The 144,179-nt window shown below is 39.0% G+C and overlaps 2 protein-coding genes and 2 pseudogenes across 4 annotated transcripts; 2 read left to right on the forward strand and 2 right to left on the reverse strand.

Moving 5' to 3' along the window:
• Positions 1-4,551: 4,551 nt before the first annotated feature.
• On the reverse strand, positions 4,552-107,311 carry UACA (uveal autoantigen with coiled-coil domains and ankyrin repeats). 3 transcript variants are annotated; one of them, XM_025390420.1, is made up of 19 exons: positions 107,050-107,311; positions 46,880-47,013; positions 42,390-42,478; positions 38,669-38,733; positions 37,825-37,882; positions 35,094-35,164; positions 34,881-34,987; positions 32,029-32,210; positions 30,524-30,561; positions 27,386-27,454; positions 26,012-26,119; positions 25,015-25,047; positions 24,383-24,481; positions 19,867-19,903; positions 18,921-18,973; positions 14,632-17,370; positions 12,502-12,654; positions 10,091-10,156; positions 4,552-7,130 (listed from the first exon to the last, which is right to left on the reverse strand). In XM_025390420.1, exons 1-19 carry the CDS (start codon positions 107,131-107,133, stop codon positions 7,059-7,061), a joined length of 4,257 nt encoding a protein of 1,418 aa, XP_025246205.1. In that variant the 5' UTR covers positions 107,134-107,311; the 3' UTR covers positions 4,552-7,058. The 3 variants fall into 3 exon arrangements, with proteins under 3 accessions (XP_025246205.1, XP_025246206.1, XP_025246208.1); XM_025390421.1 differs by lacking the exon at positions 107,050-107,311 and adding an exon at positions 49,537-49,967; XM_025390423.1 differs by lacking the exons at positions 30,524-30,561; positions 32,029-32,210; positions 34,881-34,987 and having other exon boundaries at positions 4,556-7,130.
• LOC112627779 lies at positions 94,382-94,875 on the forward strand (annotated as a pseudogene).
• A 27,473-nt stretch (positions 107,312-134,784) lies between the features above and the next one.
• Positions 134,785-135,253, forward strand: LOC112627958 (annotated as a pseudogene).
• A 5,919-nt stretch (positions 135,254-141,172) lies between these two features.
• LOC112627951 (60S ribosomal protein L29-like) lies at positions 141,173-141,671 on the reverse strand. Its single transcript, XM_025390702.1, has one exon. The coding sequence runs from the start codon at positions 141,643-141,645 to the stop codon at positions 141,202-141,204; it is 444 nt and encodes a 147-aa protein (XP_025246487.1). The 5' UTR covers positions 141,646-141,671; the 3' UTR covers positions 141,173-141,201.
• Between the last annotated feature and the right edge of the window lie 2,508 nt (positions 141,672-144,179).

Here is a 144,179-nt window from a genome sequence, read left to right on the forward strand (position 1 = left end):
AACATCAGGAGTAAGGCTAAACTACCCCACAGGATTCTTGCTGAAGACAGATCTGGGTGATGAGACATCACCTGTGGAAGGTGGAGTATGAGGCACCGGATCAGATGTCAAGAGTGACCAGCTATCAAGGGTGAGGGCTCTTGCTAAACCGACCTGGTGGGGTTCTTTGCTAAAACTGGGTTGTACAAGGAAGTGCACAGATGGGCCTAGAAGAAGGTTGAATAGCCTGACTAAAGTTTGGCCAGGCAAAGAATGTTTGTCATGTGCATAGGAGGCCAGAAGGGAGTGACACAGATAATGAAAAATAAGTAAAAGGCAGGCAAAAAACCAACGAACCAACCAAAAAGAACCAGACACAGGTATCTACTTAAGAAATTTGTTTGAAACATCTGTGGCCCAAGAATAAGGCAAGAAAAAAAACAACAAAAACAGATTTTTCCTTACGGACCCAAAATATGGACTGCTATTACCCTGGTTCAGTCATCTCATGGACTACAAATTACTCCGAAATAAAAATGTTACTAAAAATAGCTTTCTTACCATTAAGTCCGATGGAAGCACTTTAGGAAGATGTGCCATTTTTATCCCAGGGCATGTGCCCTGAGGCACTGCGCGCTCCAGCTTGAGATGTATACCAACTGATGTGCTGGACCCACGGGGAACACCAGGCCAGTTTCGGAACCAGGAATACCTGTGCTCTGTCTGACACCATGTCTCACATATGTGATGTTTTCATCACTACATTGGCCACTAGGAAGTTCAGAGTCAAACTGAGGTCAGCCCCAGAAAAGCAGGATATTATATTGTTAACTGGCATGTTTCTTGCACAACAAGTTGTTGCTTGTTTTTCCTATCCTTTTAGTATTTATCATCCCCATTCTCCTCTCCCATATTAACAAAAAAAAATGTGAGCCATCTTAAAATCCTTTTTATAATGAGGAAGGGCAAAAATAATAAATATGCATATTGACATTTGCTTGGAAACCTAGAATATAAATTCAAGGCACTAGCTCTTTATTCTGGTTAGACATCAAATCACAATTAAATCTTCCTCAAATTCTCTGTTGTCCTGGTAACTGCTCTCTACTTAGAGAACATGGAGGGCTTGCCCAAAAGGGTCTGGAAGGAGAGCAAGAGCTTATTAAGGAATTCTTTCTGATGTTCGTAACCACACAACAAGCTGTGCCAGAATGGCAGCGCGGAGCTGGAGAAAAGCCCTCCTTCAGGTTATCCCAATTGCTGTGATATATTTTAGGCTCTGCTGCCGTTAAATGGCTATGTACATTATAATAATAAGATTGGCCATGGCACACCAAAAACATTGACAATAAATAGTATTTTGGATAATCAGATTGCAAATCCTCTTAAACACATTTGACTCTAACAGCTATATTTAGACTTAGATGAACAGTGGCTGGGGGATTTTAAGTGTCAATTGGTGTGAATGAATAAAGATGGTTTTACAGGAGTTATATTGCTAAGGGATTAAGGCCAACTGGAACAATTCACTTAAAAAAAAAAAAAAAACCCTCCACACTCAGGAGTGCAGCTCGCATGTATTTGATTGAGGCAGATGCACTTTAATCCTTAGGACTTGTATTGGTAGTCCTGGGATGGTTCATCTCTCTCCATTTGTACAAAGCAGAGTGAGTTTTAACTGCATAAATGAGATCCTGCAACTCCTGTAAGTGAGACAATGTTTGCAGCAACAACAAAGAGGGAAAAAAAATTTAAGTAGCAGTCATTTTTATTTTGGCTTAACAGATTTTCAGCAGGAAGACTCTGAATATGAATCGGCTTCATTTTTAAATCCTGAAGAAAATTTCTGAAGCAGCCCATAAGGTGCCACTTTAGTCAGAGGCAATTTAAAAAAGCCTAGAATAGCAAGAAAGAAAATCACCAAATTTGTTTGGACATTGTAGGGGGGAAAAAGTTACAAATTATATTAACTCCATTCTCACATCCTCCCTGAGTCTATTTGCTTTTAAACTCCTAAAACTCTTCCATTTTTGGAAGTAGGAATGGGGCAGGAGGCATGGTGTAAATAGTAAGAAAAACTTACCTTAAGGTATTAATTCCAACAATGGGATTGTGATAAGCACTTAATAAAGAGAATGGTGCAGACTTTCTTCCAATAGGCAAGTGATTCTTCTCAAGGGTCAAATTCCACTCTCTCATTGATAATTTGAGCATTGCTAGAAAAAGTAAACAACTTACTAGAACTCCTCTCTGGGTCTTTGTTTTCATGGTCCTTAAGGACCACTGAAGAAGGCATTTCCAAACTTAAATTCCTGACAATACATAGCAACCTTAAGAATCCTGGAAACTACTAGAAACGCAGTTTCTCTAAGTGAAATATCAACAAAGGACATGTAGCTACTTGGATTTCCTGCAGGTACCACTTTTAAAATGGGCTTCACCATATTCTTCTAGCCGGTAAGCAAGCTACTTTATGATGCATAAAACTAATTATTATAAGACTGAATCTGTTTGGTAGCTGTTCACAATGTAGAAAATCACACTTTTTCATGGCCTATTTTCTTTTAAAATGTGTGCCCCTTTCCCATCCTTAATGGGTTCTGTATATGTAAAATAAATACTCTTCGCAGCAGGACCCTGGCTTGGGGGCCTTAAAACCCAATAAAAGAGTCCTGTAGTTTAATGGTCCTTAAATGCTCAACATCTTTTTCACTTAATGTAAAATCCATCTGATCTAATAGCTGTGACTGAATTATAGATATATAATTTTTTTCTATTAAATGTTAATCTTCTGACTTGGCAGAGCAATAGACGCTCTAAATTATTAAGAAGGCAATAACCTCTCTAAACTCTTTCCAGAATTCAGAATATTCCCATGACTGCTATCTTGAAAAAAACTGAAAACTTGCTTAAAATATAAAAGTCAGGCCAGGCATGGTGACTCATGCCTGTAATCCCAGCACTTTGGGAGGCTGAGGTGGGTGGATCAACTGAGGTCAGGAGTTCGAGACCAGCCTGACCAACATAGTGAAATCCCCATCTCTACTAAAAATACAAAATTAGCCAGGCATGGTGGTGCATGCCTGTAATCCCAGCTACTTGGGAGGCTGAGGCAGGGGAATCACTTGAACCCTGGAGGCGGAAATTGCAGTGAGATGAGCCTGAACCACTTTAGCCTATGCAACAAGAGTGGAAAAAAAAAATCAGGCGTATTAAGTATGATTTGATGCCAAATATCAATTATAACGGGCATTGTTTTTATTGATGTCTCTTCCATTATTTTAACTGAATGGAATATATATATACATATAAATTAGACTGAATTATATATATATATGAACTGGAGAAGCAACCCTCACAAGTCTTGCTCTTTTTCATTTACATATGACATTTTTGTAACCTTCTCTTTTTGGTTGAATTCATTCATCACCGATGTTTGTTCATGCAGGCATAAATAATGAAAATGCCTCTAATATATAAGTGATGTCACATGCCCAATTATGCTGAACACAAGCACCCTCACTGCCCAGGGAGTCTGTTGGAATGCCACTGCTGATACAGCTTGATCTTTAAAAAAAAAAAAAAAAAATCTGTACATTCATTACTCACTTGAGCCCAAAGGTCAATATATTAATAATCAGAAACTATGTAAGAAGCAGGTTAATATTTACCTGGAGAGGCTGGTCTAAATAGTCCTGTTTCAAATAGCTAAGACCAAAACATGGGGAAGAACTGAATTTCCAGCAACAGTCTCAGGTTCAGTTTCCAGTTTAGCTGGGAACAACACTGAATGAAATGACAGTTGAAATGTCTATACTAACTTTCATTTTGTATTTTGTGCACAATCTATTTTATGGTGCAAATTCTGCCTTTACTCATCTAGTGCTTTTTATCCTCCCTCTGAACTTATTCATAAAACTTATGGGCCAGGGGTAAGATCTAGGTCAGCCACATCTTCCACGTTCATCACAGGCATTCTCTTTCAACCCGTATTTTGGTGCCAGAGGTGCTACCATTACTTTGGTGCACAGAACCAACAAGAAGAGAAAAGATCACAAGGTTGCAGAATCCAGTGATGAGGAAAACAGAGGCAATAAGAAGTAACTGTCTTCTATCATGGTGAAGCAGATGTCAAAAGAAGCTTGTAACCACTGCTAAGGTCCCGCACTCCTGCAAGCAGGCACTGACGTATCTAGTCACCATGAACACCAAAAATTAACTTGAAACTCTTCCCTTTTTTACTTTGAAACAAGTCGGTCAAAGACATGAACATTCAGGTAGGGTAACAAGCACATGTGCGAGAACAGTTTTTAGGTGCTAGTCAGAGGAAAGCTGGTAACACTGGAGAAAAAAAATGCTCATGTTCTGAAGCTGCAAGATTTTTAAAGCAGCAATGAGCCAATGCATTTATAGAAGAGTAGAAAATTGTAAACTATAAAATTTGGTTGGGGTCAAGAGAAAAGGTTCAACTAAAAAACCATAAAAAAGACAGAGCTAAATTCATCTGGAATTCTGGAACAATGCTGATATAGTTAAGTGATTATAGTCACCATAATATTAAAATTTAAGATGTTCAATGCACGAATATTTGATTTTATTTCAATAGACAATTATTTATAACACTGACCCTCTATCAAAAAGAATATGCTTTTCTGATGGGGAAGTGACCAAAAAAAAAAAATCTACACAGAACAAGAGTAATAAAGCTTTCAAGTAAGGATTGCACTCCAATAGGAATTGAGTGATTCTCTGAGAGAGCACTCATGACATCTTACACAACATCACTCTTCTTTCCTCTTGGCCAAATGTTCAGGTCTCATAGTCTTTCTGAACACGGAATGGCAGTGGCCAGCATTGTCCATTACCTATGTTCCACTTGTTTACTAATTAAAAAGCTTTAGTTTTCAGTGTTGTAAATGCAATTTCTACTTTCAATATCAAAAGGTGAGTGAATGAGACAAGATTAGTTGAAGGAGGTACTTGATATTTTACTTCAGAGCGCTGAAGGAAAATGGGTATTCTCATTTGTACTCTGGAGCCCATCGTTTCCCACTCCCAATGCCCTCACAGACAGTAAATAAACTAGTTTAACTTGCAAATCTTTTCACAAGGATGTTCAAAACAATATTCTAGAGAAAACTTTATTAATGGTTGAAAACAAAATAAAATACACATAATGTTCCCTTCCCATCTCTAATGTGGAAAATAAAACACTTAACATAAATATTCAGTTTAAACTTTGCTCTATTGTAGAGCTTTTATTTTATTTATTTTATTTTATTTTGAGATGGAATCTCGCTATTGCTCAAGCTGGAGTGCAGTGGCGTGATCTTGGCTCACCGCAACCTCCGCCAACCGCGTTCAAGCGATTCTCCCGTCTCAGCCTCCCAAGTACCTGGGAATACAGGCGTCCGCCACCATGCCGAGTTAATTTTTGTAGTTTTAATAGAGACAGGGTTTCACCATATTGGTCAGGTGGTCTGAACTCCTGACCTCAGGTGATCTACTTGCCTTGGCCTCCCAAAGGATTCTACAGGCATAAGCCACTACCCCTGGCAACTTTTTAAATTTTTTTTTTTATTGAAATAGGTGGCCCAAAACTTGTGAAACAGAACTCATGCTGAAGGACAACATTAAACATAATAATTAAAGAAACAGATATTGCTTATGTAAACCATATAAAGAATTAAAAATAAATCCCATTCTGACTTTCAATGTTGTTTCAACACTGAAAAAATATGATGACTTATTCTTTGGTATGAGAAGTCATTTTGATGGTACTTTTACCCTATTAAAAAAAATAGGATTACAAAATCTGGTTCAGGATGTTCAAAGATTATTGCTAAGGCAAATTTTGCAATTTGAGAAAACCTAACTGCAATGATCCATTTATTCAGTTATTTGTTAATACTCAAATTAGTAATTTTCACTCCGAATGGTAAATAAAATGTTAATAAAAAATAACAAGGCATATAAACTTTCCCTAATGAGATGCAGTAAATAAAAATGGTTGGTTACTTCAGAGTATTTACTATAAACATGTCCACTTATGTTATTTTATTGCTATCTATATACTCTTTCCGTTTACTGTATTACTGCACTTGTCTCTAAAACTTCGAAAATCTGTTATCTAAAATCAATTCTCTAATGCTAATTTTGCAGGAAAACTGTATTTCACATTATTAATCTCATTAATATAACTTTCCTATAAATAAGCATGAAACATTTGGAGGATGCATATATAATGAGTGCTTGGTTACTATAGTAGCAAATGTCAAACTAATTGCTAAAAAAAAGTCTAAAGGTTTTGACACTTTGAAAAATCTAGTGTATCATTTATCACTATTCACTAATACTATGGCAAGAATAGTCACCACAAGTAAAAATTAAGATACTGTTGTAGAGATTGAGGCAATTTTATTATAAATTCCTAATATATTCCACCCCTGCCTGTTCTTAATCTAACTGTAATTTAGCACCACAAACCATTTATGAAAATTAATTTATTTTAAAAGGCATAAAAGTTATTAGTGTAAAAAGAAAAAATACCTATGACTACAAAAAAGGCCAAAGACACTAATGAAGTTACCTCAATAAAGATACTGTAATATGTAACTTGGCCAGCCAAGTTATAACACATTCCTCGCAACTGTATGTCTCAAGGTTCTGAGGATCTGAAAGGTTTTTTGATCCACCTAAAAGTGGCCACCAACCAAATTAATTTCTCTGAAAGACATCTTTAAGAAATTATTTCAGCCTAACCTCGCTTCGTATGGACTCACTCAGATGGCTCATGTTTTATTAGGGACTCGAAGGTTTAAAAATATGTAGTCAATCCAGGGCGAAGTGTTATGTTGTTTGCCTATTTGTAAAATTAACACATACAGAAAATAAGATTCAAACTGATATTGAAAAAGACTAATATATTCATCTAATTTTTTAAAAAAACCTACCAATGGAACAAAATATATTTTATTTTAATTATACCAGCACAGTAAGGCCCAGAAAGACCATGGAGTTGCACAAAGAATGTTCAGCACCAGCAAGATAAAACAGATACTGGCCGTCAGCGCTAACTGCTAGCACACAAGCCCCTGCCGCATTTGTATGATCTGGAGCAGAGCCTCCTGAACATCTTCATCCATGTGACCCTTCGGAGAAAGAAGAAAGAGGAACATTATTTTATGTAATCTTTGTTTACATAAGAATTCTAAAGACAAAGCTTTTACAAAGCATAACTAGTCATTGACTCATCAAATGCTAAATCCTCACCATTGTGATATCTAAAGGAAAAGGGGGTACAGCCCTATCATGAAAATAAAGTCAATTAATAAGGAGTGCACGGCTGGGTGTGGTGGCTCATGCCTGCAATCCCAACACTTTGGGAGGCCGAGATGGGTGGATCATTTGAGGTCAGGAGTTTGAGACCAGCCTGGCCAACATGGCGAAATTCTGTCTCTAGTAAAAATACAAAAATAAGCCAGTTGTGGTGGCACACATCTGTAATCCCAGCTATTCGGGAGGCTGAGACAGGAGAATCACTTGAACCTGGGAGGCGGAGGTTGCAGTGAACCGAGATCGTGGCACTGCACTCCAGCCTGAGTGACAGGGTGAGATCCCATCTAAAAAAAAAAAGACTAGTGCACACCAGTTGCTCTAACATCCATTATCATAAAACATATGGATAAACCTCCCTCTTTCTCTTTTTTAATAACAGCCTTGAATGATAGAGCAATGTAAACTACAAGGAAATCTGTTGTTGCTGCTGAGGATTTTTTTTTTTTTTTTAAATTAGAAAACTAACTGATGGCCGAACACGGTGGCTCACACCTGCAATCTCAGCACTTTGGGAGGCCAAGGTGCGAGGATCACTTGAGGCCAGGAGTTTAAGACCAGCCTAGACAATACAGTGAGACTCCATCTCAAAAACTTAAAAAAAAAAAAAATTTAGCTGGGTGTGGTGGCATGCGCCTGTAGTCCCAGCTACTTGGGAGGTTGAGGGAGGATGATCACTTGAGCCCAGGAGTTGAGGCTGTATGAGTTATGACTGTGCCACTGCACTCCAGCCTGGATGACAGAGCAAGACTCTATCTCCTAAAAAAATTTAAAATTTAAGTAGTTGATTTTAAAAACCCATATTTACGTTTTTACATAAATAGGTTCATATATATTATTTTATAACTTGCTTTTTTATGTAGTGTCATAAAAATCTTTCCCTTGAGCTACCCAATTATTTTAAGTTATTGTATAATATCCACTGCATGGATATATTACATTTCTTTACCCATTCCCCTAATGATGGACATTTAAGGTATTTCCAATCTTAATGGAAAGATTACTAGAGAAGAAATTGCTGGGTCAAAAAGCAGTCTCAATTTTTAATTCTGTTAAGTACTACAAAATTTCCCTCTATAGAGATTATAACAATCTGTACTACCATCAATGGAGTAAAAATGCCCATTTCCAATACACTCTGGCTAACACGATAGACTATAATCTTGTGTAATATTTCCAGTTCCAATATGTTCTTATTCATTTGCATCTCCCCCATTACTGATGAAACAAAGTTATCTTTTTTACATGCATGTTCACCATTTATATTTTTAAAACATACTTTAAACTTCAAATGATGGCATGAGTTGATTAAATGCAGCTCAATATGGTGGGCCTATTACAATACTGCATCCCCTCCCAACACACATGTACGTTTTTTTTCCTGGAGTACCTGAATAGGTTTCAGCACAACACTTCCTATTAATATGAAAAGTTTTGCTTTCAAAATCTGTTTCTATAACAGCAGGATGTTTACATTTCAAACATTAGCCATAGTTGACTGAACTGAATTTCTTAGTTAACTTTATGATGCCAGAAGGCAAGACTATTTCTGATGCCAATTGCTTTTGTTATGTTTCATTAGGACACAGCAGAAAATAATTTCAAATTCTGGAAGTGCATATTATACAAAGTGGAAAGGCTTGTTAGTTTGCTATATTTTTCATTAAGAGCAAGCTCTTCCTCTCACGGCCAATACTAGTGAGTTTCTCAGCCTCTCTAACACAGATTTTCTACTATTTCCCCACTTGAACTTCCTATTCCCTGTCCCTCAATAATCTTCTCTAATAATTGCAATAAACTTTAAAATTCTAGTTTATCTCTGATTTGCTCAAAAGAGTAGCTAAGATACCTTGTTCTATCATATCATTCATTCTTTTTCATTGGTTTCCCCTCCATCTCCTATAGAAATGGCAGGTCTATTGATTTTAAGAACTTGATATCATAAAGTATCTTTCATTATTTTATCTAGTTCTCTGTTTAAAATTGATTTTTTTTTAAATCTTTCCCTTCTTTTTTTTTTTGCCTTGTTTTTACAGTGTGGCCTAACATACTTCAAATTCAAATAATTCCCATGATCTCTGTCATTCTAAAATTTGTTTCTTTTAGTACATTTTCTTCCTGAAAAAAATCTATGCTGAGAATTTTGGGGATGCTGCTCATGGTGTTTCTACAGGAAATTAAGTATAGTATCCTTTATATGTTAATCATTTCTTAGTATTTTAACAATAACTTTCTCAGTACACCCCTAAAAAAAGGGAATTGATAATATTATTCCTTAATTATTCCTTGGCTTTACCAAGCCAAGTTAAGGCTTGGTAAATAATTATCACCAATTCTCTCTTAACAAATCATTTTGTCTTTAATTACTACAGTCCTATACACATAACACCCTGCTTGTTACTTTTGTACTTTTCTAGTATTCAAAGCCATTCCCACTCTCCTCTTAGATGACAGCCACGTGTGGATGTCAAGGCACTGTCTCCAGCTAGCAACACCATTAACGTGTGCTACCATCACATGTTACCAAACTGTCTATAAACTGAGTGACAAGCAGATGGAGACAACACTAAATTTAAGATGTTGTGTTGCCATATAGCTTTGTAAATTTTTCTGGGAGATCCACAAACCGTGATTAAAAGAAACATAATTATTTTTAAATAAGCATATGGGGTGCAGCTACTTTAAACATCAATTACTTTCACATAAATTTATTTGAAAATAAAAAAATTATTATCTCTAAAGCAATATTCTTTCCAAAGGAGAAGTAGTTCTTTACCTGTGCAGCACTAAGAAGGTGTGTTCGATAAATTGCAATTACTTCTTGATGCTGTCTGTCAGCATCCTAGAAATGTGGAAAGATGGGCAGATGTGAATATCAGCATTGACATTTCCAAACTTTGGACAATGCTCAGGCTTCATGCTACAAAACTATTATTATTATTAAAGTGCTCCTGCTATTTCTAACAACAAACTACCTTGGACCTACCAGATGCAGAATTCCAAAACATAACAATAGAAACTTCTCTAATGAATGTGTGGCTAATGACAGTAATGCTACTTTCCCTAAGTAACATGAAATTATTGCTTTAGTTCACATCTAGTGCCATGACCTTCTGCAGACACTTATCACATGTTTGGATTATTGCAAATGCTTCCTATCCTGTCTTACTATCTCCACACCGTATTCCCTATCATGCCTCTGAGACTAAGGTACCTCTTTCCTCACATCACTTTTGGCTCAAAAACCTTGAGTGACACTTCTTTACATACATGAGAGAATCCAAATTCATCAGTTTGGTTCTCAATGACTTCCACAGTTTGGCTTCAAACATTGGCTCTCAAATACAGCAGTCCCCTCTTATTGGCAGTTTTGCGATCAGCGGTTTCACTTTCTCTATTTCAGTTGCCCATGGTATAGTACAATAAGATATTGTGAGATATAGAGACCACATTCACATAACTTTTATTACAACATGTTGTTATAATTGTTCTACTTTATTATGCTATTGTTATTAATCTCTTACTGTGCCCAATTTATAAATTAAACTTTATCACAGGTATTTATATATGGGGGGAAAACATAGCTTAGATAAGGGTTCAGCAGGTCCTATCCATGGTTTCAGGCATCCACTGGGGGTCTTGGAACACAGCCTCAGTTGGTAAGAGGGGGACTACTCTACAGGCAGGCCTTTCAGTGCCCTCTGGCCATGCCACTTGTATTCTGTCTCCACGCTTTATAGCATATACAGGGTTCAGCAGGTCCTATCCATGATTTCAGGTATCCACTGGGAGTCTTGGAACATACCCTCAGTGGAGAAGAGGGGGACTACTCTACAGGCAGGCCTTTTACTGCCCACTGGCCATGTCACTTGTATTCCATCTCCATGCTTTTTTTACACTATTTTCTTTGGATGCAAGAGCCTCTACTTTCCTTTCACACACCAAAATAGCATCTACTTTACAAGTTGAAGCCAGGTACTCCCTTCTTTAAAACTAGCTTCCACCACACCACTAAGCTTTCCTTCCTGGAAACTCCCATCACTTAGAATCTGCATTCTCAATTCTATATTTGACATCTCTCCTCTTGTCATTTTACAAATCTGTATTTTGCCTCCCTAACTACCCAGAATTCCTTGGGGACAGGAATGGCACACTTTCTTTATCCCTGCTTAGCACAGTGTCATGAAGATAATAAACAATAAACAAATATTTCTAATTACTAAAGGGACACTATACTCTTTGGATAAGATCCAAATTCACAATTTACCATCCTTAATCTATAGGCCTACAGTGTTAAAAAGTAAACACTACAAAAAACCTTTCTTCTCTTAAAAAATAAACAATTCTACGAAATAGGGAAACATCAACAACAATTTACATGTGATTGGGCCATTTTACTTAGCATTTCGTGTGTATTAGTGCATAATTAAAAGCATAGTCCCAGATACTCAGGAAACTGAGGCAGCAGGATCACTTGAGCCCAGGAGATCAGCCTATAGCAAGACCCCATTGGAGATGAGCCTAAGCAACATAGCAAGACTCCATCTTTAAAAAAAAATGTAAACAAACAAGTAATCAGTTATTATTGTTTTGTGGATGAGAAAACCAAGAGTTAAAAGGAATGTTCCTTGCTACTTCCTTGTAAGTGGCAGGACTGAGACCAGACCTTCCAACTTTAGCTTCTAAATCCAGGCATTTATTCTTCTATGTAAGGTATAAAACCATAGGAATGCCTCTTTATTCACAAAGATAAAAGATTATTTTAAAACCTCCTTTAGTTTAGTGGACCAATATTTTAGAGAGTACACTGCAATGAGAAAGATGCTGGATTTGGAGTCAGCCAGTTCCACATTTATACCCCAGCTGAATGACCCCAGGCATCAAATATTTTATTCTTTGTTTCCTTAAGAATTAAATGGAGGGAATAAACCTGCTTTGTGAGATTGTGATGAAGATAAAGTTTATAGATAAAGTATGTAAAATGTTTAATATGGTGCCTGCTGTACAGTAGGCATCAAATAAGTATTATTACACCACCAGTATAGGTAACTTCTCGTATATAAAAACAATTACATTCTTGGATCCAAACACAGCTACAGATCACTTTAATTTCTAAATTAGCCTTACAAACCAACTACAGGGAACCAGCACATATTCACGCAAAGCCCCATGTGCCTGGTTACTCACAGCCAGCTGTTGCTCCAGAGATTTCACTTGGTGCTGCAGAGTGTCAATCAGCTGGCTCTGCCTCTTGGTAGGGTTCCCACTTGTGTAGGTGAGTTGGGAAAGGCCATTGAGTGCTTGTTTTAGTCTTTCCACATCATTAAGCAGTTCAGTTATCTTAAAAAAAAAGTTGTGGGAGAAACATATTATTTACTTATTCATGTACAATGAACATCTTTGTACATAAATCATTCCTTTTTGGAGACACAAGCTTTATCTTTATACACCAGAAAATTGAGGTATGAATATTGCCAAGATTGTTATCAACGGTGCATATAATATGTAATTTATAATTAAATCCCTCTCCAGAAATTCTTTACAAAAGCAATACCAGATTACAATAAATATTACATATATCCTAAGATGTGAGTATAAACATAGTCTTCTTACTTTTAGATTATAAGTATCTATGAAGGCACATGAACTATCTTCCAGGTAACATATAGAACACAGGAAGGGAAGGGGGATTCCCAGCAACAAAGTGTGAAAAGTAAAAGGGTGTGGCCCATGTAAGTCTAACATATGTTCCTTTTTCCTTTCAAGAGTTGTATTATTTAAGACTACTTTGTTGTCGAGAAGAAAAAAAAAAGGAGGCTGTTTATAGGAATAGGAAGTGCCTAGAAATATAGCATTTTCTCCCCTGCTTTAAAGTCAGACAGAGTCGACTTGTATGAGCTTGACTAATTTCCTTTACTTTGCTGAGCCTTAGATGCCACATTGATGAAAGGTGGACAATCTTTCAGAGTTAAAAAAATCAGGTTGGGCACAGTGGCTCACACCTATAATCCTAACACTTTGGGACGCTAAGGCAGGAAGATTGTTTAAACTCAGGAATTCAAGACCAGCCTGGGCAATATAGCAAGACTCCATCTCCTCCCCTGCAACATTTTTTATTGAAAAATAATAATAGACAAAAAAACAAAGAAAATCAAATGCAATTATATGCACATGCTCAATAAATGGCAACAAGTAGATATTAATAATTAGCTCTTATAATTTATAAGTATATTTACTTATACTTAAGTATAATAATATATTTAAATTTATAAGTATATTTATATAGTAATATATATTACTATATATATTCATAGCTACCTTCTGAACAAGCTTAGAGCATTTAAATTCTCAATCACAGAGATGGTGTGCCAGAGGATAGTGTGTACAAATACTTTCCAATGGGGAGGGCAGTCTGTGTCTGTGTTTACTCCACTGTATCCCCAGCACATGATATGTAGAAGGCATTTAATCATTACATGTTGAATGGATAAAACTGCAGTCAGTCTTTGTATGTCATCTCCATAGTAAAAACTTTATAAATACCAGTGTCAAAAATATTGTTGAGTACCTGTCTGTAAATTGTACCATGAGAATTAAAAATAAGATGGAAAGTTAAGTTATAAACCCTGCTCATAAAAACTGAGCAGATCAACTACATAATTCTAACAAGGTAATATACATGTTTTAAAGGGATGGCAAAGCCACAAAAAAACATGTATCTTAGAGGAGGAACTGTTTACCATAGACTAGATTGGACAGTGAGGGCTTTAGGAAGGAGGATAACATGTTAATGAATGTATAGGATTCAACTCAGGAGAAAGGAGGGAAAGGACATTCTGGGTGAGGGAACTAGTCTGTAGAAAGACATGAGCAACAGAACATAAAATGAATTGGAGGGCTCAGTTTACTACTATGGGTGAGTGCCAAGATCAACTCTGGATGCTCCCCAGTGTTCTTGGTTTCTTGCAGCCCAGAATGAGAGCTTCCCCACCACCCTCTTCCCCACCTTTCACATGCCACAAACCCACTGGCTTTTGACTCTTCATCTGTGAGACAAGTGAGCCTTAAGTCTCCCCATCATTCCTCATTCTTGGCTAGAACAGCTAAACAAACAGAAGGAAAAATGCTTCTGATTTTTGTTTGCATTACTTCACTTTTTTTCAATTCGGAATTTTTGCACACAAGTTGCCAAACTGGAAAGGGTGTATCTAATGGTCACTTTGTTACTACCTGTGTCTACTTTCCTGTGAGATTTTGTGGTAAAGAGTGCTGCTCTGGGTTTCCAACACATAGTCATGCAGACTACTTTGTACCTACCTTATTATCTTTTGCTTCTATTTGTTTAGCAGATTCTTGTATTCTTCTTTGCAACTCTGTGATTGTTGTTAAGGACTTATCACATCGTTCCTTCTGATCCTTGATTTCTTGCTCAATGCTGAAATGCAGTAATTCCTTCTCATCTTTTGCAGATATTTCCTTCTTCTTGGCATGTAAAACTTCCTCACATACTTCCTCATACTTTCTATTCAGATTGGCCAATTTTTCATTTAAGCTGGAAATCTGTGTCTCCAAATCACTTTTTGTTGCTTTATATTTAGACAAATCAACTACTTCTCTAGTCTCTAATTTTTTTAATGCTTGTTTAGTATTCTGAACCTCAGACTGAAGTTTGGAGACTTCTTCCATTTTGTTTTGGCTTTCTTCTTCCTTTTCTCTCAAGCTAGCTTTTATGATTCCAACTTCTTTCTCAAATGCTTCTTTAATCTGCAAATGCTCTGCCAGGGGTACAGAAGAGTTCTTTTGATTCTCCAACAACTGATGCAGTTTGGTCACTGTCTGCTGCTCTTTCTCGTAACACCTTTGCATATTCTTCAATTCTTCCTTTAGATTTTCAATTGTGCCATTAAGAGATTTTTTCAGAGCTTCAACCTGTTCCAATGGAACATGTTGTTTTTGCAAAAGATTTTGCACTGCAAGTATCTCAGAGGTCTGTTTGGCATTTTCTTCTACTAGCTTCTCCTTCACATTCTTTATTTCTGCATATTTCTGTGACAAGTCTTTTAACTGTTTGTTTAGCTCGTCTGTTTTTCTGCTTAATGCTCTTTCCATTTCATGAGACTTCTCAATGAGAACTGTCTTATCCCTCAAATCTTTCTGAAGGGTAAAAATCTCCTTCTTTAACCTATCATTCTCTTGCTTGTTTTTCTTGACTTCTTCTTCACTGACACTATACTTCTGTGTCTGCTCTGATAACTGGTCTTTTAGTTCTTTCTCTGTTGCTTTAAATTTTCTCTCGCACTCCTCAAAGCTGACAATTGGGGCATATTTTACCTTAATGCATTCTTGTATTGTGTCGAGCTCCTTCTTCTGGGCTTTAATTTCGGCATGCAGTGTCACAATCTCTTCTTGGCCTTTTCTGTAGTTGGCCAGTATTTCAGCATTACTATCTTGCACCTTTCTCATGCTCTGACTTAGCGAGCTCATCTTTGCCTCGTGCTCTGCCAGGCTGATGTACTCAGCTTTTATTTGGTTCTGAGTGTTTTCCAGGTTTCTTTTTAGTATTTCATTCTTATCTTTTATTTTTACAAATTCCTGATTTATATCTTCAAACTTTTTCTTCACATCTAATAATTCCTTGTTAGTTTTAGCTAACGTGTTATTCAGTGTCATTTTAATCTCTTCATGGGTTTTAACTGGCACATACTCATTACTCATTATCTTCTTCAAGTTACTGTTTTCAGATGTGAGAGCGTGTATTTTCTCCTGGTCTTCACCACATTTTTTCTTAAGTTCAGACAATTGTTTCTTAAGTTCAACAATATTGGATTTCAGAGCTGTTACCTCTTTTTCATGTTTCTCAGGAGGTACAAACACCGTTTCTAGGCGGTTCACATCCTTACTTAAGCTGTCATTTTCCAGTAGTAATTTCTCCATTTCCAGCTTCTTTTCTGTGTATTTTTTTGTTACATCTAAAACCTTTCTATTAAGATCATCAATAATTGCATCATGTGACTTTTTCATGTCTTCACTTACTTTTAAAGGAACATAATGATTTTTCATTTCAATTGTTAAGTTATGTGCTTGCTCCTTGAGGAGCTTATTATCCAGATAAACTTTTTCAATTTCCTTTTGTAGTGTCTGATTTTTCAATGTTAACTCAGTGATCTTCTTCCCAAGTTCTCCTGATTTCTGTTCTAATCTGCTCTTAACCTGTTCATGTTCCTCTAGTTTGATGTGCTGAGCAAGCTTGGCCTTAACATTCTCAAGTTCTCTCTTTAACTGTCTAATTTCACTAAGGGATTTTTCATGTTCTCTTTCCATTTCTACTAATTTTTTTGCTTTCTCATTCACTTCATTTGATAATGAGCTCTTCATGTTTTCAAATTTTTCGGCTGGAATGGAAAGGGCCAACTTTGCTAACAATTCTTTTGCCTGGCCTTCCATCTCTTTGACCTTTCTTCCTTTCTTCTCTCGCTCCATTTCACACATACTAAGTTCCTTCTGTAATCGCTTATTTTCTTCTATCAGCTTGCCTTCATCCCTCTTAAACTCTTCCACTATCATCTCATTTTGTTTGATTTGGTTTCTTAATTTCCCCACTTCTGCTGAAGCACCTTCATATTTTGCTTTCATGTCTTTCAACTGATCCTTCAGTTCCTCGGTTAGTCTGTGATTCCCTGAGGCTGCTTCACTTGTTAAGTGTTCTTTAAGGGCAAGAAAATGGGTCTGCATTTGTTTAACTTTACCTTCTGACTCATACATCCTCTTCTGCACATCTTTTAATGCATCTTCTAATTGCTTTATCTGTTCATCTGAATCCTCCTTGACCCTTTCACATTCTAATGCTAAAGCTTTGCATTCTGCCACTTTGTGTGCCAGTTCATTTTGGAGCTTCAGTCGGTCTTGTTTTGCTGACTCACAGAAAGTTCGCATTGCTTCTAACTCTTTCTTTAAAATTTCATTTTCGGAGTATGATGTTTGACTGGGTAAAGATAGCTCCAGAGGTCTTAACATAGATCTGCTTTGCATATGGGCTGGTATACCTGGGGAAGTACACTGAAAAGAAAAAAACAAAAAGATATCAATCACAAAAGTCTAAATGAGACATTTACTATACTTATTTGCCAAACTTAGAGAAAGTTTGCACATCATCAGGAGTCAAAGTGTTATCAGACTAGGTAGTAAGATGAAAAAAAAACATAATGCTGATTTTTGTAGTAAGAAAACAGTTCTGGATATGATTTCCTTAATACATTCACAACATTTTCAGACCTCTGTTCACGTAAGTCTATTTCTGGCAGAACAAGGGAAAACGGTCATGGCTACTGGGTGCTATTTTGTCTTTCCCCTTTCATAACACCTACCCCTACCCACACATGCATATCACCAACTTTATCAAAACGTATTTATTATTTATATGTTTTATGGCACATAATGTGCTTAGAACTTCAAATTCTGAAGCAAACCATCATAACCTTGAATGAAAACAAGTATTGTCATTTTAAATGTGCAGATAATTTCATAGAATTATAGATTTAACTTCTAATAAGATTTTTGACTTCTGTGTACTTTCACTGTTAAAACAACAGAATATTCTCTAAATTATAAAAATACCACCAAAATAAACCCAGCTAGTTATCAGAGTTGTCAAGAGAATGATTGGTCACGGCCAGCACCAGGGAAAGAGTCTCCCAATAGATAGAAAACACCTGGAGCTGGTGACAGCCGCTTCCGGATAAGATCTCTGGAGCTGGGTGAGCAGGCTCAAGCAAGCACACTAAGAGGCAAAATGGTGGATGTATGACCTTCTTCCAAGGGCATTTGACTGGTAAAGGAAAACAGCCCCTAGAGAGCATGTGCACAACCTTAGTAAAGGCACTACATATGTGGACCCTCCTAAGTGCTGACAGGCCACTACGCATGCAGACAGCCTGCCCCCAAAAGAAGAATCAAGGGAGGAGAAATGCAAACCCAAAACCAAGCCAGTGTATAAAAATCCCAAGCCAAGGGCTGAACAAGAGCACTGGGATCTCTCAAGCCACCCACTTGGCCTTCTTCCAAGTGTACTTTGCTTCCTTTTGTTCCTGCTCTAACACTTTTTAATAAATTCGCTCCTGCCCTAAAACTTCCCTTGGTCTCTCCCTCTGCCTTAAACCTACTTCTGCCCCTCAGCCAAATCCTTTCCACTGAGGAGGCAAGGATAGAGCTTGCTGCAGATCCCTACAGATTTACTGTTAGTTAAATCTGAACTGCCTTTCCCCTGGATCAAGAGGGAAAAAAAAATTAACTTTGAATTATTCATATCTGTCCTCCCCTTTATATGGGCAAATATGAAGAGTTAACTGACCACTGTTAATGAACAGAAACTTAGCATCAAATGCAATGAAACTGCAATTCAAATCTCTTATTATAACCACTATCATCAAAAACACTCTAGAGGGCACCAGAAACAGCAATATCTGTTTTTATTAAACTCAAGAAAGCAGGACCAACCTGTCTTTGATAATGAAAACCTCACTCTATTACAATGCTACTTTCTCCTCTTTATAAAGGCACAGAAATTTTCTTTAAATGTTTTTTAAAATTTAAAAAAAAACAGTTATTACCTGTGAGTCTGCCATATACATCTGACCTTGTTTAAGAAGCATATCTTCTTTTCCTAAATAAATCCATATAAATGACATTTTAACTTAAATATCCATATTAAAGTAGGCTAAACATTAATTTGATGTTATTTCCTTTATTATTCAAATAAAAGAGAAGCAAGAGGTACAACACAAAAGTATCCTCATTCTAAAATACCCCCTTTTTCCCCTTATTATTTCTATAAACAGAAGTACCTACAATCTACTGAACAATAGATACTAGGTTAGTTTTTATTTTTTTCTTATTTTTTTTCTATGCTCTCTTTCAGCAGAATCACTAAGATTTCAGAAACATCGAAGACTGTCAAACTAGGCTACATGATAATAAAACATATCTTATAATCAAAACAAAAATGATATTCTTTCAAATTTATAGCATAAATATTACTGTTGTACGAGAGGATAGTTTAATAGTCACTAGGAAACAAACAAAAACAGATTTTCTACAGAAATTGTTTATTGCAGAATAAAAAAGATTAATTATGTAGAGTCTAAAAATAATTCATAAATGTTTATTGAACATGTAATTTTAAAATGCCTACTTGCATTGAGACTGATTTCTCCAAATTAGAAAACTGTGTTTATGTTCTTCCCATAAAAAAATGAAGCCTAAATATCACAAGACGAATGTCTATGTCTACTAATCAACAAGGCAAATTTGGTAATTCATACAATATACAATTTTAAAATACAGGTAGCTAAGGAGAATCAGAGCCTCAGCAATTATCAGAATATGTTAGAAGTTACAATAGTCATCTTAATGTCTTCCTAGTTACATGTGTTGATGAAGTTTAGCAGCAGGAATATCTTGTACAGTTATTTCTGTATAGTTAAACAAGTAAGAATAAACATTCTTCTTTGCTTGAACTAGGTGAACTGTAATGATAATCCATACTTTTATACTTACGGTTACTGAAATGACTTCCTGATCCTAAATGATCACTCTGAAATCAGAAGCATAAAACATTTTAGGGTGAATGCTGCCTCATTTTGTTAAATTCTGTATCTGTTTTAGCTCTAAATGATGCAGTCATTAAAACTACATTTTTGACATTCCTGTTTCTCCAGAGCATTATTCTACTCAAACCCACAAAAAGAAACACTAGCAACACTTAGAGAGATCAGGTGGGAATAAAGTACTTCACTAAGCATTTTAATAAAAGCAGTCAAGTGTTTTAAGGAAAAACTTCATTGCTCAAAAGAAAAAAAAAAAAGTAAGCCCTAAATGAACTGAAAACAACTTTCAAAAACTACTGTTTGCTACTGCTTTACCTCAAAAGGAAGGAAGTGGCCACATTCATGTCAATAACTCATTTTACTTTACCATTGTAGGAAGCAGAAACCCTACCTCATTGACTAAGAAATATCGACATAACCTCTTCTTCCAGAGTTTATAAAATACCAAGTACTTGGAAAGTAAAACGAGACAGAGAGCAGGAAATGAAACTGAGGCAGAGACCTACACATAGTAATAAATCCATCAATCCATTAGTTAGGAAATAATAGAGAAACTCCAGATACAGTGAATCAAAATATACTGGGTTGCTCCTTTTCCCAAGTAAGCCCAATACAAAGAATCTAATATATAAATTAAAATGTTACACTTCAAGAGTAAGAATAGGCCAGGTGCAGTGGCTTACACCTGTAATCCCAGCACTTTGGAAGACTGAGACAGGTAGATCACTTGAGCCCAGGAGTTTGAGACCAGCCTAGGCAATGTGGCAAGACCCCATCTCTACAAAAAAATACAAAAACGAGCCAGGCGCGGTGGTTCATTCCTGTAATCCCAGCACTTCGGGAGGCTGAGGCGAGTGGATTGCCTGAGGTCAGGAGCTCAAGACCAGCCTGGCCAACATAGTGAAACCCTGTCTCTAATAAAAATACAAAAAATTAGCTGGACATGGTGGTGGGCACCTGTAATCCCAGCTACTAGGGAGGCTGAGCCAGGAGAACTGCTTGAATCTGGGAGGCGGAGGCTGCAGTGAGCCGAGATAGTGCCATTGCACTCCAGCCTGGGCAACAAGAGTGAAACTTCAATCAATCAATCAATCAATAACACACACAGAAACATTAGCTGGGCAGGGTAACCCAAGTTACTCAGGAGGCTGAGGTGGAAGCACCACCTGAGCCCGGGGAGGTCAAGGCTACAGTGAGTGGTGATCACACCACTGCACTCCAGCCTGGGTAAGAGAGTGAGACCCTGTCTCAAACACAAAACAAAACTAAACTAAACAAAAACCCCAGAGTGAAATGAAGAGTAAGGACAGGCAGATGCAGTTCATATTTGTGTATTTAGGTGTATCAGTCCTAATAGCTACATACCAAACTCTGAAGTAGTCGACCATGATAAAACAGTCCACAATTCCATGACTAAATTAATGCCACCTCCTTTAATCATTAGTGCCCCCACGGTATGAAAAAATACCTATAGGCTTAGTTAAGCTCTTTGTTCTATGGAATATTTAATACTAAAGTTTACAATAACTCCTAAATGGCCTCATACATGCATAAGGGGGTGCTATGCACATAAGGAGTTCAAAAAACTTAATTTGGTCTTATTACCTTTATTACTCAAATGAAAACAAACATAAAAGTTGTAACATAAAATCAGCCTCATTCTAAACTATCCATTTTCTCCATATTTTTATACATACAAGGGAAATAGCTACATGTTAAGTTATTACACATAACTCATACCAGTAATTCTTTTAACAGTTAAGGTTTTTTAAGCATGTGAGATAATACAGCAGTAGATATTCAATGTTTGTAGTAAGTGATGAATTCTCAGTAGTTTGTTGTTGTTTTGTTTGTTTGTTTTGAGACAGGGTCTCACTTTGTCGCCCAAGCTGGAGTGCAGAGGCACAATCTCAGCTCACTGCAGCCTCCACCTCCTGGATTCAAGTCATTCTCCTTCCTCAGCCACCCAAGTAGCTGGGATTACAGGCATGCACCACCTCGCCCACCTCATTTTTGTGTTTTTAGTAGAGACAGGATTTCACCATGTTGCCCAGGCTGGTCTCGAACACCTGAGCTCAAGTGATCCACTTGCCTTAGCCTCCCAAAGTGTTGAGATTACAGGCTGAGATACCATGTCCAGGCAAATTCTTAGTAGTTTTTAAGGGTTGCTGTTATAAATACTAGGTCATGTATAAAGTGGGACCTGTAATTTTCTGTTTGAAAGTAAAAAATCATTGCTAGCATAAATATTCATCACAATGAGTATGTAGTGACTGAGGAAAATGTCCCCATCATACTGAATGGGAACAGTTACAAAACAAGATGTACAATATGATCCCACCTGTTGAATGAGTATATAACACACAAATTATGTACAAGTGTCTGAAAGGATTTCAGTCAGGTGCTAGCAGAGTTAAGATTATAAGTGTCTTTTGCATGTGCTTTCAGTTTAAATATATTTTCTTATTTTTCTGAAGTAAATATGTATTTTTATAAGAAAAATGTTACTTTTATGACTACGGTAAGTTATAGACTTCACAATTAAGACAGATAGTTTGTGTAAAGCTACAGAAAAACACCTTTGTTTTCTTCCCCTTGAGACAGAGTCTCACTCTGTCACCCAGGCTGGAGTGCAGTGGCGTGATCTCACTCATTGCAACCTCTGCCTCCCGGATTCAAGCGATTCTCCTGCTTCAGCCTTCTGGGTAGCTGGTATTACAGGAATGTGCCACCACGCCCTGCTAATTTTTGTATTTTTAGTAAAGATGGAGTTTCGCCATGTTGGCCAGGCTGGTTTCGAACTCCTGACCTTAAGTGACCCACCCACCGTGGCCTCCCAAAAGTGCTGGGATTACAGGTGTGAGATGCTGCGCCTGGCCTACATCTTACACTTAAGACCTGCAGAAAAGCTAGCTCCTAGAAGAAATACATACATAAATAATACCCAAGTTATAGGTGTCAAACTTTGATTAATACTTAAAAGGCCCTGTATATACTCCTAAATTTTCTCATTCAAGTAATTCTAAGTGTAAAACTAGTATTGTAGTTAAAAGCACAAAGGAGTCAGATGCTTGAATTCAAATCCTGACTCTGTCACTTACTATTTGTGAAACCCCTCATGGGTAAACCCTGTGCCTCAACCTCCTTATCTGTGAAGTCAGGTAATAGTAAAACTTATCACATAGAGTTCTTTTTTCATGCACGTCAAGAATGCAAAGTACATTGGTCAGTGCTATTAAAATATTAGCAATCATCAGTTTCACAATTAACCTAAAAAAGAGTCTTCAAATGTGAAGACAGAAGCCACTATAGCTAGATCATTTTTTGGTTTATAAAATGGTGTTTCTAAATAATCTTGAAAATTCAGTCACATAAATATGTACACATATTAAATGTGTATAATACAATGAATTTTTGCATATGCATACCTTTTGTAATTATACACAACCCAGATTAAGATATAAAATATTTCCAGGACCCCAGAAGTTTCTTCACACACCTTACTCGTAACCCCAACCAAAGGGTGGCCTCTATTCTAATCTCTAACATCATAGATTAGTTGTATCTGCTTTTGAACCTCATAAAAATAGAATCATTCAGTATGTACTCTTCATGTCTGATTTCTCTCTTGCAACATTGTCTGTGAGATTCATATATGTTTTAAAATTATTTTTCATAATGCACACATAGTTCTTTATTTACAAAGAAAAATATTATTTTTGCTATGCTCTGAATGTCTGCCAAGATGTGTTGAAACTTAATTCCCACTGTGGTATTATGAGGTAGGGCCTTTTGGAAACTGATCAAGTCATGAGGGCTTCACTTAGGCCCCTTTTTGCCCTTTCGCCTTCTGCCAGGAGAAGATGTAGCAAAAGGCCCTCACCAGACACGAACGCCAGATCCTTGATCTTGGACTTTCCAGCCTCCAGAACTGTGAGAAATTAATTTGTTCTTTACAAATTTTCTGTATTTTGTTAGAGCAGCACAAATGGACTAAGACACTTTTTTAGTGTACTTTGGGGCTGCATTCACCAACAAAGATAAAAGATTCATGCTGAATCAGCTACCTTCAGTGATGCCCAGTGATGACTCCTTTCTGAGATAATCCTGGACATATCACTGTTCATTTTTATGAATGCTTTTTATTATCATTATACTCACTGCAAATTTACAGGTAGAAATATGATGTTTTAAAAAGGTAAGGATGGACAATGAAGAGAAACTAGAATGATACTAAATGTCGATTACATGCTAGTCAATTTAAATGATCTTAACCTTTATAACTATGTGGAGAAAGAGACAATCACCCCAGTTTTGCCAAACAGGCAACAGGTTCGAAGACTTTAAATAAGCAGCCCAAGGTCACACTATAAATAAAGAGATTTATAATTCAAATTCAAGTCTGCTGCCAAGCCCCTTACCATTACCCATTATGAGTTATAGGAAATAATTTAACCTTTCTATACCTCAAAATATTTAAACCTATTTTTCAGAGCCTCAATAGTCCTTAAGCTTTCTTCATGTTGCTTTTCTTTGGCTGCCAAAAGGGACTTCAGCTTTTCTCTCTGAAATGAAACAGAATAAATAGAGTAAAATAACTCTGTGCTTGGAATTGGGTTAAAAATGTGTTTTAGAAAACATGAACTGGAATTACATTAAGGACTGGAGTTAATGAATTCTCCAACCTGGTGAACTCTACTAGTAGAGTTGATAATTTCTACAAATATACTAATGAAACATACAATATCTATAAACAAAATCATAAAAAATTCAAATCTCTGTTTTCAATCTTAATGTTTTCAGACATTTCTTTATGTTTAGAATTTTACATTATTTTCAGGACAAGTTTCACAGAAAGTAAGACTTTCAGAAGCAATAACAACAAAATGCCTACAATAACCTATGCCACTATATTCAAAACAACCTTTTATAGTCATGTGTAGATTTTGAATTTCCCTTTAATAACCAGAAATAGAATCCTGGTCTGTATCTCAATTCAGGACTTAAAGCTACTATAGCATCTATAATTGAAGATGCTACTATAGCATCTTCAATTCCTAAAACAATTTTAATGGCTTAAAATAAAATGTCATCCTACCTCGCTTTCCAGATCATCAGCAACCATAACTTCCTAAATTTAAAAAGAAGACAAAATATTTTCATTCTTAAAAGCTTATTTTAAAAGGCATGAACTTGGCAAAGATCTTTTAAAAAGACTGGCACATGTCTTTAAGACTGGGGCCAAGGATATGAGAAGAAGATAATGTACTACCAATTCTGTTGTATGAGTTGTCTTTTATTCTTCTCACTATCCAGGTTCAGAAGCACTTTTGATTCTCTTGAGAATCTATCAACCAACAAGTCCTACTTGTTCTTTGCCTTCATATCTCCTGTCTACTCTTTTCTCTCCAATCCCATGGCCCTAACTATAGTTCAGCCTTTTGCTTTTGCATATGTTCAATTTTAGGAAAATCTAACATAGATAGCAAGATATTAAAGTGATACAGAAAATTAGAATCAGAAGGACACAGCTGTACCAATCACGCAGTTACTTCTTACTTTTGAAATGCAAATATCACATAAGATTTCACCTGTGATAAGTCCTGTACATAATAAAATGTATATTTAAAGAGTGAACTGATTGTACTAGATTTCATATATATTCTGCTTTCCCTCTAAAAAAATGATTCATGGATATTTCTTGTATTTCCAATTTTTTTATACAACAAGGAATATATTACAGGTCACTGTTTCTGTGATTTTGTTCACCACAGTGTTCTCTGGAACACCCTCTGATTCCCCCTTACTTCCTTCAAAATTCAACAGAAGTACCGTCTCCCACAGGAAGTGCCCCCCTCAGAAGCTGCAGCCCACAATGATCTCTCCTCACTTTCCTGAACATTCTTTACACTGTCCTTACTTGTTTGCTTATGCTACTTTAAATGTAAAATTTCATGTAAAAAGCCTGGTCCCCAGTAAGATTTAACTCCTCTGAAATGCAATGAGCTAATTTTACCTTAAACAATCATTAACAATTTGCTATTGATGATGTAGTAAGACAGTTTTTTGATTTTTTATTATGCAGATTTATTTACCTCATTCAGCTGTAACTGTAAACCGTTGACTTTATCCAAAAGTATTCGTTGTTCTTGCTGAATTTTTCTCAACCTCTCTTTCAAATCTTCATTTTCAATCTCCAAATCCTTAAATAATAAAGACAACAAGGTGCCAGGCCAATCTTAAAAGAGCAAATTCTTAAAGAAGAAATTTTTTAAAAAGCAGTTCACTGTCATACAGGTACATACGCATGTAAAACACTAAGTACAAAGATACAATAATTTCAATGATATGCCAAGGATTTAAAATCTACAGATCAAAAATAAAATAGAAAATTACTATCCTATAATAGCTAATAAATACAAGTATATACTACAAGAGGGCAAATCATCATAATTCCAATAAAGAAAAAATAAAAAGCATCCAGACACAGAAAAGAGCAAAAGAATATGCCATTTTAACTTTTGCTTAAGACCTCCCAAATTTATGAGACTCTTCTAATGTTTTTGTTGAACTTATCATCGTTTTCAGTGCTCTGGTAAAAGATAAAGGCTCGGATTTAAGGACATAGTTCATTTTCTTACACTACATATGAAACTAAGAAAACCCAAATAAAATGTTTTTATTATTTTGAAAACAGCTATTCAATTTATCATTTAACAGTGTTTCAGTCATAAAATTAATTATGGGTCCTTCCTCTAAAATAATCCTCATAATATTATTTGGAAACTTTGACCAATATAAAAGCTAAAAAGTACTGTGTGGTTAGTTTAACAAAATTATTTTTCTCAATCAAAATAGAAAATACTTCAAGAAAAAAATCAGATTTAACTTACATTAATGATCATCATTTTTAACAGTATAATTTTCCAAAACAAACACAAATGTATGGTTTATATCACAAAACAGATATATTTAAATCAAATAGTTACATAAAGTTGCTTTTTCTAATGTATATTAAAACAATACTTTCTACACCATACTTCTAGTGTTATATAATTAAATTTTATAATACTGGACTCAAACATTGATAACAAAAGTCAATTCTTTAAGACAAGATTAGGCAGCTGGGCACGGTGACTCACACCTGTAATCCCAACACTTTGGGACGCTGAGGCGGGTGGATCACCTGAGGTCAGGTGTTCGAGACCAGCCTGGCCAACATGGTGAAACCTATCTCTACTAAAAATACAAAAATCAGCCAGGCATGGTGGCACATGCCTGTAATCCCAGCTACTAGAAGGGCTGAGGCAGGAGGATCACTTGAACCTGGGACTCACAAACAACGTTAACGAGTTCCCTTTCTGCCCCGCTCATTTCACCCACTCTCTTGTTTCCTCTCTTCTCTCTCAATCCCACTACAAATACTGGAATTGTTTTTAAAGGAAGATACCACAGTTTTTTCTTTTTACCTGAATATTTTGATGCTCCCTCTGATGTGACTTCACATTTACTTCATCTTGCATGTGTGTCAAATTTCGCTTTGGTAAAACATAAGAAAACACGGGTCAGCAAGTGTGAGAATACAGAAAAGTATATTTTCCTCAATTGGCAATACACCAGGTTAGTGATTTTCAGTTTATCCAACATTAGCTGCACATAACACAAGGTGGCAGTGTTTCTATTTTAAAACCCCAAAATGTAAAGGACCTTTAAGATTATATTTTAAATAAATCAAGTATAATTTATTTAAAAATACTAAATAACAAATTTTAAAATATGATTAAGGATTTATTTTAACTAAAGTCACAAAATTTTAAAAAGAAGAATTTGCAATAAACTCATAACAAAAGTTGGGCTATAAAGCACTGCATTGCCAACTACTCCTAAAAGAACTCAATTTAAAAAAAAAAAAAGGAGGAGGAAGGGGAAGTCACATAAATTTTGAAAGACAATATGGAAATTATTTACTTCTCTGAGCACCACCAAAATAAAATATCAAGAGGTATGGTAAGGAAGAGACAGACAGTCCCTCTGACCTGAGCAATATAAAAAGGTCTCGAAATAACTTGGTTGGGTATATGTTGTTTTTGTAACTTACTGCTTTGAAACTTTATTCCAGCTTAGAGATTTGCTTTAACAAAAACACAACATAATCATTAAACAAGAGAACAAATAACTCCCCTATTAAAAAAACCAAAATGATCTTTAAATCTCCACAATAACTAATGTAGAAAGCTATTTCCTTCTTCCTAATTAGTTTTAAAAAAAAAACTACTGCTTTAATTCTTCGAGATAATTTTCTCATGTTTTGTATTATTTGTTTACCTTTGTTTGAACAAGTTTTTAAACTATCATTCAAATGAGTTTGGATCTAGAACCAGAGGAACAAGTCCCATTTGAAAAATATTCTATGTCCACAATTTGGTCCTAACTATGTTTCCAGCCTCATTCCTTCTACCAAAGGACTGTTCTTCAAGTGGAATCTGACATCTTCTCACAGCTCACCACTTTCATTCCCAGTCTTCACTTCAGAATCCTCACCCACTGCCTCCACTATACCTTAACTCAGACATATTAAGTCAACCCCATCCTTTAATTAAAATCCATCTTTCTGACAAACCTTGTTATTAGCACACTAAAAGAACCTCTCTTGCACCTCTGGCTCCACTTAGCAGCGATCTGATCACATGCACCACTGATTAGGGGGCACACGTCCTGCCTTCTGCCATCTGGTAGTTACTGGTGGGTACATATCCAAAGTCCTTATCATACAAGGTCCTTCTTAATCTAGCACTTTGTTACTTTAGCAGCCTCTTCTGCTCCCTCCACGATGGGCACATCACTCCTGTCACACTTGTCTGCTGCTGCTCCATGAACATGTCTAACCTGCTCCCTCATCAGGGGCTGGGCACCTGCCCTTCCCTCAGCCTGTAAGGCTTCTCCCACAGACCTCCACCCACTCCCTCTTCATCCTTTAATTCTGTTTTGTTTTGCTTCATAGCATCTGCTATGATACTAAATATTCCTTTGCTTATTGTTCATCTCTCACTAAGCTAGGAACTCCATAAGGGCAGAGACTTCGGACACTACAATATTTCCAGCACTTAGAACAGTAGTTGGCACGTTGTAGATGTTCAACAGATATCTGTGAAAAATTGAGTGAGTCTTACATTTGCAACTGTACTGTAGGCTTCTTGATAACAGAGATTACATGTGCCTTAGTATTTAAAAAAAATCCTATTTACAGCATATATTTAGTAAGTATATTCAATAAATGATAGAAACACAGTAATTAGGAGCAGTGTGTCTTTCTGTTCCTAGTAGAATACTAACTCCTTGTATTCACCTCAATAATTCCTAGAGCACTAAGCCGAGCACCATTCCCATATTAATATTCAATCATTCTTTTTATTTTAAATATCTATACATTTCAGAAATCATTTTTCTCTGATTCTGTGTGAGATGGCTAGTACAGTCATAGCAGTGTACATTTTTTTCACTCTACTCACACTTAGGTTATATGAGGCACAGGGAAGAAGGCTGGAACAGTTGCTCCAGATGGAAAAGTGCCAACAGACATGAACCATGCATGAACATATTAACTCAGATGGATTGAAAAGGAAAACAAGCTTTAATGCAACTTTCATGATAAGTGCAGCAAACCACCATGGCACGTGTATAGCTATGTAACAAACCGGCACAGTCAGCACATGTATCCCAGAACTTAAAGTAAAATTTTTTTAAAATGTAGCTTTCAGATTCAGGTGAGAGGTAGAAAAATGACACAAGATGATGATCAGAATTGCTCAAGATACCTGATTACTTTCTCTTCAGGGTTTGCAAATGCTTAGGTTCCTCTCTCTAGAGAAAAGTTGAAAGCCTGGAAGGAACAGTCAGCAGGAGAGGAAAGCTGCCTACACTAGCTGTTGAGCCACAGTACTGTAAACTAACCCTACTTATTTGAACACAAATAGATTAGCAGAAAACATAAGACATTTCACAAACTGGTACATCAAAACAGGGTTAAACAGTACTTTAATAATAAATTTAATGCAAAGCATGAATTGTTTCATGTGTTGTTATTCTGCAAAGTCCTCAATTAAATACACACAGAAAAAAAGACTGAAGAAGAAATAAAAACGCTAACAGTGGCATTGAAATCACAATATATAATCAGTTTAGAATTCTGTTTTCTTCATTTCTTATTACATTTAAAGAATTTTCCCGTAACAGTAAATATTTTGTCCTATTATTAAGGGAGACTGGGGGAAACTGTCTATGATCTGCCAAGCTAAAGTTCATCATTTAACAAGTTACAATGTCTCCTACTTGAAAAAGTTGAATGCTCACGGCCCCAATCAGGAGGCTATTTCTTTCCCACTGGATACCTTCACTGAAACTGAGATCTACTGTCTCAAGTTAAGTGACAGTATCTTGATAGGACCTCATGATCTAAGTACCCAGAATCTACATGGGCTTGATTAACTGAGAAGAGAGATAGAATGCGTTAAAACTCAGAATAGTTATGCATAACTATTAACTAGTTTTACTAAGCACTTTAAACTGTACAATACATATAATTCTTTAACATTAAAATTAATATCTACCTGTTGCAAAGACGGTCCTTTCTTCCAAAGTTCTCTCCCTAAGATTTAGAGAAAAAGAGAAACAACAAAATGGCAGGTTAACTTGGTGTAGATATACATTCCCTAACTATACAATTGAGTCAATATTGAATAAACTTTAGAGTTTCCTCCAAAGCTTACAACTTTTTAGTTTTATTTCTAAAACATATGCTTAAAGCAATAATGAAATCTCACTTTTGCCTATCAAATTAGCAAGTTTTTTATACCAACATTCAAGTAGGTAGGATTAAAGACTAAGGACGGGAGTCAGATAAAAAATGGGAAATTTATTTAGGATGGGTATGGTGGCTCACACCTGTAATCCCAGCACTTTGGGAGGCTGGGGCAGGAGGATCACTTGAGGCTAGGAGTTCAAGACCAGCCTGGGCAACACAGCAAGACCCCATCTCTACAAAAAAATATAAAAAATTAGCTGGCCATTGCGGTACCCGCCTGTAGTCCCAGCTACTCATGAGGCTAAGGCGGGAAGACAGCTTGAGCCCAGGAGTTTGAGGTTGCAGTGAGCTATGATGGCACCACTGTACTCTAGCCTGGGCAACAAAGGAAGACCCCATATCTAAAAAAAGGAGGGGGAGAAAATTTTAAAACCTCCTAAATTGGGAGGCAATTTGTCAACATAGACCAAAGGCTTAAAGAAATGTACATGCCCTGAAACTCAGTGATTCAATTTCTAGGAACTGACACTAAAGGGTAATAAAAATATACTAAAATATTTATGCACAAGGACAGTCACAACCTTTGTGTACTAATGAATAATTATAAATAGCTTAAACACTACATGTAGAAAATTGCTTTATTAAATGAAACTTAAACAGAATCTCATACACCAATAAAAATCATACTGTAGAAAAAGTATTTTTGAGGGAAAGGCCTTCAAAATATGTTACATAAAAAAGTAAGCTACACTTCAGATTTACAGGTGAATTCCATTTTATGGGAAAAGACTAGAAAGATATTTCTCAAAATGTTAACAGAGGCTCCTCAGTGGTAATGAGTGACTAACTTTATTCATTGTGCTTTTCTGTATTTTCCTGTTTAAAAAAAAAAACATAAAAAATCGTGGCATAGACATTTGATAAATATCAGCTTAATATTTTATATACATGTTTAAACAACGATTCTTTCTTTAAAACTTTCTAAGTATAAAAAGCTGGGAGATTCACCCCTTCTCATAAAAAAAAAAAAAAAATTAGTAAAACACTTGACTCTTCCTTCTCAGTTCTGAAGTTATTCCAGTGTCTTAGTGTTCACTGGATAAACTAGATGATATATGCAACACACACTGCCTCAAAGCAAGTGACTATAAGGTAAGTAAGCAAATCCATGTTGTAGAGGGAGATGAACCAATACTATTTATCAGTAAGGAATGTTTTGTTTCTTATAAACTATAGTTCTACTACCTAAGTCTTTTAAAAAGTGGCTCTTTGTTAACGTGGACTTTTCTAGTTACAGAAAACTGCTGATACCTTTGTTGGTATTTTCCGATGCAGTCTTCAACAAGGTTAGAATGTCCAGATTGTCACCAATTCTTGCATAGTAAGAACTATCATGGCCAAGCGCATCCAGCAAGCTTATATCAGCACCATTTTTAATTAAGACTTCTACTGCATCTCTGCAACCATATTCGCAACCTAGCATGAGGGCAGTTCTAAATGGAAAAATGGAAGAGCAAAAGACTGAGAAAACTCCAAGGAAATATTGCAGAAATATTCTGCCAGAGGCTCCCTTCGTAAAGAATAGACACTACTTTTAAGAAGTCAAGCCTGTTACAAATATAGATTTTACTTTATATTTTAAACTCATTGCATTTATAAAAACATTTGCTTTGTATCTTACTTTGCAAAGCTAAAATTTTCTATGTCCTTTAATTACTTCTCCTACCAAACCAACCTTTTTTTTTTTTGAGGCGGAGTCTCACTCTGTCGCCCAGGCTGGAGTACAGTGGCACAATCTCGGTTCACTGCAAGCTCCACCTCCCAGGCTTACACCATTTCCCTGCCTCAGCCTCCAGAGTAACTGGGACTACAGGCACCTGCTACCACGCCTGGCTAATTTTTTGTATTTTCAGTATAGACGGGGTTTCGCCGTGTTAGCCAGGATGGTCTCGATCTCCTGAACTCATGATCCGCTGGCCTCAGCCTCCCAAAGTGCTGTAATTACAGGCGTGAGCCACCGCGCCCGGCCCAAACCAACCTCATTTATTCCACTTCTTCAATGTCCTACGGGTAAATAATCACCACAAAAATTTTCCACAACTGATACTGTCACTCCATGTGTTCAAAACCCAGCTTTTCTAGTCCCTTCATGAACTGAACCACATCATGCAAACCTCCCTTAAGAATCCCTTCTCCTCCAAGAGAAGTATCAGATTCCATTCCTGATGTTCCTGCTTAGAAGAACCTTGATTCTTCTACCTGGAGACCTTCACATCTTCAGATTACAACTAACCCCATGCAACATGGATCACTGCTTTATTCTGCTGCAATAGAAACACTGGCACTCAAACATCTCACAGTACATCAGCAAATACTAATCATGCAACAAAATAATTGTCATGAAAATCTAGAAGGACACTAGAAATTATTTTGTCTAATCCTCTATATTTTAGGGTTGAGCTAACCAACACGTAATGAAATGAAATGACATATCCTATATGTAACTCTGTCTTCAATTGTGAATATTGGATCTCTTAAGGAAACTGACTCTTGCCTTTTCTCTGTTATGTATGCTGTGTTTCTCATATTCCAGCCTTGTCCCCCAACTCCCCTGTAGTTGCTGATAAGAAATTCTGTACAAAACCGGCCTTAACAAAGTTTTGTTATTTAAAAAATGCTACATATAAAACAGGAAAAAAAGAAACCTTGAATATACAGTATTAGAAACTAAGGTTATAAATTATGCTGAAAATCATCTGCTATTTAGTCTATACAATATACACTGCCCTGCCTCACTGGTCTTTTGTGAATGCCCAATGAAAAAACATAGATAAAGTGCTTTGAAAAATATAAGAGCTATAAAAAATACAAAGCATTGTATGTAGATCAACCAGATTCTCTCTCTTTGATCCTAAATTTTAATTTAATTAATTTTTTTTTTTTTTGAGACACAGTCTTGCTCTGTTGCCAGTGCAGTGGCATGATCTCAGCTCACTGCAACCTACGCCTCCTGAGTTCAAGTAATTCTCCTGCCTCAGCCTCCCGAGTAGCTGGGATTACAGGCACACACCACCACACCTGGCTAATTTTTGTATTTTTGGTAGAGATGTGGTTTTGCCATGTTAAAATCCAATTTTCTTCATCATGCTTGGAATCAGATGATAGTATCCACAAGAAGAAAGTAATAGAAAGTAATATTAAAAAGCCACTTTCTTAATCACATCATTTAATTGCTTAAGAATTTCCTCCTTTGAGATGTGTGAAGAAAACAATTACAGCTATAAAATCTGACAACTAAAGACTATTTTTTATACTTTTATACTTCTAATAAACTACAAACAAAAGAATACATATTTGTAAGAATAAAATTAAAACAACAGAAACCAAAAAGTTTACTAGTAACTAACTACAAAAATCCCAGAAATTTTAGTTTAATTTATTGTAATATTTGAATTAAATGGAAGGGGTGTATTTCAGATACTTTGTGACCATAAACATCAGAATTGTAATACAGCAAGCACCATGATACATTAGACCTACAGACAGAGATAGGGAGAATTCTGGATAGAAATTATTAGAGCACACCAACTAAAATAGTATCAAATACAGAAGCAAAAATAAAGCAAGGGACCTCTGCAGTACAGAAATGGACAGGTTCAGAGGAGATGGCACTGTACCCTGGCAGAGTAAGGAGAGAAAACACCTTGAGAAAATCTATACTGAAACATGTCAAGTTCCAGAACACTCAAGAACCACTTTACTCAAAAGATTCACTAATGAAGAAGTAACTATAGACGTACTTTTTAAATTCTTCTCCTATGTATCTTACTTGCACCCATTTCATTAAAGAGTTTTTTAAGCTTAAAACACCTAGGATAAAATTCCTCTTTCCTTCAGTTCTTTGAGCCAAACATAAGGCCTAATCACTGCTTTTATTCACATTTACCCTGTCATCTTCCTCTATTTCCCTCTCCTCCTTCTTTCTTCGGCAGACTCTGAAGAAAACTGACAAGTAGATGTTAATTCCAAGGAAAAGCAAGCCAGGGAAGGGGAGAACCCAGGGGAAAGAAAGGCCAAGTTGGAGAACAGAGCTGCTGCTTTGACTCGGCCTTTCCATCCCTGTGTATCCAGCTGGTATCTGGGAGCCATGATAAAAGAATTACCTGTTTTGTTTGTCTCTGGAATTAACATCCGCTCCTCTATCTATCAGCAGTTGACATATTGTTGGCCTACTCATCTGAGTAGCCAGAACAAGTGGTGTCCGCCCGTCCTAAGCAAGAGGAAAAATAAAACAGCATTAAGACAACAGATCTCCCAAAATGTAGAAGTTAGAATACATTAGTTGAAATGAGAATAAACATCATAGACTAACTTACTACATCTTTGGCATTCACAGAGGCCCCATGGTCACAAAGCAGCTGTATGCTAGAAGGACAATCTGCCATTGCTTTAAGGAACAAAAGAAAAAGACAAATGGTGAACATCTGTTGGTAAGACACATGGTGTTTTTCTAGGTCCATATAAGGAATAAGTTCTTCAGTTTTTAAACTACCAAGCTTCACATCCTTCACTCTTAGTTTAGCATTATAAGCATCAATTTTTCATCTGAAAATGGATTAGACAAGATAATATTATAAATTGTCTACAATTTATTAGGACCAAGGAATAATGTTAACCTTGGAGAAGATAAGAACACACTACTATTCTAAGGATAAGCACAGATAATAAAAATCAAAGTTAAATTTTGTACTTACAGTATATTTTTAAACATGGCTATAACTGACTTGATCCTTGAAGTGTTGGCTCAGTTTTTTTAAAGAATCATATCCGTTTTTTATAGAACAGTCACAGTAAGTAAAGTATGAATCATACAATCCATATTTCTCATAAAAGCAGAGATTGCAATGTCCACCTTTATGCAAAGTAAGATCATTTTGCTAATAATTATAAAATCACATTATGTTTCTTTGACTAACACTATAGTTCATATTTATATTAGGAAAACTTATTGTTAAATTCATAAAATAGGATTATGTTTACAATCCCCACAAATTTTTTAAGGCTTATGAGTTGACATAAATTATAAGCACAAAAAGTACTGACAAAGTGAGCCTTTTTTTTTTTTTTTTTTTTTTTTTTGGTGAAATAACAGAATTAAACCAAATACAAGAAAATCAAGTAAATTTTCACTTTTCGTCTCTAATCCAGCAAATCTTTATATAAAATGTATAATCAGCTTTAAGAAAAAGATAAACTGAACTTGAATACATTAATTCAGAAACTGTAAAATTAGCGACCCTTTAGGTCCAATTATAAATGAGAATTTAAAAATGTAAAGCATAATAAATTCCAGAGTTTACAGATTACTACACCATGAAGAACCACTTAAAACCAAAAAGAGAAAATGGTATATACCACCCAGAAATCCTAGACTTTGAGCTAGACGAAGTAAATGAGTTGGTTTATACATCCTCTTCTTTGGGAGTATGTGGGAAGTAGGGGCTTTGGAGATATTTGGAAGGCCACAGGGTTGAACTGTAGCAGAAAATGCAGTATTTTACCAAAATTTGTTCTCCTCTTCTACTATAGAGTAGGTGGAATATGACTAGTCACCTAGAGAGTTTATTTCTGAGCCTCCTTTGCAGATAAATATAGCCAATTGATTTTGCTCCTATCAGTAAAATATGACTGGAGAATAATCTACTACTTTCAAATCTGAGCTCTAGACTTTGGGCATGTATTCCACTAGGCTCTCTCCTCCTTCCTGCTAGCTAGAATATGGCTATGACCACAACTCTGCTTCAACGTTGTAGTTAAGGAAGATACCCAGAGGTAAGTAGAGAAACAAGATAGAAAGAATTCAGTTTTAAAATGACCATGAGTGACCTGTCAATATATATCACTCAACAATTTTTTTAATAAGCATCTGACATTAGAGTTCTTTTGTTATAGCAACTTAGTTTCCATCCTAGCTAAAGCATCTAACTAATAAATATTAAGATTTCAATTGGTCAAGTTGTACCAGTTTTTAAAGCAGGGATAATAAAATACATAGTTAACTCACAGGGGTCACTGTGAGGCTCAAATGATAATGGAAAAATGCTTTGCAAATACAGTAATACCCTTCTATATTAAAAAAAGAAAAGAAATGTATTGTGTGAGAAATTATCATACAAACACATAAAATACAAAAAGTAAAATTTTTTTAAAATAAGGAATAAAATTTTGAAGGAAATTTGAAGTATAATATGCCTTCAGTGCAGACCACCTTAATCTACTGCATATATTCCATATATATGAAAAGAGAAAGTAGACTGTTTTTTTCCCTGGCCTTATAGTTAAATGTAGGAATATCAGACTTAGCAAGAGGTCAGGCTATCTTACATTCCAAAAATACCTAAATATATAACTTTTTTCAAAGTACTTTCTTTAAGACACCTAAAGAATAATGCAAATAAATTTAGACACACAAGTATAATTAATAAAATCTCTAAAAATTATCAGTATAGATCTTTTTTAAAATATAGCGCATTACAGTGATATGAAATTCAGCATTGACATCTCTAAAGGAAAACAACTATCACCATTACTTAAGAAATTATTATGTGCCAGGCACTACTTATGATTTGATTATACTTATTAATACTACTTATTGCAGTAGTATTATTAACTTCATTTTGCAAATGAGAAAAAAGAGGTTCAGACATGTTAATTAGGTAAACATAGTTTAAGGAAAGTCTTCTTCCCATTTCTCCAGTTCCCAAAGATATGAAACACACACACACACATTCTCTGTTTCTCTCTTTCTCTCTCTGTCTCTCACAAACACACACACACACACAGCTTGGAGCTCCTTGTAAGCAGGATTACCGTTTATCTACCTTTGTACCTTTAGTATCTAGCAAACTGACTGGCCTGTAAATATTGACTGAATGAATCTTTTTAAGCTGTATAATCTAATAAATTTCTAATTTGTGCATACGGATTTTTAACACTCTCTGTTTCTCCATGAATTATACAAATATCTATGTGTTAAAACTCTGAAATTAATTCAAATGACTAGAACATTTTAACAAATATTTGTATCCAAGGGAAACCTCCGCTCACCTGCATCGTGAAGTGCAGTTCTTCCCTGCAGGTCTGCATGCTCAGTGGGACAATTGTACTGTTAAAATAAAGAAAATTTAGTAAAGTAGGAGAGTTTTATTTTAAAATTAGATATCCAGACTCAGATGAACAGCTGCTATTTAATCTTAAAATATTCCACTTATCAAAGAAGCTAAAGACTATCAGACAATCCATTAAATATTTTGACATGGAACAAATACAGTAACATTATATAACTAAATTAACAATATTTCACCAAACAGGAAACATATGGTACATTATAACGAATGGTATGAAATACAGGAAAATATGTATTGTTTGGGGTTTTTTCCACTAAGAACTAAAACTTGAGATACTGAATCAGAAAAGCAAGTGAGTTCTGCTATGAAACGTAGTGAATATGTTTTTAAAAATATATGACTGAAATCTTTGATGGGAACTTTAGCCAACTAGTTAGAATTTTGTGGTTACCTGATTAAAAATGTAATAATATTATGTAGTATAAGTTATCTATGTTTGTATAGAAATATACAGATCCTATGTTGTATTACTTTATCTTACATGATAGTCTAGACAACAGAAAATTCCAGCCTTCAGTTATGTCAACAGGAAGGTCAAGCCTTTGTTATTTATTTTAATACACCGAGTTATGCAATTCACTTCCCTCAGAGTTTTTGTTCTTTATTGTTCACATTCCTTCACAAATGATGGAAAAAAATATGTAAGCTCATAGTCAAAGTTAGTTTACTATTCTCTTTGATCTAAAATTCCAGAAACACATTAAAAATACATCTATGATTTGTAGTCAAAATAATAAAGCTAAAGTATTAACCACTTCCACTACCTGTAGAAGTTTTTGTAGGCACAATGCATGTCCATACTTAGCAGCCAGGTGAAGAGCATTTCTCCCTATAAATAATTTAAGATACATGTGAAGGATTATTTTCTTCATATGTGAATTGAGGAGTTTTATAGAAATATGATTTGTTTTTTCCAAAACTAGTTGACAACATACTTAATCTGTAAGTATACTTTCAGTTTCCAAAGATGTTTCGTCTAGTTTGATATTTTAGTAAGAGATGATATACGTACCAAAACAATGAATGTAGAAAGAAAAACTAATTATACAAATCTATAACAAGCAGGAACTTTGTTGTATTCACTACTATATCCCCAGCATGTAGAACAGTACCTAAAACACAGCAGGTAATTAAATACTGGCACAGAGAAAAGGGAAAGGAGAGAAAGACAATGAGTAAAGAAGATGGATAAAGAAATACCGAGATTTCACATTACATTTCCAAATAGGCAGTGTGGACACTGAAAATTGAGAAAGTTTAGAAGCGTAAGGCATAGAAAGGGTATTCCTCAACTGATTTTCATGCTTTGGCTAAAATTCAAAGTTTATTATGTAATTGTATCTCTGAAAATCAGACAGCTCGTTCAAATATAATTTGTATAAAATGTGCATTTTAAAGGAAATGCCAAAGGGGGTAGGGGAGGAGAGTTACCAGGTAATCTGAAAGGTTAATTCTGAATACCAGAAAAGAAACTTGTAGGAAAGTTCTACCTCCAAACACTATTTTTGCTAATTATATTTCTTTATCCAAACACCTCTTGGATAGTGAAAGATATAAGGATTTAACCAGACTATTCCAACTTCTAACATTTAATGCTCTTAATTTCCCTCTAATCTCACAAACTTCTTTTCTTTTCAATCCTTTTAGAGACAAGGTTTCACTCTGTCATGCAGGCTAGTGTGCAGCCTCATAGCTCAGTGCAGCCTCGAATGCCTGGGCTCAAGCAATCCTCACAGCTCAGCCTCCAGAGTAACTGGGACTACAGGCTCATGCCACCATGTGCAGCTAATTTATTTTATTTTGTGTAGAGATAGGGTCTCACAGTATTGCCCAGATTGGTCTTGAACTCCTGGCCTCAAGCAATCCTGCTGCTTCAAGTGCTAGGATTACAAGCATGAGACATCACACCTGGCCACAAACTTCTTAAAATATAATTTGGGGGCCGGACACGGTGGCTCATACCTGTAATCCCAGTACTTTTGAGAGGCCTAGGCAGGTGGATTGCTTGAGCCTGGGAGTTTGAGACCAGCCTGGGCAACATAGTGAAACTCCATCTCTACAAAACACATAAAAATTAGTCAAGTGTGGTGATGTATTCCTGTAGTCCTAGCTACTTAGGAGGTTGAGGGCAGAGGATCACTTAAGTACAGGAGGTCAAGGTTGTAGTAGACATGATCATGCCACCACACTCTAGCCTAAGTGACAAAGCGAAACCCTGTCAGAAAAAAACAAAAACGCCACAATTTGATTTCACAAGTAGACCTTTTTGCTAGAAAAGTAATTTATGTTTTATTCATCTTGGAGGGATAAATAAACTGGCTTTCAACTTTTTGGTCACTTCTGTGTAGCTGACTAACCAGGCTGCAGAACAAAATATAGTGAGTCCAGGTCTTTCAGGTTTTTTCAGTAAGTACAGATATAATATATTCAACCACACCCAAACATCCTCTAATTACAAGTCAATCAGATGTGATCATTTCAAATTTCAGTTCGCTCCCGTTCATGAACAAGTGTCCTAGAAACATTTCACATTGTGAAAAGTGACTAAAATAACTGTCATTTACATGTGAAGTAAGAGATAGCATACAGTGGAGATGGTAAGGTTAGGCACAGTGGCAAGAGTACCTGGTGTTCTACAAAATGGTACAGAAACTTGATCACATAAAAATGTCAGGTCAGGACTAAGGAAACACCAAATCTAGCCAGTTGAGATATGGCAGCAAAAAATCAAGGAAACATCAGATCTAAAGCATACCAACATAAATTACAATACAGGTGCATACCTGGTAAGACCTAAGTAACAAATATCTCAAAACTGCACTAATTTGAAATCTGGTCATTTTAAATACACTTATATATTAAACAGCACTTAAGATAATACACATAAAGATGTGTGTTCAAATTTAATTGCTGTAATGTCTGGATTATAACGGACATTACAGCAATTGAGAAAAGACTCTTATATTCAATAAAGGACAACTCTAGAGACAAACGTAGTAAAACATATCCAATGAAAATATAAATAGCAGCAAAAACAAAAGACAGGAAGAGTTAAACATGGTATGTTGGGGTGCAATATATGAAATAATATCTGCTGAGCTTGGGAAAGCATTTGAGCTTGATCTGCAATGAAAGAAGGCAGGCAGAAGTCACTAGATTAGCCACTAGGCAAAATGTCCAGAGCAGAAAGAATACAGGCAAAAACAACAAAGACACTTGTTTGAATTGGAATCAGCATAATAAATAGTCTTAAGAGCTCTGAAAAGGCATGGTTAGTCCAAAATTTCTAAAAATAAATGTTCTTCTACATCAATGGAACGCATATATAAGCAATAAACACATTTCTTTGTTCACTCAAAGGTAGCAGATAAATTGAATTTGGTCTTCTTAGAATCTGATGTATTCTTAATTAAAGATTTACCTCACTATTTCAATTATGATCTGTCTCCCTCTCCTTCCCTTCCATTTCTAAACACAATGCTGGGTAACAGTGATGTATTTATTTGCCCATACATGGAATCACAGGATAAAAAACTGTAGAAACTAACAAACAAAACCTTTTAGTTCTGAGTCAACTCCTGTATTTAACAGAAACACAAAGTAGAACTGCAAAGAACTAAGCTGTCAACAGTGCCAGAGAAGTGAGAATGTTTATCCTGATAGATAGGAAACTAGCACTCTCATGGAACAAAAGAGATAGTTATATTCAAATACTTAAAGGTCTACCTTTGATGTACAAACTTCTGTTGTAAGATTTTAAAGAACAGACAAAGGTACAAATAAGTGTAAGCAGAAAACTGAGTAAGAAATACATTTTGATTCTCTATAAAAAATGATTTTTTTATAAACATAGCTAGGTACAGAATGGGTTCCTTATGAGGCATAATGGTTAAGAATACAGATTCTGACTGCGACCTAGCTACTGAAGGGCCTTGGGCCAAGTTACTTAACAGCTCAGGGCCTCAGAACCTCTCTGGGTTGATGTGAGGATAAAATGAGTGGGTAAAGTGCTTAGAAGAATAGCTATTAAATGTTATATACACATCAGCTATTCTCGTTATTATTGTTGTCCTTGATGATAATGCTGTTATGTGGCAGTTAGTTCTCCATCACAAGAAACATCCAACCAAATGCCAAATGACCTCACAATAGAAAGAATTCATTAATCAATAGTATATGAATATAAACTAAATGGTCCCTAATGGTTCTTCAAAATCTGAGATTTTAGGATCCTGTAAAACTACTTGGACCTGCACTAGAATTCAGGTCTCCAGCTGCTCATCAATAAAGAAATCCTTTCTCCTAAATTCCCTATACTTGACCTATCCCACAATACCTCAGAAGTAAACTTTTTCTCAACTATTTAAAAACAGAAAATTGAGATGTCTCTCTTTAAATCACATTTAAGTCTGAATAAAAATGTTAGCAGTGGACAATGTTTGTTTTCGCTTTATGTTTTACAATTAACTACGGAGGTAAACATACCTGCAGTGTCGCTGGTTGTAATATCAACTCCATGTATAAGGATGGCATTTAAACACTCAAGATTCCCCTTTGAGGCCACAACATGGAAGCTAAACAACAACAACAAAAATTTGTTATGCTAAGGAAATGACCAAAGGTCACCTTAAATGTTACATTAATGTCACCCTTTATTCAACACACACACACACAAAAACACACAAACACACACGTTTTAAAGGCTACATTAGAACACCAATATATTTAATTAAAATTTTAAAAAGACATCTATCCTATTTACATAAGCAGCCAATACTTTCTAAAAATATCTGCTTAGAACCAATGAAATATACGAATGTGCAAAAGCCTTAATAAGAGAAAGTTTACACTATAATATCATTAACTCTAAAGTTTATAGCAAAAGCACTGCTGGTTGGATCTTAATAAATGCACTGAAAATGTTCTATCAGATTATTTTATTTAGTTTCAAATAGTTTCATTATTTTATTTAGTTTAGCAGAATGCTGAGGCCAAAGACAGATCCAAACACTTATCTCTTCTTTTTAGAATTATCAAACTAAACCTAAGAAAAGTCTTCAAAACAACAAGCTAAACTACCCTTAAAATCACAAAAGAATCAGCGCCTTCCTCCCAAACATTACCAACTAATTACCAACTACCAGTTAATTCTTCCTTCTGTTCAAACTCCTGGGCTTGTATGATTGGCTTAAGTTTCACATGAACGGGAATAATTGAATAAGTTTCCTAATAAGGCAAGTTAAAGTTAAAAAACTAACTTTAAGCTATCAAGTATTCAAAATGCTAGGTAACAATATTTCATTATTTATTTGATCATCTAATATTTTATTAATCAACAAACACAGAAATATTTTGTGTGCAGTGAGAACTGACATTCTGTGAATCTATGAATTATGCTGAGTTTAACAAAAAGAACTGCCACTGACATTGAATATTACTCTGCAAATCCAAACTGGTAAACACAATAGTTGTTGGCAAAGGATGTTGAACACAAGTAGAAATAGAACTGAGGCCTTAAGTAAGTGCAATAACCATTCTAAAGATGCCAGGAAACAAAAAATGTGAAAGTGCTCAGCAGGTGCCAGGATACAGATACACTGTTGAAGCCCACTCTCAGCAGAGGTCTTCCCTGACCACACACCATTAAAATTGTTTACATTTCCCCATTCACCAAAACGTTAGTACTCCTAGTTCCCCCAATGCCTGCCTTTATTATTCTATATAGGATTTAATATTTTGTAATAGAATAAATTCATTACTTTCTTTATAGTCTATCAATCTCTTCCCGCTCAACTCAATGAAAGCAGGGATTTTTGTCTAGTTTTGCTTCCTATTACATCCCCCAAACCAGTAACAGTGCCAGTCAAATGGCAAACCCTCAAATATTTGAATAACTGCATGCTTGGAGACAAAATCTGATGATAGCTTACAAATTCATTTCCAGATATTACAAGACTCAGTCTTGCGAAGCTATTAGTATTACGATGGATATAAATGCAAACTATAGACCAAGCACTACCAAGTAAAGCAGGTTTGTGTACGATCTGAATTAGAAAGATGTTTCTGGTAAAAGGAATATAGTGGTCTTAAGAATCAGGTAAGTTCTCCTTCTACTAAATTAAATCGCTGTAAGGCTGAGTATCTTCGCCTTATAATCCCTCTGCCACAATGAAACTGGGAATTATACTATGCAATGCACCGTAAGAACCTTTTGAAGAATGCTAATTTCCTTTAGCAAAGGTAGTCTCCCAACAATCTTAGAGATATCATTGTTTTGTTGTTTGCTTGTTTTCATTTCTTAGATCACAAAATGTGGAAGACCTCTTCCTTCAAAAGAGATCCACATTATAATGATGATGTACAAAAGGTCAGAAATCACAACAAATCTACAATGCATTAGTAATGCTGATGTGCTATAAACAGATGTGCTTTGGAAAGAAAATATATCAATCATTAAGACATATGCAAAGAATTGTATAGGAAATTTGAAAAATTGCTTTATAAAAATACTGTTTTGCAATTTAAAAAGCAACTCTGTTTTTTTCTTTTAAAAACAAGACATGGACTTCTTCTATAACAAGAGATATATGTAACTTGGACAAACGTTACTACTGAGGACAACTAGAAAAGCTGCAAAAAATATGAGACATATGCTTAAAGGTGTCAGTGAGCTAACAAAATAGTAAAAAGTTACTAGGCCAGGATGCAAGGTAGGACGAAGGCCCAGAGAAGTGAGCTTAGTATTTGAGGTCACTTTTTCCCTGGGAACATTTGCTGATTCCAAAGTACTGAATAGCACTTTGACAGCCTTAACGAAATGGGGAGATACAAACTGGAGTCCACTGCTCTCCAAGTAGCAGTGGAATCCTTGGTGAACCTTCCCCATCTTGGATTGGGCCGTCGAAGGGCTGTACCTTAGGAGAGAGTCAAACAGGAAGAAAACAGATCCTTGCAGTAACTATGGCTAGGCTTCAAGTATTTCATTTTTGAAACCAAATTAAGCTCAAGAAGTACATGTTCTTTTGTCTTAAATTTAGAAATTTCAGAATTAAAAACAATCATTTGAAACAAATTGTTTTTGTAAATACAGAAAATATATTTGTAACATGTCCCACACTTGACTAAATACAACATGCTTTAATTAAGAATACAGTTTGCGTGTGAGTTTAAAAAAAGGGAAATACTTAATTCTACGAATGCTAGAAAGAATTCTACTCTCGGCCTGGTGCAGTGGCTCACGCCTGTAATCCCAGCACTTTGGGAGGCCAAGGTGGGCAGATCACCTGAGGTCAGGAGTTCAAGACCAGCCTGACCAATACGAAGAAACCCTGTCTCTGCTAAAAATACAAAATTAGCCAGGGGTGGTGGTGCATTCCTGTAATCCCAGCTACTCGGGAGGCTGAGGCAGGAGAATCAATTGAACCCGGGAGGCAGAGGTTGTGGTGAGCCGAGATCGCGCCATAGCACTCCAGCCTGGGCAACAAGAGCAAAACTCCATCTCAGAAAAATAAAAAATAAATAAAAAATTAAAAAAATTCTACTCTCTACAATGAAAACTTCAAGACTAACACTCCTCAAATATTTCAAAAACTAAAGTTCACAGTTCATAAAATTACACCATTATAACTGACTATTTAATGCCACTCAAAATTGAACCTTATATCAAAAACTCCAAACAAAAACTCAAGCCACCATTCACTCAAAACATTCAAAGTATGAATGGGCAGAATTGATTTCAGTGATGTAGGTTTCACTGAAAAGTTTCATCCCAAAAAAGATTCCCTTTATCTTTTATCATCTTAGCATTTGAGAAAAAAGAAACATGAAAAGCAATGTCACTTTTGGATATTAAATTTTCACAATTTATACTGTGAGCCCTATAAATAGCTTAAAATTCAGTAATGGGGCAAGATTCAAAATAACCAATGTTTCCATAACTATCAAACTGCTACTTGATAAAAGTGAAACATTATGAACTTGAAACTTTTCCAACTTTATTGCTCTTAAAAACTACTTAATTTATAGTCCTGTTTTGTTATCTTTACTATATTTAATATCTAAGCATTCCAAGGCAGTGACCCACATCACACATTAACTATTCACTTCCTAATATTCATTTCTATATTTAGTATCTGGTTTCCAGTTATAATATTCTGAATAAATTCATGCAAGTACAAGACTGAGAAGAATTTTTAGGAAATGAGACTTTTCACCTCTAACTTTGGAAGGGTTCCCAGATAAGGTTTTAAATGCTGTAAGTATAGAGGGTCATAACAGACACCAGATCTACCCTTTAACCCAACTGCTCCCCACCCACAACAAGAAAGGAAACAATGAAGATTTGAGACGAGGGGGAGAAGACAGACACATGGTTCATAAGCATATATACAAGCCAGCAGTTCCCCTCAGTAACAAAAAAACAAAAGGGTGGGATTATTACCTGTATCTCCCTAACCCACACTAGTTATTCTGCCTCCTTTCTGCTCTAAGCATTCTCATTTAAGTGAATTATCCAAGTATAAAAATGGATTGGGGGTTGGGAGAAAAGAGTGTAATTTACAGAACTCTTCAAAGACACAAAGCTTGGGTTCACATTCCAGCTCTGTGACTTTACCTGAAATGAGACCAAATTATTTAACCTCCGTAAACTTTTTCCCACTTCTTTTATCAGGCTGCTTCAAAGAGCAAATATGATAAGGAATACAAAAAGGCTTATAATGAAAATGCACCAAATAACCATAGGCTGTGGTTTGCCACCGGGTCTAAACAATTCTAGACCACTGGATAGTATTCTGGTGTTCTCTCTCTAGACTGGAAATCTTTTAAATTGAGAACAATTATTAGTTTGTTTGAAAGATTTTATAGTGCAGGTTTTGGCAGAATTTCTTAATAAGTTGATAACTACAATTCACAAGTTTCATTTGTATCCCAAGACAATTCCCTTCAGACACGCTTTTATCATCAATAATACTTACGCAGATCTGCCTTCCACATCTAGTTTGCCTGGATTGACCCCCTTTTTAGCAAGGATTGAGGACACTTTTTCTACATCCCCCCTTTCTGCTGCTTTCATCAATCGGTCATCATATTTATTCCAATCTGCTGCATGCTACAAAAATGAAAAAAAAAAAAAGTAAATATGGCATACTACATTAGTTAAGATTTCCTAAAGAAAGGAAAAAAAAGAGAAAAGAAAGCAGTACTGCATAATACATAACTTATTTTCCAATTGCATTCCAAATTTCCTTCTCCCTTCTGTGCTAACTTCATTAGGAGAGCAGAGTTATAAAATCTGTGTATCTTAAACAAGATATACAAGACACAAGATATACAAGAAACATTTAAAATTATACTTTTAGCCGGGCGCGGTGGCTCAAGCCTGTAATCCTAGCACTTTGGGAGGCCGAGACGGGCGGATCACAAGGTCAGGAGATCGAGACCATCCTGGCTAACACGGTGAAACCCCGTCTCTACTAAAAAGTACAAAAAACTAGCCGGGCGAGGTGGCGAGCGCCTGTAGTCCCAGCTACTCGGGAGGCTGAGCCAGGAGAATGGCGTAAACCCGGGAGGCGGAGCTTGCAGTGAGCAGAGATCCGGCCACTGCACTCCAGCCTGGGTGACAGAGCGAGACTCCGTCTCCAAAAAAAAAATAAATAAATAAAATAAAATTATACTTTTGAGGGAAAGCATGTTTCTTTTGTTCTCTGCCCAGTTCTCTTTGCCTTTGAGGCAAAAAAGAAAATCAGTAACTACTGAACACCTACCCTGTACCAGGCACTAAGGTCCCAATCAACCCTAGTAAACTAAAATTATCATCTCCATTTAGCAGATAAGAAAAGCCAAGGCCCCAGAGACAGTAAATGTCTTAAGTGTTCAAACCCGACCATGACTTTTATAGTTCCAAAATCAGTGTAGTTTTCCCACACCCTTTCAGATTTCAAATCACACTTTCAGATTTGGCTCTGGTTACATATCTCCTAGGACTCTTAGATGCAGTGGAATTCTACATACATTTTAAGAAACTACCCCCCCCCCAACACAGACATTTATTTAAAAAGTACTGTTGGAAATATATTTATGGAGGCAAATTAAATATACACACACATATTCTATACAGAAAGCAATTCATTATGTTTATATATTAGAATAAAATAAAACTTTTACATAGAAAAAGCTAAAAATGACAGACTCTAAAGTATTAACTGCTTAACATCTGAAAATACTAAGATCACAGCTTACTTTCATTTTCTCCCTTTTTACATTCCATATGTATTGTTTTTATAAAAAATAGATCTTTAATTTTAATAAAAATTCTGTGTATGTGTATTTAGAAGATTAAAGGTGAGGGTTTTAAGGAGGATGTCTCATATAACATACATTTTAATCATATCAAGGTTATCTCTAACTTTGATAAGCAAAAATACATTCAAGGTATTCTGAAGCCAATAACCTAGATCTTTTCTCAATACGCATAAATGTCAGAACATAGAACTAAAATACATGTTAAACAGTTGATATTTTAGCCTTTTAAAATATTATACCAATTTACTAGTAAATTCTGTGCTAAATCTAGTATTATTTCTAGAACAAAAAAAAATCTGGGTATTTTTCACTTAACTTACAAAACAAATCCTATGGCCACAAATACCCTAACAAATCTCTGAGAAAAAAACTGAATCACCTGTATATCCTCTAAATGTTTGATCAATATGATAATTTTATATCTACTATTCCCTATAAACCAAAAAAGAAAAGTAAAAAAAATCACCATCACTAATTTTCTTGTTAAACAAGTAATGTAAAATTAAATACTTGATGTAGAGAATGATTATGAAAAAAGACAAATACATTAAAATTTTAACTTACTCCTGTAATTTAATATTTTAATGGAACCTGGTTCAAGTACCTACACAGATTTTAGAATTGTCTCTAAATTAGTTAAATTTGGTGATGAACCCCCTTCCTCCTAACTTCAAAAGTTTAAACTGCCAACTTATAGAATAACCCTACCTATGGGCTCCATATCTAAGCTACATTTTACGTATCACCTTTCTTAAGCTTTAAAACAAAAACAAAACAGTTTACTGACTCCAATTTGGGGAGTGGTAGTGAACATAAGCTTACAAGACATTGTATTTTCAAATGTCTAAAGGATTAAATCACACTTAACACACAAATGCTTGTTCTAGATTTGATTAGTCTACCCTTACAATTAAAATAATCTCAAGTTTATTTCCAAGTAAACTTGCTAGTGGAAAAAAGAGCCATTTAAATCACCAAAAAGTTGTAAAAATTCAAAAATAAGGCTTTCTTTAAAGATAATTAAATGTGATTAAAGTCTCACATTATCATATGACTTTCAGTTCTATACCAAGTACCATTTTCAGCTGCGATTCACTGTCAGTTAACAGTAACACTGTACAATTATTAAGATTTTATCATGTGCTTTTTAAACCCAGAGAAAGAAAGAACTTTTGTTTTCTATTACTAACCCCAGTCTGCTAATCAACTAAATCAAGAAGAAAAAAATAAAGCAAACCAAATTAATAAAACAGTAGTGCATTTTAAAAGAACACAGTTCTTTTAACCTAACCAAGAATCTTTTGTTACACTGGACTACTGGGATACCTACTCTGTTCTTAGGAGCACAAGAAAACCAACAGTTCATCATAGACAGGATTTAGTTTCTTGTTGCTAATGGCAAACTACTTTGCATTAAGTTACAAATCTCTGTAAGCTCACAAAGCAAACCCTCAGACAAACTCCTGACAAGTGACTCAGTCCCTCACATACTGTGCTACACTTAGCTTGGATCTCTAACGATATTTTCTTCGTCTTCAGGATCCTTCTCCGCCTTCATAACGCTTGAATATTATCTTCCTTGCAATGCAGCACTTGATTAAGAGCAGCCCCAAGTCAGGTACAGTAACTGTCTATTTCTTATTTTTTAGAAGCTAGCTATCTTTCAAAGTTGTCCCTTTGAGGGACCCCACTGGAAAACTTGAACAGCGCTCCTGCATCCTGCTGCCTCAACACTGCAACACAGACGCTGCAGTGCATGATAAAACTGTCCACATCCGAATTGTCCAGTAAACAGTGTGGAGCCTGTCTCCCATTGGTTGAGTTCTATTTTAGATTCCATAGGACTTGACAGCTGAATGATAGAAAGGAGCAGCTAAGAATATATTGTAAATGCATGCTTTTCCTCTGAGTAATAAATTTCAGGTCTACTGGGGAAAATGACTCAAACATATTGTAAAACATGCTTATTATATAAAAACAAATTGTGTGACATAATGACAACATTTTAAGAGACAAATTTGGTTATTCCTCAGAACAATATTTAAAACCAGTTTCAGTCTTAGGATCATCTAACATGAAGTTATAATAGCCCTGACAAACTCTATTTTAAGCAAATGTGTCACATTTTAATTTAAGGAAACACACAGTAACACTTTCAAATTTTCTCCATTTTATTTTGTACCCCTATCAGTCTCATTCTGCATACAACCAGGTTTCAACTTACAACTGCTGCCAGTCTGTCTCCCAGCATGTTAAATGAGAAGAGCCAGAGGCACTGCCAAAACATTAAATAGAATACATCATGATGAATACTTTTCAACAAATTTTAAATTTAACTCAGTACTTTTAATTTCCAAGTTTAGCACCCTGCCTAATATGACAAGTAAATATTTTATCAGTGGAAAGTCAAATTACCTGGATTCACTGGATTTAAAAAAAAAAAAAAACTGGTTAAACACTAAAGGAGGCAAATACACATTAGACAACGAGCTAGACTATTAAAAAAAATCTCCATTTGGGGACAAACCAGGTAACTTCTCTGCATTCTCTATGATAGCATACTTGTATCAACATTTCTTACATTACCAAGGCCAGTGCAAGTTCAGGGTGGTTTTTTTGTGGTTGTTAGTGGTGGTGTTTTTTGTTTTTTGGTTTTTTTTAAACCATGTTCTCATTACCACAATAGCATGAGAATAATTTACACTTCCTCTAAAAAGACACATTTGGGAAAATTGTTTCATGGGAATGCAAAACATTCCAACACAAGTGTTTACAGGAAGGAGGGAGCTGCTATATTATAGATCATGCTGCCAGTTAAAAATTCTGCTATGTACTTCCACAAGAAATTCGTTTCCTACTAAATTTAAAACATTAGGCCCATATTCTAATTATAAAATATATAAGGGTCATATACCATATCTTATTTTTGAAACAATGATTGTTTTTTCCCCCCAAACCACGAGATATCACAATGGATTCATTTGGCTAAACCCAGAGACTCCGCCCAGTCTGTGTCACGTTCTTCTGAGGAAATCTGTGATAGAACTCAGACCCTGTCCTTTGGGTAACAAAGCAAGCACATTCTTTCTAGAAATAGGACAGCAAAGGCAAAGGAAGATGGAAAACAGGAACAAATAACTAAAGCCATATAAGGAGCTGCCCACACTCAGGAGATAGAATTGTGTGTCCTAGTATTATGGACGTCCTGAGCTGTCTGCCACCTCCCTAGCCTTTGTGGCGTAATCTTCTGTGCCTGCTCTCACACCTTCCTTCATAGCTATTTCCCAAGAGCCCTAGGCAAATTCCCACCTTTGCTGTCCCCTGTACCTATAAGGTTCTTCCCTCCCCTACTTTCAGGTTCTTCTCCAATGTTACTTCCTTAGAGAGGGCTTCTCAGACCTCTGCATCTAAACAGCCCCCGGTCCCACTCTACCCCACCACTCTTTATCCTCGTGCCCTGTTTTACTTTTCTGCAGGGAGCTCATCAGTATCTGCCATTATATCAGATGTTTATCTGTTTATTAGCGTACTGTCTGTCTCCTCAGCTCCCCTCTAATTTGACTATATCTAAGGTTTTCTTCTGTGTCTGGTTTGAAACTGTAAAACTAATTTTTCAATAAGTAATTTGGTAGCCAGTCACTAGATTCTCACCCATCTTAAGGACCAGAATCCACATCTGCTTCATGAATCCTCTTTCCTCTTGGACTAAATTGTTAAATAGGCTAGATCTGTAACACACATTTACCAGCAACATTGTTTCCCAGTAAACTATCCACATTCAGATAACAAATATCTATTGACCTGAGGTGAGGGCAGTTAGCCCATGAGTGGTTCAGTTGATTGCAACTGAGCAAACAGATCCTACTGCTCATGGTCAATAAAAGATCCTTCTTCACACTTACTCCTGCACATCCCACACTGCAAGTCTTTCTTTACCAGTCTACAAATCCCACTGAACTCCTCAAAAAGCATTTTAGTTAAAACACACATTCTTCAGAATTTTGCCTGACTCAAAAGTCAGGCAAACCTGGGTTCAGAGTCCAGCTCTGCTACCTACCTGCTGTATACCAGTGGGATAATTTATTTACACTTTCTAGGCATCAGTGCCCTTAACTACAAAGCAAGGATAACAATAGAGAACCTATATGTGTAAAATCAAATAGCTAATAGATATGAATGATCTCAGCACCATGCATGGTAGATGTTTATGCCCAAAAATGGTAGGCACTGGCGATAGTCACAAGTGCTCCAGCTCCTGGTCAGTGTTACTGTTAAAAGAAAAACTTCAGCTGAATTAAATTTAAAGGAGTTTAATTGAGCAATGAACAATTCAGAAATCAGGCAGCCCATAGAATCACAGCAGATTCAGAGAGACCCCAGGGATGCCCTGTGGTCAGAACAAATTTATAGATTAAAAAGGGAAGTGATGTATAGAAATCAGAAGGGAGGTACAGAAATAGCTGGACTGGTTACAGGTTGGTGTTTGTCGTATTTGAATACAGTCTGAACACTCAGCAGTGTATGAGTGGTTGAAGTATGTGGCTGCTGGGATTGGCCAAGACTCAGCTATTGTTACAGGCACATACTCCTAAATTAGGTTTTCAATCTTGCCTACCGATTAAGTTAGATTATAGTTCATCTGCAAGGACTCAAATATAGAAGTACAGAGTCCTTCTCAGGCCATATTTAGTTTGCTTTAACATTACTAATCAGAAAAACACTCTTTAAAAAATTAATAAAGAAGTGGCCGGGTGCAGTGGCTCACGTCTGTAATCCCAGAACTTTGAGAGGCCAAGGCAGGCGGATCACCTGAGGTCAGGAGTTCGAGCCCAGCCTGACCAACATGGAGGAACCCCGTCTATACTAAAAATATAAAAGTAGCCAGGCATGGTGGTGCATGCCTGTAATCCTAGCTACTCCAGAGGCTGAGGCAGGAGAATCGCTTGAACACAGGACACGGAGATTGCAGTGAGCTGAGATCACGCCATTGCACCCAAACTTGGGCAACAAGAGCGAAACTCCGTCTCAAAAAAATAAAATAAAATACAATAATAAAAATCCAACCAAACCCCTAGAAGTAACAATTTACAAGAAATACAGGGGACAGAGAAATATAATAAACTATAATAAACTTGCATCACAGGATGCAATCAGAAAGATCTACCATCGAGTAAACCATGGCTTCTTAAAGAAAATACAGCAAGATTAAAAAGACAGAATTTAACCTATAAATTGAAAATGACTTCAGAAACCTACAAAGCAATCGTAAGTCACAGAACTTAAGTACCCTGATTAAACAAACTGTATCTATAAAAATAAAACAATTGAGAAAATACGACTACTGACTGGACATTGGATGGCATTAAAGAAATCTCAGTAAACTGAGATTTCTGATGTGATAATCTTCTAATTATTTCTGAAAATCCCCATGTTTTAAAAATACATACTGAAATATTTTTAGATCAAATGAATCAAGTAATAAGATGCCTGGTATTTGCTTCAAAAATAATCAAAACAATCAGAGGGCAAACCTAATCTAATAGCACATTTAAAAGATTATACACCATGATCAAGTGTATAATCTTTATTCCTGGAATGCAAGGACGTTTCAATATATGAAATTCATTGTAATATACCACCTTAACAGAATAAAGGACAAAAATCACAATGATCATATAAGTTGATAAAGAAAAAGCATTTGACAAGACTCAACATCCTTTCATGGTAAAAATACCCAAAAAACTGGGACTAGAAGGAAACTGCCTCAACACAATAAAGACCATATATGAAAAGCCCACTGCTAACATTATACTCAACTATGGAAAACTGAAAGCTTTTCCTCTAAGATCAGGCAGAAGACAAAGATGCTGCTCTGGCCATTTCTATTTAGCATAGAATTGGAAGTCTTACTCAGAGAAATTAGGCAGGAAAAAGAAATAAAAGACATCCAAACCAGAAAGGAAGAAGTTGAAATCATCTCTGTTCTCAAATGACAGGATCTTACTTGTAAAAAAAACTCTAAAGATTATAGATACACACTCATACCCACAAACAAAACAAAAACCTGTTAGAATAAATTCAGCAAAGGTGTGGGAAAGAGCACACAAAAACCAGTTGCATTTCTATACAATAACAATGAACAATCCAAAACAAAATTAAACAATTCCATTTACAATAGCATCAAAAATAAAAAAATACTTAGGAATAAGCCTAGTCAATTAGGTGAAAAATTTGTACACTGAAAATGACAAAACATTTTTGAAATTAAAAAGTGACAAATAAATTTAAAGACATCCCAGGTTCACAGGTTTGGAAAACTTAATACCATTAAGATGTCAATACCACCCAAGGCAATCCAGAGATCAGTGCAATCCCTACCAAAATCCCAATGGCATTTTTTGCAGAAATAGAAAAATAAATCCTAACATTCATATGGAATCTCAAGGGACCTCAAATAGGCAGTCTTGAAAAGGAAGAAGAATGCTGGAAACCTCATACTTCCTGATTCCAAAGCTTATTATGAAACTATAGTAATCAAAACAGTGTCAAAGTGGCATAAAGTCAGACATATAGACCAGTGGAATAAAGTAAACAGCCCACAGATAAACCCTCATATAACAGTCAAATGATCTTCAACAAGGTGCCAAGAGCACTCAATGGAGAAAGAAAAACCTCCTCAACAGTGTTGGGAAAACTGGATATCCACATGCAAAAGAATAAAGTTGCACCTTTAGCTTACACCAGATGCAAAAAATGACTCAAAATTGATTGAAGACCTAAACATAAGACCCAAAACTGTAAAACTCCTAGAAGAAAACACAGGAGAAAACTTCATAAATTGGATTTGGCAATGATTTCCTGCATGTGACACCAAAAGCTCAGCTACAAAAGCAAAACTAGACCAATGAAACTGTATCAAACTTCTGTGCAGCAAAAGAAACAATCAACACAATAAAAAGGCAACCTACAGAACACACAGAAATATCTGCAAATCATATATCTAATAAGGGGCTAATCATAAATTACATTTTTAAATTACTATGACTCAACAACAACAAAGATTTAAAAATGGGCAAAGGACTTGAATAAAGATTTCTACAAAGATAATATATGAATAGCCAATAAGCATAAGAAGATGTTCAATGTCACTAATCATTAGAGAAAAACAAATCAAAACCACAGTGAGATATAACCTCACACTCAGGAATGCTAACATCCCAAAAAAAGGAATAAGAAAAGAACAAGTGTTAGCAAGAATGTGTAGAAATTAGAACCCTTGTGCACTGTGGGGATTGTAAAATAGTGCAACTACGATGGAACGCATATGGTGATTCCTCAAAAAATTATAAATAGAGCTACCATATGATCCAGCCATCCTACTTCTGGGTATATATCCAAATGAGTTGAAAGCAGGGTCTCCTAGAGATATTTGCATATCCATATTTATAGTAGCATTATTCACAATAGCCAAGAAGTGGAAATAATCCAAATGTCCATTGATGGTTGAATGGATAAACAAAATGTGGCTTATGCATACAATAGACTACTACTGAGCCTTAAAAAGAAGGAAACCCTGTCACATGCTACAACATAGATGAACCTTGAAAACATTATGCTAAATGAAATTAGCGAGTCAAAAAAAGACAAATACTGTAAGATTTACTTACATGAGGTACCTAAAGTTGTCGAATTTACAGAAACAAAAAACAATGGTGGATATCAGGGCTGTGACAGGGGCAGAAATGGGGAGCTGTTGTTTAATGGGTATAGAGTTTCAATATTCCAAGATAACGTTCTAAAGATCAGTTGCATAACAATGTGAACATACTCAACACATGAATTTAAAATGGTTGACAGTAAATGTTTATGTTATGTGTTTTCAGTACAATTAAAAATAATAATAAAAACATAAATGTAATTTCTCAAGACTGTTTTTCTTTTCTTTTCTTTTTTTTTTGAGACAGAGTTTGTTCTGTCACCCAGGCTGGAGTGCAATGGCACAATACCAGCTCACTGCAACCTGCAACCTCCACCACCCAGGTTCAAGCTATTCTCCTGGTTCAGCCTACCGAGTAACTGGGATTACAGGTGCACACCACCCACACCCGGCTAATATTTTTGTATTTTTAGTAGAGACAGGATTTTGCCACGTTGGCCAGGCTAGTCTTGAACTGCTGACCTCAACTGATCTGCCCACCTCAGCCTCCCAAAGTGCTGGGATTACAGGTGTGAGCCACTATGCCCGGCCAGCCTATTTCATGATTAATACTAACAAATACTAATTTTTTAAAAATCAATCAGGGCTTTGGGAGTATAGATAAAACAAGATTGGCCACAGGTTAACAATTGTTAAAGCTGAGTTATAGGTTCATGGGAGTTCATTATAATAAACTATTCTCTCAACTTCTGTATATTTCATTCACTATTAAAAAATTAGCTGATGTATACATATTTAAACTGCAATACATCGTTATCACCAATGCCTTTCACTGAGTCATTAATGTGGCTCCTAAAGCAGCACACCCTTTCCACTCTAATCCTTTAACAAAAGATACCTCTCTGCTTCAAAAGAAAGTATTAACATTTCAACATATCTTAGTGAGTCCACAGTCATATACTTACAAGGTAAGCGCCATAATATCAAATGAAAGCCTTCTAAAAGGAAGTAGTAATTTTTTTGAGGGGTACTAATGTTTACCATATATTATAACAAGTAAATTTCTACAGTCAGTTATTATGTTGGTTTGAAAAAGAGACGTTCATCCTATTCAGAATGCAGCAAGCCAAAGTATCTATGGTAAAAGACAAATATAGTTGTTTCTGGAGAACAAACATTTTAACATAAATCAGTTATTTCACTAGGTAGATCTAACCGGATAACTTTAAACTCTACATCAACATAAAAAAATCACTTAAAAGTTTTGACATTGACTCTCATATTAATATCAATTAGAAATTCATAACTTTTCCAGATATATAAAATTTTTAATTTGAAAAGTAATGTATGTTTTGTGTAGAAAGCCTAGAATACATTTAAGTTTATAAATGAAAACCGATATACCCCATAATTCCACCATGCAGAAATAACCATTATTAAAAACTTTACATCTAGACTCTTTTCTGTTAAAAAGTCTAAACAACATTTCTTTAAGCCTATGAGTCCAATACTGAATATTTATTCAATATTTAAGAAAGTCTCCTAAGAAATGTATATGCAAATAGACTTTAACATATATGCAAATCCATATGAAATATACTGTTTAATGGCTAGTCAACAAATCATAGCTAAAATGATTAGGTGATTAGTTTTAGCCTAAAGGTAATTTATATAGGATGATAGCAAAACTTTGATAGAAAACTGCTTAAAGCCAAGAGGAGTCATCCTAAACAAAAGTATCTAATTCACAGATCTTAATAATTTTGGTGTCATGGATCCCTTTAAAAATCTAATGAGGCAGGGCGTGGTGGCTCTCACCTAAAATCCCAGCACTTTGGGATCACTTGAGCCCAGGAGTTGAGACCAGCCTGGGCAACATGACAAAACCCTATCTCTCCAAAAAATACAAAAAAATTAGACATGGTGGCGCACACCTGTAGTCCCAACTATTTGGGAGGCTGAGGTGGGAGAATCACCTGGTCCTGGGAAGTCGGAGCTGCAGTGAGCCAAGTTCGTGCCACTATATTCCAGTCTGTCTGTTAGAGCAAGACCCTGTCTCCAAAAAATAAATAAAAATAAATCTGACGAAAGCAATGGACCCTCTTTTTATTTATAATTGCATATACGCACTCGATGAGATAGGAAAAACCAAACTTTTCCCAACTCTCACACTCACCACAGAATACTTCTGTGACCAAATGCAGAGAGGTTTTCTCCACTTACGGAGCAATTCTCCAGCACACACCATCTGAGTCTCCTACAATTTAACTCATTTCTGACACTAGCTACCTGGAGATAGTGTCAGATCGCACAGAGCTACAGTCCCATAAGACTGTCACTCCCACCCTTCAGATGCCAATTGCAAGCCCCAGCTTGTGACCCGTGCTTCTGACCAACTGCCTGTAAATCAGGGTTCCCATGACCCATGATTAATTTGCTAGAGCAGCTCACAGGACTCAGGGAAACACTTTACCTATGCTTACTCATTTATTGTAAAGGATGTTACCAAGCTTGCAGATGGAAGAGATGCAAAAGGCAAAGAATGGTGAAGGGCCATTTTGTTAAAGAATGGGGTGAAGGGCTTTCTTGCCCTCTCCTGGCTTACCATCCTCCAGGTGCCTCCACATGTTCAGCAACCAGGAAGTGAAAAGTAAAACTTTTAGGCCCTCCCCGTAAATGGTTCTGTTTGTTCGTGGCGCAGGCAGAGTTTGTTGCAAGGCTAGATGTAAGACTTGTTACTAAATGATTAACTGCCTTTGTTCTGCTTCTGTAAAACTGCTTTCCCGCCCTCCGAATTGTAAAACAAGCCCTGCCTCAGCCGGAAATTCCAAACCAGTATGCTAAAGGTGGCGGGGCCCGATCGCTGCAACCCAGACCCAAGGTTGCATCAGCAAAGGAAAACTGCATTCCCCAGACCTCCCCGGGGCTAGTACCTATCCCACCCCTTTGCGTCGCCAAATAGAAAAAGACACCTGGCCTCGAGGTTACAAAAGAGGCCAATCAATAGCCTGTATGCAAATAAAGCCTAAACGCTATAAAAGAGATGTATCGCCACAAATCGGGGCTCTCTCTCTCTCTCTCTCTCTCCCTCATTCCTCCCAAGTGAGAGGGCCCTGGTGCACCAGTAAATGACTTTCTGCCGAAATCTGTGTGTTAGGTGGTTCCTCGCGCCGACTCTCAACCCCTAAGGAACGTGATTCTAACAGAAGCTCTCTGAACCCTGTCCTTTTGGGGCTTTCATGGAGGCTACATTACATAGGCATGACTGATTACATCACTGGTCATTGGTGATCAACTCAAACATCAGCCCCTTTCCCCACCCCTGAGGTTGGGGTGGGCTGAAAGTCCCAACCCTCTAATCATGGCTTGGTCTTTCAGGAAGACCAGTCCCCATTCTGAAACTATCTAGGGGCTCCCAGTCATCTCATTAGCATACAAAGGCACTCTTATCTCTCTGGAGATTCCAAGGGTTTTAACAGTTGTGTGCCAGAAACCAGAAACCCCGACTCTACTTAAAAAAAAAAAAATTGCAACAAAATAATCACTAAACACCTATGTGTAAAGGGATATAAATATTTCACTCAACATTCAAATATGTATGATCAATTGATAGTGCCAAGCCCCACATTTAGGGTGCTAGATATACCCGGAGGAAGAAAATAGACATGACACCCGGCCTCAACCAGGTGACTGGAATTAAACTCAGTCACTTTCTTCAACTGATCTCACAGTATAATAAGACAGACAGACATGTATATAAACATGCACAAAACAATTACAGTATAGTATAACACCACCACAATAATTATGTGTGCAATACAGAAATAGTTCAAAAGAGGGAAAGTTAGAAAAGTTCTACAGAGAAGATGACTAACCTATCTATTAAAAGGTAAGCAGAAAATCAGGTTGGAAATACCACCACAAATTTAGGAAACGACAAACGCAACCTGTGGCCTTTTATGTTCTACAAAGCACTTTATATTCATGATATACATATCAATTAAAATCTACATGCAAATGACTCAGAAACACATCCGCAACCCAGGCTTCTCTAAGTTCCAGGAATATGTATATATCTCCATGTACCTTCTTCATGATTCTTCTTGAGTGTTTTAAAAGCACCTACATGTCCCAAACCAAAAACATGCTCTTCCTCCTGAATTCTGATCCTATTCCAGGTTTCATTAACACAGCAAAGACATCAGAATCCATCTGGTTGTGCATAGACAGAAATCTAGGTATTAATCTGGACACCTTCCTTTCCTTGGTCCCCATCACCAAATCCTGCTGATTTTACCTCCCCACGTTACTGAAATCCACCTGCTCATCTCCATGTCCATTGAAATTACCCTATTCCAAGTTAGTACCATCCCTCACCAGGATGGCTGCATTTATCTCCTAAACGGTTTGTTCTCATTCATTCTAGCCCCTTTCCTTGTGTTCTCCACACTGCAGTCAGTAATTTTTCTAAAATGGAAACCTAATCATACCACCACCACCACTTCCCTATATCCTGTCCCACCTCAGTTAAAATCCTTTCAGTAGCTTTCTATTGCTTGTAGGATAAATATAAAGTTCTTTGACGGAGTCCAAAAAATCCCTGCACAGTGCTGCCCTCACTTGCCTCCTTATATCATATGGAAAGTTAACCCTGTTTCTCATTTTATACATGCAGAAACGGAGTCACTAGGAGATTAGGGGATTTGGTCTGCTATAAGGCAACTGTAATTCGTTGCAGAATGATTAAAGAAACCTGTTGTGGCCGGGTGCGGTGGCTCAAGCCTGTAATCCCAGCACTTTGGGAGGCCGAGACGGCGGATCACGAGGTCAGGAGATCGAGACCATCCTGGCGAACACTGTGAAACCCCATCTCTACTAAAAAATACAAAAAACTAGCCGGGCGAGGTGGCGGGTGCCTGTAGTCCCAGCTACTCGGGAGGCTGAGGCAGGAGAATGGCGTAAACCTGGGAGGCGGAGCTTGCAGTGAGCTGAGATCCAGCCACTGCACTCCAGCCGGGGCTACAGAGCGAGACTCCGTCTCAAAAAAAAAAAAAAAAGAAACCTGTTGTATTGACTTCTTGTCCATTGCTCTTTGTACTAGTTATGCTACTTCCATTTCTCTAATCATCTGGAAAAAATCTTCAATGTAAAAATGCAAATATCTTTTTAAAATTTCCACCTAATAAACTTAGATATCCTTTATAGCAAAAAGGATGAAAACTTCCATATTTGCATATGCAAACTTTCATGAAGCGCCTACTACTGTCAGGCGTGGAAGACAGCCCAAGTCTCTCTTCCCATGGAACTTGATGTTCTAATGAAGAAAGATAAGTAAGCAACCAAGGAAAACAAACTATCACGTAAGAATAGGGAAAGAGGGCCGGGCGCAGTGGCTCACGCCTGTAATCCCAGCACTCTGGAAGGCCGCGGCGGGTGGATCACGAGATCAGGAGATGGAGACCACGGTGAAACCCCGTCTCTACTAAAAATACAAAACATCAGCCGGGCGCGGTGGCAGGTGCCTGTAGTCCCAGCCACTTGGGAGGGTGAGGCAGGAGAATGGCGTGAACCTGGGAGGCGGAGCTTGCAGTGAGCTGAGATCTGGCCACCGCACTCTAGCCTGGGCGACAGAGCGAGACTCCGTCTCAAAAAAATAAATAAATAGGGAAGGAGATGTGATGAAAATGCTGAGAGTTGACTGTTAGGTTGGGTAACTGGAAAAGGCTGTTGTAAGAACCTGATCTTGAGGGTGATATCCGAATGACAAAGAATTTATAACCCAGACAGTGGGAACAACTAGTGAAAGGGGCTTGGATATCTGAAAGAAGGCCAACATAGCTGATGCATAATGAGTAAGACAATCCCAGGATGAGATAAGAAGGCACACACCACCAGATCTATAATATGGGATTCCTCAGTTTTATCATAAACATTTTTCAAAAGGGACTTCTTGAAGGATTAAGGCAACTGTATTTTCATGAAGTTCTTTTGGTCACTTTGGAATCAAGTCTACAAAAATAACTCATCCTGACACACTATTTTTTTTCACTTCCAAGAATTTATATTGAGCAATATTACCTGCTGAATCTTAACTTGCTTTGAAATGTTTACAAGATGAATTTATCTTAATATAATAGATATCTTATATACCTCACCCACTTCAGACCTAGAAATCTAAATAAACTTTACAATGAACTATGCTAAAAAATCTACCATAAAAATAGCACTCCCCAAAACAGTTTCATAAACAGTCACCATCCTCCAGATAAGGCTCCAAGAAAAGAAAGTCTTCTCCAAAGGGAAAAATATATATCCTAAATAAAACTAAACATCATTGGTGTTTAGGCAAATTCCCCCAAAACATCTAATTAACAAAGTACAGCAGGCTTCTATAGTACCCTATAATTACCAGCATTCTCTGTTACACAAGCTGTATCACAATTCAAAACAGCAGAGAGCAAAGCTTACAAAGCATAAACATTCCTTGAAGATTAGGCTGCACAATTAAGAACTGTTCTACAGTTCATTGGATTGATGATGGCTAGAAGTATTCCCCCATTCCATTTAGTCCAAAGGTTATTTATTCCTCCCACTTATATAACAGCAAATTAGAGCTTATGTAACAGAAAAAGAAAAGAATGCTAAAATATACCAGGGAAACAAAAGCTGTACAGCCAGCTTCTTTCTCCCTGACCCCTGACTCTCTTCTCTTTATTATTTCCCTTATCCTTAGTTAATTATGCCTCATTCACTTCTGTTATCCTTCCACTGTATGATTTGAAAGTATGTAGTTTGGACTCAGTGGAACAACAAGAGGAAAGGGAAAATTATATCCTAAAATCATTTTCCTGACCAAGGCAAGAACAGGCTTAATCTCACTTTACTGGATTCTTCTACATAAAAATATAAACAACAAAAAAGATGATGATGATTTAAATAATAAATCTAACCTCTTCAACATCTAAGGTGGCTATCAAATCTGAAAAAAAAATTTAAAGAACTGGAGTCAGAAAGACTCAGAAAGCACTGCTTTGCCAAGATTTCCTAACCACCCAGTTTGATTCTATTCTAGTCTGTTGTATAAATACCAGACTGTCTACTCCTCCCTAATGCAGGTATTTGTTACTTTATTAGAACTGTCTGGGCACTTAAAACAGTTTATTTAAAATATAGACAAGATGTGGCTTCTCCACGTTTAACAGTTATCATTTATACTGTAATATTACTTATTTTACCCTTCCTCAAGAGGATATGCATTAAATTACTAAGTAAATATATACATAGACCTTAAACAGAACAAATTATAATGTATATCATACAAGAATGAAGCTTTCAGGCTGGTTAAGATTTTGTTTAATATTCCCTTAAAAATGCTAAGATTGGTTATCTGGAAAAAAATAAATTTTGTTCCTTGATATTTTTTGAAAAGTATATTCAAATTAGAGTTCTTAAAAAGCCTAAATGTCATAAGTAAAAATTTTTAAATATAAAGCTAAAAACCAAAGAGGATCATTTTGCCTTCTATCCCTATATACACCAATGAACATAGTAATACTTATGGTGAATTTTAACAAATATTTTTGCCAATGTTTGATATGTATCTCAAAACAGGAGAGTTTTAGAAAGCATTCTATGTTTATTCTCAACAAAGTAAAAGGCAAAATAGATACACTTATTAAAGAGCCTCTGATGGGGTTTGATCACAATAAAAACCAACAAAAGATATTTTTGTACCTTTGGTTTTTTCTTGGCTTTGCAAAGAAATATTAATTAAACAAAAATACGTTCGCTACAACTCAAAAGACTCTTCAAATACTAAACTGAAAACAAACATTACACTATTAGCCAATATTTTTAGAATGTAAAATGTGAATTATAAGGTTATATATATAAAAGCAGAGGGTTATAGGAAAGCATATGTTTTTGTAAACCTATTAAAAGTTAGCTGCTCTTCCTTTTATTAAATGAATAATACTTCTGCACAAATGCATAACTTTCCCCCAAACACAGCTATTTCACACAGGATTTCCTTCCAGTGAGTCTTAATACATGTCTCCCATATTAAAAATACATGGCCAAATTAATAATGAGAAAGAATGTTTGCTCTCATATTCAGATCTATAATAAAAACACAGCATTATAAATAAGGATTCTATTTCAAAATCGCTGAGGAAAACCTCTAAGTGTCGTATGTACACAATTATTAAACTTGAAGAACCCTTCAAGTCAAGTCAAACTGTTATTTCTACTTTCCAAATAGGGTATAAAGGAACTAACTAATTTAAGGCGGTGGATGATGCAGCCACTGTCCATTTCTTTCACTGCTATAAGCCCAGCCCTTTGCAATGTGATTGTGCCACTCCTCTCATCAAGAAACGACATTTACTTCCTCATCCGTTGAATCCGGCCTGGACTTGTAACTTAATGTGACAAATACAATGTGGCAGAAGTGACCTTTCTTGCTGCTTCCACTCTACTCTGGGAATGCTGCTAGCATGCTGTGAACAAGCTAGCCCCCTTGAGGGTAGGAGAGCATGACAGAAAAAGAGCCCAGCCACCCAGTCATGCCAGCAAGCATCATGTGCCAGACATTATCAGTGCTGCCATTTTAGACCATGCAGTCCTCGTGCAGCCACCAGACGACTGCAGCCACAGGAGTGACCCCAGACAGACCAGATCAGCAGAACCACCGTGTAGCAGAGTCCAGCCCAAATTGCTGACCTACAGAGTCATCAGCAAATAAAATAGTTGTTATAAGTCACTAAATTTAAACCTAGGACTGTCTGAATCCAGAGCCTAGACTCTCTCCACTAACTAAAGCTGCAATTATTCTTTGGTTGAGAAATACAAAATCTTACATCTTGTAGTCTAATTCAATTTTATAGACATAAGAAGAGCAGACAAATTGAGAAATAATAGTTTATAACTTTTTTTATCCATTACGTAAAAATAGGGGATTAGTTGGGAACAGAAATATGTCTTTTTACCCTCCTAAAAGGAAAATAGATATAATATCAATAATATTACGCTGATAAAATGTTATTAGAAAAAGTACTTTTTCCTCTTTCCCAAAGATATGCCAAGTATTCATTTAAAACCTAACAGCATTCATATATGTTTTATTGATAAAAGCTGAACTCAGCATCTGATCTAAAAGACAATCTGGCCATGCAATAAAAATTAAGAAGTTATTAATTTTTATTAATAAATTTGTGGCTTCAAACATTGAAACATGGCTGGGCACAGTGGCTCATGCTTGTAATCCTAACACTCTGGGAGGCCAAGGCGGGCAGATCACCTGAGGTTGGGAGTTCGAGATCAGTCTAACTAATATGGAGAACATCTCGTATCTACTAAAAATACAAAATTAGCCGGTTGTGATGGCGCATGCCTGTAATCCCAGCTAATCAGGAGGCTGAGGCAGGAGAACTGCTTGAACCCAGGAGGCGGAGGTTGCAGCGAGCCGAGATCACACTACTGCACTCCAGCCTGGGCAAGGAGAGCGAAACTCTGTCTAAAAAACAAACAAACAATGAAACACTGCTACTACTGTAATGTCTGATCAGTATACATTCATACTTGAATGGAAACCCTAAACTAGGCATGGACCATAACAGAGCAAGAACCATAAGAGCCTTCTCTATGTGTATCCTTTAGGGTTTGGCAAACTTTTTCAGCAAAAGATTACATAGTAAGTATTTTAGACTTTGCAGACCATGTGGTTTCTGTTGTAACTATTCAACTCTGCCACTGTAAACTAAAACAGCCATAGGCAATACGTAATGAATAAGCATGGCTGTTTTCCACTAAAGCTTTATTTATAAAAATCGGCAGTAGGCCACAGTCTGCCAATCCTTGTTTTAGATAGTCACTGATCTTTGGCCAAAAGACACCTAGTTTATTGGCTCTGATCAAGCTAATCTGCATGCTGCCTTCTCATAAGACCTACCAGAAAGTACTCTCCATACTCATATTTTACTGTCTGCAAAATTGCACGATGTATATGTGATGTTTAAATTTTGTGTCAATTTGATTCTGTTATGCTGCCCAGCTGTTTGGTCAGATACAAGCCTAGATGTAACTCTGAAGGTATTTTGTAAATGTGATTAACATCTACAATCAGTTGACCTGAAGTAAAGAAGATTACCCTCTATAATGTAAGTAGGCCTCAAACCCTTAAAGGGCTTAAGGGCAAAAACAGGATTCCCAGAGAAGAAGCAATTCTACCTCAAGATTGTAACATGAAAATCCTGCCTGACTTCCCTGCCTGCTCTACAAATTTCAGATTTGCCAGTACCATAATCACATCAGCCAATTCTTTAAAATAAATTTCCATACACACACACACACACACACACACACACATATATATATATCCTATTAGTTTTATTTTTCTGAATATCCCTGATTGACATACTAAGGTAGTATATCTTTACATTTAAAACGGAATATACTCTGATTTTTTGGTACATCAACTGAAAGTTACGGTAGATCGTATTACTATTTGAAACTATTTATTCTCCTGCTTCCTTACAAGGTGAGAGAGAGAGAGACAGAGGAACAGAAAGAGAGAAGGAGAGGGGGAGAGAGGGAGGGGGAGAGAGAGAGAGAGAAAGAGAGAATGTGTGTGTGCGTGTGTGTTTGTGTTAGGAGTAGGTTATTGCTCTGGGGATCAGCCATGTGATATGTTTGACCAATAGAATGTGAACAGAAGTGAGGTACACTGCATGTTACCAAAAGCTTTAAGCAGCAATCCAAGTTACAGTCAGCCTTCTTGCTGTAGTACTTTGTGAAGAGACTGGCACGTATCTTACGAGGGCTGTTCCTTCAGCCTTGTTTCCCAAATGAGAAAAAGTCTGGAGCAGAGCCACAGGTCAGGGCAGAACTGAAGTTGAATCACAGTTTATTATATAAAGTTAGTGGGAAATATAAGTTTGTTATCTTGAGAAGCCACTTAAATTTGGAGATAATTACTATAACATGGCTGAACACTGCAAAATTTGGTACCAAAAGTGGGGTGCTACCTTACCAACAGCTATCACCAAAAACAATTTTAAAATATGTGACCTAGGCTTTGAAACCAGGTGGCAGAAAGCAAGAAAATTGTTATTGGAGAATGGAAAAATAGTAACCCACATAAGGCGGTGGTAAATAAAACTGTCACATTAAAAAATTGAAGAACTTGGCAAAAAGATTATAAAAGCTGAACTTTAGATATCATTAAGTAGATTTAATAAAGGACCATTAGATTAGCTCATTAAAGGAAAAAGAAATCCCCCAGTCATAGGAAGGAGGAAGGAAGGGAAGAAGGAAGAGAGGAAGGAAGGGTAGAAAGTAGGAAGGAAGGGTGGAAAGTAGGAAGGGAGGGAGGGAGGGAGGGAGGAAGAGAAAGAGGAGAGGAGAAGAAAAGAGAAGAGAAGAGAAGAGAAGCACAGCGAAGCGGCGAGGCTCAGAAAAGGGGCCTATTGCAAGTAAGGATAAAAAAAGAGAGAACCTGAAATTCCTGGACTTGCAAGTTAGATACTCCCAACTATTTCCCATTTCCAACAAGTAAAAAAGTGTTTTCAAAGGTCAATTATGACACAAACCCAGGGCAAAGACCGAATCAGAAGTGTAGCCATCATACTGTCTAAGACCTTAGAATTAACGCTGCCCCCAGTAAATCCACTCAGTGGAACAAAATGGCTTGGTGGGGGATTCCCCTGACAAGCAGCAACTAAGAACGTGGACCCACGGAAGCCCAGTAAGCTCAAGATACCTGTACTGAAGTCCAAAGTAAAATGCACATCTCAACGAATTGAGGATGTAGCTACTGGCACATGGCTCTGACTAAAATCAAACAGATAAAAAGAAAAAATACAACCACCAAAACATCATTCTGTTTGAATTAAGGAACCATTATTCTTCTGGATTATCTTTGGGTCCTCAATTTTCTATAGGCAAGAAGTGGGTTGAGAAAGGTGTTCAACCCTTGTAACATTCCCTGACCAAGAAGAGCATATCCTCCAATATTCCGTTCAAATGTAGACAAGAATGATATATTAAAGGAAACACCTTACAGAGTACCCACCCAAGAGTCATGGAAAACAACAAACTGGGTGAATAATCAAGGAAAATCCCCTAGGGCCAATAAAAGTTACCCTTGCTACATTTATACAGTAAGATTTTCATTGCTAAGGACCAACAATTGTTATATGCTTCCTTTCTTCCCCTTTATTTATTTATAAATTGTTTGAGATACAAGGTGATATGGTTTGGATCAGTGTCCCCACCCAAATCTCATATTGAATTGTAATCCCCAATGTTGGAGGCGGGCCTGGTGAGAGGTGACTGGATCATGGGGGCGGATTTCTCCCTTTGGTGCTGTTCTCATGAGATCTGGTTGTTTAAAGTGTACAGCACCTCCCCTCTTTCTCTTCCTCCTGCTCCAGCCATGTAAGACATGCCCGCTTCCCCTTTGCCTTCTGCCCTGATTGTAAGTTTTCTGAGGCTTCTCCAGAAGCAGATGCCACTAGGCTTCCTGTCCAGCCTGCAGAACGGTGAGCCAATTAAACCTCTTTTCTTTACAAATTACCCAGTCTCTGATATTTCTTTATAGCAATGTGTGAGTGGACTAATACACAGTGTCTTGCTTTGTTGCCCGAGCTGGAGTGCAGTGGTATGATCATGACTCACTGCAGCCTCAAACTCCTGAGCTCAAGTGATCTTCCCACCTCAACCTCCCAAAGTGCTAGGACTACAGACATGAGCCACCATGCCCCACCCATTCTTCCCCTTTCTTAACAGGAATGTTTATGGTGGACATCCTGTCTCTGTTCCACTACTGGGAGAGATGGATGGCAGAACTGGTATTTTAGTTCATTGATCTCTGGATCGAGAAAATCTGCATAGGTAAAAGATGTAGAAATCCTAAAGAGGTTTAGACTTCAAGACTAATGTTATTGAAGGAAATTCTTGGAGTATTTTCCTTGAGGAAGAGATAAATATATTTTGTATGCCGAAGCAAAGAAAGTTAATATTTGTGATCAAGAGGACAAACTGTGGTAGATTATATTACTGTTTGGTATTTACCAGCCCTGTCTTTGAAGAATATGCACCCCTGCACCTCACTGACTCTGCACCTGACCACGTGACATGCATTGGCAGTCATGAAGTACTCCACTCCCGAGCAGAAGATTTAACAGGTATCACAAGTTACAGCCAGCCCTGAATTCTGCTCACTACCATGAAAATGGCAGGTAGAGACAGAGGCTGCTCCATCATTCTGGATCTTAGGATGAAAATATGGAGTGCAGCCACTTGCACAGTCAGCCCAAAGCCTACATGTGCCATAATGCTGACAAATCACCAAGATTTGGAGATTATTTGTGTCTGCAGTGAAGTTGATTAATACAGAAATCAAACGAAACAAAAGGTTAAAGGGGGAGGAATTGTGTTACATACAAGTATTATTCTGGTAGTTGAATATAGTGTGAGATGCCTTAGGTGGTAAAATGAGTACAGTTAGTGAAGTAAAGAACACCCATTCTGTTTCTAGAATGGCTATGAGTGTGGGTAAATATAGATTCTTTAAAGGATAAACCAGTTCAGTTTGGTTGTTGGATGTGATGGGTAGCAAAATATAAAACTACAGTTGCAAACCTAATAAATTAACTTTTATTAACCCAGAACTTTACACAGTCCTCAACTATAATCAACACAGACTTTTATTACCATCTTCATAAAAAGAAACAGAGAAGTTCAGTCACCTGCCAACATTACAGTTACCAAGAACAGTTAAAACTCAAACCTGAGATTATCTAATTCTAAACTTTAAATTTTTTCTATAGCATGCTGTCAATAAACAAGGGTACAGATTATTTGGTAAACATTCAATTAAAGTGGTTACTGACTTTATACCATTTGCCCATTAGATGCAAAAGAAAGGTGATTCCATGAACTCAGTTCTAGGTCTGAATCCTATTTAAAAACATTCTGTATCTCTATTCAGTAAATTCTCTTAAATTTAGACTATACTAATTCAGAATTCTGAAAACCCAGATAAGGAATGGCCTATATTTTACCTTTTTGATACGAAAAATATTTCCCAGGCAAATTAATAATGCATTCAAATGACTGGTGATGCAGTTTGGACATTTTAAACACTTTATAAACCCCTTAACAGCCTTCGAACTCCTTATATTTACTATGTCATTTTTATTATAAAATAATATATTCATACTAGAAAAACAAGAAAACACTAATAAGAAAATACTAATACATACTCAAAGAGGAAAGGAAGGCAAGAGGGAAGAAAGAGGGAAAAGACAATCTAGCAAAATCACTTTTTTTATTTTTTGAGACAGGATCTCACTCTGTTGCCCAGGCTGGAGTGCTATGGCACCACAGTAGCTCACCGTGGCCTCGATCTCCTAGGCGCAAATGATCCTCTCACCTCAGCCTCCTGAGTAGCTGGGACTACAGGCATGTGCCACCGCACTGAGCTAATTTTTTTGTTTTTAGTAAAGAAGAGGTCTTGCTATGTGGCCCAGACTGGTCCTGAACTACTGAGCTCAAGCAATCCTCCTGGCCTCTCAAAGTGCTGGGATCTAGCCTACAAAACTACCATTAAAACAGTAACTTCGTATTTTGTTATATGTCTTTCCAAACTTCAATATCTAGACACACATTAAACTTTTAAGTCAAAATGAGAACATACTATACACATATTCCACTTTAAGGAATAGTCTTAATATGAGTTCAGTGGAATTCCTTACTGATGAATATTCCTCACTGAGCATTTCAAAGCTCATTAAAATATCAATCTTTCTGGCTCCCTCTGGTGGCAACTAAGAGAAGCTATTTTTTTTCTTCAGTTTGAAAAAAATTAAGGTGGCTCCACTCAAAAGCACTAATTTATCATTACTAAAAACATCTTTAAGAACCTATCTGAATATACAATTTGGCCAGAAAGTGTAAAATGGACAATTTTTGAGTGAATTTCTATTAACCAACAGGGATTTCACATCAGAAAAACCTGGACAGAGTTCCTGACTTGGCATTTGTTTGCTAGTTGACCTTGGTCAAGTTACTTAATCCCCCTGTGCGTCAGTTTCCTCATTTTAAAAATAATGCTAATAGGGCCGGGCGCAGTGGCTCAAGCCTGTAATCCCAGCACTTGGGAGTCCGAGACGGGCAGATCACGAGGTCAGGAGATCGAGACCATCCTGGCTAACATGGTGAAACCCCATCTCTACTAAAAAATACAAAAAAACTGGCCGGGCGATGTGGCGGGTGCCTGTAGTCCCAGCTACTCGGGAGGCTGAGGTAGGAGAATGGCGTAAACCCAGGAGGCAGAGCTTGCAGTGAGCCGAGATCCGGCCACTGCACTCCAGCCTGGGCAATAGAGCGAGACTCCGTCTCAAAAAAAAAATTAAAAATTAAAAAAAATAATAATAATAATAATAATGCTAATAAAAACCACTTCATTCGTTATTAGAGTTAGGGTTAATATATGTGTACTCTGAATATGCTCCACAGTACTGACACAGTAAAACAGTAAACAGCGGGTGCAGTGGCTCACGCCTGTAATCCTAAACTTTGGAAGGCCTAGAATGGAGGGTCGCTTGAGCTCAGGCATTTGAGACCAGCCTGAGCAACATAGTAAGACTTCGTCTTTACAAAAAATTAGCCAGGCGTGATGGTACATGTCTTTAGTCCCAGCTACTCAGGGATACTCTTATAATAAACTTATTGTTCTCAAGACCAAAGTCCTTAATGACCTCTAAGATTCTCCATGGTCTCACCCCTCCTTACCTCTAAAGTGTAATCTTGAAATGGGATACTCTCTGTCTAGCCTCCAATCTCTTTTCATAGCGAAGTTCTTCAAAATTACCAAGTTCCCTCACACAGTACCAAGGTACAATGCTACTCCATTTGTGCTTCTTAATCCTAATTCATTTTTCAGATCTCATCTCAACTTTTTCAAAGAATCTTCCTCTGACTCCCCAGATTTTGTCAGGCCCTCCCCGTTATATACTCTGGTATATCTGTACTTCTTACAGCTTATTACATAGAGCTGTACCTTTATATTTTAAGTGTGTTAGCTTTCTAATCCTGTCTCCCCCCACTTTTCTGTCTACAAATTTCTCAAGAGCAAGGAGTACATGTTCGAGCGTAGCACTCTATTTGTCTACATAGAGTAGGCACTTAAGTATCTGTTGAGCAACTGAATAAACTGAAATTAACAAATACTGCAATTAAAGAATTCTTTCTAAACCTACTTCACATAAAAGATGGTCATGGAAATGTAAAATAATATTCCACATACTATGCTCTGTATTTCTTCCCAGGCTATTTAGTGTTCATAAAGGCTGATAGAAAATAATACTCAGAAATATATTTAACCCATACTCACAGAAAAAGTTACACCCTTCAGAGAAGAATCAAGAGCACAGAACCTAAATATATAATGATAGTCCTTTAAATACCTCAGTTTTAATTTTTTTTCAAATTTTAGTACATACGTGGTTGTTTTCTGTAGCAAATATCCAGCTGAAAATGTGTCTGAAAATGGAGTGTTTTATAAATGTACCAGACAGTTTTACTTTTCAAGGAAAACTGGTGAATGAACTAGTACAGCTAACAATCATTCACTAAAAAGTGTACTTCATGGTTTCCTTGGAAGATATGCACTGAACTATTTTAAACCAAGGCACACTTATAATTGCCTCAAAGAGTGTGACCTTTTTATAGATTAAACTCTTTCTCTATACAGTAAGCATCCCTAAGCACAAAGTAAATTTTGGTCCCAAATGGCTTTGTCCTCTATTCATTTTCACCAAGCCAGAAATAAAAGATATCTGGAAATCCCCAACCAAAGAAAGTTACAAAGTTTGCAATACTCTTGCCCAGAAGTTTGAGACCAGCCTCGGCAACACAGCAAGACTTTGTCTCTATTGAAAAAAAAAAAAAAAATTTAACTAGCCAGGTATGGTGGCAAGTACTTTGTAGTCCTAGCTACTCCAGAGGCTAAGCTGGGAGGATCACTTAAGCAAGGGAGGTTAAGGTTGCAGTGAGCCATCACCACGCTGCTGCACTCTAGCCTGGGCAACACAGCAACACCTCAAAAAAAAAAATCTTCATTTGATGGAATATTTGATAGATTTATCTGACAGATTTTTGGTAAATCCTATGACTCCAAAACAGTAATTATTTTTCCCCAAAAGCTGCATCATGATATATAAAAATCTAAAAATTAATTCCTTCCCCTGTTAGGTTAAAGGAAAATAAGACTTTAAAATATAGCTCATATTTATAATAAAATCCTTGAGAATCACCTTCTCCAGGAAAAGTAAATATTGGTATGATGTGGCCTCCCTCCCATGGTGAATATAGATAAATCAAGCTTAGCACTCTTTCCTCCTTCCTCTGACCAAGAATGTCCACAGACCTCCTTAGGATATGGTACTACTCAGTAATACAAGAAAAGCATAGTCATTTTAACTGTCAGAGGGAACATTTGCCATCAATGGTTGTGAAAGGAAGTGGCCAATACTTTAGGGAAACTTCTCTTCTCCCTGTCTGAAAAGAAAATCTTTCAACTTTCACAGTGTCCTTCTAACCTTAAGGAGGACCTCTCATGGTGGATCTCTTAATTCTCCAGTCTCCAGGAAGGCGGATAGAACTGTGATCTTATTAATAATATATTTCCTATGTTATCATTTAACCAAGAAATAAAAACCTAGAGTGGGGATACAAATGTACCTGAGTGAAAGCAGAGGTATATTAAGAAGGAAGGTTTTCAAGAATCCTGGCACTGGCCACGCAGAAGCAATCCAAGGAAGATGAAGGCAACACCAAGTCATCAAGATAACTTTGCTAGAAGAAAGAACCTGAAATGTACCCAACACATAGACATGATAAACACTGAGGTGATGGATGCCCTAAATATCCTGACTTGATCATTACCCACTCTATGAATGTAAAAAAATTTCACATGTATCCCATAAATATATACAAATATAATGTATCCAAATAAATAAATAAAAATAAATAGGATGACTTTAAACATCTGAATCTTACTCATTCCCACTGTTCTGACTGCACCTTCACTAAGCAAGCTTCCGACAAACTTGCTTTCCCATGGGAAGAGACTGGATGGAAGTATCCAGCCCCTCAACCAGTTATTTAGTTCTCATTACCCATTAATAAAAGGACATTTAATACATGAGTGACTTTCAGGGTAACTCAGCACCCCCAAATCCAATCAAGAGTGAGTTTCTGCTTAAATAAGCCTAAGGTAAATTTACCAAGATGACAAAAGACCTTCATCTGGCAACAGAGGATTGGCTCTTCCCCAACAAAACTTGTCAAACTTTTACAAGATATATATCTGAGCAGCATGGAGGAAATTGTTTTTAAAAAACGTAAACAGCACTGATTTTCTCATTAGCTTAGAATTAGAAGCATATTCTTTGCTGTTTGTGTATAAAATAAAACTAAATCTCTCCAAAATACAGATCTTAAAAATATGTATTCACGACTTTCTCCACTTATTTTCATTTCATTTGGCTTTACTTTTTCTTCTGAAATAGAAATAAGATCACAAAGCTCAGCTATCTTGAAAAGGTTTTAAGACCACATGTTAAGAAATAAACACTCAGAAAACTAATGAAAGGGAAGAGCCAAAAAATTAACAGCTATGGGATGTGGTATTAGAGAAGACATTTTTTCTTTATATGTTCGGTACTTTCTAAATTTTCTACAATAAATATTGTTCTGTTCAGGCTTCTTTATTTGGAAGGAACAAGTACCTATCCAATTTCTTTGTGATTTATCACAAAGCTATACAAAGAATCACAAAGGAAATCTCACAGAAAATACTGGGAACCACAACTGAGCTGAGCCCTATAAAGTCAGGAGCTAGAGGGTGGCCTGGGAGTCAGTTCTGTTCTGGGAATCTCAAGCAGAGGATGAGTGGTGCTGCAGCCAGTGCTCAGCCATGCACACTGCTCAGAGCTCTAATCCACATGTTCTTCCACTCTCACTATCAGCTGGAAACATTCTTTCTTGCCTCCATCTTAAACTCTAAATTCCTTTCATTTTAAGTATAAGGCTGTGGTATAAGAAGGTTAGAAAAACATGCAGCTTTTTCTTAAGGGTTAAATTTAATGCTTTTTAGATTATATACGGAATGCATAATCATAGCTTCTAAAAAGATCCAACAGTATAAAGAAGGGTATATAAAAAGGAAAATCTCCTTCCCCCCCATTCCTCTTCCCTGGCATATTTTGGGGGAAAGAGAAAGCAATCTACGACAGAAAAATTTATAATTAATGCATATTTCCAAAAATCATAAAAATATTATTTAACAAACCACAATATCCTATAACTTTTTTCTCATTTTATTACATAAATTAAAAATTGCTGTATAACCAGAAAATACAGACAATAAAAAAGCAAAAACAGGTCACTTTAAAATTACTTGATACTGCATACTGCATCATATACAAATAATAAGAAGCACTTTAAAATTGATTGGTTCTATTTTAAATAGACATTTTTCTTAACTTTACTGTCCATGGAGTAGATACGTTTACATTAACAACCTATTTAAAATGATATAAAATGCCTCATCACTGTAGAAATATTTCAATTCCTATAAAACTTTTCATTTGTCTTGTTCAGGTTTAACTGGTTAAAATTAAAATAATTGTGGGCCGGGCGCGGTGGCTCAAGCCTGTAATCCCAGCACTTTGGGAGGCCGAGACGGGTGGATCACGAGGTCAGGAGATCGAGACCACCCTGGCTAACACGGTGAAACCCCGTCTCTACTAAAAAATACAAAAAACTAGCCGGGCGAGGTGGCGGGCGCCTGTAGTCCCAGCTACTCGGGAGGCTGAGACAGGAGAATGGCGGGAACCCGGGAGGCGGAGCTTGCAGTGAGCTGAGATCCGGCCACAGCACTCCAGCCTGGGCAACAGAGCGAGACTCCGTCTCAAAAAAAAAAAAATTAAAATAATTGTGAAACCGTTCTCAAAAACTAAAAACACCAAATAAACACAAGGCAGTGATGTTTAATATATTAATTACTAAATATCTTAAACTGTTTTAGAACTTCTATTTAATATAGCCAGTAATCTCAAACAGTGGTTTTCAAACCTATCTAATTTTTAAAATTTTCTTAAAAGCCTTGAAATGAAGAAAGAAGGGTGGCTCTGTTTGAAAGTAGGGCCTCTTCACTGCCTATGTTCTTTCCCTGAACCCCTAAGGCTCTTCACAGAGCAGCTCAAAGTATAGTAGACAAACCATTTTCATCAAAATAACCTGGTGCATAACACTAACCAAACTAACCAAAACAGCATTGATACTGGTACAAAAACAGACACACCGACCAATGGAACAGAAGACAGAACCCAGAAATAAAGCCACACTCCTACAACCAGCTGATCTTTGACAAGGCTGACAAAAACAAGCAATGGGGAAAGGACTTCCTATTCATTAAATACTACTGGGATAACTGGCTAGCCATATGTAGAAGAATGAAACTAGACCCCTGGCCGGGCGCGGTGGCTCAAGCCTGTAATCCCAGCACTTTGGGAGGCCGAGACGGGTGGATCACGAGGTCAGGAGATCGAGACCATCCTGGCTAACACGGTGAAACCACGTCTCTACTAAGAAGACAAAAAACTAGCCGGGCGAGGTGGCAGGCGCCTGTAGTCGCGGCTACTCGGGAAGCTGAGGCAGGATAATGGCGTAAACCCGGGAGGCGGAGCTTGCAGTGAGCTGAGATCCGGCCACTGCACTCCAGCCTGGGCGACAGAGCGAGACTCCATCTCAAAAAAAGAAAAAGAAAAAGAAACTAGACCCCTACCTTTCACCATATACAAAAATGAACTCAACATGGATTAAAGACTTACATGTAAGATCTAAAACTATAAAAATTATAGAAAAGGCCAGGCACAGTGGCTCACGCCTGTAATCCCAGTACTTAGGGAGGCCAAGGCGGGCGGATCACCTGAGGTTGGGAGGTCGAGACCAGCCTGACCAACACGGAGAAACCCCGTCTCTAATAAAAATACAAAATTAGTCAAGTGTGGTGGCGCATGCTTGTAACCCCAGCTGCTTGGGAGGCTGAGGCAGGAGAATCCCCTGAACCCAGGAGGCGGAAGTTGTGGTAAGCCGAGATCGCACCATTGCACTCCAGCCTGGGCAACAAGAGTGAAACTCCGTCTCAAAGAAAAAAAGAAAAAAAAACAGAAAAAAATCCTAGGAAATACCATTCTGGAAATCAGCCTCGGCAAAACACTTACAACTAAGTCCTCAAAGGCAATTGCAATGAAAGCAAAAATTGGTAAGGGGGACCTAATGAAACTAAAGAGCTTCCACACAGTAAAAGAAACTCAACAGAGTAAACACACAACCTACAGAACAGGAGAAAATAGTCACAAACTATGTATCCAACAAAGGTTTAATATACTAAATCTATATGTAACCTAATGCAACAAGCAAAAAACAAATAACCCTAATAAAAAGTGGGCAGAGAACATGAACTGACACCTCTCAAAAGAACACATACAAGCGGCCACCAAGCATATGCAAAAACGCTCAACAACTAATCAGAGAAATGCAAATCAAAAACTGCAATGAGTTACCATCTCACACCAATCACAATGGCTATTATTATAAAGTCAAAAAATAACAGATATTGGTAAGGCTATGGAGAAAAGGTAATACATATATACTGCTGGTGGGAATGTAAATTAGTTCAGCCACTGTGGAAAGCAGTTTGGAGATTTCTCAAAGAACTGAAAATAGAACTACCATTCAACCCAGCAATCCCATTACTGGGTACATACTCAAAGGAAAATAAATTGCTCCACCCAAAAGACACTGTACTTGTATGTCACTGCAGCACTATTCACAATAGCAAAAACATGGAAGCAACTTAGGTACCCATCAAGAGTGGACTGGAAAAAGAAAATGTGCTACATATATACCATGGAATACTACTTAGCCATAAAAAAAGAATGAAACCATGTCTTTGCTGCAACTTGGATGCAATCGGAGGCCATTATCCCACATGAATTAATGCAGAAACAGAAAACCAAATCCCACATGTTCTTGCTTATGAGTGGAGCTAAACACTGTGTACACATGGACATAAAGACGAGAACAAAAGACACTAGAGGGCAGACAGAGGGACGGGGGAAGGGCTGAAAAACTACGTACTGGGTACTATGCTCAATACCTGGGTGACAAGATAAATCATACCACAAACCTCAGCAACATACAATACACCCAAGCAACAAACATGCATATGTACCCCTGAATCTAAAAGTTGAATTTTTTAATGCAGATTCATAAACAAACACCATTCTAAACATCTCTAAAAGTGTTGTCTAGGAATACCCCTGAGAACCTAATATTCCTAAACCCCTTAAACATAGGAAACCATTTTAAAGAGTTTAAAGAATTGATGCTTATTTTCTCAATTAAAAAACTCACCACTAACCAAACTGGGATTACACTAATAGTCCTCCAGCTTGCTTCTTTTTACATATTTTGACATCTTGGCATGTCACAGATATGTAAATATGGACAATTTGCACATTCCAAATGATAATTTCTAAAGATTTACAATTTCCTACAACTAGAGAAAACCATGTATTTTTGTTGTTTGTTTTTGAGACAGGGTCTTGCTCTGTCACCCAAGCTAGAGTGCAGTGGTGCAATCATGACTCTGCAGCCTTGACCTCCCAGGCTCAAGCAATCCTCTCACTGCAGCCTCCCAGGCAGCTGGGACTACAGGTTTAAGACACCAAGCCCAGCTAATTTTTTAATTTTCTGTAGAGACAGGGTCTTGTTATGTTGCCAAGACTGGTCTCAAACTCCTGTGCTCAAGTGATCCCCCCACCTCAGCCTCCCAACGTGTTGAGATTACGGATGCAAGCCACTGTGCCCAGCTGAAAACAAAGATTTTTTTAAAAGAAATGAATAACAAAGGTTTTTTTATACTTCTGTAATTTCAAGTACTTTTAATTGATTTTAGGATTTAATGTTGGGATTATAATTGTAATATTATACTGATAGATGTCTTTATACGAAACACCTCTGGTGTGGAATTTGAAAGTTAATGGCCAGATTTCTAAATTGTTTTAATTTTCAGGTTTTAGAAATAGTAATACTTAAAAACAAGTTTGAATGTTTTGCATCATATTTTATATCAGTCAAGTAGCTGTATATAAAGAATAATTTGAATTTGGCACGAATAAGTAGTTTCCATACTTCTTAGTATGCTTTAAGTATTTATGTTTATAGTCAGATTCTTTATAGCAAACTACTCTAAAAAAATTATACTTTATTATACTATGCAATTGGGATAAAATATTTTATACTGATTTTAATAGAATGCTTAAGTATTTAACATACTTTTTGTGTTTTTTTTTTTTTTTTTTTTGAGATGCAGTCTCGTTCTGCCACCCAGGCTAGAGTACAGTGCTGCGATCTTGGCTCACTGTAACCTCCACCTCCCAGGTTCAAGCAATTTTCCTGCCTCAGCCTCCCAAGTAGCGGGGATTACAGGCAAGCACCACCACGCCCGGCCATTTTATATATATTTTTTTTTAGTAGACAGGGGCTTTCACCATGTTGGCCAGGCTGGTCTCGAACTCCTGACCTCAAATGATTTGCCCACCTCAGGCTCCCAAAGTGCTGGGTACAGGCATGAGCTACCACACCCAGCCTCAACCTGGTTTTAAATAACATTTTCTGTATCTAAGAAATTATGGAACTTAAAGTTCAACAACTTTATCCTTTTAATGTAAGATTGCAGTCATCTATATTGAGGTGATTATTCTAATTGTAGTAAATAAATGCTTATACTTGTAAGCTCTTGGCTGATGGTGACAGAGCTCATGACCTTTGATTATGGCAGGGCTTGGCATTTTATGTAAGAAGAGTTTCAGTTTACTAGTTATCAAATGCTAACTCAGGACACTCTTTGGTACTATAAAAGGTATGAGGGTGTCTCGTATCCATCCTATTACTTTTTTGAATTTCAAGGATATTGAAAATGTTTAATAATGAGCAGATCTGAGATCCAAAACAGTTATGATGCTTTAAAATCATTACTGTTCTGAGCTGATAACCTAATGTGAATAGGTGGCCATCGGGGCTTAGTGTTTGAAACCAAATGTCTTAGGAAATTTGTGCCCCTTTTAAATATAACAGTGCCCTATTTGGGAACTATGCCTATATTATCAACAGATTAAAGAGTGGGCAACTCATCCATAGTATTATAAATGTGTACATTAAAGAATAAGAGACTGTGTCTAAGTCTTAAATTTTATATTAGATTCTAACAAGTTTTACTCAGTTTTAAATTTAGTATTTTTTCTATATTTAAATACAGTTGGCTGGGCGCAGTGGCTCATGCCTGTAATTCCAGCACTTTGGGAGACCATGGCAGGCAGATCATCTGAGGTCAGGAGTTCAAGACCAGCCTGGTCAACACAGTGAAACCCCATCTCTATTAAAAATACAAAAAAATTAGCCAGGCACAGTGGCGGGCACCTGTAGTCCCAGCTACTGGGAAGGCTGAGGCAGGAGAATCGCTTTCTGAACCCAGTAGGCAGAGGATGCAGGGAGCTGAGATCGCGCTACTGTACTTTAACCTTGCTGGAAGAGTGAAACTCCATCTCAAAAAGTAACATAACATAACATAACATAACATAACATAACATAACATCACTTGTTAGTTGATTTGCTTATATTCCTACAATTATTGCTATATATAAGATATTTGGATTTTTTGAATGTCATCTGTGCCTCAATCATAGCCTTTTACTTAAAGTAGAAGTGGAGCATCAGTCACAGTACTTACACAGACACCAAACCACATTTCCAGGCCCACTCTACAATTCAATAATTTGCTTGCGTAGTCTTTTCCAATAGCCTCACACATTTTTGCAACTTGTGATTCTCTTCCTACGTCTTTCCTGGACTTCCCATTAATGTTTTGATGGGAAGATGAATTTTTAAATAGACATAAGTATATTATTTTAAAAAAAAACAACTTTTCTATTTTATTATTTCTTAAGTAAAAGACTATGGAAAAAAGCAAAATAACATTTTTTAAATATCCTGGAATAAACTTAATTTATATTAATCAGTAAAAATCAGAATTATAATCACTTATTTTTCTTCTGGTTTCTGCATCCTGGACTATTATAATAATCTATTAATTGGTCTCCCTGCTTCTGCTTGTACCCTTGCCTCCCTGCTAGTTTATTCTCCACACAATAGTCAGAATATTCTTTTAGACCATGTCAGATCATGTTACTCCTTTGTTTTAAAACCCTCCAGTAGTCAGCATCCTTGCCATAAATGTTTAACCTAAACCTAATAACTAGTAAGTAATCAAACCCAAATTGTAGGAAGTTCTTTTAAAACAAAACAAAACACACCTGGCCTGGATTCTTTAGTTTGGCATTCAGACACAATCCAAAATCTTTACCCATACATGATCCAGACCCCTAAGAGATCACTGACAATAATCTCCTTCCACTTTCTCCCTCTTGCTTACTTTAATTTTAATGGCTTTAAACCATGGTTTTAAAACATGAAGACAATAAAATCTCATCTCGGGGTCTTTTAACATGCTATTCCCTCTATCTGGAATTATTATTGATTAGAGGAAAAAGCAGAAACATTCATCCAAAAAAAAAAGTATTACTATGTCTATTGCTGCAGAACCAAAACAGTGATTTGAAACAGCTACCATTTATTATTGCTCATGACTCTGCAGGTCAACGGAGCAGTTCTGCTGGGCTGGGCCAGGTACAGCAATCTCAGCTGGTTCATGCTTGTGTCTCCAAGTCAACTAGTAAACAGGTTGGAGGTTAGATGGCTCAGCACGGGCTTGTTCCCAAGAAAGAACGGAAACATGAAAGACTTTTTGAGACGTAGGTTCAACATCACTTCTAACACATTCTATTGTTCAAAGCAAGTCACAAATCCAACCCACATTCAAGAGGTAGGGAAACAAAGTCACACTGCAAAGACTATGGATCCAGGCAAGGGTAGAGAATTGGGACCAATTTGTAATCAATCTATCATATCTTAAGAAAACTATTTCAAAATAGTGGTTCATCTAAGATGGGAGAAAATGAAATGCACAAAGGATAAAAACTATACTTTATACTTATAAATCCTATAAGGCAGGGTTTCTCAATCTTGGCACTATTGACATTTCGGGCCAGGTGATTCTTTATTGTGAAGAGGGTATCCTGCACATTGTAGGATGTTCAGCAAGATCCATGGCATCTCCCCACTAGATACTAGCAATACTCCTCAAACTTAACCACCAAAAATATCTCCAGGCATTGCCAAATGTCTCTTAAGGAACAAAATCACCCCTAGTTGAGAACCACTGTTATAAAGGGATAAATAAAGGGATAAATTAAGGGAAAGACAACTTGGCCTTACAAACTGGCTTTATATTGGCAAGAATATAATTGCTTTCAAAGGCTGTTAAAAATGATTCTAAAGTGCAAACCTTATTTACAGGTATGTATGATATATACCAAACTTTCAATAGCTGACATATTAAAAATTCAAAGTTTTGTTGACAATTCCTAGGTCACTCCCAATTCATATAATTTAATAAAAAACATTACCATACTCTTGAAGTCAATATAAAAGAAGATAATGGTGTCAGATGTTAAATTAAATTAATACTACTGGCTCTAGAATTTGATGTGTGTATATATAAGCCCCAGATTGCAATAAACAAAGTTGTTTCTCTCCAATTGCCAAATATAAAATTCTGTCTTACAACTCTATCTCATCTCCAACCCTTCTTTTCCCAGTTCATGCATGACACCGGCAATTTGCCTCCCAATTCCACTTCTCATTCTTATCATCAACAACAGATGTAAAACACAGCACAGAAAACTGCTGTAAAAAACAACAGCAGTAGAAAGTATTAATTTTTTAATAAGTACAACAAATCAAAATACACCTTAGGGAACTTTTCTAAGTAAAAAAAAATTGGAAAACCTACAGTAAAAAGCAACGAAGAAATATTTGTTAATCTAAATTGTTTCCACAATACTTATGTTCCTGAAACTCTATATATAAATTAAACTACTTTAAATACATAATACTGTGAATCTTATAATATTGTATGTTGTAATCTTGTAATTTGTAAATATTATAAACTAAATATTCTCTAACATTCATGTGCAAATCTGTGATAGCACTGGCCAAGTAAAGTCATATACACAAGAACCAATTTAAAAACTTTCTTTTGAGCTAGGTACAGTGGCTCATGCCTGTAATCCCAGAACTTCGGGAGGCCAAGGTGGGAGGATCACTTGAGCCCAGGAATTTGAGACCAGCCTGGGCAACAAAATGAGGCCTTGTCTCTATTTAAAAAAAAAAAAATTCAATCGATCAATCAAAAAATTAGCTGGGCATGGTGGTATGCACCTGTGGTCGCAGCTACATGGGAAACTGAGGCAGGAGGATTGTTTGAGCCCAGGAGGTCAGGGCTACAGTGAGCCAGTTTCCTGCCACTGCACTCCAGCCTGGGTGGCAAAGCAAGACCCCGTCTCAAAAAAAAAAAAAAAAAGCCCTTCGTTATGGAGTTTTAGGGCAAAAATAATAGTTTCTCCCTTAGAGAAAATAAAATGGGGTAACTTGCTAACGCAGTAATACACAAATGAGCTAGGCTGGCCGGGCGTGGTGGCTCACGTCTGTAATCCCAGCACTTTAGGAGGCCCAGATGGGCAGATCACAAGGTCAGGAGTTAGAGACCACCTGGTCAATAATTTCTACCAGAAATACAAAAATTAGCCGGACGTGGTGGTGGGCGCTTGTAGTCTCAGCTACTCAGGAGGCTGAGGCAGGAGAATCGCTTGAACCTGGGAGGCAGAGGTTGCAGTGAGCAAAGATCACGCCACTGCACTCCAGCCTGGGCAGCAGGCTCAAAAACAAAAAAAAGGGGCGGGGGGTGGGGGCCTGGGCTGAGAGTAGGAAGAGGGCAGTAAAGTGCCTACGGTGCAAAATATGTAAGGAGGGACTCACTGTCAAGGCCAGGCAATAAGCCAAAATGTGAGGCAAGAGCCTGCTGTTCTCATTTCATGTCCAGTCCAGCAGGAACTGCACTTAACAGCAGGCAAATAACACAGGAGGCTGCCCGAGGTCTGTCCTGTGCTAAGCCTCAGCACTCACATCTTACTCTTCACTGTCTCTGTGTCCCAAGCATACAATTAAGATACTTGCCAAAGTTTTGAAACTATGAAGGTGGAAAAGAGGAGCATTCTGGGAAGTTTCCAAAACTCTGTCCTTTATAAAATTGGCTTTGTGTTTAAAAGTAGTTTCTAATTTAAGCATATGTATTCACAATTTCAATGAAAATGTTATTTTAGTCATTTTTTTCTAATTACTGCTATTTAACTGAACCAATGTTATTACCCATGAACAATGAAAAGCAACAGTATGTGATTAGAACGTTAGTTTTAATAAGTCAGTTCATGCAAAAATGACTACAGAATAGGGTTTCATCCTCACAATGCAAAAGTATTCCTTCACTACTTTTGGTCCTCTTTCAGGAGTATCTTCAATACTAGCAGTTAGAAGCAACCAACAAGAAATTCCACCTTACAGGTTAGAACCAACAACAAAACCCTACCTGATAGCCTCCATGCATTAAATGAGATAATTTGTCCTAGGATACACACAAACACACCACCACACCCAAAAGCGTTTACAATGGATCATAAGTGTAGTTCCTTCCTCTTTTGTGACTCACCCTTTTCCAGGATGTCAAAACAGTTCAACAGCAGGAATGTAATTAGATATGAGCAATTAGAAAACTTGCTGTTCTATTTTCCCAATGTGCATACAAAAAAAGTTCTGATTAATAAAGCCTAACTTACAGGACTCCCTGCAATACAGTTCTTTCATTAAGGCTAAATTACTTAACATGGCTATAAGTAATAATATGCACAAATCCTTTCACATCTTCATTTTAAAGATAAGCAACTTGAAATCCATCTTTCCAACTACCACTTCTACTACCTCCACACATAATCTATTTTCAAAAGCTATTTCCTCAGCAAACTAGTCAATTGGTGAGTGTCAAGGAATGTAGGATTTTTAGTTTATTACCTACAGGTTTTTAAATACCAATTATCAGACGGGCGCGGTGGCTCATGCCTGTAATCCCAGCACTTTGGGAGGCCGAGGCGGGCGGATCACGAGGTCAGGAGATGGAGACCATCCTGGCTAACACGGTGAAACCCCGTCTCTACTAAAAATACAAAAAATTAGCCGGGCGTGGTGACTGGCGCCTGTAGTCCCAGCTACTCGGGAGGCTGAGGCAGGAGAATGGCCTGAACCCGGGAGGCGGAGCTTGCAGTGAGCAAAGATCGCACCACTGCACTCCAACCTGGGTAACAGAGCGAGACTCCGTCTCGGGGAAAAAAAAAAAAACGATTATCTTACTGACATATTTAGTAATTACACAAAATTACGGAAAACACACAAGTTTTTCACATCTAACACTTGACAGCAAGAGTCTTTTCGGGTACATGAATTTGCATGTTCCCAGTAATAAATTCCCAAATAAAATTAAGTTCTTCATTTTATATAAATGTTTATTATAAGTTGCATTAATATATTTTAATTATAAAAAGGAATATCATAACCAAAAAATGAAAAATAAAAAACATTTCATAATTCTACCATACCTCCATAACTATGATCTTTGTATATCCCCTGCCGGTCTTTTCCCATGTGAATGTTTCATATGACTGTTATCAGGTTGTACCTATAATTTTTATTTTGTTTTTTTCACTCATGAGATTTCCATTTCTTCCATAGTATTCACATGGTTGCCAAATGCCTTGCATATCAATTTTCTATTGCCATATAACAAACCACTGCCAACTTAGAGGCTTAGAAACAACATTTATTTAAAATTTTACAGTTATGTAGGTCAGAAGTTCAGGTGGAGTTGACTAGGTTCTCTGCTTGGGGTCTGATCTCTCAAGGCCAAAATCAGCGTGCCAGCCAGGCTGGGCTCTTGTCTGGAAAAAGACTCTGCTTCCAGGCTCCTTTGGTTGTTGGCAGAATTCAGTTCTCTGAAGCCATAGGACTAAGGTCCCAGTTTCTGATGGGTTGTTAGCCACAAGCCTCTCTTAGCTCTAGACCGCTCACATTTCTTCTCACATGGCCCTGTCCATCTTCAAGCCAGCAACAGGAAAAGTCCTTCCCATCTTTCAAATTGCTGTGACCTACAGTTCTGCTTTGAGCCAGAGAAAACTTTGTTTTTAAAAGGGCTCATGTAATTAGAATAGGCACACCTAGGTCTCCTTTTTAACTAAAGTCAAGTGATTAGTAACTTAATTACATCTGCAAGATGTCATCTGCCATGTAACATAACATAATCATGGGCACATTTCCTTATCATATTCAAAGTCCTGGGGATTCAGGTGGGAAATTAAGGCCATTTTTAAAATTTTGCTTACCACATCTCTGGATGTGTATTTTTCACTGCGCGTTGTAGTCAAAAAGCTTAAAGGGCATCTAGCCAGCGGACTAGAAAACTTTAAGGTCCCTTCCAGTCCCAAAATTCTAAAAATCTAACATGCAAAGCTATTTTCCTAATTGGAAAGGAAATACAAGTATGCAAATTTCAAAGTTAGTTAAATCAAAAAGGGTGCTGAAGATTTTCCTTTCCTAGTTTAAAATAAAAAGGATATGTTTTAACGAAATTGTCATTTTGAGGGGGGCCAATTTCTAGTCCCAATAAGAGGCTGAACATCTAGGGAAGAATACAGTATGAAAGTGAAAATAAAAGTTAGTGCCAAATCGTAACGCCTGGGAAAGCCAAACGCAAAAGACTCTGAACCAGTGGCAATTTCCACACTACAAAACTCCAGTTTCATTCTAAGTAAAAAGATTAGAAAAGGTAAACAGGAGAAATGAAAAATTAGGTCATAAACAGACTATTCCACCCAAGGTTCATTAAGAAAAACTAGGACTAAGGATACAAACCTTAGGCTGTTGGGTCTCTTAACATACAGGGATTCAGCTGACTGCCTTTGGTATAAGACAGTCCCCATCCCTATGACACAAATCTAACAGAAGGAAGGAGGGAGAGAAAAAAGTACCTCACATATACCTGATGACACATAAATATCTGTTGAGTAAAGGTGTAAGATAATAGACTATAAATTTGTTAGCCTTCAGAAACTTCACCTCCCTAGCCAGAGAAGAGAACTATTTCTGAATTCAGCTATTAATAGAATAAAAGCTACCTATATCAAGCAAGGCTGACATTGGATCAAAGGTAAGACAGTCTGCAAGGGGGCTGGATAAGGTCCTCAGGGGTGACAGAAGAAAATGGGGGCAGGCAGTGTTAAGACCAAAAAACAGTCTTTTTTTTTTTTTTTTTTTTTTTTTTTTTGAGACGGAGTCTCGCTTTGTCACCCAGGCTGGAGTGCAGTGGCGCGATCTCGGCTCACTGCAAGCTCTGCCTCCCGGGTTCACGTCATTCTCCTGCCTCAGCCTTCGAGTAGCTGGGACTACAGGCCGCGCACCACCACGCCCGGCAAATTTTTTGTATTTTTAGTAGAGGCGGGGTTTCACCGTGTTAGCCAGGATGGTCTCGATCTCCTGACCTCGTGATCCGCCCACCTCGGCCTCCCAAAGTGCTGGGATTACAGGCGTGAGCCACCGCGCCTGGCCCAAAAAACAGTCTTAACAAATATTAGATTGAATTTTGCTGAAATTTTTAGTTTCAAAGTAATTACAACTTATATAATGGCAAATATACAAGTAGATACAATGTCCTCAACAGAATTCCCAAGACTTGTTCTCAGCAAAATTAGTCAGGATTCTGCCTACTGGTATTAACAAGCAGAAAGAACACTTTGATAGCTATGAGTGATACCATGGAATGAGAACTTCATAACAGTCATACAGAGAATACTAACCATAGCTCCAACTCCTCATCAAATACACAAGTGTAATGTTTTCCATAGCTTACAAAACACTCAGTCTGGGGTTCTCATTCATTGCTCTACTCTATAATAAGAATTTACTGGGGAAAAAACATGTATTTTGACCTAGGAATACAACTTACAAGAGATGTGAAGGACCTCTTCAAGGAGAACTACAAACCACTGCTGAAGGAAATAAGAGAGGACAGAAACAAGCCAGGCGCAGTGGCTCACACCTGTAATCCCAGCACTTTGGGACGCCGAGGCAGGCGGATCATGAGGTCAGGTGATCAAGACCATCCTGGCTAACACAGTGAAACCCCTTCTCTACTAAAAAAAAAAAAATACAAAAAATTAGCCGGTTGTGGTGGCGGGCACCTGTAGTCCCAGCTACAGGAGAGTGGCATGAACCTGGGAGGCGGAGCCTGCAGTGAGCCGAGATCGTGCCACTGCACTCCAGCCTGGGCAGCAAGACTCTGTCTCAAAAAAGAAAAAAGAAAAAAAAAAGAGAGAGAGAGAGGACACAAACAAATGGAAAAACATTCCATGCTTGTGGATAGGAAGAATCAATATTCTGAAAATGGCCATACTGTCCAAAGTAATTTATAGATTCAATGCTAGTCCCATCAAGCTACCATTGACTTTCTTCATAGAATTAGAAAAAACTACTTTAAATTTCATATGGAACCAAAAAAGAGCCTGTATTCCCAAGACAATCCTAAGCAAAAAGAACCAAGCTGGAGGCATCATGCTACCTGACTTCAAACTACAGTAACCAAAACAGCACGGTACTCGTACCAAAACAAATACATAGACCAATGGAACAGAACAGAGGCCTAAGAAATAACACCACACATCTACAACCATCTGATCTTTGACAAACCTGACAAAAACAGGTGATGGGGAAAGTATTCCCTATTTAATAAATGGTGTTAGGAAAAATGGCTAACCATATGCAGAAAACTGAAACTGGACCCCTTCCTTATACCTCATACAAAAATTAAATCAAGATGGATAAAAGATTTAAACATAAGACCTAAAGCCATAAAAACCCTACAAGAGAATCTAGGCAATACCATTCAAGACATAAGCATGGGCAAAGACTTCATGACTAAAACACCAAAAGCAATGACAACAAAAGCCAAAATTGACAAATGGGATCTAATTAAACTAAAGAGCTTCTATATGGCAAAAGAAACTATCATCAGAGTGAACAGGCAACCTACAGAATGGGAGAAAATTTTTGCTATCTATCCATCTGACAAAGGGCTAAGGGCTAATATCCAGAATCTACAAAGAACTTAAACAAATTTATAAGAAAAAAACAAACAAACCTATCAAAAAGTGGGCGAAGGATATGAATAGACACTTCTCAAAAGATGACATTTATGCAGCCAACAAACATGAAAAAAAAGCTCATCATCACTGGTCATTAAAGAAATGCATATCAAAACCACAATGAGATACCATCTCATGCCAGTTAGAATGGCAATCATTAAAAAGTCAGGAAAGAGATGCTGGAGAGGATGTGGAGAAATAGGAATGCTTTTACACTGTTGGTGGGAGTGTAAATTAGTTCAACCATTGTGGAAGACAGTGTGGGGATTCCTCAAGGATCCAGAACTACAAACACCATTTGACCCAGCAATCCCATTACTGGGTATATACCCAAAGGATTATAAATCATTCTACTATAAAGACACATGCACACGTATGTTTACTGCAGCACTGTTCACAATAGCAAAGACTTGGAACCAACACAAATGCCCGTCAATTTTAGGCTGGATAAAGAAAATGTGGCACATATTCACCATGGGATACCATGCAGCCATAAAAAAGAATGAGTTCATGTCCTTCACAGGGACATGGATGAAGCTAGAAACCATCAATCTCAGCAAATTAACACAAGAACAGAAAACCAAACTCCCATGTTCTCACTCATAAGTAGGAGTTGAACAATAAGAACATATGGGCACAGGGAGGGGAACATCACACACTGGGGCCTATCAGGGGGTGGGGGGCAAGGGGATAGCATTAGGAGAAACACTTAATGTAGATGATGGGTTGATGTGTGCGGCAAACTACCATAGCACATGTATACCTACATAACAAACCTGCACGTTCTGCACATGTATCCCAGAACTTAAAGTATAATGTTTTTAAAAATGTATTTTGTCACCTTTACAAACACTGTTCCATCTCACTTCTGCTGTATTCAGGTATTTAACTCAAAACTACTTTGTGCAAAAACGAATGGTGTTTGTTTTGGGGGGGGGGGTTTGTTTTTGGTTTTTGTTTTATTTATTTATTTATTTATTTATTTATTTGAGACTGAGTCTTGCTCTGTTGCCAGGCTGGAGTGCAGTGGTGTGATCTCAGCTCACTACAGCCTCTGCCTCCCGGGTTCAAGCAATTCCCCTGCCTCAGTCTCCCTTTTAGGGGTTATTTTCGGGAGACAAGGTCTTGCTCTATTGCCCAGGCTGGAGTACACTGTCATGACCATGGTTCGCTTCAGCCTCAACCTCCTAAACTCAAGGGATCCTCCTGCCTCAGCCTCCCAAGTAGCGGGGACTATAAGTGTGCACGACTACACCTGGCTACTTTTTCTCAAGATGGGGTACATTTCCATTTATATTGTTCTAAAGCTTTCGAAATATTTCGCTAAAATCTCTGGTAGGGTAGAAAAGCAAGTGGTATTAGCCCCATCTTACAAGAGAAATAATGGAAACTTACTGATTGATTAAAGTTCTTTGACCAGAGTTTTTCAGTAGCAGTGCCTGGACTTAAACCAAAATTTTCTGACATCCTCTCATCCTTGATCTTTCTGTCCATTGAATATCTCTACTTAAATAGTATTGACACTAAAATCAAAGAAGACATTTTTTAAATTGCATCAAATTTCTTTTTATTTATACAGAAAAAAATAAAATAGAATAATTTATGTCCCAGAGAAACACTAATTTTATCTTAAAAATCTGAATGAAATAATATATTCTTAAATACAAGTCTAGGTGATTCAGTTTAGAGAAAATGAATTCTCTAATTCATATAAATTCTCAAATATTCACGAATATATGCCGAATTTTTTGTTTACGTTTTTTATGCAACCTAGTGCCTGGCATACTACCGTATGTATACACCTACACCAAGCTAGGCTGACACTGGACCCAAGGTGGGGCAGTGGGCAAGGCGGCTGGATAATGGTCCTCAAGAGTGACAGAAGAAAATGCAGGCAATTTAAATGGTTTACTATTTAATTAAGAACTTCACCAAATTTCAATTCTTAGCTGTAAAGAAAAGTCAAAAAAATTCAACCCACAAACACGAAAGTATTTACTTAGCAGCAGAATCCAGAAATTGAGCATCTCTCTAAGTGTAGTCTATACACCACTATGCACGTAACCCTCCTCCTGGCACAAGGACAAACGTGGGTGACACAGTCTTCTGGCAGTTCCTCCTACGGTTCCAGATCGTTCTGCATCAGTCTGCAGCAGGGACAGATGCAGCAGTGAAGCCTGGGGCATGAAGTTAGAAATTAAAAAGGAATAAAAGCCCAACAGAAGCCGGCTCCAAAGCTCCGGTCCTTGGCTCACCCTAATGACAGGACAAATAGAGTGCAGGTCCTTGCATACAGCCTGCAGTCACATGCCTGGACACCAACATTCTCTTCCCACCTGCCGCTACCCTTCCCTTTCCCTGTTCATTCCCTAGAGATACTCATCATACAAATACTCTCTGTAGCACAGAGGAACACTAGGTTACCATTTCATACACTGTCCTGCATACAATTTCCTTTCTAAATAAATGTACTGATATTTAAGTGTTTATAAGTGAGATATTTAAAAGAATATTCCAATTATTAATAGCACCAGTATTTCATCGATGTGACAGAAAAATCAAGATAATACATTAATATTAATGAAGTTTGTAAAAAAAAAAAAAAAAAAACATTTATTTCTTCCAGCTCTGCTTCATCTTCACAAGTCATATTACCCTTAAGTTTCCTCACCTTTAAAAGTTAGTTTCAAATATCCCTGTTATATTGTAGATACCTGCTATAGTATTTAATGGTAAAATGTCATTCTACAACTTACTTCCAAATGGTTCAGTGAAAGATATGAGTGTACATTTATTATGCTTTTACTATACATATAGAGAGAGAGAGAATGCACCAAATTGTTAACTTTCGGATCTAAGTAGAGTGCAGGTGGATCCTAGTTCACTGTGCTATTCTTTCAAATGTTATGTATGGTTCAATTTTTTCATAACAAAAAGTTGGAGAAAACAAATTAGCTATCTGCTAAAAAACTGTGCTTATAAAGATTATTAGCACAGTAAGTTAAACTTTCAAGGTTATTTTTCAAACATCATCAGAACATTGAGCTACTCACCTGAACTGAATATAAATATGTGCACTTCAGAAAAAAACCCACTAAATTGCTAACATACAGGAAGATGTAGACAGTGCTCTCTCTCTCCCTCTTACAGCATAATTACCATTCAATCAGGGACTGCACAGTGCATCAAACCCAGGACACTTGGAAATCACAAAGGGCTAGCAGGCAGGGTTTCTGACCACGTGTCTGTTGACTGTGTGACTTTGGTAAGTCACAACTTCTTCAGGGTTTCAGGTGGCCTACGTTTCTCCAACTTGGGCCCTCCTCTCCATCCCTTCCAGCATTGTAATGATGCAGGCCCTCACTAATTCTTGCCTATACTATTTCAGCAACTTCATAACTGATGTACCTGTCTCCAGGCTAGACCCCACTCAAATCTATCCTGAACAGAGCTACCACAGTAATCCATCTAAAACACGTTTGATTTTGGAATTTCCCACTTCTGGAACCACAGGAAAAAGTTCCAACAACTCTTGAAAATGGCCATTTTTAAAGCCATTCCAAGATCTACCCCCAAATCTCCTCTACTTCCTATGTCCCACCCAGTCTCCTTGCTATTGTTCTAGGATCCTCCCTTGCTATTTTTCTAGTATCCAATTTCCCCCTCACCCAGCTCCGTGATATTTCCTCTTCTCTATGCCTTTGCTCTTGTTGTTCCCTCTGAAAGAAATTTTAACCTTTCCTAGATCACTCCTACCCACTTCTTTCAAATCTCAAGAAGCTCACCCTGGCCAGGTGCGGTGGCTCACTCCTATAATCCTAACACTTCAAGAGGCTGAGGTGGGAGGATCGCTTGAGCCCTCAAGCCTGGGGAACACAGTGAGACCCTTGTCTCTACAAAAAAATAAACAAAATTAGTCAGCCATGGTGGCGCATGCCTGTAGTCCCAGCTACTCACTTGCTGCAGTGAGCCAAGGCTGTGCCACTGCACTCTAGTCTGAGTCTCAAAAAAAAAAAAAAAGGTCACCCTGCAGATTAGTGTCTGCCAGGAGCTAGAGAAGAGTAGGTGGAAAGCAGTTGCTTAATGGGTACAGAATTTTCTTCTGGAGTGATGAAAATGTTCTGGAAGTACGTAGAGATGGTGGTTATACAACATTGTGAATGTATTAAATGCCACTGAATCGTTCACTTTAATACGAGTGATTTTATGTTTTGTCAACCTCATCTCAATTTTTAAAAGACACCAGCAGCAGCAGCTTATTCTACCAAAAAACCCTCAATGGCTCCCCACTCTTCTGCCCAGACTAGATCAGTACTTTGTACACTTCTCTATCACAACACTTATTATCTTCTATTGTCTGCTGATAGAGCTCCCCCACAAAACTATGAGCCTCTTCTTAACTTCCTCATCTTCTTACCCTGCAGAGCTTAGCTCAGGTGCTCAATAAATTTTTTCATAATTGAAAAATTATAGAGATACCACTTATCTCACTCAAGAAAAGGGCTAAAACAGATGGACTTTTGATGATTTAGGCTATATAAAAGCCTATGAGAGTTTATATTAATTGGAAAGGAAAAGATTAGGAAGATTGCTGTGTCAATCTGGTTATAAAGGACAACAATGGCATGACCTCTGGTGAGATTTTTCAGTTAGCAATATAAACATGTACTGAGTTACCTATATAAGAAGCACTGTATTAATACGCAAGCCCTGAATATGCCTTGTATCATTTAATGCTCACAACTACTCTATGAAATGAGTATAGTGATTAATCCTGTTTTCCAAATGAAGAAACAAACATTTAATTAACTTGCCTAAGGTCACAAAGCTGGTTACCAGGAGTGACAAGGCTCACACCCAAGATGTGCAGGCTGTAGAGTCTGACCCTGTAGCATCAATGTGCTACCCTGCACCTTCATGCTGCTCCAGGTATGGTTTCAAGAGCTACGAATGGACGTTCTCTGGCCCACAATTTGCCTTTTCTAAGACTGAGAAACACTTCATTTTCCTCATTTACCTACTTATACATGGCCATGAATACTATTTATATTTCATAAAGTGCTTTTTTAAAATATAAAATGTTAATTTAAAAAAAAAAACAGTCACAAAAAAGAGATGAATCATTTAAAAAGGATTTATCATTTAAAAACCTTTCAGCCGGAACTGCCATCTTCCAGTAATTTGCCAAAATGACGAACACAAAGGGAAAGAGGAGAAGCACCCGACATATGTTCTCTAGGCCTTTTAGAAAACATGGAGTTGTTCCTTTGGCCACGTATATGCAAATCTATAAGAAAGGTGATATCGTAGACATCAAGGGAATGGGTACTGTTCAAAAAGGAATGCCCCACAAGTGTTACCATGGCAAAACTGGGAGAGTCTACAACGTTACCAGCATGCTGTTGGCATTGTTGTAAACAAACAAGTTAAGGGCAAGATTCTTGCCAAGAGAATTAATGTGCGTATTGAGCACATTAAGCACTCTAAGAGCTGAGACAGCTTCCTGAAACGCGTGAAGGAAAATGATCAGAAAAAGAAAGAAGCCAAAGAGAAAGGTACCTGGGTTCAACTGAAGCGCCAGCCTGCTCCACCCAGAGAAGTACACTTTGTGAGAACCAATGGGAAGGAGCCTGAGCTGCTGGAACCTATTCCCTATGAATTCATAGCATAATAGGTGTTAGAAAATAAATAAAAGACCTCTGGGCTGAAAAAAAAATAAAAAAATTAAAACCTCTCATGTGGCCAGGCGCAGTGAATCACACCTGTAATTCCAACACTTTGGGAGGCCAAGGTGGGCGGATCACCTGAGGTCAGGAGTTCAAGACCAGCCTGACCAACATGGAGAAACCCCTTCTCTACTAAAAATACAAAATTAGCGGGGTGTGGTGGTGCATGCCTGTAATCCCAACTACTCGGGAGGCTGAGGCAGGAGAATCGCTTGAACCCGGGAGGCAGAGGTCGCAGTGAGCCAAGATTGTGCCATTGCATTCAAGCCTGGGGCAAGGAGAGGGAAACGCCATCAAAAAAAAAAAAAAACCTCTCACATGTAAATCAGCAGGTATTTGTGGGCTATTCTTGTACACGGCTGGAAAGATCATGGCTTTACTACAACCACACCCATAAGGCCTCCCCACTGGGACTCATTTTCAAAGTACTCAACATCTGCACAAAGTAGGCACCCTGCTAATGAGAAAATCATATGAAATAACAGTATGTAGGAAGAAAAGTTAAACACTCTTACTTTTTTAAAAGTTTAGAAAGCATGGTATATATGTCTCTCTCTAATAAAGAGAAAATGTCACAATCTGGTAAGAAGAAAATTACCCAAGAATCAATGAGATTTTTTAAAAAAATGATTTGTGCATCTGCAAGGGAAAACCTTACTACAGAGGTAATGTAAAACCTTGACAATATATAAATATGGTCAATATTAAAAACATGTCATCTCCTCAAAAGTGTACACAGTTGCAGATACACACGCACACAAATACACACACACACACACACACACTCCTCCAAATAAAACTAAGGATGATAGTATAATATACTGGGTAAGTATGCATGCATACAAAGCAAAATGACAGAAGGGGCAGTGTGACAGTATTAATATCTAACAATGTCGAATGTGAAACAAAAGTTATAATGGAACTAGAAGCTTTTATACTACAAGTTATACTCTACAATGAATATAAAATAGCCAAGAACCCTAATGTATCAATTATCACAAAATTAAATACATAAAACAAAAACTGTTTGAAATATAAGGGAAGGTGACAGAAGCACAGCTAAAGCGAGACAGACATTCCTCTAAAGCGACGGCTGGCCAAGTAGCAAAAATAAGGATGTATAAAGCTCTTACAGCTCAACATGAACAAGGCATCAGCAGAAAAAAATGGTCAAAGAAAATGAACAAACAATTCCTAAAACAAGAAATGAACGCAGCCGATAAGCACAGAAATATGTTCACACTCCCTGGAAATCAAAAACATGGATTAAGCCAAACTATTTTTTTCTATCAGGTTTAAAAACATGTTTTAAATAACAGCATCTATTATTGGAAGGATATAAGGAATGCAACAATTTCACATATCTCTAGAGGGAACACAAATTGGTTTTGGAATCTCCCATAAAATGCCTCCTTTCTCCCTAATCACCCCTTCTCCAATATTTTTGTATATATGGCTTAGGGTGTAAATCCCATAGCATTAAATTTGAAACATCAGTTCACAATGGTAAGGACATGGGTTCCAAAGCCAGGCTACCTAACTCTTCACTTATTAGCTATAGTGTCTTGGGCAGGTAAATTATTTAACTTGCATCTGAAATGATGGCAATAGTACCTACTTCTTAGGGTTGCGGTAAGGACCGAGTTACTACCACTTGGACCAATGCCCGGGAAATACACATTCAATAAATCTTGGCTATCGGCACATGGATTTCTCATAAGCAGTTTCTTTCTAAGTAACTCACTAGCATTTACTGAGTACTCCTAATTGGGACATTTGTATGTGCTCAAATAATTTCAAATTACTTATAATTTTTAAGTACAAAGTTTATTAGAATAAAATATAAATCAAAAAAATATACATATATCAGCTGGGCATGATGGCTCACACCTGTAATCTTAGCCCTTTGGAGACCAACGTGGCCAGATTGCTTGAGCCCAGGAGTTCAAGACCAGCCCGGGGAACAGGGCAAAATCTGTGTCTACAAAAAATACAAAAATTAGCCAGGCATGGTAGTATGTGCTTATAGTCCCAGCTAGCCAGGAGGCTGAGGTGGGAGGATCACCTGAGCCCAGGGAGGTCAAGGCCACAGGGAGCCATGATTGTGGCACTGCACTCCAGCCTGGGCGGCAGACTGAGACCCCCATCTGAAAAAAAAAAAAAAAAAAAAGTAGACATACATTATTGCTATAGAATCAAGATAAACAAACACAGAGTGAATAACAGAGAGAGAGCATGGTATATTTATCTATTTATTTATCTTGAGAGAGGGTGTAGCTCTGTTACCCAGGCTGGAGTAGGTAGGTGCTACAGTGGCACAACTGCACCTCACCATAGCCTCAACCTTCTAGGCTCAAGTGATCCCCCTGCCTCAGCCTCCTAAGCAGCTGCGACTGCAGGTGTGCATCACCATGCCTATATTTTTTTTTGGTGGAGGGGGTAGAGACAGGGTCTTACTATGTTGCCCAGGCTGGTCTCAGGTTCAAGTGATCCTCCCACCTTGGCCTCGTTAAGTGCTAGGATTATAGGCATGACCCTCTACAGAATTTTTAAAAAGAGCATCAGTGGTTTATGGCACAGTGAATGACATTATGGGTGATTTGTTCTATTCTTATCATCAACTATATTTGGTTTCCTTTTTTTTCGGGGAGGGGGTGGGATGGAGTCTCACTCTGTCACCCAGGCTGGAGTGCAGAGTGCAATGGCTCGATCTCAGCTCATTGCAACCTCTGCCTCCCAGGTTCAAGCAATTCTCCTGCCTCAGCCTCCCAGGTAGGTGGGATTACAGGCACGCACCACCATGCTCCGCTAATTTTTGTATTTTTAGTGGAGATAGGGTTTCACCATGTATGTTGCCCAGGCTGGTTTCAAACTCCTGATCTCAAGTGATCCGCCCACCTCCCAAAGTGCTGGGATTACAGTCATGGGCGACCACGCCCAGCCTATATTTGGTTTCTACAATGAACATGTATAACTTTTGTGGGACAGTCATTTATCCTAACTGGTTGAGACATTCACCTGCGCTCTCTCAAGGGTACCTGGCTAGGTCCCATTCAATTACAGAGAGCCCCCAACTTATAATGGTTAGACTTAGGATTTTTTGACTTTACAACAGTACAAAAGCTACATGCATTCAGCAGAAACTGTACATACTTTGAGTACCCGTACAACTATTCTGTGTTTTCACTTTCAATAGAGTATTCAGCATTGAATTCATGAGATAGTCAATACTTTCTTATAAAATAGGCTTTGCGTTCGATGATTTTGTCCAATTAGAGGCTAACGTAAGTGTTCTGAGCATGTTTAAAGGTTAGGTTAAGCTATGATGTTAGGTAGTTTAGGTGTCTTAAATGCATTTCAACTTACAATATTTTCAACTACACTGGCTTTACCAAGACATAACCCTATAATAAGTCAAAGAGCGTCTGTATAAAAATACAACTCATCGATCCTTTGCCAGAACCTCTGGTCACTCAACTACATCAGTTCATCTTCTGCATATCACCTTGGAGACTGTATCATTTCAAAGTATGTCAATGTCAACAATATTTAGGATTTCTGACAATAAAACAAAGCCAACAGACAAAACTGTTTTTGTGACTACAAACAATCCAATTTATTCTTGTGTTTTGGGGCTATATTTTTAAGCCCAGAAGAGACATTATCTTTTCTAACTATATAAAAGCTATATAAAGCTTTTAATTGTATTATGATTAAGGAAAATAAGGCAAAGAGTATTATATCCTATTGTTCCATTTATAATTTCAGGAAGCGCATTTCAACCATCCATTTTTAGGCAAATTCCCCACAGAAATCAATCTGACTTCCTTTCCAAAAATAAGCGTGTATGGGTGGAAATTTCACTAATTTGCTGTATCCTTTAGGTGGCAGGACAAACATTTGCAAAACTGTAACAGGACAGTAAAAGTTTCCATATGATAGCGATGAAACACAATACATAAGTTATAACGTTCAAATCTATTATTCTTGGATCTAGATGGGCTGATAAAATCAAAATTTTGCTGGCTATTACTTAATTCTAGAGAGGAAGGGAGAAGCAGAAGGATGAACTTATAAACTCACTAACGGGATAATTTCTGAAGATGAAACTCTCATGACTAGTCAGTTCTCTCTAAACAGTGATTTAAACTTGTCAAGTAATTTAACATTTTAATTCAAGGTTAAAAAAAAAATGAAGGCCAGGCGCAGTGGCTCACGCCTGTAATTATTAGGGAGGCCGAGGCAGGTGGATCGCTTGAGGTCAGGAGTTCGAGACCAGCCTGGCCAACATGGTGAAACCCCATTTCTACTAAAAACACAAAAATTAGCCAGGCGTGGTGACAGACATCTATAATCCCAGCTACTCCGGAGGCTGAGGCAGGAGAATCACTTGAACCCAAGAGGCAGAGGTTGTAGTGGGCCGAGACTGCGCCACTGCACTCCAGCCTCAGCGACAAGAGGGAGACTTATTCTCAAAAAAAATAAAAGAATGAATGAAAACCTTCCTTTACCACAACCCCAAGCTGCAGGCCCTCTTACTCCCTATTTTCACTAGAATTCTTATTTGAAGATTTGTCTATGCCTCATCTGTGCCATCCTCTACCATAAAACCAGAATTTGTTTCCAAATCTGATGCTCCCTCAGAGAGCTGTATAATTTCACAGCTCCATACCACTGCATTTGCTGTTCTTTTGCCTGGAAAGCCACTGAACTTGTCTTTCTGGCCCAAGTTCAGACTCTACCTTCCAACCTTTTTATGGGCTCACTCTACACATCTGTGTTCCCACAACAATTTATACTGACTTCTATTATGACTTTTAACATGCCATATACATTTATTTTTTCTATCTAGCTCTTAAAATTCTTGAAGGCTGTGACTAGCTCTTTCCAATTATGGTACAGAAATTTTTAGGACATACGCTAAATACAACAGTATCACAAAAGTGAATAAACATCATGAACCACCCAGCTGCAATTTTTTTTTTTTTTTTTTTTTTTGAGATGGAGTCCCACTCTGTTGCCCAGGTTGGAGTACAGTGGCATGATCTCAGCTCACTGCAGCCTCCGCTTCCCAGGTTCAAGCAATTCTCTTGCCTTAGCCTCCCAAGTAGCTGGGACTACAAGCGACCATGCCCAGCTAATTTTTGTATTTTTAGTAGAGACAGGGTTTTACCATGTTGGGTAGGCTGGTCTCGAACTCCTAACCTCAAGTGATCTGCCCACCTCAGCCTCCCAAAGTGTTGGGATTACAAGTGTGAGCCACTGTACCTAGTCCCAAACGCAGTTACTAACTCAAGACCAATCCTATTGCAACTATACCCCCAACATACTATCCCCACCCACCCAAAGATTATTTTGAAGCAAATCCCAGACTCCAAAGTATTTCTTTGAAAGATAAAGACTCAGCCAGGCAAGATGGCTCATGCCTGTAATCCCATCACTTTGGGAGGCCGAGGCAGGTGGATCACCTGAGGTCATGAGTTCAAGACCAGAGCCTGGCCAACACGGCAAAACCCCGTCTCTACTAAAAATACAAAAATAGCCAGGTGTGGTGGCGGGCAGCTGTAATCCCAACTACTCAGAAGGCTGAGTCAGGAGAATCACTTGAACCCGGGAGGCGGAGCTTGCTGTGAGCAGAGATCACGCCGCTGCACTCCAGTTGGGGCAACAGAGTGAGACTCCATCTCCAAAAAATAAAATAAAGAAGGATAAAGACTCTTTATAAACACAGCCACATTACTACCACTGTCACATTTAAATGTTTTAAATAATTCGATATCATCAAGTATCCATGTGATGATTACATTTCCTCAATTGTTTAATAAACTTTTACTTTTTACAAGTAGTTAACCAGGATCTAAATAAAGTCCATCACTGCAATTGGCTAATATGTATTTTAATCTCTTAAATCTCTTGTAATCTATAGGTATCTCTTCTTTTTCCTTTTCTTACAATTTATAATTTTTAAGAAACCATTTCATTTTTTTACAGATTTCCACAATCATAATTTTGCTGACTGCATCCCTATCTTCCTTTGTTCCCTGTACTGTCTATAAAATCGTGGTTATAGCTAAAGGGTTATTATTTTGGCAAGACTATTAATAGGTGGTAATAAATATTCCCACCACAACATATACTATGCCTGCTTGTCTTTCTTACTGAGACATTAGTAACCTCTGATAATCATGTCTAGACTCTAGATTCATTAACTCATTAGGAGCTGTAAAGTTATGATATACTAATTCTATCACCTCTTCTTAATATATTAGCTGGGACAGAATACATGCTGTACTAATTACATCATCCCTTCTTCATCTATTAGTGGCAGTAAAGCATACCTAGAACAAGACACTTACTCTTATCAGCTATTTGGCTACCTTGAGATACAGTTCTCACAGGAAATGCGCAATAAATGTTTTATTATTTCCCTTTATTTTCCTGATCTTAAAAGAATGCATCAGTTTCCTAGCATCCTCCAAAAGTCAACAGTTGTTTTTATTTTTTTGGTCCTCATTACAAACTCATGCATTTAAGGATTTCAGTGCACTACAGTTGTTATTCTTACTGATGATCAAACTGTCCCATCCTTGGGCAACTGAGAGCCTCTTTGAGTTGGCTCCAGAGTCCTAATCTTTCACAGCCTCTTTACACTCTAGCATGACAAGGGGACTCCAAGTTCATCCTCCACACTTTCTGCTTTCAACTTGGAATTATCCATTTCTTTGAAGAGGACCTAATTAATCCATTCTTGAGCCTATGTGTTCCATAAATGTTTTCCAAACAAATAAGGCGACTGCTGAGCAAAGTCTACTTCCTGAACTGATCATTTTTAATTTGAACAATGTGTATGATGCACAATAAGTATACATAATCATTATGCCATCCTTATTTTAAAAAGTAATTAAAATCCTTTACTCATCACCTAAAGTTCCTGGACTCATTATGCACCAAAGGACCTACCAAACCACTCTGCTTTGGTATTACAATAAAATTCAGCAATTCAAATCAACATAATGATCTGAATAAACTTGCTGCAGGGTGAGGGTTGAAATCAAAAAGTACAAAAGGAGGGTTTCTTTATTGTAATCCTCCTTCAAGAACCACAAGAAATATAACGCAGGGATAACCATAGGAAGTTGTCTGAATACAGCTTTAATTAAGGTAAGCATTTTTAATTTAAGGTTGGAATTGTTAATGACAATGAGTAAACAGTGCTTAATTAAGTATCATGAGTTTAAACTAAACGTAACAATTTGTTATCTTAATTATTTACATTACCCAAAAGTCGTTGTTATGAGAATAACATTAACATCTTTTCAAATGCACCCAAATCCCTCAGTGGAAAACACAAAGCCCTCATTCTCAAAATCACAACTAAAACAAAATCATGTTTAATCCTTTATGCTTTCTAAACATCTCAAACTAATGTTATTAGTGGAAACAGAAAATGTTTTTGAAGATTTTTTTCAGTTGCTGTATTTGTAACTCTAAATTTTTTTAGAAATACCAGTATTTTTTCACAGTGCTGAAGCATTATAGCAAGATGCTTTAGAACATATTTAGTTCTGATGTATAAAATTCACTGCCCCATTTTAAGAGTAGCCTAGAAAAAGGGCAGCAAAAATAATCACTACAGAACCTCTCAGGTCAGAGATTACTTCTACAATCAAAGTACTCTGCTATGACTTTTTTTTTTTTTTTTTTTTTTTTTTTGGAGACAAGGTTTCCCTCTGTCACCCAGGCTGGAGTCACAGTTTACTGCAGCTTGACCTCCTGGGCCCAAGTGATCCTCTCACCTCAGCCTCCCAGGTAGCTAGGACCACAGGCATGCACCATCACGTCCGGTTAATCTTTTGTATTTTTTGTGGAGATGGGATTTCACCACGTTGCCCAGGCGGGTCTCGAACTCCCGGGCTCAATCAATCCAATTTAAAGTGGAATCCCCTTCTAAAATGTCTGCTTACAATATTTGTTTGCAGCATTTCTACTACTTCTGGAATTACAGTCCCTTAATTTATATTACTTAAATTTCCTAAGCTAGGTGAAAATGGAACAAGCATATTCTCACTATACATATAACTGAACAAATAATTAACCAGATCTGATACAGTATTTATAGTCATTTAATTATCCCTTTTAGAAATTCGAAGCTCCAACTTAGTAATTAAAAATAAATGTAACAGGCTGGGCATGGTGGCTCATGCTTGTAATCCCAGCACTTTGGGAGGCCAAGGTAGGTGGATCACTTGAGGCCAGGAGTTTGAGACCAGCCTGGCCAACATGGTGAAACTCTATCTCTACTAAAAATACAAAAAAATTAGCCGGGAATGGTGGTGGGTGCCTGTAATCCCAGCTGCTCTCGGGGCTGAGGCAGGAGAATCACTTGAACCCGGGAGGTGGGGGTTGCAGTGGGCCAAGATCGCGTCATTGCACTTCAGCCTGGGCAACAAGAGCAAAACTCCGTCTCAAAAAATAAATACATAAATAAATAAACAATAAATGTAACAATAAAAACACTCTTGGTTTATGGTTAATAGATGCAGCCATCTCCAGATTTGCTAGCAAAGGACTAATCCGCAAATGTAGTTTATCCACAATTTGTAATTGTGAACTACATTTACATGTGTACAAACATTCCCATTTAGTAAACTCTAAATTCACTGGAGTATTTATAACAATGGTACTATTCAGAATATGTAAAACACTACTTTTGCCCATAATCTGCACATAATTCTAATTTAGCATGCTAAGCTAATATGCTGTATTCCACATATTATGTAATAAAATATCTGTATATGTCACATACCTCAGTCTACTGCTAATGTGTCTCCTTCAGATAATAACCTTAAATACACATACACAAAGGAAATTTATGAAATAAACATTTTAAAATTTTATCTCAAATCAAAGTTGTGCAAAGCGAATAGTGACTATTTCCAAAATAATTAAATGAACACTTTAAGACTCAAATTAGGTACCCATAGAGGAAAGAGGAGAAGAAAGTAAGATGTACCTTACACCATAATAAATATCTTATGTATCAAAGACTTAAACGTAAGAAAAAGAAAAAAAAGACTAGAAGAAACTTGGGGAGGGGGGTTGTTTAATACTGAATATTGCAGAGTGGAAAGGCCAAGATCTAACATAAACCTAAAAAACATAAAAGGTTATAAATTCAATTGTATAAAAATAACCACCTTCTCTGCACAGCAAATGCCACCAAAAAAAGTCTTAAGACAAATAACCAATTAAGAAATAATATTATTCATATGAAAAGGGCTAATTTCCCAGATATAAAGGACATACAAATGAATAGGGAAAAATATCAACAACCCAACAGAAAAAAGGAAAGGATAGGCCGGGCACAGTAGCTCACACCTGTAATCCCAGCAGTTTGGGAGGCCGAGGCGGGTGGATCAACAAGGTAAAGAGATTGAGACCATCCTGGACAAAATGGTGAAACCCGATATCTACTAAAAATACAAAAATTAGCCAGGCATGGTGCTGCATGCCTGTAGTCCCAGCTACTCGGGAGGCTGAGGCAGGAGAATCACTTGAACCTGGAAGGCGGAGGCTGCAGTGAGCGGAGATGGTGCCACTCCAGCCTGGCCACAGAGCGAGACTCCATCTCAAAAAAAAAAAAAAAACAAAAACAAAAACAAAAAAAGAAAAAGAAAAATGGAAAGGATAAACTGTTCTTACCTATCAGGCTAGCAAAGATCAAAAACTTTGAAGACTTCTACTAAAAGCTTGGAAAACATTTCTCATATACTGGTTCCATGATGCATGAAAGGAAATTTGACATCATTCAAAATTACAAATGCACATATCCTTTACCTCAGCAATTCACTTTTAGGAATTGATCCTACAGGTACAGACACGCACTTGAAATATAAATATTAATCACACAACTGTACATTACAGCAAGATATGAATGGGAAGGTTCTATTTACAGTTTAAAAAAAAAAAGTCCAAGATATGAAACAGCAGCTACAGTGTGCTAGCATTTCTATAAAGGATGACTATTTATATTCATATTTGTTTGTATATGCTAAGCTCTCTCTGAGGAACATACAAGCAACTGTATCACCACTGGCCTCTGAGGAATTGGGGCAGGGTAGCTGAAGCAGGGGTTAGGGAAACAGTACCGATATTTTGTTGTAAATATTTTTATTCCTTTCCAATATTAAACCATGTACTATAATACCTATTCAAAAAATAACTGTTTTTAAAGGCAAAAAGAAAAAAAAAAAGAGTAGCCCAATCATACAATACATACACGTGACCAAATCTAGGATTATGGTTTATAGATTGAAAAGCAGAAAGGATCTATTTCTCCTGTATATGTGTTTTATTCTATCGACGCTTGGTTTGGTTTTATTCATCACTACAGTTTTATTTTAAAATTTTACAGAATTCATTCTAAGTTTTATTCATCATTATGCTTTTATTTTTAAATTGTACAGAACTTATTCTAATATTTAAACAAATGTTTGCTTTTTCTACATAAATAGGTTATTTTCACGTTTATCTTTGTCATTTTGAGAAAAATAGAATGCTCAATTGAGTGATAAGATTTAAGCTTAGAGGTATGCACTTTATGTTCCAAATGTATAAAATGCAAACTATCATGCTGATAATACCCACTAAATACTCTGCATTTCCAGAAAACGGGATAAAATTAAGTCATATGAACCTCTAAATGGGATGTAAATCCTTAGTGCAAACAAACACAACCAGGGAAAATATAGTTAATAAACCTAGAAACGTGTAACTTCTATAAAGCTAAAAACACAACCTGCATTAGAGAAGTAGAATCTTAACTGTAATGACCTCCAATATCACTGACATTTCCAATTACTTTTTTTTTAAGTGAAACAAAGTGATATCTCTTTTCTATGAGCTTATAAAACGACTTCATGCTTTATCAAAGAACATCAATTACGTCATCTGAATCTACTCTTTTTTTGAAATAGGAATTTGTCTAGTTAGTTCCTCCACAATTTCCTATATGTCCAAGTAAAATAATCCTCAATATAGGTGGAGAGAAAGGCACAATTCTGAATTAACTCAAAAAAGCAGAAGCAGATTAATTAGTATTCTGATAAAAAGAATACAATCCTTTGGTAAAATCTGTGTTAAATTGTAAAGGTTCATTTTAATTGCCCCAACTAGGTAACTGGGCACTTGGAGCATAACAACTCCTTTACGTTCGACTCTTCAACACTTTTTAAGTAGCACTTTTTTAATGACATAGAATTTTGATGATATCGCCATTCTTGTAACGTGACAAATTATCTAAATCACAACATCTGCGGTCAGGCTGTTTCTCAAGATTTCTGTTCTCCTGCCAACTAAAGAGGCCCTGACTACTCCTTGGCGTGCATACTGAGGCCGCGCTACAGGTCAGCACCGAAAGCGCCCCGCACGGATCCCGCCCCACAGGTGCGATTTACACGACCCACACCACCACCCGACTTCACCACCTCCAGGGTCACCACCCTGTGGGGTTTTGTCTTTACAACTAAGGCGATTCCCTCTGCCTCGCTGGGGAATCAAACTTCCCAATGACAACGACAGCGGCCAGCACGGGACGTCCACCAGCCTGGCAGGGCTTGACGCTCAGTCTCAGACTCGGGGAAGGTCCGGAGTCCGGGCACAGTGGCGCGAGGTGCGCAGCCCTGCCCACCTGCCCTGCACGGTGCGAGCCCCGGCCCTGGGGACGGGGGAGCCAACACGGCCGAGCGGGCGTGGGGAGCGGGACGAGCGCCGGGAAAGGAGAGCGATGAGGGGGTCAACGGAAAAAGCGGAGTAGGGGGGCCAATCGAGGAACGCTGGATTTAAGAGGAGGGGGCCATAACCGCAGCACTGAGGTTTCTTCCAGAAGTTCGGAGGCTTGGGGGAAAGGGGTGGGGAAGAGACCCGTAGAGGCTCGGGTGCGGCGACGGGGAGGGTTCCCGGGGTCTCTGGGCTGACTGAGTCTCCGGCCTGAGAGAGGAGTCGCCAGGGCCGCCGAAGCCGAACTGGCAGAGGAAAAGCAGAGGAAGGCGGCGCGCGAGCTCGCCAGCAAAGGAGGGCTGCGCTGCTCCCGGAGCGGAGCGCCAGGCAGCCCGGGCCGCGGGACTCACCGCGCTGGCGGCGGCGGCCGCGGCGCCAGACGACGCGGGGCCGGGCACGTCCTGCCTCCTCAAGCGGGACTTGAGGCTCTTCATGGCTAACTCTCGCCAGTCCCGCGCGCCAACCTTAAAGGCTGCGGGGTGCCAGCGCGCAAGAAGTTGACGGCGGCAGCTGCAGCAGAGGCGGCGCGGGCTGCACCAGCCCCACCTGCCTGCCACCTGGGGGCCTAGGCAGCCGAGGGCAACGGGCCTGAGGCGGGGCTCCCCTCCCGTAGCCAATCGACCGGCTGCCCTGGCGGGGGCGTGGCAAATCCCGACCAATCGGAATCCGGGAATGGGGCGGGACTTCCCTTTTAAACTGAGTAACACCCTTCCTCTCCCCGCTGGAGGAAAAGTTTGGGAACTTTAGCCCGGGAAGGGGCGGAGGAGGTGGGTGGTCAGAGGTGTGGAGAGGCGCGCAGGCCGGGCTCCAGGCCACCGGCACCCGCCCACCCGGAGCTTAAGATCTGGAGAGAGAACGGGGTCTCGCCTCTGCCACCTCTCATCTTCCCGGACTCCCCTCCTCTTTGCACCCACGCGCTGTATACCAAGTAAAGTTCCTTCCCTTCGTCTGGTCTCAGAAATTTCTGATTCTTGGTTACCTGCACACAGAACAGCTTTCGGGAGCAACTTCTCTTCAGTCTCCTGTTTTACTACCAAATCCTGGTGCCTGGAAACCACCACATGCATCAAAAATTCCAGAAATGAACAGTCTCTAAGAAATAAGGTGCTGATTGTGCAGAAAAACGTACAGTTAAGAAAGACCTTGAAAGACGTTATAAGTTACAGTGCCAGTTACGTGCTCGATTATGTGTTGAGTGAGGAACCCGCCGTATTGGAAGCAAAGGGATGGAATTGGGGCGGGGCGGGAGATAGAAGAGGTGCCATCAATTAAAAATGACTCCCATAGCCAGTAATGTAAGTTGTCAAAAAAAGTTACGCCCTTTTTTCTTCAAAAAGGTTTTTTGTTTTCTGTAGAAACACATTACACGTAAACGTATAAGATGAAGTTAAATCATCCTACCTAGAAATCTGGGTTAATAAAATTATTTAAGAGGTTGAAGAAACAGGAAAGTGTTCAGCACCCAATAATTTGCTGTTCGTGTGACATCTTCAAAAGTCTTCTTTGGAGTCATTTTTCCCCCCAGCGAAACGTTTATTGTCGCATGCATCCATTTGAAAAGACAAACAGTCCACATTTCCTGACTAACAAAGGACTCTTTTTGTCTGAAAGGTCAGTTGCTTTCTTTAGAGTTTCTTTATAGTAACTCAAGGTTTTCTTCAAATACTGTAAGAAAGTTTTCAGAATTTCTTGGAGAGACAGCATTCAAAGACTGTGTTAACCCTATACAACAAGTAAATAACAACTAACTACCCAAAAAAAAAAATTACTAAATTTCATCTTGATTAGATCGTTGGAAGAAAATTTTCTTTGACTCCTCCCCCTTCCTCTAGATCTCCAGTCATTTAGTTCTTGTTTAAAGTTCTCTTTAAAGTGTCTGTGTATGGTCAGTCACTCTGTTCTCACTGCCACTGCAGAGCCAAAATTATCTCATACCCGGACTATTATTACAGAAGTTCCCAGCCAGTCTCCCAACCTTAGTCTCTCAATTGTCCCATCACCAGTAAATTATCAGCCATCATCAAAAAGTCTTACAAAAATAATCCTGTTGCTCAAAAGCCTTCAGCAGCTAACAAATAAAATCTAACTCCTCTACTTGGCATTTAAAGCTGTATAACGTGGACGCGACCCTGTTCTCTAGCCAACATCCCAAGCAAATTACTTTTCAGCCCATTCTCCAAACATGGGTCATGGCTTTCAATTTCCACATCTTTATGCATACTGATCCTTCCTCCAATAATCTTCTCTCTGTCTACATTCATCTCAGAAAATCCTACTCCCCCAAGAGTGATTGGCCGGGGACATGGGGGGCTTCTGGAATACTGTACTATTCTCTCTGGGTGCTGGTTACATATGTAGTGTTTTCAGATTGTGAAAATTCAGTGAGCCTGTACTGTATACAATATATACTCTTTTATGTGTGTGTTATGCTTTAACAAAAAGTTTGTTTTTAAGTGTATGCCCCTTCCAAGTGCCCTCCTCGCTATAGAACCTTCCCTGATCAAGTAACTGGAAGTGATCTCTCCATCCTCCAAATAGTTACAGCAATTATACCTCTCATACGATACTAACACATATGTGCTGAGCAAACCTTATTTCACTACTGGACTTCAATTTACTTAAAATTAGGGAATAACTGGCCGGGCGTGGTGGCTCAAGCCTGTAATCCCAGCACTTTGGGAGGCCGACGTGGGCGGATCACGAGGTCAATAGATGGAGACCATCCTGGCTAACCGGGTGAAACCCCGTCTCTACTAAAAAATACAAAAAACCAGCCAGGCAAGGTGGCGGGCGCCTGTAGTCCCAGCTACTCAGGAGGCTGAGGCAGGAGAATGGCGTGAACCCGGGAGGCAGAACTTGCTGTGAGCTGAGATCGCCCCACTGCACTCCAGACTGGGCGACAGAGCAAGACTCCATCTCAAAAAAAAAAAAATTAGGGAATAACTGACATATATTTGAATTCCCTAGAATGCTTAGCATGCTACAGGTGTTTAATAAATATTTCTGAATGAATTGATGCACTCTTATTGACTACTATAGCAAATTACAGTTGTTTGTTCTATGTATTTATGTGACACAGGATTGGAATTCCCCCTATTGTGAACACAGATGGAATGATCTAAGGCTGTGGTCCTGCTCAAATACTTGTGTCTCAATCAACTCCTTTGCTCTGGACTTAAGATAAGCACCCATTTACCATCTAGTCCTCTGACTGAATGTTATGTGTTAATTGCTTACACGAGCACTGTCTCAGTAATTGGCTGTTGAGTTATTAATTGCAGTTGTATTGCATGTCTCCTGTACTGGTTGTCTCCTGTAACATCCAAGTTATCATAGTCCTGGTGACCGGCCTCCTTTTCTGTTGTTACTGGATAAAGCAAAGGAAACAGACAGAACCACAAGTATAGCTTGCATCAGGTTCCAAAAATGTTGGGCAAGTTATTTTTATGAACTGTCTGGATGATGTCCCCATGGTGTCTGTGTCCAGTGGCCTTTATGGATTTTTCCAGCCTAGAAACTTGATAGCTGATGTCTGCTTATTCCCGTTTGAGAGCAGCTAAGTAAATAGCACTGGTCTGAATATTCAGTAAAGCTTTTTTACGTTGATCTGGAAGCTGCCTATATGAAGTAAAGCCACTATTATTCGCATTCAACCAGACAGGTTGGGTTTTACTTTGTTAACTCTTATCACTATTATTTATTTTTATCTTCCCTTCGGAGCAAAGGGCACTTATCAAACCTAGGTGAACTTTTGTTTGTTATCACATTGAGCGTAAATAAAATACTTTTTTTTATTTCACTTCTTATTTTTTCCAATATTTATTTATTTACAATATATACCAGAAAGGGTAATGTATTTTTTAAAATTACTTTAATAGATTATATATACACATGGTAATCTCAAATGATACAAATGGAGCAAGTTAATCTGCTTTCCACCCCTATTTTTTGATCCCTGCCATTAAGGAACTTGTGTTCTGGATTAGAGAACAAATGTGTAAGCTGTATGCTAACACATACAGCTTAACTGGACAATCACCTACTGAATCGTGTAGTAGGACTGCAGATGGTATTTAGGGAAGGAAAAGATCAACAGATAAGTTCGCCTGAAGGGAGGCTATCTAAGGTTGAGTATCCATTCAATGAATATGAACAGGTGAGAAGTAACACCAGATAGGCAGAGGATACCCAGGGGACCTGCCAGAACAGGGAAGAGGACACAGTTGACAGATGCTCACTGATAACTCAGATGGTGATAACAGCAAAAACGATGACAAATATGATTTCTCAGAAAAAGAATAAAGAATCCACACACAGGGCCAGGCGCAGTGGCTCAGGCCTGTAATCCCTGTACTTTGGGAAGCCGAGGTGGGCAGATCACGGGGTCAGGAGATCAAGACCATCCTGGCCAACATGGTGAAACCCCATCTCTACCAAAAATACAAAAAATTAGTCAGGCGTGGTGGCGGGCGCCTATAGTCTCAGCTACTCGGGAGGCTGAGGCAGGAGAATGGCATGAACTCAGGAGGCGGAGCTTGCAGTGAGCTGAGATTGCACCACTGCACTCCAGCCTGGGTGACAGAGCAAGACTCCATGTCAAAAAAAAAAAACCAAAAAAAAAAAAGATTCCACACACAGGCGGGACATGGTGGCTCACGCCTGTAATTCCAACACTTTGGGAGGCCAAAGTGGGCAGATCACTTGAGGTCAGGAGTTCAAGACCAGCCTGGCAAACATGGCAAAACCCCATCCCTACTAAAATACAAAAATTAGCTGGGCGTGGTGGTGGGAGCCTGTAATCCCAGCTACCGGGGAGGCTGAGGCAGGAGAATCCCTTGAACCCAGGAGGCACAGGTTGCAGTGAGCCAGGATAACGCCACTGCACTCCAGCCTGGGTGACAGAGCAAGACTTTATCTCAAAAAAAAAAGAAGAATTGACATACAAAGTCTAAAATTTACACATAAAATGAGTCCTTTTCAAACATAAAGATCTCCTTCCAGACAAGCTTTAGTTATGAATTCTATATCCAATGACTTCTCTCTTCATTTTCAGAACTTCTTGCTGCTCCTAGTAGCCCCGAGGACCCAGTGAAAAAAGCCAGTGAATAATTCCATGAAGGGGCCCATGACATCAGTCATTCTCTCACAGCTCAGATGCCAAAGCGAATGGCTGGCAGAACCACGTGTGGCCACAGAGTCATGAGGAAGGGCACCTCTACCCAGAAGTCATAGGCAGCCCAGGAAATGAGAGACTTGACGCAGTTCTCACACCCGCTTCTCTTGCCACATTGAAAACTAAAACATTGCATAAACGAGCTTTAAAAATAAAATACATAGGTCATCTTTGGCACTAACTTTAAAACAATCTGTATTTTTAGTTAACTCGCCAAAGGCTGCATCTTAGAAAACTAGAATGAGAAGAAGAAAAGGGGGAGAGAAGATGGTGTCTGCTCCATATAACCATAGACCCTCATGTAAGTTTTCTTAGTTACTCAGCACTAAAACTTCAAGAGATATCAATTCCTTCTTACAGAAGCAACTTCTTTCATCTCCCCTGTTGAGGATTGTTATGCATTTAGCTATAGCAATCTTGAGTTTACCACTTATCTTCCAAAGAAGGCTGCTTTCTACCTCTCTCTGTCTTCCCTGGCATTTATAGACTGTCATTCACTTATGACACACCGAGTGTGCCATTAGTTTCCATACTAGACTTCCCCAACATAATTGACCTCATACCTAAAAGCAGTTGAGATAACCACTGTGATTTCTTTGGATTTAGGCTTAACATCAAGTCTTGATTACACACAATCCAGAAGTACCCTTAGCTTCACTTTAATAGTAAGACCGATGGCCCTGAGTGCTTATGGTTGAAAGGCAAAAAAAAACCTTCTTGATTGCCTCTTTTAAAACAGGCTACTCAGCCTGGAGCCCAGATAAACACCAGGAATTTGGTTCTGGGATCAGTAACCATCTTACTCCACAGTAAACTTTCCTGGACCTTGGAGTTTTCTTATCTTGGCCAGGATACCAAGATATGTGCAATGAGCTGAAAAACTTTCAAAACTTGAGCACTGTCAAATAAGTTGGATAGAAAAGTTTCTTGCTTTTAAATTTAAAATATGGCAGATAAAGGCTATCTCTATAGATTTTAAATGATGGTTTTACTTGTCCTGCTTGTATTTTTTTCCCTCCAGATCTCCAAGGAGACTTTTAAAATTCTGGTGAGGTGTTCGGTAAATACTCTTAACTGAATTATCAATTACTAGTAAATTACATGCTGGTTCAATACCACCAGTTACACCAGTTTCTCCAAGAAAAGAACACAGCAGACAAAATAAGTTAAGATAAATCTCACTTTAAAATGTACTTGGGAGATGACCCAAGCTTTATGGTGGATGATGAACAATGACTTTACAGTCATTTAAATTGAAATTGCTATTGACTATATTGGTTTCAGTTATGGGAAAGGGAAAGGGAAGGTCATAGATAAAATCTGGATATACAAATGTTCTAATAAAGTTATATATAAATGTATTTTATTATATTTTATATCATATAAAATTATCACTAGTGTCATATGCTTTAAATGTACTATTTGGAATTCTTTCATCAAATATCCTTATAAATTAATGTATCTTTAAGTAAATCCTGATTTTTACATTAAAAAGGAACCCATATAAGTGTAGATAAAATGTGTGTCTTAGGCCAGGCACAGTCGCGTCTGTAATCCCAGCATTCTGGAAGGCCAAGTCAGGCAGATAATTTGAGATCAGGAGTTCAAGACCAGCCTGGCCAATGTGGTGAAACCCCATCTCTACTAGAAATACAAAAATTGGCCGGGCATGGTGGTGGGCGCCTGTAATCCCAGCTACTCGGGAGGCTGAGGCAGGAGAATTGCTTGAACCTGGGAGTGGAGCCAGAGGTTGCAGTGAGCGGAGATTGCGCCATTCCACTCCAGCCTGGGTGACACAGCAAGACTCCCTCTCAAAAAAAAAAAAAAGAAAGAAAGAAAGAAAAGAAGTGTGTATTTTAAAAGATTAATTTAAAAAATTACTTACTGCATGATATAATACATGATTGATTGATTGACTTTTTTAACATTTGATTACCAAAAGACCCATTCCCTTCCCTTTCTGGAAGGACATAGTTCGTGAAAAGTATTTTCTGCAGGCTCCTTCTTCAAAACTACTTGAATCAATGTTTGTTTTCATTAAAAATTAAAATATAATTTTGTATCCAATTGTTAAGTAATACTTAACTACAACTTTTATTTGGGAGAAACGTTTAAATTAAGATACAATTCTTATATACAGTAGCATTATTCCACATTGCATTTAGGCCATCAAGACTACTTTAATAGCATATTTTATTCAAAGAGATTTGTCCACTCTTATGCCTTCATGGATTAACCAGATAGATATATTCTTTACATCATCTATTTAGTACAAATATCAAAAATATTTGATAATAATGAATCAGTGTATGCTTTCCCTCTTGCTGTTTTATGAATGTTGTTGCCACAAACAAAATATTTAAAGTAGCCAATAAATTAAAATAGCAACACATGCTGAACTTCAAAAGAGCTACATTTTAATTTTGCCAGGCTAGGGAGAAGCATGTTTTATGCTCCATAAACTTCAAAACCCTCCCTGGACCTAAACAATAATTAAGAACAGTTCCTTTGAACCTTAGAAGGGTGTAGTCCATGAATTTACTTGAGATCAAGACATCCCATTTTAAGGCTAAACTAAAAGGCGTATTTCTTCTACTACTGAGACATTGATCTCTAAGAGAACAATAAACTCTCAAGATCCATGAACTTTTTGGTTCATAACTCTGAAGTGACACTCATCAAGTCAACAAATACAAAAAAGCCTAAAACCCCTAACACCCAGAGGATTGAGCTCTTATTAGGCAAGTCAAACCCCAACTAAAACTACCTTGGGGAATTCCCAAATATGAATCACAGCAAATCACCTAACAACAATAAAGGATGCTCATAAACTCTTACAGCCAGAGAGCTCCCATTCAATACTACATGACTCCAAGTCAACATTCCTTGACAGGTAGCTGTGCAGTCTATGCCAGAATGTTAACACTTTGAATGCTTTTGTTTAAATCACACTTCCATCCAGAAAGAAATTGAGGCAACTTGTAACAAATTTAATTACCATACTTCCTGGCAACAAAGGGAGGAAATCAACCTCAGGAAGGAAGAACTTATGTTCACTATTGGAGAGAGCGTGATATTCATCCTCGAGTTTGAAATTTGGCTTTCAGCTTCCTAATAGCCAAGGCAAAACAAAAAATAGAAACTAACAGTGACAGCTTTAAAACCAGGAAAGGAAAAGGCACTGAAAATTCTCAACAGAGATAATGCTTTCCTGCTGCTACATTCTGCAATAAATTTCTCATATGAGTGTGCCTTTACTTACAAGACAGTGAGCAATGGAATAGACAACCCCCTCAACTATAAGAAATATCTTTGTTGGGTGTCCAGAGTGTTCATTCCTCCAGCAAGTGTTGGTTATCAGATGACGTGTTAGATGATACTGAGGAATCAGCAGGGAACAAGTAAACAAACAAATGAGTAAGTGACCAAGATCAATTCAGAGAATGGTATATGAGGAAAATAAAAAGGATAATGTACTAGAGAACGAAGTGGGAGGCAGGGGTGGGGAGAATGATTGTAGATTGGGTAGTTGAGGAAAGTCTTTCTGGAGAAGTGACTTTGAACTGAGGTCTGAATTACAGAAAGGAGCCTGTCAAGCATAGATGTGGAGGCAGAACACTCCAGGCAAAGAAAACAGCCAATGCAACGGCCCTAAGCAGTGCGGTATGGCTTGGCTTGTTGCAGGAGCATACTGAAGGCCAGTGTGGCTGGAGCATAGTGGGAGAAGAATATGGGCAAGAGAAAGTTGGAGAGACAGGCTGGGGCCAGCACAAAGAGGGCCTGGTGGACCAACGAAGGATTTCGAATTGTGTCCTGATAGGAAGCTAACTAAGTAGGGGATGATATGATCTTATTTATATACTAAAAAGATCTTTCTGCTGCTAGGGAGATAACTGATCATAAAAGACCAAAGGGGAAAGCGGGAAGGCATGAGCAGGACTGGGATAGTCTAGAAATAGAGCTGCCTCGCTGGTAGACTGGATGCAGGGAGTAAGACATTAAGAATCTAGGTAGGTAGATGGTGCTGCTTACTGAATGGGGATGACTGTGGGAGCTATGTTTCCAAGGGAAAGTCAAGAGTTCTGTTTCAGTTATATTGGTTTAAGTCACCCATTGAGCATCCAAATGAGGATATATTAAGTAGGAGGCCTAAATAGCAAGAGTGAAATTCATTAATTTGGAAGTTATGGCCAAATAAGTGTAATTTAAAGCCATGAGGCCAGATAAAATCTGTCATGGAAGAAGAGGGCCAAGGGCCTAGATGTGGATACTGCAACCTTTAGAAATCAAACAGAAGACTGGGTGCGGCGGCTCACGCCTGTAATCCCAGCACCTTGGAAGGCAAAGGCGGGTGGATCACCTGGGGTTAGGAGTTCGAAACCCCATCTCTACTAAAAATACAAAAATTAGCTGGGCATGGTGGCAGGCACCTGTAATCCCAGCTACTCGGCAGGCTAAGGGAGGATTGCGCCGCTGCATTCCAGCCTAGGCGACAGAGCAAGACTTCATCTCAAAAAAAAAGAAAAAAGAAATCAAACAGAGAAAAAAGGTACCAGCAAAGAAGACTGAGAGGAAATGGCTAGAGAATAGGCAGAAACTAGAGAATGTGACACAGCAGCCAGGAGAGGGTGGTTTTTCAAAGGTCGATTCTACCATATACCACTGAAAGATGGAGAAGCACAGAGACAGAGGAGCAACCACTGGGTTTCGCAGCAAAGGGTGTTATTAATAGCCTTTATCAAACAATTTCCATCACTTTTGGGGACAGAAGCTAACGAAAGTAGACTGGAGAGACAATGGGAGGTGATAGGGTGTTCTGAAGGAGAGCAGAGAAATAGGGATAGCAGCTGGACAATGACAAGATATCAGTGGAAAGTTTTTTAGTTTAAGGTGGGAGAAACTAAAACATTTTTTGTAGGCTGGGAGGAGAATGATCCAGTAGAGGGGAAAGGACTAATGAAACAGAGAAGGGGGACATCTAGTTAAGTCTTTGAGGTCAAAGGGGATTTGATCCCTCAGTTAGGAGCCTGGACATGTCATCTGCAGTAACAGGATAAAGGCAAAAAAATGCAGGTACAGATAAGTGTACGGTGGTATATTCAGTGGAAGGAAAAGACGAAGGTCCCAACTGGCCTACTTCTATTTTCTCATAAATCATGATCATCACTTTAAAGGGAGATGGGCAATGAAGAAACACCACTTTTGGAAATTTGAGGACAGATAAGAAGATATGAAATAGCCAATCTTTTTCAGTCTTACAATTCCAAAATATCAACTTGGTCTGCCTGATCTATGAAATACCCAATGTGATTCTGAGAGTGTGAAGAATTTCTCAATTGATAATTTCTCAATCTTTCTACTAGCAAAGGGATTAGCTTGTACAGGAACTGCCAATATATAAGCCACCAAATAGCAAATGCTTAATTAATGTTCCTAAGCTATAGAAGGATTGGCCAAAACATATATTCAGCAAAGCACCACATCTCACCCTTTTCTGTATGTCTACCCCACAGCACAAAGTACTACTATTACTATTACTACACAATCACTAACGTTTACTGAGATATTACCATGTGCCAAGCACTGTGCTAAGTTCTTTACATGTATTTCTTTTAATACTCCCAGCAAAGAAATGAGCAGTATATACTACTGTTATCCTAGTTTTATGAATGATGAAGCTGAAGCTTCCAAACGCTAAATTATATCAGTATTAAAGACCATGCAGTTGTCCATGAAATGGGAAGGACAGATAAGTAACTATTATCAATCATGTCATGTAGTTATGAGTGGAGTTGTATAAATAAGCGTTAAACCAAAACCTAGTAAGGTATTTATGCTTGTAAATAGTTTGCCCATATAAAAAAAAAAAAAACCCAAGACTTGATTAAAATGATTTATACCTATAGTGATTCACTATAGAAAGTTAACATAGGCTTGGTGCAGTGGCTGACACTTGTAATCCCAGCACTTTTGGAGGCCAAGGTGGGGGGATTACTTCAGGCCAGGAGTTCTAGACCAACCTCGACAACGTAGTGAGACCCCATCTCTACAAAAAAAAAAAAAATTAAAATTAGCCGGGCATAGTGGTACACACCTGTAGTCCCAGGTACTGGTTGGGGGAGGCCAAGATGGGAGAATCACTTGAGCCTGGGAGGCGGAGGCTGCAGTGAGCCGTGATCACGCTACATCATTCCAGACTGGGTGACAGAGGAGACCCTGTCTCAAAAAAGAAAAAAAAAAAATTAAAATACTTCAGACAGAAAGTCCCAACTGAAAAATGGAAATTTGGAAAACCCTGTTGACAGAACAAGGTCTGTTGAAGAAGAGACTCAACCAGTAGTATACTGGTAACCTGTTAGACAGCTGTATTTTTATAAGTGGGAATAGGGGGCCTAATTTATAGCAATTGCCAATTTCAATGGTATAAATACGTCCACCATGGAATTCAGACTCTCAGTGTGACATCAATCATCCCTCAAAAATTCTTGAAAATCTACCAGTCAGCTCTTGTGAGTCAGTTCCAGCACTCCACTGGAAGAAGCTAATATGAACCCTCTGGCACCACCAGACCTCATGTTTCCTTGGGTATGTCTAGCAAGGATAACTTTGGGATCTCAGAACTGCAGTCAGCCTGAGGTTTCAGCCCTTCTCCTATGGACCAAACAAATGAAGTAAAAAAGGAACACTGGGCATGAATTATGCTGATTCTAATGTATTTTTGATATTGGAGTTAGGAATAGGTATGAGAGACCATCTTGTTTCAGTCTTTGCTTTTTGCTTGTGTTTTCTCTCTTTTTTTCCAATGTATTGAAAAGATTAATTGAATAAAATACAATCAGATATTGAAATGAACATAAACATTGGATATAGAGATTGTCAGAGTGATCACTTCCTATGTTTCAACATGCTTGTGTGATTCCATGCCTGTATTCCTAAACAGTACTTACACAGCTTCCCCATGTGAGCGCCTGAGAAGTTGGTGTTGATTTATTGGATAAGTGACTGAGTTTTGTGTGTGAAAACAATTCACGCATAGAAATTTAACTTAATGCCATCTTAAAGGATTCAGTGGCCTAATTTCAAGTTCATTAGTACTCACCAAACAGTGCATTTATAAAGTCATGGGTGATTGTTATATGAACTTTCAGAATTATGTCTTTCCGGTTTCATTCTTGATTCACATCCAAACAGGTATGGTTTAGACTCTAGGATTGAAACAAGGGTCTAGGGTAGAATCAAGTTTTCTTTCAAACTTGTCCCATAGATTTTAAAAAATATCAGAGTTCCTGGTGTTATAGGAACACTGCATTCTTTTGTAACCTCCAACAAAAAAACTAGTCAATGCTGCCTAAAATTGAGATTCTAGATAAATATCTCAAAAAACAAATGAATAACAAATATTATTATTAAAAACAGGGAAATTTTAAGCAACATGAGAACTTATGACAGAGAAAATTAATTTATTTATTCATTAAATATTTGCTGAGTATTTACTTATTAAGTGCCAGGCACTGTGCAGAATCCTTGAGTTTCATCATTGCCTCCAAAGGACAAAGATTCCTGTTTTCCTCGGATATATCCACATGACTAACTGCCTTACCTCCCTCAAATGTCTTTTTTTTTTTTTGAGATGAAGTCTGACGCTGTCACCCAGGCTGGAGTGCAGTGGCACGATCTCAGCTCACTGCAACCTCCGCCTCCCAGGTTCAAGTGATTCTCCTGCCTCAGCCTCCCGAGTAGTTGGGATTACAGACAAACGCCACCACGCCTGGCTAATTTTTTGTATTTTTAGTAGAGATGGGGTTTCACCATGTTGGCCAGGCTGGTCTCAAACTCCTGACCTCAGATGATCCACCTGCCTCAGCCTCCCAAAGTGCTGGGATAACAGGCATGAGCCGCCACACTCAGCCTAAATGGCATCTTTTCATGGAGTCCTTGACCTATTCTGCCTTCCCCATCCCTGCTGCTTCTCAGTCCCCTAATTTTTTTTCCATAGCACTGGCATACATGTTACCTTCTGAAATACTAAACCGATTATATATAGTGTATCAAAAAGTTATAAGTGCTGGAGTGATTGGAACAGGGTGAGAAAGGGTAAGAGAGGGAGGAAATGACCCGAGAGAGATAGTGGGAGCAGGAGTCTAGATCACGTAGTGCCTAGCAGAGTATCGTAAGGGCTCAGGGCTTTTATTTGAGGGCCATGGGAAACCACATCAGGGTTTTGCAGTAATCCAGGTGAGAAGCAATGATGACCAGACCAGGTTAGTAGCAGTAGAGAAATGATTGGATTCTAGATAGATCTTGAAGGTTGAGCCAGCAAGAATTGATGTGAAATATGAGAGAGTCAATTATGAATCTGAGCGCCTGGAAGGACAGAGTTGTCATTAACTAAGATGGGGAAGGCTGTGGGTGGAGTGGGTTGTGGAGAGGAAATACTGAAGATCAGGAGTTTGGTATTAGCCATGTTTATTATGAGATGTCTATTACACATCCAAGTGGAGATGACACGTAGCAGGTTTGAGAAATGATTCTGGAGGCCAGGAGGGACATATCAGATGGAGAGATAAATATGGGAGTCATCAACATACAGCTGGTAGAAGACTGCATGAGGTCACCAAAGGAGGAAATATAAAGAGGCCAGGGACTAAGCTCTGGGACACTCCAGTATCAACCAATTGGAAGACAAGGATCCTACAAAAGAGAAGGAAAAGTGCCATACAATGAAGAAAAAGGAAAACCAAAGAGTATGGAGCGCTGGCAGCCAAGTAAAGGAAGTATATCAAGGAAGAGGTCACGGTCAGCTGTGTCTCTGCTGCTAATCAGTGTGCTGGGTGAGGACTTAAATTACCATTGCATTTAGCATGATGGAAGCAAGCCATTGGTAACCTGGACCACGGGCAAGTAGTGTTGAGGGGGAAGTAAGAACAAAAGTGACTCAGTGGCTTTAAGAGGAAATTGGAGGAAAAGAATTAGAGACTACATTAATAAGCAACTTCTTCAAGTTTTGCTGCAAAGGGGAGTGAGAAAATGGGGCAGACGTGGTGGAGAAGTTTTTCTAAGATGGGAGATAGTAACAGAATGTCTCCAAGCAAATTTTATATACGTGGTTACATGTACACACCCCAACTTTAGCGCTTGTATTATTCCATTTACATGTTTGTCTCCCCTAATAATTTGTAATAATATATACATTCTTCCAGCCTGGGCAACATGGCAAAATTCCATCTCTACAAAAAATACAAACATTAGTCAGGCATGGTGACATGGGCCTATAGTCTCCACTACCCAGGAGGAGGGAGGATCATCTGAGCCCAGGAGTTCAAGGCTGCAGTGAGCTGTGATCGTGCCATTGCACACCAACCTGGGGTGACAGAATGAGATCCAGTCTCAAAAAAAAAAAAAAAAAAAAAAAATCTTGAGAACAGGAACCTCTTTTTACTCAAACTTTGTATGCCCATAGGCTAACCCAAAGTACTCGTTTTGTATCATAGCTGCAGCAAATCGCCATGAATGTAGCAGCTTAAAACAACACAGCTCTATAAGTTAGAAGTCTAACACAGTCCTCAGTGAGCTAAAATCAAGCTCTGGCAGTGTGTTTCTTTGTTGCCTTTGTCTGCTTCTAGAGGCTGCCCTCATTCCTTGGCTCATGGCTCCTTTCTTTTTTTTTTTTTTTTTTGAGACGGAGTCTCGCTCTGTCGCCCAGGCTGGAGCGCAGTGGCCAGATCTCAGCTCACTGCAAGCTCCGCCCCCCGGGTTTACGCCATTCTCCTGCCTCAGCCTCCCGAGTAGCTGGGACTACAGGCGCCCGCCACCTCGCCTGGCTAGTTTTTTGTATTTTTTTAGTAGAGACGGGATTTCACCATGTTAGCCAGGATGGTCTCGATCTCCTGACCTCGTGATCCGCCCGTCTCGGCCTCCCAAAGTGCTGGGATTACAGGCTTGAGCCACCGCGCCCGGCCTCATGGCTCCTTTCTTATCTCCAAAATCAGCATTCCTTCCATCTCTCTGACCATGTTTCCACAGTCACATCTCTCTGACTCTGAACTCAGCTAGGAAAGATTTTTTTATTTTAAGGAGGCAGGTAATTAGATTGGACCCACCCAGATTATTCAGGGTAACCTCTCCATCTCAAAGTCCTTAATTTAATCACATCTACAAAGACCCCTCTGCCCTGTATATGGCAAGTTATTCACAGGTTCTGGGGATTACAACGTGGACATCATTGCGTGTCATTATACTGCCCATGATATCCAGCGACTCACACATAAATAAACAATGTCTGGAATACAAGCCTTATACATTTTTTGTCTCATGGCATTTGTCATACTGCATTCCAAAGGTCTGACTTCCTTAAGGAATTGTAGTCTCCGTATGAGAGCAGAAACTATTTCACCTTTGTTCTTCACTGCATTCCCAGCACCTAGCACAAGACACGAAGTAGGTGCTCAATAAATATTTGTTGAGTGGCTGAATGAATACATAAGTGGGTAAACCTATTCTATCATGTGAGCTGCCCGAGCAGATCTCTTCTTTGACCTCAGCAGATAATCTCACTCCCTTAATGGAAATGTGGCTCCTTCTCCAGGAGCGGGGCCAGTTTATCTTCCTTGCCTTGTTACTTCTTTCAGCGACTGAGTCTACCTTTAGCACATCTTTTCCCTGAGGCACCCACTGAGTTCATGCCATCTGCTATGCTAATTCACATTAAGCTGTTAGTGACTTTATGACTGGAAGGACATGTTTAATTTTTATAAACATGGAAGGACATGTTTACTTTTTTAAATTTTATTTATTTAATTTTTTTTTTTGAGACGGAGTCTTCCTCTGTCGCCCAGGCTGGATGGAGCACAGTGGTGCCATCTCGGCTCACTGCAACCTCCGACTCCCGGGTTCATGCCATTCTCCTGCCTCAGCCTCCCGAGTAGCTGGGACTACAGGCACCCGCCACCACGCCCGGCTAATTTTTTGTATTTTTAGTAGAGACGAGGTTTCACCTTGTTAGCCAGGATGGTCTCAATCTCCTGACTTAGTGATCCCCCTGCCGCGGCCTCCCAAAGTGCTGGGATTACAGGTGTGAGCCATCACACTCGGCCCCAGAGCTTGGTTTTATACATTTTAGGGAGACATGAGACGTTCAATATGTGTAAGATGTACATTGGTTCAGTCCAGAAAGGTAGGGCAGCTCAAAGTGGGGAGGGTGCTTCCAGGGCATAGGTAGATAGGAGACAAAGGATTGCATTTTTTTGAGTTTCTGATTAGCCTCTCCCAATGAGACAGTCAGATATGCATTTACCTCAGTGAGCAGAAGGGTAACTTTGAATAGAATGGGAGACAGGTTGGCCCTAAGCAGTTCCCACCTTAACCTTTCCCTTTAGCTTAGTGATTTGGGGGCCCCAAGATTTATTTTCCTTTCACAGCACAAAAAGTTTTAAGTATAAAAGCATATATATTGAAAAGCAAATTGGCGTTCACTCCTGTTCCTGATACCTAGTTTCCTTCCAGAGGCAACATCTTCTACTCGTTGGTTTGCTTGTTTTTGTTTATTTTGAGGGAAGAAGTGTAATCTAATAGGCATACTCTATGCATGTGCAACTTTTTTACATCAACACAGAAGCCTCCTTAAAAAAAAAATCCCTTTTCTACACCTTGCTTTTTAATTAACAGTATCAATCTTTCCAACAGTGGCTTAGCATACCATTAAATAGAGGGTACAACAACTTAGCAAACCTTTATAAATCAGGCCCTCAAGAGATGATTTGAGTGTGGCGGAATTTCAGCATTTGAGGCAGAGAGAATATGAGCGGTCCTGTGTGTGGGAAAGGCAATGGAGAGATCTGTAGTGTTGGTGGGGCACTTGGAAGCCTAGATACGTGTCACAAGAAAATCTCAAGGAAAACAACGTAGACAGGGTTGCAATGAGTAGAAGGGAGCAGGAATGCAGAGGCCAGAAGAGGGAAAGCCAGCAAGGCAAAAGGAGTGGGCACTCAGGGCTCTTCACAGCCATCTGGACCCAACCTGTCCCGATGCTCCAATGCATCTTCCTTTTCTTTTTCTTTTCTTTTCTTTCTTTCTTTTTTTTTTAAATAGAGTCTTACTCTGTCACCCATGCTGGAGTGCACTGGCGTGATCTCGGCTCACTGCAAACTTCGCCTCCCAGGTTCAGGTGATTTTCCTGCCTCAGCCCCCTGAGTAGCTGACATTACAGGTGCCCACCACCATACCTGGCTAATTGTTATATTTTTAGTACAGACAGGGGGTTCGCCATGTTGCCCAGGCTGATCTCAAACTCCTGACCTCAAGTGATCCGCCCACCTCAGCCTCCCAAAGTGCTGGGATTACAGGCCTGAGCCACTGTGCCTGGTACCAATGCATCTTCCTCTACTTCCCTGAGTGCCTCACCCCTCTGAGCAGGAAAGTTTCCTCTCCCAGTCCCTAGCCCTAAGCAGGCACATTCCAGGGCCTTTGCTCATGTCCTCTTGTTTTCTGGGATGCATTTGAAACCGTTGACACGCCCTCCCTCCTAAGCTCTCACCTGTCCAGGTCTCTGGGTCACCTTGCTCTACTGGTACTTCTGCTACCTCTCTGAACTTTCTTCATTCTCTAAATTCATTGGTTAGGCCTGTCATAACAAAGTACCACAAACTGTGTGACTTAAGCAACAGAAATGTATCATCACACAGTTCTGGAGGCCTGAAGTCTAAAAGCGAGGTGTTGGCGGAGCCATGTTCTCTCTGAAAGCCATAGAATAGAATCCTTCCTTGCCTCTTCTAGCTTCTGGTGTTTGCCAGCAATTCCTGGTATGCTGCCCTTGTAGATGGGTTGCTCCAAGCTCTGCCTCCAAAATCACATGACTATTTTTCTACATCATCTATTTAATAAACTTGTCTTTTTCTTGTCTTATGAGGACACCAGTCATATTGCATCTTACTCCAGTATGACCTCATCTTAACTAATTATATCTGCAATGACCTTATTTCCAAACAAAGTCACATTCACAGGTACCACTGGTTAGGACTTGAACATGTCTTTCTCGGGGACACAGTTCAACCCTCAACACTTCCCATAAAACAGTGGTCTACAAAATAGGGCGGGACCCGTCTCAGAGTGTATGAGATAATCCTTTGAGGAAAGGGAAGAAATTTCTATTTCTACTTTTTTTTCTAAAAGATAAAAAAATCAAGTGTTACTAATAATATTTAATATGTGGACTGATAACGGTGTCCTCCCCTGTATTCTGTTTGTCAGAGCCCCGTGTCATGCCCAGTGAGTGGTGAAAGCTAAAGGAATAGTAGACTTTCCTTAGCGCTGAGAGGATGACAATGGAGCCCCTGATTCTTGTTCAATTTCAGCATGTTCCCACATATTGCAATTGGTGTGCTTTCGAGTATCATTAATGTGGCTACTTTTATGAAAACAAGACCTTTATTTTTTTTTTTTTTGAGACGGAGTCTCGCTCTGTCGCCCAGGCTGGAGTGCAGTGGCCGGATCTCAGCTCACTGCAAGCTCTGCCTCCCGGCTTCACGCCATTCTCCTGCCTCAGCCTCCCGAGTAGCTAGGACTACAGGCGCCCGCCACTTCGCCCGGCTAGTTTTTTTTTGTATTTTTTAGTAGAGACGGGTTTCACCGTGTTAGCCAGGATGGTCTCGATCTCCTGACCTCGTGATCCACCTGCCTCGGCCTCCCAAAGTGCTGGGATTACAGGCTTGAGCCACCATGCCCGGCCGAAAACAAGACCTTTAAATAGTAGACTCTATATACTACTTTGTCCTGAGATGAGGCATGATCATAAAAGTACTTTAAAATTCAATTTAAACATGAGGTTGCATTCTATTTTACAAAACTACAAATTTTCCAATTTTGCTAGCCTTTTTTCATGATGGCAAATAACAATAAGTAGTATGCTACCCAGCAAAAGGTATGGAAAAAACAAAACTTCTGAGTGTATCCCTTCAAAATAATTGCAATATTTTAACAATGAATAATAAATAGTTTTTTTTCAAAAGGCACTCATGTGGAGAGCATATTGAAAATGGACATGTGAAAATGTTTCCACTGTTAGATAAAATAACATATTTCTTTCCAAAACTCTTATAGCCTTCCATTTCTGGCAAGAAGAACGACAACATGACCTTAAAACGATCATGCTGGTCAGGCACGGTGGCTCATGCCTATAATCCCAGCACTCTGGGAGTCCAAGGCAGGTGGATCACCTGAGGTCAGGAGTTTGAGATCAGCCTGGCCAAAATGGTGAAATCCCGTCTCTACCAAAAATACAAAAATTAGCTGGATGTGGTGGTAGGCGCCTGTAGTCCTAGCTACTTGGGAGGCTGAAGCGAGAGAATCACTTGAACCTGGCAGGTGGCAGTTGCAGTGAGCCGAGATCATATCTCTGCACTTCAGCCAGGCAATAGAGTGAGATTCCATCTCAAAAAAAAAAAAAAGAAAAGAAAAGAAAACAGAAAACTATCATGCTATAAAACATTTAGTGATGTTGAAAAGAATAATTATTGCTAACGCATAACAGAGTTTCTAAGAAAGTCAGGGCAATTCCCAGGGCCAAAACCAAAGAAGGAAATAAAGCCCAGAGCTTCCACTGCAGTCACTGCAGCTTCCTGGTAGAGCCTGGAGACAGGAGACACCACCCTGGGGTGGTGCCTTGAGGAAAGGTACAAATAAAAATAAAAATTGCTATTTCCAATTACTTTCTTTCTAAAACTTACCAAAAAAAATTAGCTTCTCTAATATTTACTATGTGGACTGATACCGGTGATCTCCTTTGCATTCTATTTGTCAGAGCCCCATGTCATGCCCTGTAAGTAGGAAATGCAATATTTTACAGGTATATTTTATCAGGTATTTTATCAGAGAGCTGAGTCTTCCATGAAAGAACGCCCTGGAAAACATCCACCCACCAGCAAAGAGACACCTGGGGAAGAGTATCAGTGTGGGCCTATTCTTTTGATAGGGAAAAAGGAAGTCTCTATTAAGGATTTTTCTTTTCTTTTTCTTTTTTTTCTTTTTTTTTTTTTTTTTTTTTGGTAAAAAGGGTCACCCAGGCTGGAGGGCAGTAGTGGAGTCACAGTTCATTGCAGCCTTGACTTCTCAGGCTCAAGAGATCCTCCCACCTCAGCTTCCCGAGTGAGTGAGTAGCTAGGACCAAAGTGCTGGGATTACAGGCGTGAGTCGTTGTGCCCAGCCAGTATTTCAGTATTTCACTTAAGCAATGTGAAGAGCAGAAGTTGAATATTATAGCAGCAAATCCTCTATACTAGCAAATGCTCAGTCCACTGATATGGAAACCACAGGTTCATCTAAATGATGCAGAAGTCTGTATAATGATGTTTCCTTCAACAAGGCCTTATGGGATCCAGCAAGTCTTTGAGGTCACGTATGCTCATCTTCCTGGCATCTGTCCTATGCGCATAACACATCTGCAACTGACTGGCTCAGTTCAAACCTGAGGCTAGCAAATTCAGAGCCAAGGGACCAGTTAGTCTGTGTTTCTCATTCTGTAGCCACATCTTAGCCTATTCCCATTCTACTTTACATATAACTTCTACCCATTGCTAAACATTCTCCGCTGACTTTACTGCCGGGCACAAATCTTTCTTTGGCCATTTCAGCCTATGGGCATTTTTCCTTCCTGTAAACTTGCATCACATTTTCTCTGTCACTCACCTGATTTTTGATAATATTTGGTTTGAGATTGACTTCACTGGATCTTATTTCCCCTCCAAGTTACTTGCTGTCATCAGGAAGCATATTGAAATCTTTGGCCTCTTTTATTTATTCTTTTAGAAACTTAGACTCACCTCTGTTCTTGGTATAGATGTTTAGTTATTTTTTTTTTTTTTTTTTTTTTTTTTTTTTTTTTTTTTTTTTTTTTTTGAGACGGAGTCTTGCTCTGTCCCCCTGGCTGGAGTGCAGAGGCGCGATCTCGGCTCACTGCAAGCTCCGCCTCCCGGGTTCCTGCCATTCTCCTGCCTCAGCCTCCCAAGTAGCTGGGACTACAGGCACCTGCCACCGCGCCCGGCTAATTTTTTTTGTATTTTTAGTAGAGACGGGGTTTCACCATGGTCTCGATCTCCTGACCTTGTGATCCGCCCGCCTCGGCCTCCCAAAGTGCTGGGATTACAGGCGTGAGCCACCGCGCCCGGCCAGATGTTTAGTTATTATGTAACTATTATACTAAGCATATAATAATATATACAATATAGACATATAATCATATATGGACATGATCATAGCATGTTTAAAGTTTTGAGGTGAAATGCCATCCTAATCAGGATTGGTTTCATTCTGAAGAAATTTCTTAATGATTGAGGAATAGAGGTGAGGAAGGTATAGAAGAACAGGCTAAGGTCATATCTCACCTGTACAATACAACTCACTCACTTCTTTCATATATTAAGGTTAAATTTCAAAGAATCATATAGTATAGAATGACAGCATGCTGGTTATCAATTTATCACTTCTCATCTTCACACCCCTCTTCAGTTCCCCTGCTTGTGATACTGGTGCTGGATCCCAGAAACGTGTCTCTTCACCTGATGGCATAATGCTAAGCTTTGTCGGTGGAGGGTTCTGGAGGGACACTGCAGGAGAAAGGGGTCTCTCTTCCTGGTTCTCAGGTGCTTTCTTTTCTTCTTCCTACAGTGGCTCCCCTGTGGTCAAGGGTGGGACTCACCCCCAGAAATTTTCACTTTAACTCCACAGGCAGCTTCTGGCAAGTTCCATAAGTGTCCTGGCTGACTTCTCAGCACTCCCATGTGCAGCTTCTCAACAATATTTTCTTTTTCTTTTCTTTTCTTTTTTTTTGAGACAGAGTCTTGCTCTGTCACCCAGGCTGAAGTGCAGTGACACGATCTCGGCTCACTGCAAGCTCTGCCTTCGGGGTTCACACCATTCTCCTGCCTCAGCCTCCCGAGTAGCTGGGACTACAGGCGCCCGCCACCCCGCCCGGCTAATTTTTTTGTAGTTTTAGTAGAGATGGGGTTTCACCATGTTAGCCAGGATGGTCTGGATCTCCTGACCTTTCAACAAGATTTTCTAGCACCCAGTGGATGCCTGCTTGCCTGCCAACCCCAGTCTGTCGCACCCAGCAACTCCCTCCGCCATTCGTTGGTGACAGCTCTACCTTCTCTGTAAGGTCTCTGTCTCCGCATAGCAGTGGAGACTCTCCAAATTTGTCCCTTTCTTGGGTTCCCTGTTTTAGCCCTAGGGGGGACCCTAAGCTGCTCCCTCTATCTGTATTCCTGTATTCTTCAGAGTTCACTTTACACTTTAACAGCTGACTCCCTGCTATTAGTTAATATTTTTTTTCTTTTTTTTTCTTTTTTTTTTTTTTGAGATGGAGTCTCGCTCCATCGCCCAGGCTGGAGTGCAATGGCGCGATCTCGGCTCACTGCAACCTCCGCCTCCAGGTTTCAAGCCATTCTCTTGCCTCAGCCTCTGAGTAGCTGGGATTACAGGCGTGCACCACCATGCCCAGCCAATTTTTGTATTTTTAGTAGAGACGGGGTTTCACCATGTTGGTCAGGCTGGTCTTGAATTCCTGACCTCGTGATCCACTCACCTCAGCCTCCCAAAGTGCTGGGATAACAGGCATAAGCCACCACACCCAGCCCTAGTTAATAATTTTTTGTGTTAAACTTTTGTTCCAAATACTGTGTGATTTCTTTCTCCTAACCGGACCCTGAAGGATACAGAGAGAATCAAAAGGAACCATTTTCTACAATTCCATCACTTTACAGGTGAGGAGATTGAACCAGAGGGACGGGGAGAGGGACCGGAAAAGCAAATGTCTTGCCTTTCACACAGTGAGAGGTAAAATTAGAGGTGGAAGCCGTATCACCTAGTAGACAATATCAGTAGTGACTACACTGTACTCACCCAGCTCAATGACTGGAATATAAGAAGGGTTGCATAGAAATGTGTTGAGTGAGTGAATTAATGAATTATGGCTCTGAGGGCAAGGCTTGGTTGGGGAAGTTCAGGGAAGAGGAAGTATGAAGGTGTAGAGTCTTTCATAATGATAAAGTAAGTTATCAGTGAGTTAAGAAAACTATGCAGGAGAGACCAAGATCCCTTGGCAGATAATTTGCCAGTTACTTCTTAATGGAACAGACTAACCCAGCAGCTTGACTTCAGCCTATAGATGATCTGGTAATTTGGGGTTGATTTTTTTTTCTCTTTTTTCTGAGACAGAGTTTCGCTCTTGTTGCCCAAGCTGGAGTGCAATGGCACGATCTCGGCTCACTGCAACCTCTGCCTCCCGGGTTCAAGAGATTGTCCTGTCTCAGCCTCCTAAGTAGCTGGGATTACAGGTGCCTGCCACCACACCCGGCTAATTTTTTGTAATATTAGTAGAGACGGGGTTTCACTGTGTTAGCCAGGATGGTCTCAATCTCCTGACCTCAGGTAATCCACCCACCTCGGCCTCCCAAAGTGCTGGGATTACAGGCATGAGCCACTGTGCAATCCCCCCAGTGACTTTTCAGATCACCCAGGCTGCCCAAATATTTACCAGATGGAGGCGGCTTCCCTGGAAGGGTCCCCAACCTAATTGGTTTGTGGCATCCAAGAGGAGGCAGCTCGGCCTGGCGTGGCCAACATGGTGAAACCCCATCTCCACTAAAACTACAAAAAATTAGCTGGGCATGGTGGCGGGCACCTGTAATCCCAGCTACTTGGGAGGCTGAGGCAGGAAAATCGCTTGAGCCCAGAAGGCGGAGGTTGCGGTGAGCTGAGTTCGCGCCACTGCACTCCAGCCTGGGCAACAAGAGCGAAACTCTGTCTCAAAAAAAAAAAGAGGAGGCAGTTCTCTGTTGTGGCCAAAAATCAAAAATCAATGACAATAAAGGAGGCCTCTCCAGAATTGACCCCATCTCCGACCCACTCTCTTGAGATCCCCACAACCCACAAAGCAGTGGTTTGGATTTTGTAATTAGCAGTTTGTCTTTAACAACGATGGTTTTAGCATGGCAGGTGCCAATACAGATTCTCTGAAGCATTGGCCAGGACCCAGGAGTTGCTCCTAATTTCTGATTAAGGCATGTTCAGATAGTAAGAGAAGAAAGACCAGTCTAGCATTTTAATTAGAACAGGGTGATGTGATGGATTCGGCTTGGGCAAACTCCTTTTAGATAAATTGTTTTGACAAGTTCAAGAAAAAGGAGGGGATTCTAGGAGTAACAAGATCAAGTGGAAAGAACACTAGCCCTGAAGTCCAGCTCTCAGAGGTCAAGTCCAGCTCTGCTACTGACTGATTGTATGATCCTGGCCAACTCACTTCACTATTGGAGCATCAGTGCTCTCTTCTGTGAAAGTTTCACCTAAACAATTTCTGGACCCCAGCAACATCTTAAGAGATTATGGGATTTAGGGCACATCTCCTCTTCATCCACTGCCACCTTCAAAAAATTGACTTCTGTATGTTTCAGAGTAAATGCTATTCTTTAAGAGTAAGGGTTTCACAGCCAGGTGCATTGCCTCACACCTGTAATCCCAGCACTTTGGGAGGCTGAGGGGGTGGATCACCTGAGGTCAGGGGTTTAAGACCAGCTGGCCAACATGGCAAAACCTTGTCTCTACTAAAAATACAAAAATTAGCTGGGCCTGGTGGCGGGTGCCTGTAATCCCAGCTACTCGAGAGGCTGAGGCAGGAGAATCACTTGAACCCAGGAGGCAGAGGTTGCAGTGAGCTGAGATCACTCCACTGCACTCCAGCCTGGGCGACAAGAGCAAGACTCCGTCTCAAAAAAAAAAAAAAAAAAGTAAGGGTTTCACTTTGTGCCTATCTCAGAGCAAATGACCGAAAGTGTTTCTCTTATGCATGTATTCGTTCAGTTATTCTCTGAGCCCCTCCAGGGCTTGAAAGGTGTGCCTGAGAACTAATCTTTTTTCAGGCTCACACACTCAAACCCCTCCTCTACATATTTTTCCGGCTCAGCGGCATACTCTAGCTCCTCCTTTTCTGTACTCACAGCAGTCAGCATCTGTTCAACTCATTTCCTAATCTATCCCATAATCTCTCTTTCAGTCTAGAGTTTAGCCATTAAATTGTTACCTCATTTCTCAAAGTCATTTGCTGTATCTCTAATCAGATGTGAGATCTGAAGGGCGGAAACTGGACCCTGCACTTTCTACCTCCCACAGGATCTAAGTCAGTGTCCTCCTCATGGGTAGTCCTCAATTAATGGTCCTTAACGGGTGGGTCCATTAGCATTGTGGGTGTACAAAGGCATGTAAGTGGACGATCCTGTCCTCAGGAAAGATTCAGTGTAATTAAGGGAGACAGTGCGACCTGAAGAGTTAGGTGACAGTTGCAAGCAACATTGCCAGGCCTGTGATTCATTGTCAATAAATGCAATAGGTCAGTGGTTCCCAACCTTTGGACCCTGGACCTCTTGTAAACTACGGGTTATGCTAAGCATCATAAATCCTTCTATCTGTAAGATGACTCAGACATGTCTCAGATGGTAGTCCCCTCCCCGCTTACCTATGGTTTGGCTTTCTGACATTTGTTACCCGTAGTCAGCCAAGGTTCAAAAATATGAAATGGGGAATTCCAGAAATAACCTTTTGATGAGTTTTAAAATGTGAACTGTCCCACTTTATCCAGCCTGGGATGTGGACCCTCCCTGTGTTCAGTGGATCCACACTGCAGACGCTACCTGCTCATTAGTCACTAGGTAGCCATCTCTGTTATAAGACGACTGTCACGGTGTCATGGTGCTTGTGTTCAAGTGACTCTTATTTTACAGGATAACAAGTCCTTGAATAACGTTGTTCTTTTTTTTTTTTTTTTTTAGTTGGAGTCTCGCTCTGTCGCCCAGGCTGGAGTTCTGGAGTTCAGTGGCTTGATCTCGGCTCACTTCAACCTCCGCCTCCCGGGTTCCAGCAATTCTCCTACCTCAGCCCCTGGAGCAGTTGGAATTACAGGCACGTACCACCACACCCAGCTAATTTTTCTATTTTTAGTAGAGACCCCCATCTTGAACTCCTGACCTCAAGTGCTCTGCCTGCCTCAGCCTCTCAAAGTGCTGGGATTACAGGCACGTACCACCACACCCGGCTAATTTTCGTATTTTTAGTAGAGACCCCTGTCTCAAACTCCTGACCTCAAGTGCTCTGCCTGCCTCAGCCTCTCAAAGTGCTGGGATTACAGGCATGAGCCACTGCGCCCAGCCTGTTACAATGTTGATAAGAAAAAAAAATCTATTCCTGGCTGAGGCCGACATCTGTGTGGAGTTTGCTTGTTCTCCTCATGTCTGCGTGGGTTTCCTCCCACATCCCAAAGATATGCACATGAGGTGAATTTGCATGTCTACCTCATCTCAGGATGAGTGAGTGTGGGTGTGAGTGTGGGTGTGGGTGCACCCTGTGAGATAATGGTACCCTCTCCCGGGTAGGTTCCCACCTTGCACCCTGAGCTGCTGGTACAGGCTCCAGCTACCCATGACTCTGAACTGCAATAAAAAGGTAAATAATTATCTTACTTGCTTTTAATAATCTTTCTTAAATACATGCATAGCTCACATTTATTGTAAGGTTTAATATGAGTAGTTTGGCTTATAGTTAGAAGTTTAGTGATAGTTTTGTCACCAGAAATATGCTGAGGGAACTGAACTATTGTTTGTATCATTAACCTATGGTAAAATTGATTTCTTCATATGTTGTTTCACTTAAAGTCCTAGTTTCTTTCTTTTTTTTTTTTTTGAGATGGAGTTTTGTTCTTGTTGCCCAGGCTGGAGTGCAGTGACACAATCTCAGCTCACCACAACCTCCGCCTCCCAGGTTCAAGCGATTCTCCTGCCTCAGCCCCCCGAGTAGCTGGGATTACAGGCATGCGCCACCATGCCTGTAATTTTGTATTTTTAGTAGAGAAGGGGTTTCTCCATGTTGGCCAGGCTGGTCTTGAACTCCCGACCTCAGGTGATCCACCCGCCTCGTCCTCCCGAAGTGCTGAGATTACAGGCATAAGCCACGGCACCCGGCCTAAAGTCCTAGTTTTGGAGAACCTACTGAAGATGTTAAGTGAGGCCTTACTGCACTTAATGGCCCCAAAGCATAAAGAGTAGTGGTGCTGGTAATTTGGGTATGCCAAAGAGAAGCCATCAAGTGTTCCTTTAAGCGAAAAGATAAAAGTTCTCCACTTAATAAGGAAAGAAAAGATATTGCATGATGAGGTTGTTTAAATCTATGATAAAGGCCAGGAATGGTGGCACACATCTGTAATCCCAGCACTTTGGGAGGCCAAAGCAGGTGGATCACTTGAGGCCAGGAGTTCGAGACTAGCCTGGCCAATATGGCAAAACCCTATCTCTACTAAAAATACAAACAAATTTAGCCGGGTGTAGTGGTGCATACCTGTAATCCCAGCTGCTCAGGAGGCAGAGGCAGGAGAATCGCTTAAACCTAAGAGGCGGAGGTTGCAGTGAGCCCAGATTGCGCCTCTTACCCCAGCCTGGGTGACAGATCAAGACTCTGTCTAAAAAAAAATAAAGAAAGAAAGAATAAAAAGAAAAAAGCTATGATAAGGAGTTTGTACTAGTTTTGCTGTCACACCTCAAACTGCAAAAGTTACTGCCACAGTGTGTGGTAAGTGCCTAGTTAAGATGGAAAAGGCATTAATTTTTGTGGGTGGAAGATATGTACAGAACATGTTTCAACTGATGGCAATTAGGTTTATCCAAGGTTTCAGGCATCCATGAAGGGTCCTGGAGTGTGTCTGCCACAGATAATGAGGGGACTATTGTACTTATTTTTCAAATATATGTTGTGATTGGCAAAATATATAGCCTTATAAAAGCCTAGAATTTCTTGCTATCCTTTGTTCATCATGAACTTTTAAGACAGATGCTACTCTTCCCATCCCAGGAGCTTTAAAGCTGTGAGTTATAATGCCAACATGGCCAATTCCACGAACCATACCACACGCAACCAGTCCCCCAAATGGCAAAAAAGTGGCATCAAGAAACCCTGATCGCAAACATATGAATCTCTTAAGGGGGTGGACCTCAAGTTCCTGAGGAACATGCGCTTTGAAGCACAACAAGAAGGGCCTGAAGAAGATGCAGGCCAGCAATGCCAAGGCCATGCGTGCGAGAGCCAAGGCTATTGAGGCCCTCGTAAAACCCAAGGAGGTTAAGCCCGAGATCGCAAAGGGTGTCATCTGCAAGTCCCATCAACTTGCCTGCAGTGCCCACCCCAAGCTTGGGAAGCGTGCTCATGCCCACTTTGCCAGGAGTCTCAGGCTCTGCTGACCAAAGGCCAAGGCTCAAAACAAGGCTCAGACCATGGCTTCAGCTCCAGCCTCCGTTCTGGCTCCAGCTCAGGCTCCCAAAGGTGCTCAGGCACCCATGAAGGCTCCCGAGTAGAGGCCTGTGTCTGCCAGAATGAGGACAGAAGGACTGGTGTGACCTCTGGGCTGCTGTCTGCTTGGGGCTGGTGCCCTCCTGTGCTATTTGCATGAATAAACGTGAGGCAGGAAAAATACATACATACATAGATGCTAAAAGAACAATTATTATACAGGTTCTGTGAACATTTTTTTGAAGTTAAAAACCATCATGCTCATAGAGTTTGTTCAAACCACTGGCATAGACAGCTAGAATTTAGAAAGCAAAGTGAACACTTTCGCCTAGGTGGTTCAATAGATTTTTTTTTTCCCTGCAAAGGATGGGATTTGAACTCAGCTTTGAATAATGATTAAGTTTTCTTTTTGTTTTTTTTTTTTTTTTTTTTGAGACGGAGTCTCGCTCTGTAGCCCAGGCTGGAGTGCAGTGGCCGGATCTCAGCTCACTGCAAGCTCCGCCTCCCAGGTTCACGCCATTCTCCGGCCTCAGCCTCCCGAGTAGCTGGGACTACAGGCGCCCGCCACCTCGCCTGGCTATTTTTTGTATTTCTTAGTAGAGACGGGGTTTCACCGTGTTAGCCAGGATGGTCTCGATCTCCTGACCTCGTGATCCGCCCATCTCGGCCTCCCAAAGTGCTGGGATTACAGGCTTGAGCCACCGTGCCCGGCCCAATGATTAAGTTTTTAACAGCAAGGATATGTCTGAGATTCAACCCATTTCAGGTGTCCCAGTGTATATGAAAGGAGAAGGCTTCATACCTACATGTTATAATTCTCTCCCTGACAGGTCATGATACCTCAAGATCAGCTGAATTGGAGCACAGCTGGATGGAGGCCTCAGGTTAATTAACTTCCTTTGAGAGCATCCAGAAAATTAGCAAAGACATGAGAAACGATTCACCCTAGTAATGCATACCAATCAGCCAGGACACTCTGAAACCTATTAAATCAGATTTTTAATCTTCTAAGCGCTGTAGACACCTGTGTGACATCAGCCACACCCTCAAATCTTAAGGGAAACATGAATACAAGAACACATGTGTACAAGGAATCATGCATAAAAGGATTGTGCCTTCAAATCAAGTCAACTGTTTTTATTTGTCATCAAATGTGAATGGAGATATGGAATGCCAAAAACCAGCAGTGAATCACTTCTTGAATAAGTCACCTCATTCTTCTAGACTTTGATTTGATAAAGGGAGGGATTGGACCAAAGAATCTTTAAGGTCTCTTCCTACTAGTATGTTTCTACCTTTTGGATGATGACTATGATGAACAGTGTCATATGTTCCCAAGGAGCTGGCTGGTGCCACTGCTCTAGCCCTGTGTTCTAGAAGTGGATAGAGGATTTGCCTAGGGAGGTGAGCAGAGGAAGAGATGGCTTCCTCATTTGATGTGGAATAAGTCTCAATAGGCTGTCATTTCCAAAACCCTTTCATAAAAGTTGTTTCTCTGCAATAAGTGAAGCTTCTCCCTTTTTGACCTGTCCCTTTAGGCTAAAATTTGCCAGTGAACCTGATCTTTCTTTCTTTCTTTCTTTCTTTCTTTCTTTCTTTCTTTCTTTCTTTCTTTCTTTCTTTCTTTCTTTCTTTCTTTCTTTCTTTCTTTCTTTCTTTCTTTCTCTTTCTCTCCTTCCTTCCTTCCTTCCTTCTTTCTTTCCTTCTTTCTTTCTATCTTTCCTTCTTTCTTTCTTTCTCTCTCTTTCTCTTTCTTTCTTTCTCTCTCTCTTTCTTTCTTTCATTCATTTGTTCATTCATTCTTTCTTTCCTTCCTTCCTTCCTTCTTTCTTTCCTTCTTTTTCTTTTTGAACCTGATTTCACTCACATAAGAAATGCTGCCTATTCACTCCCTGCACTGCTGGGAGGAAATCATCTAAGATGATTCCTCTTTCGAAAAATATTTTGGCATGAAAGATCACAATGCTTAAAAATGTTCGTAGCTTTTTATCTTATAATCTTACTTCCAGAAATCAATCTTAAGAAAGTAATTCTAAATGTCATTACAGATTTAGGTATGAGGATGCTCATCACTGAGTTGTGTAACTGCAAAACTGAAAGCAACCTACACTTGTAGAACAGAGGAATGGTGAAGAAGTCATGGCATGTTGAAATGATGAAATATTGTGTTAACAAATGGTATTCAACAGTTTGAAACAGAGACTTGAAGACCGCTTATTTCAAAAAATGGTAAGTCAAGAATATGAGATACAAAATTAGGCCAGGCGCAGTGGCTCACGCCTGTAATCCCAGCACTTTGGGAGGCTGAGGCGGGCAGATCACCTGAGGTCAAGAGTTCAAGACCAGACTGGCCAACATGGTGAAACCCTATCTCTACTAAAAATACAAAATTAGCTGGGCATGGTGGCGCATACCTGTAATCCCAGCTACTCAGGAGGCTGAGGCAGGAGAATCGCTTGAACCTGAGAGGAGAAGGTTGCAGTGAGCTGAGATTGCACCATTGTGCTCCAGCCTGGGTGACAAAAGCAAGACTCCTTCTCAAAAAAACAAACAAGCAAGCAAACAAAATTGATTGTATCTTGCGATTTCAATTCCATAAACAAACAAAATGGATAGAAAAAAGAAATAGACCAAAATGTTAACAGTGGTATTTCCAGATGCTGGGATTCTCTCTTGCTTATATTCATCTAATATTTTTATTAACAAACTTCTATTGTTATCAAAACAAAAATACTGGTCAGGTGCAGTGGCTCCTGCCTGTAATCCCAGCACTTTTGGAGGCTGAGGCGGGCGGATCACCCGAGCTCAGGAGCTTGAGAACAGCCTGGCTAACGTGGCAAAACCCTGTCTCCACTAAAAATGCAAAAATTAGGCCGCTGTGGTGGTACACGCCTGTAATCCTGGCTACTTGGGAGTCTGAGACAGGAGAATCCCTTGAACCCATGAGGCAGAAGTTGCAGTGAGCCGAGATCTTGCCACTGCATTCCAGCCTGGGCAACAGAGCAAGACTCCATCTCAAAAAAAAAAAAAGAAAAGAAAAGAAAGAAAGAAAAGAAAAAAGCAAACTCACAGGGCAGGAAACCCTACCAGGAAGATAATCGTGGGGCTCCCCAGAAGCTCTTCACCTGCATGGGTGGCCCTGAAGAGATGGAACATGTACACACTTATTAGTGGCTCCATGACCTGCCAAAGTGGCCCAGGCGGAAGGTGCTCTGCTGTGCTTGTCACTAAATTTAGACTACAGGTGGCAGGAAGGACATAGGAGGAAGGCTTAAAGATCCAAGGGGGCGGCTGCTTAGAAAGTTTTGGGAACCTAAATCTGGGTTGTGCTGTTGAGTGGAAACACCAGTTCCAAACATCCCAGCCAGCTGGTGCAGCACTGTTTGTCCTGAGAACTGGAGGTGAACATTCACTTGTCCACACAAATACCCAGCTTGCGCACCACCAGCAGGAGTCTGCTGAGACCAGGAGCCAACCAGGCGGGCAACCCCACTGGAGACTCTCAGGGTGCTCTGCTTGCTCTGTAGGCTGGCTGATCCCAGCTGCTGGGAAGTCAGATCCCACAGGCAGACGTTGCAGGCAGCCTGGACAAAGCCTGGGAAACACATAGGAGATCTTCCCTTCATTCAAACCTCTGGCATAGAGGTGAAGTGTGAGGGCTCTGGAGTGAGAGCCACTATTGTCTTCCAGCTCTTCTACTAACTAGGCTGGAGGATAAGCCTTAGATAAGCTGCTTGATCGCCTCACTTTCCCCAGTTAGCATGGAACCTTGGACCTGACGTATGGTGGATGCTTGACAAATGCTGTCCAATGAAGGACAAAGAGTAGGATAGGGTTGGCCTCATCAAGCAGACCCCTGAGGTAGGTTCACAGGGGCTTCTCCCCTTTGGGAAGAGACACATGGTGTGTCATGGTTCCCTGCTCTCCCACACCCCTTCACCGCTCAACTAAGAGGGAATCCCTTCTATCCATGCAGGCATGTTCTGGCTTTCCTCTTGGTGGGTAGGTACACATCCACAATCTAGGCCACAATTAGGAGTGGCTCAGTCTTGGCAGGGTTTGGGGCAGCAGAGTCCTCACCATCGGTTGGTGGGGTGGTGGGAGCTGCTTTCTTCCATCTTTCTCACAATCTTGCTTCCTCTAACATATTTCCATCTTAGACACGATGTTATTATATTATCTTTAAGAATGTAGGAAAACCCTCCCCACCTCATTCCCACCACCCCTACTCTGCCTCTGGTCCCGGGCGATGGAGTTCAGGCTTGAGCCAAATGTAACCAGCCCACAAGGGTCAAGAGGGCCCCAGGGGGCCTTAAACATACAAGGAAAAAATAAGAGCATATCAAGGCCCTCCCAAGGGGCCAACCAAGAGAATGTTGAAGCCCACGCAGAAGTTCTTTAACAATTGAGAGGGGGTGGGAGAGCTTCCCTCGAGGGTGACTGAGAAGAAGGATAAACAGGAAAATCAGCATTCAGAGGAGAGGATGAGGGAATGGAGGCTATCCCCAAACGCCCAGGGTGGGCGGTTACATGAGATCTCACAGTTCACCTACAGCTCTCTCTCATCCTAAATCTCTCTGTGGCCTCTGAAGCAACAAGTTTCTCTACTTTTAACCGCTTGAGCAGAGACAGAGGCATGTCAGGCGTGAACCACAGTAACCAGTTCACGATGGAAATTCAAGAAGAGAGGAAAACATCTCACAAATTGCTGCCCGGGCTTTGTGGGTGGAGAGGCTGGGGGAGGGTGGGGACAGGAGAAGGGGTTTATCCACCAGCTGATCAAGCCTACCAGCAGCAATTGCTCCGGATGTTGGGGATTTGGGGGCTTCTTCCCAGGCCAGTGTAGCTAATTTAAGTCATCTGTGTGCTGAAATTCAGTTAAAATGGAGTTTTAGCAGAATTCTTCATGTGGATGCTGTGGTTAAAAAGAAATTCCTTTTCAGTGATGTTTGAACAGTGAGTCAAAATAAGGCCAGTAATAAGCTAGTGATGAGTAAGTCCAGGACAGAGCAAGACCTGGGTGGAGAGGATATTTACATGGAGCGCACGGGCCAACGTAGAAGGGAAATGATTCCTTCTCCAGGTCTCTCAGCAGGAAGTGGCCTCCTGCTCTCCTCCCACCCACCCCTGTTCTATAGGGATTATTGTTTCCTTATAGAATTCTTGAGCCTGATTGAACTTCAATGATCATAGGCAAGGATCTGTCTTTTTCAAGATAAAGTTTCTTTTATTGCTTTTTCTTATTAAAAAGTGCCACCGCTCCACAGGCACGGTGGCTCATGCCTGTAATCCCAGCATTTTGGGAGGTTGAGGTAGGTGGATCACTTGAGGTCAGGAATTCGAGACCAGCCTGGCCAATGTGGTGAAAGCCCATCTCTATTAATAAAACAAAAAATTAGCCAGGGGTGGTGGTGCACACGTGTAATCCCAGCTACTCAAGAGGAGAGAATCTCTTAAACCTGGGAGGCGAAGGTTGCAGTGAGCTGAGATTGAACCACTGCACTCCAGCCTGGGCTACAAAGCAGGACTTCCTTTCAAAAAAAAAAAGAGTATTACTTCTCATTACAGAAAAATCAGAAAATACTAATAAATGTTAAAGTACTCATAATCTCTCTTAAACATCACTATTAATGCCACTTTAGATTATTAGTACACCCTCCTAGGTAAATACATATATATATGTATATATGTAATATATTTGAGTATATATAGCATATATGATACACACACTAATGTACTTTTTTCAAACAAAAACGGGTCCATCCTGTAGTATGGCTTTGTGCTTTATTTCTCCTCTTTTACCTAACATTTTCTGTGGCTGTAGATACATTTGCCAGCATCATTTAATGGCTGCATATTTTCCTACCACCTGAAGTACTAAGTTGATTTAGCCAGTTCCCTGTTGTTGGACACTTAGGTTGTTGCAACTTTTTCTCAATTATAATTGTTGTAATGAACATCCATGCAGCTAAATCTTTGCATAAATTCTTTTTTTTTTTTTCATGCCTCAGGTTTATTTATACAAATAGCACAGGAGGACACCAGCCCCCTGCAGACAGCAGCCCAGGGGGGTCACATCAGTCCTTCTGTCCTCACGTTGGCGGACAGAGATCTCTACTCTGAAGCCTTTGTAGGGGGCCTGGGCACCTTTGGGAGCCTGAGCTGGAACTGAAGCTGGAGCTGCAGCCTGGGCCTTGGTTTGATCCTTGACCTTGGCCTTTGGCTGGCACAGCCTAAGCGCCTTGGCAATGCGGGCACAAGCATGCTTCCCAAGCTTGGGGTGGCCAATGTAGGCAAGCCGACTGAGCTTGCGGCTGACACCCTTTGGGATCTTGGGCTTAACCTCTTTGGGCTTTATGAGGGTCTCGATAGCCTTGGCACGTGCACTCATGGTCTTGGCACTGTTGGCCTGCATCTTCTTTAGGCCCTTCTTGTTGTGCTTCTTGGCAAAGGGCATGTTCCTCAGGAACTTGGAGTCCACCCGCATTTCTATGCCATTTTTGGAACTGGTCATGTGTGGTGTGGTTCTTGGACTTGGCCGTGTCTGCACTGTAAGCCACGGCTCCCAAAGCTCCTAGAACCGGAAGAGCTTGCATGAATTCTTAACCCCTTCATTGGATAAATTCCCAGAAGTTAAATTGCTGAAGCTCCTTCATATTTGTATGTTGGGAAAAATAAACCCAGATATTGGCCTAAAATACTGAATTAACACTAAAAGGTTCCCAGCCTTCAGTGGAGAGTTGGACAACCCATGCCAGTGAGCTCCAGAGGCCGTGCTGTTTGCTCTGTACAAGGAAGAGACTCTCCATCCTCATGTGACTGTTGGAGATACCAGCTATGAGAATGGAAGCCACAATTATAACTTTTTGTAAAAGCAAGGGCTCTTCATTAAAAGCCATCTATAGGAGTTATCCATCTTCTGGAGCCTCAAGTGTGGGATACTTTGGAATGCATGTGTGTGTATCAGACCTGTCATACTTACCTACCTTTAGCATGTGTGGACATTGCATCCTTCTTTCTCTTCTCTTTGCGTACCTTCTTCTCTGCTGGCCACAGGTGAATTGGAATACAAATGGTTTTTGAAATTCTATAGGAATGTCCTGGCCCATTATCAAATAGTGCCTGCTTCTCACTTAACATCTCTGCCCTGAGGGTATTTGGAGTGCAATTCAAAGGCCTCAGAACAGAAGTACAAATTGTCATATCCAGTAGAAAGCAGATCAAAACTGCATGAGGTGGCTCACACTTGTAATCCCAGCACTTTGGGAGGCTGAGGCAGGCAGATCACTTGAGGTCAGGAGTGTGAGACTAGCCTGGCCAACGGTGAAACCCTCTCTCTATTAAAAATATAAAACTTAGCCGGGCATGGCGGCAGGCACCTATAATCTCAGCTACTCGGGAGGGTGAGGCATGAGAATCTCTTGAACCTGGGAGGCGGAGGTTGCAGTGGTGAGCCGAGATTGTGCCACTGCACTCCAGCCTCCAGCCTGGGTGACAGAGTGAGACTCTGTCTCCTGGAAAAAAAAAAAAAAAAGTAGAAAGCAGATCGAGATCCCCACCCCCAACCCCAACCCCACCTTAGAAATACAATTTAAATTGAATCAGCTTGTGACTAAATCTGTAAGCTAATAATCCTCCCCCAAGGAGAATGGCGGCTGGGTGAGTTGCTGGGGCAGGTAAGGAATCGTAGAGGAATACAAGTGGGGCTGTAGAGGAAAGAGGAAGGTGTGCATTGAAGTTGAAAGAGAGTTGGCTTGGGAGTGAGGAAGCTGGGCTCCAGTTCTGCCAGCGATGTAAGGTGCGTCTTTGAGGAAGTTGCCTCCCTACTCTGCTCCTGTTTCTTCATCATTTAACCAGGTGCTACCATCCCGTCCTGTTCTCACTACTTTGATCTTTTCCTCACTCATTTAATAATTTTCTAGTAATGTGGTTCAGAGCATTGTTTCATGACTTTTGACAGTCTTTTACACTTTCTGAATCTTGTAGATGGGCTGCCCAGTAACTGATCGCATCTGAATGCCTTGGAGAGTTAGCAAGTCAATCTTTGACTTTCGCTATTGTCAAAGCCCTTCAGTTTCCAAAAGCCTCTCGGATAGCAACAAGCTCTTGTTTATAGGTGACCATGCTCCTTTGCTTTTAAAGCCTGGAACATGGGGGCCTCCAGGAGCTAGGAATGTCCACGTCATGTATACCTGGAGAATTCCCCCACTTCTACTCACTTTCTGCAAGGCTTTGGCCAGCAGGAACTACAGAGTTGGCAGATAGATTTCATCCAGCATGCCAGCCTAATCAAGCGGTGGCAGCTGCCTCAATGGTCCTACTGAAAAGCACTCTAAGGCCACTTCCATTCTCAGCCAGAAAGGTTCCCATGTCTGCCACGAGCAAGAAACATGGGGAGGAGGTGCCATTACTGCCATTTCTGATCTTCCTGACCTAGTTTATGAGAATCAATACATTTGCAAGTCCTAGCTTTCCAATAGGTTCCTGTGCTTCAGGGCGGGGATGCAGAAAATCATCCCTCTTAGGGAGGTGAGCTTGAGCAGCAGGTGACCAGTGCTGTAAAAGGAGGTGTGCGTCTCACCCAAAACCATCTAGCAGCATGAAGGTGAGGTGTCTCCTCTCACCTGGACACTGCATTTTCTCAAACTGCGTTTTACTCTTGGGTGGTGGCTTATCCTCTCCAAGCCTTCTCTGGATGTTAATTTTCACTTTTCTCCTGTTTTATTTTGAGTAGGTAAGGTGAGAACTCACAGTGAAAGTGGCCTTGAGCCTCTGTTTTCCAGCAGGAGAAACTGGCTGGACCACTGTGGGCTGGAAGTTGGGACTTCAAACACAATCCATTATTTTCTGGACGGAAAAGGTTTAGAAGCTAGCACCAAGGGAAGGGTTTGATGTGTTCTCCTCATTCTTTTGATATGAGTGGAAAGTAAAAGAAGTGTGGGGTGGTTATTAGAGGAGCTCTAAGGTGGGGAGCAGAAAACTCCAGAAAAG

This window comes from Theropithecus gelada, chromosome 7a, assembly GCF_003255815.1.
Source record: "Theropithecus gelada isolate Dixy chromosome 7a, Tgel_1.0, whole genome shotgun sequence".
Classification (NCBI taxonomy): Eukaryota; Metazoa; Chordata; class Mammalia; order Primates; family Cercopithecidae; genus Theropithecus; species Theropithecus gelada.

What these genes read in the sequence shown, in the direction of transcription:
- LOC112627951 (XM_025390702.1), bottom strand. Translation starts at nt 141,645, where the DNA reads ATGCCCTTTGCCAAGAAGCACAACAAGAAGGGCCTAAAGAAGATGCAG.
- UACA (XM_025390420.1), bottom strand. Translation starts at nt 107,133, where the DNA reads ATGAAGAGCCTCAAGTCCCGCTTGAGGAGGCAGGACGTGCCCGGCCCC. An exon ending in CGGCCGCCGCCGCCAGCGCG is followed by an intron (nt 47,014 to 107,049) that starts GTGAGTCCCGCG and finishes TCATTTTTGTAG; the next exon opens with CATGCAGCAGATTGGAATAA. An exon ending in GGGAGCATCAAAATATTCAG is followed by an intron (nt 26,120 to 27,385) that starts GTAAAAAGAAAA and finishes TTATTATTTAAG; the next exon opens with GATTTGGAGATTGAAAATGA.